The sequence below is a fragment of the Ptychodera flava genome, chromosome 14 (genome assembly GCF_041260155.1).
Source record: "Ptychodera flava strain L36383 chromosome 14, AS_Pfla_20210202, whole genome shotgun sequence".
Lineage (NCBI taxonomy): Eukaryota > Metazoa > Hemichordata > Enteropneusta > Ptychoderidae > Ptychodera > Ptychodera flava.
The window spans coordinates 2893685-3002013 of NC_091941.1; the positions used below are offsets into that span (position 1 = coordinate 2893685).

The window sequence follows — 108329 nt, forward strand, 5'->3', positions numbered from 1 at the left end:
TACATGCATACATACATAGATACATAGATACATAGATACATAGATACATAGATACATACATACATACATACATACATACATACATACATACATACATACATACATACATACAGACAGACAGACAGAGACAGACACACATAAATATATAGAGTTCAACGCATTATATATATATATATATATATATATATATATATATATATATATATATATATATATATATATATGGCATATATATATATATATATATATATATATATATATATATATATATATATATATATATGCGTGTAGGGCCCGCCTGTCTTCCTTCCTTCATTAAATCTTCGAACTCCATTATTCATTCTTTCATTCCGAATGTCTGTGAACGTTGTAGGCCTGTTATAGTAAATTCTTCGTCCGTCGGACTCGTGAAATGCAACAGAATCTCGTACTGATGAAAGAGGTCGGTGTATGCCTGAATACATCAGAACCTTTCCATGTTCTCAGTTTTAATTTCTCAAATAAAGTTGACTTACCATTCATGCACTATCATACAAAATATCTTTCCATCTGCAAACCCTCTCTGTATTTCTGTCAAGTTGCCGAAAATGAAACTGGGGATGAGAAACAAATAAACATGAAAACAATAGCAGTAATGAATGTGCAATATTCGAGCACTGTTCTTGAAAATGTGCACCAAAAGATCCTTTCAGTATTTTCAATATTTCCTATGTCAAGTTGCTTTTAGTGACATCAATATTAATTCAGCCTTTCCATCAGAAATGGGAAGATTCATTGTAGACAAAGATGCAAGTGCAATCGGTTTAGAGGCGGTATTATACTCAGAAGTCGAAGGAGTGGATAATTCCATCACCTTCGCTAGTTCTGTACTCAATAAAACAGAGAAGAATTATTGTGTGACCTCGAAAAAAACTCTTAGCCGCAGATAATTATGTTAAGTACATGGCAGGTCATTCGCGAACACAACTGACCATGATTCACTGGTCTGACTGCTCAGTTGTAAAAGTCCCATAGGATTGTCAGAGTTGACGAGGTGGCTCGAAGTTTTGAGTCAATTTAAGTTCAAAGTTGTTCATGTTGTAGGTAATAGAGACCAACATGCCAACGTATTACGTTGTATTCCGATCGTGCAACTGAGGTCAATTTAAGCGATATAGTGATAAACCCTGAGACTTTCTCTTTCTGAGTCTGAGAGGGCTGAGAAATGTCGGTTGGAGGATCTTGATACTTCGATTGATTGAGGGAGTTATATACATATGCACTTATAACCGACCAATGACAATTCTGGCGAAGTGCATACATACCAATACTAGCGTATAAAGAAATGCCCAGGTATAGCAAGTTTTTTTTTTATATTTGGAAAATTGATATTAGTTTGACATCCCATTTGTAATGAACTGGCATTTTTAGTGGAATTCCAATATCATATTCCTTTTACCTCTTTGTTGAACTAAATACACTTCTAAACACCGTACTCTAGCCAAATACATTCATTTCAACTGTCAAACAAATATAAATGCACAGATTTAGTCAGTTTTGTACGTTAGACAATCGACACTTGTGAATAACAGTAACATTCCTTGCACGCGTAGGCACTTTCAATCACCTCCTCAAGTCAGTACATTTCAATTTGCATGGCAGCTAAGGGGCTGACATATGTATGCATATAGCCTTTATTAGCTCCAACTTCAAATGTGTTACTTCTTGACGAGAATCCTGCTGAACTTGCTCATGCAAATGAAGAGAAAGACTGGAAAAAGGAGGTGCATCACCAGCAGAAATCCGCTCCAAACTTCCTAGAAGAATTGAGGCAACCAATGCAGATGCAAGGGAAGAAAGTACTACTAATGGTGTTGGGCGTGAAAGATTTTTACGCTACGAGAATGAAAATGCCAACCAGTACTGGAGTCTTATGCTAACTTTACAAAATGTGACACTCATCCTAGGGCAGGTTTGTAAAGAATGACCCTCCTCCATTCCGCCGACACTTCTCCACATGATAAATGGAAGCCTCCTTAATTTGTGAAATGGTTGGGTATGGACGTGATCAGCGCTTTTGGATGAAAATGCGATGGATCAACATATTTTTTATGGACATAAGTGTCCTGACTCTAAACTATTGATTAATTTAACAAACTGTCGGCCCATTTTACGCAACTCTGACCCTGTCGGTGACATGTATATGCTCTGAAGTGGCTATGGTATGGGGTCACAGTAAACAAGACGTCACAGAGAAAAACGAGCGGACTATAAGATTAGCGATTGAAAGAGGATTCCTGCCTCTGATCAGTCTTGTACAGCTTCGAAAACAACAAAAACAACAACGATGACGACATGGTTTACATCACTGATATTTTAAAAGTTGACTTGGGTATTTTACATTACCTGCTATGCTTTGGTCCGGGCATATGTGCATACTTTAGGCGGATATAGGTTATATAGAGTAGATATAACAATCCAGTGATAACCAAGGGTAACAGAATAACCACACATATACCGACGAGCAGGTACAAACCCAGGGTGAATAGGATAAATGACATTGTCGGTAACTGTACGTACTCCAGTCGACAAAACCTAAAATACACTGTCACTCTTCGCCTGCCTTGCACTGTAGTCAACAGACGATAGAATAATATATAATACTTGGTCCACAATCCAGGCACTAGTGGTACGTGTCGAATACAACTGGCTGCGAGTTGCTCGCAAGGGTTCTTTCATTTTTTACTCCCAGGTGGGCATGAGACAAGTAATTTATATTTTCCCAAAACACCAGCGGCCGTTACAATAACCTTCAGAACTTCAATGGGGGCATCAAATCTTTAAAACACAGTGTAGTAATTAAAACACTGTTGTATGCACATAGGGTACGGGTGGTCCTCATTTGCTTTACCGAATACTAGCTACAGAAATGAATACATAAATACTGAGCATTAGATATTTTCATGGCACGTGTGTGAGTATTTTAAAAGTGCACCAAACTACAATGAAAGCACAAAGATTTTATTAGAAATACATGTAACACGGTATACAATCACCCCTCTTAGTTTTCACCCAGTTAAGGGATTCCTTATCGCTACAAGAACCATTTACTCGGTGCATGGACCTGTGTTGGACAAAACACCTTCATTTCCAACAAATTTTTAGTTGAACTCAAATATTTCAGAAATGTCATAAGGTACCGAGGTACGCTGATAATTGTATCGCTTTCTGTATTCTGACTTCTGGAAAAGTGAACAACACATGACCTCTGTTTGTAATATACGCCTGTGCATTAAAACGGCGAAAACGCACAAAGTACACTTTGCAGCCAGTAAATGTATTTAAAATTTCTTAATGTGTTAATTTCTTGATGAAACCGTTATATAGTTTGGATGAGCACTGCTATGATATGCATTTTTTTCTTTTTCCTAATGCAGTGGTCGACACATACGATATTTGTTTAATGGCATACCAATAAATCTTTCACTCTTAAATTTTGTGTATACGGCAAGACAAAATTTAGCGGCCTACATTTGCATGTATGATAGAGCACCATAACACCATATATTAAAATAGTATTTTTCAAAGGAAGTATTTTTAATCGTTTGCATATTTGCACGTACTTGGGCAGGACGCCATGGAAATAGGCCTAGAGTTCTCGAGCTCGAGCGCTTATTGCCTACCTCAGACTAAAAGTAGCTCATCGAAAAAGACAACAAAATACAAAATCCTCCACGCACCCCTAAAAGTAAATAATGAACATTTCCTAAAAGTTCATAAGGCTATCACGCCGAGCGGTTGAATGAGGCTGGGTCAGGGTACAAGAATATCACGGAAGCCAGGATAATTTACATATATCTATGTCAAAGTGAGTTGACCTTACGCGGATGCCATTCACAAACGAATAAAGTGGTACTGCCCTTTAGCTATATTTGAATTTTGGCCAGACAGCAACACGTACAGGGGAGGGGCAAGAGTCGTGACATTTGGATTCGCTGTCTGTCACTTTGTCTGCATCGGGTAGTGCCACTATAGACGATGCTAAGGAGATGAAACACACCAACAAGCTGTTTTGACACCGACAAGTGTACGAGAGTGTACTTAGAGAGACCTCATCTCATCTCATCGAATGTAAACTCATTCTGCGCAATGGTTGTGAGCAATATTTGCTGCACGCTTTTTTCGAGTGACTGAGGCCTGAGGTTTGATGTTGAAAGAAATGTTGGATTGCATCTCCTGTTTTAAAACGCACCATTGCCAGCCAAAGTCGTCATCATCGTAATACTTGTACCCAGTGATTTATACTGCATTATACTGCAACCTCACACGACAATCTGCATAAAGCAAACAGTACGTTTAGCTTTGGGTATGATTAAAAAACTTCGGGGAAAATAAATTATCATGTCTCGAAAGCTTTAGTGCTAGTGAGTCTCTAATCTGATATAACCATTACTTTCGGTGTTTTTCTTCATTGACAATTTGAATGGGCGTTGAATTTTATTGAATTGAAACGGAAACCATGTTTCAGCTCCTAGAAACAAACAGTGTAATGCCTTCCAATTATCCCCATGATCTTTGAATACTACCAAACAGACAAAGTATCTCTTTATTACCACAACAACATCCACATCCATATGAGATGAGGATCTTCATTTTCCTTCCACAATGAGCTCTATCGATCGTTCATCTTATTGCACGAAGCTTGTAAATCACTCACTTTAATTGTGTTTCAATGGAAGAGCTTGTGTAGTTTAGACCCCTTTGGGAAGTGTTAATCATCAAGTCGATGAAATTTCTTGCCGATGTTAGTTACGACATTCTTACTGAAAGGGGGTTCAACCAAGTGATGTTACGTTTCCTGTTATTGTTCCTCCTCCTCGTGTAGATTCTCGATCCGATTCGAACTCACAACGCACAGTACCTAGCGAAGAAAAGGTCAAAACCATTCAGCTAAATTCCAATCCTTAAAAAAGAAGTGGTTCAATAATAGTGCTAAGCATATCATTATCGACTGGGAAACTGTTAAATGGACCATATCGGTCCCATCTTGCCGTATTACAGATGCGCAAAAGATTATGACCATCCCCCAAATGCTTGGGCAAAATTTAATAACCCTTCAAAAACTGCTTGAGCGAAAAATGACTCCTCCCCGGCAAATTCTCTCCACTTCCCGAGCTAAAAGCTTTCACTTGTTCAGTTTCAACGCTATAATGGCTATATGGACTTATTTCAAGTGATCATTAATAAAAGTCCAGCGATAAAGGATGGAAACATGAGTTGTAATGATATTCTCTTCAGCCTAGCCAAGATTTTAAAAATAACATCAATGACACTTTGTTCACATTTGGTTAGGGAGCGTTTTTTCAGTTATTACGCCTGAGGGTGGGCCGGCAAAATTCAAGGGTTATGAACATCTTGCCCTGGCAGCTCTGAGGCTTGTCTTCTTGTAAATTGGGCCCACTGGGGGCAATGAACAGTTCCTCTTACTTACATATTAGAGATATGGTAAGTTCTGAAAATATTGTAGAAATAACGGACGACGCGCTGACCATTAACGTTTATTTATGGGCAAGGGCGAGAGGAAAGCCAAAAATTAACGGGCGAGGCTTGCCGAGCCCGTTTATTTGGCTTTCCTCTCAACCGCGCTCATTAATAAACGTTAATGGTCAGCGCGGAGTCTGTTATTTCAATTATATTATCAACGAACCCCGAAAAACCGTCAAAATTTAAGAAAATTTCCCATGCGAACGACAACGGGGCCCAAGAACCTGTCAGTGAGTAATGCGCGCTGCAAAAATTATGCAAATCCGGAGATTGAACACAATGGATTTTGATTAAGCTGACAAATATTGATGACAAGGATTAGTATGTACTTATTTAAAATTTTTTGAAATGTTAGCTTTCAACACATGCCTCCAATGTGAAAGAAACTTTTCAGAATCAAAAAGTTAATCCTAAAAGAATTTATCGAAAATCTCTCTGGACCTCCTCAAATCAAACTCTCTTGGAACATTAATAGTAGAGCCTTGAAAGCACGGTATAATGTTGATGTTACATTATACACAGATGTTTCGAAAGGGCACCCTTTCATATATTATGTATGATCTTTGAAACGGAATGGAAAGTGGACAGTCTGACATTTGTTTCAAAGTTTCACGTGACACATGACATCGCACAAGGAACACATATAATTCATAATTTTCCTGAGAAGATGAGTGCTCAACATGGACTTGGTAAACTGTCTTATAGTGCTTGTTACCAAAGGGGCTGCATTCAGCTACAGCCAAACTTTCACTTGCTATTTGAGGAAGTTTTAACTTCTTCAAGTCCATCGGTCTTGAAAGTGACCTGATCTGAGAAGATACAAATAAATGGTGTGTAAGATGTTGGGATAACAGATTAAACATAATCTTGCTTAAACATAACTGAATGTTTACCTTTGTGCCAACAATTCATCTGATCCAAGAAAAAGTTAATACAATGCTGTCATCTAGAATCACTACTTTGTGGTAGTCATGACCATTTGACTAAAACTGAATGACGGTGTCCCTAAGAAGCTACGAACAAAAGGTTACAACAACTTGACATGATACTCACAATAATGTCTGTTATTTTAACAGAAATGATAATAAAACAGTCAAAACATTCATATATGCAAACTTTAAACTCATTAAATAAATCTTACACAGGTACAGTATGTCTCCACGGCAGTTTTCATAAAACAAAAGCAATATACGGCTGTTGTTTTTTTGAAACTTTGCTCCAAAAGTGTAAAACTAGGGTTAATGATACCAAACTCCTACTTGATCACAACTGCAACGACAGAAGAATACTTCAAAACTGTAGGGCAAAAGGTTTGCAAGACTATTTTTTGGACGAAAATTAGACATTCGGTCACCAAGGTTCGCGTTTGTAAATTACTTTAATCAGTCTGTATGAAGCCATTGCTTAACCATAAAACAAACTTGAAGGGTTATCATTTGAGTTATTTAAAACGACAAATTGATCAAATTTGCCAAAATGTTACATGTCAACATCATTTCGGCAACCTTACTGGTTGCTTTAGATTTGAAGAATTTGGTGTTTTAACTGAATCAATGAACAACAGACCTACAATGCACTATGAAATAACTTTAAGCTCCATGAGATATGGCCGCTCAACTCTCATTTATATGCTAAGAATCATTTCATTTCTGTCTGAGGATTTAATGATACATGGAACTTAACTAACAGATACTATTACTTTGTACTCGAAGTAATTTGTGTTATTATTTATAACGCTCTGCTTTTTAGCATCGAGCACTGTAATTTCCCACAAGGACATCCGTATACTTCGATATATATATATATATATATATATATATATATATATATATATATATATATATATATATATATATATATATATATATATATATATATATAATGCACACATACACATGCACACACAGAGTTAATCACCAATATCATAGAGGGCAGAGGAGTTATTTACTGTAATATGCTTTAATTGTAAATTAAAATTGAAATAAATAAAGACAACGTACTCTGTGGGTTCAATTAACAGGTCAAGAAAAGAGTGTAATTTCAAAACTTACTTTATAAGAGCTAATCGTTTTTAGTATGCAATCTGTATTGAGAACAGAAACTTCGATGTTACTTTCTTTGTTGATGACATGTCCAATTTTACGAAGGTTTGTGTGGCGTTATGGCAAAAATACAACATAATTGACCAAAAGTATATGAAACAGAATAAGAACATTACTTTATTCTGTTTGAACAGGTGATAACAAGCAGAAAAAAGCCTTGGCACTTACGTTGACAAAAATAAATTTTACAAGCTGACGAAGAAAAATACATGTCATTCCACGTTCAAGATGTAACTTTTATAACACTTTGAATAATGGGAAAATAGCTCAAAGTTTAAAAAATATGGTGTTATATGAAGTGTTTACAAACAATTTTGGACTTTGTAATTACATACACGTAAACAAGATATTTGATTCTGGAATTTCACTGAAAAGTTGATTCACTATACAAAATGTAGTCTATGAGAAAACTATGAACAATATTTTTCCTATATAAAACTACCTAAATCTGTGTATTTATAGACACTTAATAATTGATATTAATGTACGTGATTAGACTAGGGTGGTTACAAGTCCATGTATATGCAAGAAATTTGATTTTGGAATTTCCTCGAAATGTTGATTCACTATACATTGTAGTCTATGAGGAAACTATGGATAATTTTTTTACAATACAAAATGAGCTAAATCTGTGTTTTTATAAATGTTTGATAGTTGATATAAATGTACTTGATGATAATAGGGTATTTGAAAGAGCAGATGATGTGAACAAAAAATATGATATTTGAATTTCATGCAAGTGATTATTTGTAAAGCTCAAAAATGATTCTTTGAAAGTTCAGAAGTTCAGAAGTTGAGAAGTTGTATGTCAATTAAGATATCATTTATACGGACTGTCACGTCTGGGTAGGGTCAGTGTTTTTGTGCACGAAAATTGGGAAGGGTCACTCTTTTTCTACAAACGCTTTTGAAGGGTCTCTATACACCCAAGGGCTTTAGGTTGCAAAGGGTTAATGAATCAAATCAGATGAAAAATTTCTTTGGGGGCACATTTTACAATTTATGAATTTTGGGAGTGGTCAACTTTTGGAAACTTAATTTTGGAGGGGGTTGCTTTTTACGTTTCATTTGTAGCTTAAGTTCCTCCGACCCTTCATCTCCCCTAAAAACGAATGCTCACTAACAAAATTTTACAGCTATCAACTGAAGTATTAATCGTGCATAGAGCAAAATTATGGTACACTTAGTTAAAATAGTGGCAGTGTATGACAAACTTATCCATCCCTCTGATTCTATCTCACAATGGACAGTTTTATAACCAATAAGGACTTTCCTTACACATGGCAAAACACTCAAGACATATATCACAAATCACACGAGAAACAATATCTTCAAACGCTGAAGACTAACATCATGATTAGACAAGGAAATATTCCAAGCGTTCAAGACTTATACCGTGAATCACTGATGACACAATTTTTTCAAAGCAGATAATGATTATTAGATGGCATGGTTACATGTTTGTCATCGAAATCGAAATTTTGATTCTTGCCTTTTACTTCCAACTGCGGCTAATTAAGATTATGAAATTGTCAGTCAACTAACGAAAGAATAACACGACATTCTAGCACAGCTAAACAACAAAACACTAGCCGCAGTTTCTATTGTTAGATATAATCTGAAAAGCGATTTTAGTTAGGGTACGGCGGTCTTAAAATAGGGCCGTTCAAAAAGCTCCACCTCAGCATTTGTCTACATTCTAAGCTGTGACTACTTTCTATACAGAAAGGAATACAGGAATTTTCTGAGTGTGATGGTATCCATAATACACGATAGCGAGGGCAAGTTCACAATTTGTTATACACCGCCGGGTTTGTGCTCTTACAGGCCTTCGTTACGGGCATATATTGCCGCCGTGAGCAATATCTCTTAGGCAGAAATAAATCGTCACCACCGCCGGTATTTTGTGTCATAACCGTGTAATTAATAAGTCAATGTGTCATTACCAATGTATAATTTAAAAAAAAAAGTGTATCGTGATAAACCGACAGAAATAGAAGAAACTTTATAACTTTCTAAAAACTTACAAATTGTACGTCAAAAAGTGATATTACCAGTAATGTATTCAATCGACAGATACGATATAGTCTTCATCGCAGACAAAGAATTCACCTATTTGTCGTTTCAGTCAACGAAGGGTGATGTAAGTTTGACAGCCCTCTTTGAGTTGAAGAGTTCCAACTTCAGTAATGTCGTAAGACTGACCAGGAACCCAAGTGAAATCAAACAGCGGCAATAACTTTGCGAAGAGTACTTTGGTCTCGATCTGAAAGATATTGGGAAATCAATAGATTAATCAGAGAGACGTCGCCATTTTAAATTAAGGGATCATTTTGCTTTTTTTTTTTGATAAGATAGTTTGAAATCTAATGTAACTGATATGAAAACGCTTATTCAAATGTGGCGACAGAATGTTTTTCATATATTGGCGACAAACGCACAACTTAGACTTTTAAGACTAAATAATTTTGAGTTGCGACTCAGCTATAGACACCTAAATATACCCGTTAATGCCTGAAGTAAACCAACCACCTATGCTTGAAATAGTGACGCTTTGAAATACAATATGGCCTAATAACATGAATAAAAACATGGCTCCGAATATTGGATGATTGTTATTGTTATTAAATTGTAATAAGGCACAGCTTATGGGGCTTTAACTAAAACTCAGACAGGTTGCCTGCTCCTTCATGGGTTCCTCAGGGATCTATTTTGGGTCCGTTTTTATTCTTGTTATTATGTTAATGACATGCCCATCCATGTATCTCGTCAGATTACGTTAGCTCTCTTTGCTGATGATTCAAAATGCTTTCTTTCTGTTAAATCTCAGCAAGATTGTGTTTAACTCCAAGGTGACATTCGTGCTCTATACCATTGGAGTGTCAAATGGGGCATGTCAACAAAGTCTAATGTTCTCAGGTTTACAAGATCGAGAAACCCCTTGAACTTTGAGTATATTATGAATGACAAATATTCAGAGTCTGTTAGGAAATACTATAATGTAGGTGTTGATCTTACAGCCAACCTAGACCGGAACAGCCTTATCGATCGCATTTTCGTGAAGTCTAAGAGATTACGTGGTTTGGTAAAGCGTACTTGTGGCTATAAGTGTGACACAAAAACCATCAGAGTTCTTTATTTTCCACTAATTCATAGCCTCCGGGAGTACGGGAGTGTTGTTTTGACGTCACATTCTGAACAAAATCTAGTTAAATTAGAAAGAATTCAGAAAACAGCGAATAGATACATACTCCATTATCCTACTGGTGTTGATTGTGAACAGAGATTAGTTTCTGTTAACCTTTTACCCTTGTCATTTCGCAGAGAGGTACTTGACCTTGTGTTTTTTTCACAATAGTATTACGGGATTATATAGTATGAATATACACAAGTTTGTTGAGTTTCCATCTTCTAACATTCATACCCGTCTCAACGCTGATTCAACTACATTACAATTCAATCGTTTTAATATTCTTTCTCACCGTCACCTCTTTTTTAATCACATAACCAATTTATGGAATATTTTACCAAGGGCATTGAGGACCATTAATTTAACGTCTACATTTAACCGGGCAGTAAAAATGGTTTGGGGAACAAATTTAATAGTTCCTTTGATCCTCAAAACACTTGTACATGGACAATCCACTGCTTTTGTAGTAAATGTAGACCTACGTAAATTTGGTTGTTTTTAAAATTTTTCATTGTTTTTTAATTTCAATTATTGTATATTTCATGTCAGCTTTTTGTTTCGCTCGTTGTGTAGGGTGTTATGGGGGACTGACTTTATGTAGGTGTTTTGCACCTGTTTTGGTCACCCAATCCTATGTAGACCCTTTTTTAGTTTACGTTGGATAAATCTTAATAAAAAAAAATATAAGCCACGCATGGTTAACATATGAGTGGTAAAGTAAACAGTACGAACGACAATTGCAGATGTATATCTTTTTATAACTGTTCACTAAGCAGAGCTTTATCACGTTCTATAAAACGTTACACATCAACGAATACCTATAATTTTCCAGATTGTCTTTTTCTTCCTGTGTTACGGAGGTGACTCGTTCCTCCAACTCTTTTCCATATCTTAAATAAGGTTAATACACTGAGTGTATTGACTCTATGCTGACAAATTAATATATGCGACAATGACAATTAAAATACACAGATTGATTATATAATATTTTGGATATATAGTGAGACTTTAAAAACACATGTTTAAGTAAATTACGAGCGATGGAAAATATCATTGTAGCGCTTGATCGTCAGTATCCACGAGAATTTTGATGGTGCAGAAAAAAATATTAAAAACTATACATTACCTGAGCGAAATTTTGACCGATGCAGTTTCTCGGACCAAGCGAAAAGGGTATGTATGTATTGGGTACACTGTAAAAAATAAAATAAGTTTTCAAGTTTTTTCATTTCGAAATCCCGGACTCTGTACCATCAGCGGTATTCTTCATTAGAAGATGGTGACGAATACGTCGTATTTGATAAGGGATAGGCAAATATAAATCTGGTAGAGTATATTCTCGTAAAGTGACTAATGTTTTGTTTAATCACAGACACTGGCGCGGGAAACCCCTCTACTGTCTGTGGTTAGTTATCACCAGTTACTCACAGTGCGTTGGCGTCACTGAACCGGTCAGGATTGAAGGTATCAGGGTCTTCGAAGTATTCGTCCTGTCTTCCCAAGCTGTACAGAAAGATCTGGATGAGCGGATCGAAGGTAAAAATGACTAGTTTATTCAACCCTGGTGTGCACCGATTGCCTTTATTATCGCCAAACAGAAAATCGTTCAAAGATTTACTCCCGAGATCAAGACAAATAAGGCACAGGACAAAGAGTATGAAGAGATTCATTGCGAAATCTGTGAAAGCGAATACTCTTCTCAGATCAAGATAAGTCTCAGAAGGTTTCGACGTACGTAATTTCTTCATTCGGAAAGTTTTCACTTTTATTTCCTTCTTATTCAAAATGACATAAGTAGAAAAGTTGAAAATCATGATTGATGTTGGGGAGTACAGAACTCTACCAAATCAAACATAAATTCGAAAGTATTAACAAGAAATCAGGTATACGAGTTAATTACAGAAGCTGATAAGAAAAGTACATCAAACCATGGGTTATTTGGTAGTATGGTGTATAAAATGAACATACAAGTTCATCATTGTAAAAACATTTAATTAGTAAATTAAACGCTTCGTTATTGTGATAAAAAGTAATGGGTTCCAGATTCAAGTAGTAGTTTACGATATAAAAATCAAGAACAGTTTTTAAATTGCTGTCATGGAAAGGTGCAATTTACTAGTATCTATCGCGTAATATTTTCAGTGACTCGTGAAACTTAACAGGAGTCGATTTGGGAAAAGCAGAAATTAAGATGTTTTTAAAATAGTAAGGAATGCTATCTGAAATCACATATCCGATAACTTTTCTTTGTGCACTACCACATTTTTGTTAATGACAACTGTTAACTTGCTACTGATACAACAAATTTTAGGGTCCTAGGTATCACGCGAAGCTTAGTCTCAACGGAAAATCGTCCAGATTTAATCTTACTGTCCAAAATTTTGTTATTATTCAATGGTCATCCGGTATTGTTGTTAAATTTAATCTTCAGAATCCAACAAAACTTACATTTTGTACAGAAATGACATCGATTGATGTTGGAAGATGTTAAAAGATGTTAGAAGAACCAAACGGAGATATGGCGCTGTGCCTGACCATGGCGTTAATATTTGAGTTAATTTGTTTTCCTACAAAGAGCAGCGTATATTCAGTCTTACCGATATGTTGGAATTCGCGGGTATTCTGATACTCGGTACAATTTCCTCCGTTTTATTTTCTCGTGAAATAGCGGAAGCAGAAGGGTACATTCGCAGCGTCTCCTTGAAAACCTATAGAGACATAACATATTGTCGAATTAGCCCTTAGGTTGAATGACGACGCAAACAATAACATATGGTGCACAATTGTTAGGAATCTGTGCGCTTTCATCTGACTTTCTGAGTTAGAAATATATTTTACCCTTTGGTTTTACATTTCTTTATGACAAAGTCTCAGCACTTTTTACAAAATCGACAATACTGGAAGGCTGAAATATTCCATCAAATAAAACTTTTAATCTTTGAAATTTTGGGTGTATTGATGGCAAATTTGGTGTAAAATAAAAACATCCATTAATTTACAATTTTTTTTCATTTAAACTACAATCTTCACCGTCAAAAGCTTTATTGTACAATAAGAATATGAAAATTTCATTCACTGTATGAACTCGAAATGATGGTTTCATATATTGATTGTAAGTGCTTTTCGTGAAAAACTGACTTTTCATCGGATGTTTGTAGAAAATAGAGCATGTTCTGTGAGTTGATTCTTGTGCTTACCTAAAAAGCACTAACTTGAACAAAATGACTGTTTGTAACCCAAAGTACGTGTTTCTAAACATGATTTTAACATTGCTGTAAATTACACCTATTCACAGAATTATTTGTAAAAATAGATCGAGAAAAGGTCATCGCTAAGTTAAATAAACTGACTTTTCATGACCTCCCCTCCTTCATGGCGGACTGTCCAAAACTGCAAATGATGAAGACGCATTTTAATGTTTAATAAAGTCACAACCTATCTGGCAAAATTTGAGTAAAAAAATTTCAAAATACTTCCTGCCAATCAGAATGAGCGTCCCGTCAAAAACATCAACTGACCTTTTCGTTGCAAAATGAACATTTTGTCACAAAACACTGCATACGGGCAACTGTACCGTATATTCTGTCCAAGTTTTGACTGTCAAGAACCATTAATGACATTTTCCCGGTCGCAACTCACAAGCAAATCCTTGGATTTAAGTTCAATGTAGCTTTTGATTGAATGGGATAGTACTCCTTGACTATACTTGTTCTATGGTAAACTGATTTACCTGGGACATTTATGTAAGTTTCGTTAAATCCTCAAATTCAACTTCTGTTCTTCCACACAGAACGTCTCCTATTTCGGTTCGTAGTCTATGTCGAAAGAAAAGCAAAGAAAGCGTGATTTAGAAGACAGTATTTTGATAAGTACGTGTTTTAAGAACGCTCCGAAGTTCCATCATAGCAACATATTCAACATATACCACAAACCTGGCAGACAAAGTCACCCCTCAGATATCTATGTGTAACTTTCATTATCATTTGAACGAACTTAAATGAGGTCATCTCGAGGGACTTTTCGCATTTCAAAGTCAACTTTTATATTTTCGGCATTAGCGCAAAGACTAAAAAAAAGCCTTATCAAAAATGCTACCGTATCTTCATCACCAATGTCGTGGTAACAGGTGCATCGCTTTTCCAGATATGCCAGTGGACAGACATACATGCAAACATACATACATACATGCACACACATACAGATAGACAAACAACCAAACATAGTCATACAATTATTCATATCACTCCCTATATAAACTCGTTTTAAATGAAGCCAGAACAGTTCATTTTGGAAAAGGGGACTGAAAGAATGACAAACGAGTCAAGAATGTTACGACAAAGCATAGGCGAAACCTGAGGTGAATTTTAAAGCTACAACGTACACTTGTGTCACTTATAGTGAGCTTGGCCGTCATTAACTGAAATATAAGCTTAAGAAGATAGACATCTTACATATTGTATTGAGCATATTGTTGTGATTCTGCGTATACGTTTTACCATGAAGTAAGATCAAGAATGAACTACAGCCGTATCCTTTAGCAATAAAGCAAAGAATATGACTACTATGATGGTTAATAAAAGGTCTTTTGATATATATCGCACTTATATCTGGTTATGGTACCTTACCTGTCTAGAATGTCCCGATTTCTGATCAGTTCCATCAGCATAAATGCAGCTGTATTTGCTATTGTTTCGTGACCTTTTAAGTAGGAAAGAGATATTTTTCGAATTTGAAATGACAAGCGATTTCTTCAAAAGACTTTTAAGACTTTCATAGTAAAACGACAAATAATATAGGGAATATGACATCAGGCAATTTGACATGCTTTTAAAGTTACTTATTTCGTTATAATATTGATTTACTGATATTGGTAATAATAGTCACCACTTAGATAATTGTCGATGTCATCAAGTAAGTGGTATGGCACAAAAATATATTTGTTTATCAAAGCTCGGCAAACCTTGATTTAAAGCTCAAAATATTATCTCGAGGAGATGAACAACAACATCAATGTTTAGTTTTTCGAACACAAACACTGGTACTCAGGTATGTTAATGCATAGGCATAGGCTTCCATACATGTAAAATCAGTTTGAACATACTTTTAATCAGAACTGGTCAGAAAATTGTGGAAATTGCCTAACATATGTTTCGCATTTGATTAAGTTGAAATTTATCATAATATATTACCTAGGTCAGGTCACGTGACCAGGATCTGTTATTTTCCCGCCAAAGTCGTATATTGCAAATAACTGAATATTCCAACCGCTAAACATCAAAATATTTAAAATATTATGACCAATTAATGTAAAATGGGATGTGAACTTGTGTTAGAACTAGTGGCAGAATTTTGAATAACATTTCTTCACAAAAAACAACAAATACAATATTTTTGACTATTTACATGAATATTTTGAATATCAGAAAGATGTATAAATAGAGTTTCATGAGTGCCATGTATTTTTGAAAGAATATGATATATGTTGTTTCCAAAAGTGCAAAGAAAATCAAGAAAATTTAATGGGTTACGGTTGGAATATTAAAATTAATAAAGACGTAAATTTTGGCGGGAAAATATCAGATTTGGTCACGTGACGCAACTCGTCAAGATTTAGGAAGACATTTTTTTAAAAGAATTTAATGATTCCAATAATTAGGCCAAATATCAATCAAATCTGGTGGTTTTTAAAGATAATTGATCATTTTCTTACTTTTGGGCTTGACTGGGTACAAACACCCATGCATTAACTTACTTGAGTAGAAAAGATAAAACGGTTTTGTAAAGATTCATACCTGCAATGAAAATCGTGACGAACTCGTCTAAAACATCTTCCATCTGAAACTCTGGATTTTTCAAGTAGTCTACAGAACATTGGAGAGATGTACACACAATTGTAACTTTTTAGAATAGTTTTGTGTACGTAGTATTATGGCTCCTGTTAGGATCATGCCAGATACATCAAAATAGTTCCACGCATTATTGTTCATGACATTTAGGATTAGACAGAGCAGATCAGAGAGACGAAGTGTGGTGTTGTGTTGTTTTCTCGTCAATTGCATCTTTTCTTAGCAATATTCTTACTAAACGAACTCAAGTAATGTGTTTCGCCTCGCGTAATATCAGTTTCTTAGTGCTTTGTGAATCGCTAATGGTCGTGTGAAGTGGTGTGTCTCCATACAGTAATTATATCTTTGACAAACCACAACTAACCATACCCACCTGATGCTTTGAGCATATGCCCTAATATATCGTCTTCCTTCACATCTTCACCATTCGACCTCGCAGCTAATCTCTTTTCCACCAAGTCTCTTCCCGTCTTACGAATGAAACGCACAGCTGCGCGTGCTTCAAGTCGGAATGCTCTGCTCATTGGATTGTACTTAGTTCAAAGAACATCTATTAGCTTGCATCTTGCTCCATCGAGCTATTGGCAGATCCAACTTTCAATATCCATCGACAGAAATTCAATAACGCAAGAACTTCACTTCATGATTTATGTACCATCACTAAACACTGGTTCAAGATGGCCCTATTGTTGCGTTCATTTGACCTAGTAAATTATCTAATGCCGATGTTAGACCTGTTTTGATTTTCATTATAGTGAGTAATTTTAATCCCATGATTTTAACACAAGTTGTTAGTCCTTGTATTCAAAGCACAGGACAAACACCCACCTACTGTGTACATTCTAGCGTAGACCGTAGCAATATTTCTAATCCTTGTTGCAATTTCAAACTACTTAGTGATTTACTTACCTTATCAAGAGGAAAGCGCAAGCATCTTGTCATGGCAGATAAAACAACTTGATTTGCTTTTAGAAAAGGGTTCTCGGCCTCAAAGATCACATTGTAATTAGTACCAAAACCCACCTGCAAAGACAGAAATACAACATTCACTGACTTTACCCAGTCACTTCTTTTGACGAGAATGGACGAGAAAGGTACACAAATCCATGGCTCTTTAAAAAATAGTACGATATGATCTAACGAATACAAAAATGTACAGAATAATGCTGACATGTGTTCTTCGAACCTTAGCAATGACGTCGAGACCCCATCTGAGGAATTCGTCCGACATAGACACGGCAGTTTTACAGTCCGTTTTCTCCCTCAGTTTATCAATTAACAAGTCTACGCTGGCGTTGAATTGGTCCATTGAATGCTGCAAAAATCTTAGAAAAGAGCTTTAAATAAGAAAATGCAATATTCATATAGGTCGCACGTAAATGTAAACTAAACACGATATGAGCTAATTTTGGACATTTGGATGGTGAATCAATTCCGGTTTAATCTGCAAATGAAATTCATCTGCTTATCTTTTCAAGTTCCACACTTGTTTTTAAGATTAATTTGCAATATTTTTAAGATTAATTTGCAATATTGCAACATTCAGCTATAGGACACGTAACACTTTTGAGAAATTTGAAAAATGTGAAGATTCAATTATCCCATCAGTTCCAATCGTGTTACTATTGATTTACACATATACAAGTATGACTTCTCTTATGATAAAATGGCTGGAGGCGAAATTTCGGTAAATTATTAAAAATCTTGGCAGTATGGTGCATCAAGCTTGCATTGACAATGCACAAATCATGTACTTTATGGCACGCAAAGTGGTGAAGATATGGAACGGTACGAACAGAACAATATAGCTATGCAATAATGTTGGTATTACTACGGCAAGGAATATCTAAGTGATCAGATGAACTTTTCAAGCTCATAAATTCTGTCACCACTACAGAAAACGTGTGATCACATTTATTGATTGACAACTTCACAGAGGGTGCTAGTGTATCAGCCGTGTATCAATGTAAAAACAGTGTAAAAATCTCACCAAATTTTATGCACAAGTTATCATGAAGATATGAAATAATTACCGACGATGAAAGGCTGGGTTCATGAGGGACCTTCTCTTGGCCCATTTTTCAAAGCAACGTTGCGACTCCATACCATCGCCATATAATCGTTCGCCATACATGATGGAAAGCGTATCATACGGCATTGCTCCTTTCGCACAGTTTACGGTTATCAAGAGGTGCTTCGACAAAAGAACAAAAATGACAGAAAGATGAATAGTCAGCGTTTAGGGAATGTACCTGCATTAATGGTTTATGTTATTACAAATTATTCGTTCATATCCTCAGCACAAACTAGTCAAAAGGCAGAATTATTTACACATTTTGTATCTCTTTTGTTTCACCACATGTGCACAGTCACCTCATTCTTTGCACATGCCCACATCAAATTTATTATTCAGGACTTTGCATCTGACATATTGTGATTATGAGATCACTGTCTCTCGATGACTGATGAGTAATAGATTGTAAAAAGTTATGTAATGTCATGTTTACTACTAAGTTATTTTTTCGCGCTGTAATTCATATCGAAAACTTCCAGACTGCATTCTAATGAATAGTACTTTCTACAATTGCTGTATTATTAGCTTTATAATTATACAATGTTATAATTTTCTAGAAAGGATTCTGTAGCTTCAAGTACTGCACGGCAAAGGCAGTCTGATCTGGAGAGACTTGGACCGACGGGACCGACTGCACAGACATTAGCCAGTACATATTATTACATGCCTCGTATATCGAATGTTGCGCCCTCTATAGGATTCAATGCTAAATTGTTGATGATGTCCCGGGTCGCATAGTCATCATTTCACTGAAAGTGAACCAGAACTGTTTTCAACCTGGCAACTTTGGTATTTAAACATGATCAAATTACATGTTAAAATGGAAATGCTGTTTACGGAAGTGTGTATAAAAATCGATACACGGCATAACAGTGATCGCTGTTCGATGATGAATATCGTTATATTTTTTTCATGGATTTTCATCTAAAATGAAATTGAAGCCTTTGATTGTAATTTGTATGTCTACACTGTGTTGTCACTTCTTGTTAATCTAGAACTTAAGCTTTTAGTTTTAGTTGTTAAATTTTCAATAAATTACTTTTGTAAGACGAATTGTTGACTTTAGCCGCACTAGAGTTTTCTGTCGTAGCAAAGCCAAACATAAACAATTGATAATTTATGACTTTTCATCTAACACTTAACGTCATCATCATCTCAAGGCCGATGGCTAAACAAAACCAACAAACAGATCGTATTGCTTCCTGTCATCTATAGGTTTACGCAAACCGTTTTTACATATTTAACATAATTACCTTTACAGCCACAGCATCCGATACAATCACTATATTTCGGTGTAAGAGAGCGCATGAAAACACTCGACCGTGTTTCTTTGACCTGTCAAGCAGAGAAGATGACGTCATACACATACCAGATATGAATTCAAAATGCTCACGTGGCACCGTATATTGCAGCTGTACGGAAATTTAAACTTTTGCCACATGTTTACAACTTCATTGAAAGTGTTATGATCAACATCAAGAACGATATTCACGACCGATTAATTCTAAAGGTCATTAAGTATAAAAATACGTAATTAGCAGAAATAAAAATACTAGATTACTTTGACTGCTGTCATTTTATTATCATTATAAATATAGCAAATGTAATTGCCTTTGGTCAAGTCTATCAAGCTATATATGCTAAACTGTGAAAGCTTATTAGATATACAAATTATAAATTAGCTGACACGAAAATGCGAAACGACTTTCAATATTGTTTTAACCTGGTATGATCAATGTACATAGCATGTTTCGCCAACTTTGATCAAGTAAATCATGGTATATATCCCTGATTAGGAAAGTTTGTTAAACATTTAAATGAAAATGCTTAATGACTTTTAGACTTGGTTCAAGTCGGTGAATTTAAAAAAAATAAAATCATTTATAATAGTTTATCTTGTGTCTCTCCTATTTCGTACAAACCTATCCGGAATTTGGCAGCTCACGCCAGGTTTTTTCCAGCGATTGAATGCGCTACGTTTGAGTCTGAGCAGTAGTGAGTTAGTTTCTGCCGGATTCACCTGTGATTCCGGGTGAAACTCCGCTGTATAGCGTTCACTCCACTCATCGCGTTCACCCTACTCATCGCGTCCACTCACGCGCGCGCTTCACATGAAAGCAAAATACAAATCATTGCGTTCACTCCACTCAAACATTCACAAATCACAGACTTGAACCAAGTCTAAATGACTTTGAATAAGCTTAATGTTGTATTTGAGTATCTTCCATGTGCATAGCAAGTTTCGTCAACTTTGGTCATGTCAATCAAGATATATATATCCTTAATTAGGAAAGTTCATTAAATATGCAAATTAGGCAAATTAGGAATGAGCTGAAGTAAAAATGTTTAATGACTTTCAATAATGTTGTATTACAGTATCTTCAATATACATTGCAAGTTTCGTCAATTTTGATCAAATCAATTCAGATATATATCCCTAATTAGGAAAGTTCATCAAATATGCAAATTAGCCATTATCTTTCACCTAATCCCTTAAGAACTTAAACGGCTAATATATCTTAGTGTGATAAACATTCGTACCAAATTTCATCAAATTGTGTACAGTCGTTCTCAATGTGTATCCGTTGTTTCTAAAATAATTAATTATGCAAATTTGCAAAAAGCATGCATTCCACACCCACCAAAAACTAATCAGTTCTTGCCATGTGCAAACTGAATCTATGTACCATAGTTGATTCTGATCTGATAAGCCGTTTTTGAGATATTGGGTCAACAGACAGACAGGCAGACAGATAGATAGACAAACATCGCTGCGACATTAGCTCACGTGTGTGAACTCGTGAGCTAAAAATGACGTTCACATTTCCAACACTGTAGTTGTTGTGAGCAAATGCTAAACCGGGCCATGAAAATTCAATTTAACTGAGTCACTAAGCAAAGAGTACATGTACATCTATCTATCTATCTATCTATCTATCTATCTATCTATCTATCTATCTATCTATCTATCTGTCTGTCTGTTTCTTTCTGTCTGTCTGTCTGTCTGTCTGTCTGTTTTGTTTCTTTCTGTCTGTCTGGCCACTGTCTCTGTCTCTGTCTGTCTCTCTCCCCTCTCACTCTCTCTCTCTCTCTCTCTCTCTCTCTCTCTCTCTCTCTCTCTCTCTCTCTCTCTCTATATATATATATATATATACACAAACACACACACACACACACACATCTATCTATCTATCTATCTATCTATCTATCTATCTATCTATCTATCTATCTATCTATCTATCTATCTATCTATCTATCTATCTATCTATCTATCTATATATATATATATATATATATATATATATATATATATATATATATATATATATATATATATATATATATATATATATATATATATTATACAAGGCCGGCCTGCCTATCTTCCTTCCTTTATTGAATCTCTGTACTCCCTTCATTATTCATACTTTCCGCATGTCTGTGAACGTTATAGGCCTGTTTATAGTTAATCCTTCATACGTCGGACTCTTGCAATTCTACAGAATGTTGTAATGTTGTACTGATGAGCGAGGTTGGTGCATGCCTAAATGCATCAGAAGGGAACGCCTTCCCATGTTCTCATATTAAATTTCTTACATAAAGTTTACTTACCATTCATGCACTATCATACAAAATATTTTTCCATCTGCAAACCCTCTCTGTATTTCTGTCAAGTTGCCGAAAATGAAACTGAGACGGGAAACAAACATGATAACAATATATGTCAGTAAGCACTATTCGAGTTCTGTTATTGAAAATGTGTACCAAAAGATACTTTCAGTACTATCAATATCTTTTAACACTACGTAACAGGTCACAAAATTGTTAAACCTAAAAAATGTTCCTTGCTATCGTAAAATTTGCAAACGCCACACGAATCCAGATGTTATGCTTGATTTCAAAAATAAACGTATTGTTACTGAATTATAAATTTATTGCAACACAGAGTAAATATATTATCTTGCATCTATGGTTAAATACGTACTGTTTACTTTTTGAAAGGGTAGAACAAAGGCCAATCAACACGTCAGAATTTAAACAGTTCCCAACAAAGCTTAATTGGTATTCTTACACCTACTCTGCTAACAGCAATCTTTAGTGAGAAACAACATTTACACACAACCACGTTTCAGTATTAGCGAAAGTAGCTCTTTTGTAGAAAAGTCAAAACTGATATGCTCGAAAATTTCGTCTAAAAGGTTTGTTTATGGGTTTGGATGCGGGATTCCACTATTGCAACATGACGACGACAGAATTGTATACAGGCTTTTCTGTTCAAGAGGAATTGAAAACACTACAGATGGTTCGATAGGTTGGGAAAAAGCTTGTTTAAATTTTAAGGTCAAAAGGTGCATTATCTTTGATGTCAATAGGTCGACATTTTTGGACAAACACTGTGCGAATGTAGATGTGAAGCAAACAGTTTATTTGGAAACGGTCCCTGTGCCTAGCAATGTTTCTGCAGTGCGCACTTTCTTTCGGCTAGCATCGTATTATCGGCGTTCCATCAGGAGTCTTACAAGTATTGCAAAAGTCATTAAGTGAACGTACTTGCTAACATTCTCTATTTGTCTGGACTCCTTATTGTCAGGCTGCTTTTAATGAGATCAATGAATCCATAACATAGGTCTTAGACCACCTTTCCATCGGAAAAGGAAGATTCATTGTAGTTAAAGATGCAAGTGCAATAGGTATAAAGGCGGTATTATACCAGAAAGTTGAAGGGGTCGAACATCCCATCAACTTGGCTAGTTTTTGACTTAATAAAGCAGAGAAGAATGATATTTTTCTGTGACGTCGAAAAGAACTTTTGGCCATGGTAAATTATGTGAAGTACATGGCAGACCATTCACGAACAGAACCGTGATTCACTGGTCTAATTGCTCAGTTGTAAAATTCCCATGGAACTGTAATAGTTGGCGAGATGGCTCGAAGTTTTGAGTCAGTTGAAATTCAAATTAAGTTGTTCATATATGAGGTCGCACAGACCAAAATGCCAATGCATTGTGTCACATCCAAATCGAACAACTGAGGTGAATTTAAATGATTCAGTGATAAACTATGACAATTTCTATATCTGAGAGGGCTTGAGAAAATGTCGCTTGGAAGATATTGATACTGCGATTGGTTGAGGGAGGTCAGCCACATCAACTGCAAAAGCATACGTTTTGTTTCAAGCCTTGAGATTCGTAGTTCAGTGGGCATGTCAGTCAATATTTTTCACTTTAATAGACCTGATTATTCAATTGGTGGATTCATACCGACAAAAATATTAGGATGAATTAGGTCATGCAGATTTCATGAAAAGTGACCACTTCATATGTCAAAGATATGGGACGTGTTTCACATACATTTAATGATCACGAGTGTTAGATCGAATTTGTCAATATGCTTTCAGTGGAACATGGAAGCACTGTTGGTCACAGATGAGTAAAATACCATCCACATATAAATCCCTGAATACGGATTTTAAAATATGAGCAACTTGTGTCAGGTTGGCCGTATGGTTTTGTGTTCACAGCACAAAATGCCTTAAAGTTCATGATAATCCTGTTAGCGATGTATAGAGGATGGACTTGCGCCCATGAATTTTGCACATAACAGTCCTTTTGGAAATAATTGTCTTTTTCTTGAGAAAACATTAGAATATAGGTTAATGGAATAATTGTGGTCTTTCCTATTCCGAACGATATTTATGTCTGATTTCCAAGGAAATTGGAAGGTCACCTCATAGGACCTTTTACAGGACTTTAAATTCTCCTGTTCACATCCACCAAATGCATCATGTTTTTCTCCCTTATGTGCCACATTAAAGACTTTAGTCGTATAACTGTAACTTCGATTGTCTTTGTGCGAGTCACCATAAACCCCTTGGTATATCAATCTCTTTCGAGAATAATTTGAAGTTCCAATTTCAGACATTCCAAAAATAGCGAAACTTTTATTTACGACAATGACAGATACATAGTGTATGCAGCGCTCGGGCGTTGAATCAATATCATTGTTTGTTGGAAAAGTGTACTTTTGTTTAGGACTAGTTTTAGAAAAAAGTTGCATATTGCATAAAATCTTCATGGTTTCTTGTGGATCGTTTACAGTTTTATGGTTATGACGGCACAGTTTGAGGTATTACAAAGAGTTGGTTAGGGGAAATCATGGATCGGTCCATCATGTAATATGTGACTCTCTCCCAAGACCTTCATCTAAAAGAGTGATCCTCCTCTCCTTCCAATTATAATACATGGTCTTCCCTTTTGTTCCAAATTTGAATACTTGAAATGTTTAGATGGCGTGTATGACTGTACTAGAACTGCTTTGGCTCAGAGATTCCAATGTTTACCTTATGTTTAAATCCCTTTGTTTGTGCCTATGTCATTTGATGATTCTTCTGAAAGTGACGTTGTTTTTCATATTTATAATATGCTATGTCTAACATTTACAAAAATAGACCAGTCTTATAATTGAACCATTTGGAGCACCCCTACCTGTTATATGTATTTATGTATGCCCTTTGGACTCCCGTGCGTAGTGAACGGATGATTTTGAGTGATATTCCAATATCACATTTGTTTTACTCGTACGCACTTCGAATTTACCATTTAAGTCAAGTGCATTCATATCAATCGTCAAAGACATATGTACACGGATATGGGGAACAGTTAATTGTTCGCACCAATGAATATAGAAATGACATTTTCGAATGAAATTTCAGTGTCTTATTTGTTATATACATATGCACTTTTAACCTTCCAATTCTAGCAAAGTGCATACATATCAATAATCAAGCATATATAAATGCCAAGATATAGCTTTTGTATTGTGAAACCTGTTATTAGTTTGACATCCCATATATAATGGAATGACATTTTTGGTGAAATTCCAATAACATATTATTTTAGCGCTTGTTGAACATAAATGAACTTCTAACCACCGTACTCTACAAAAATACATATCAACTATTGAGCATATATAAATGTACAGATTAAGTCAGTTTGTACGGTAGAAAATCGATATTTGTGGATGACATTTAGTAACATTTCTTGCACACATGGGCACTTTCAATCGTCCCCTCAAGTCAGTACATTTGTATATTTGAAATAAGCCATGCATGACAGCTAGCAGGCTGACATCATATGTATGCATATAGCCTTTATTAGCTCCAACTTCGAATGTGTCACAACTTGACGAGAATCCTGCTTAACTTGCTCATGCAAATGAACAGAAAGACTGGAAAAAGGATGTGAATCACCAGTAGAAATCCACTCCAAATTTCCTGGAAGAATTGAGGTACCTAAATGCAGAAGCAAGGAAAGAAAGTACTACCACGAGAATAAAAATGCCAACCGGTAGTGGAGTCTTATGATAACTTTGCAAAATGTGACACTCATCCAGGGGCAGGTTTGTAAAGAATGACCCTTCCCTATTTCGCCGGCACTTCATCACATGGTAACTGAAAGCTCCCTATAGTTCATGAAATGGTTGAATACAAAGTGATCAGCGATTTGGGATGAAAATGCAGTGGAATAAAATCTTTATGGACATAAGTGTCGTGACTCTAAACTATTGATGACGCTCACAACCTGTGTTCCAATTTTACGCCACTCGACCCTATCGGTGACATTTATACGCTCTGAAGTGAGTATGGGGTCATAGTAAACGAGCAGAGTGTACGATAAGCGATTGAAAGAGGATTCGGACCTTTGATCAGTCTTGTATCGTTTCCAAAACAACAACAACAACAACAACAACAACAACAACATCAACGACATGGTTATTTACATGATTGATATTTAAAAAAGTTGCCTTGGGTATTTTACATACCTGCTATGCTTTGGTCCGGGCATATGTGCATACTTCAGACGGATATAGGTTATGTAAAGTAGATATAACAATCCAGTGATAACCAATTTAACAGAATAACCATACAGAAACCGACGAGCAGGTACAAACCCAGGGTGAATAGGATAAATGACATTGTTGGTAACTGTACGTACTCCAGTAGACAAAACCTAAAGTAGACTATGACTCTTTGCCTGCCTTGTACTGTGGTCAACAGACGATATAATAATATATAATACTTGGTCCACAATCCAGGCACCAGGATTTCTTGTCGAATACAACTGGCTGCGTGTTGATCGCAAGGGTACATTAAGTTTTTACTCCAAGGAGGGCAGGGGGAATTAATTAACATTTTCCCAAAAAATCGGCGGCCGTGAAAACGACCTTCAGAACTTAAAGGGGAGCATCAAAATCCTGAACACACAGTGTAGTAGATAAAACACTGTTATATGCACATAAAGTACGTTTATTTTGTCTTCATTTGCTTTACCGAGTACTAGTCACATAAAAGAATACATAAAGACGGAGCATTAGCTATTTTCATAACAGGTGTGTGTATTAAAGTGCACCAACCTCCATTGAAAGCTTAAAGATTTTATTAGAAAATAATGAAACAAGGTATTACTCATAAGTAAGGTCGTTTTAACCTGCAAATGTAAGCTCGTCTGCTTTTCTTTTTAAGTAACACACTTGTTTTTATGAGTAATTTGTAATATTGCAACACTCAGCTATATGGCACCAAACTCTTTTGAGAAAATTGAAAAATACGAAAATCCAATTATCCAAAAATAGTTCCAATCTTGTTATTTACTTAGTACATGGACCGGTATTGGACAAAACAACAAAATTTCAAACAATTTTTATTTGAACTCAAATATTCCAAAAATATCATAACGAGGTGCGTTGATGATGTTTTATGCAAACTACTGTATCGCTTTCTGTATTCTTAATTCTGGAGAAGTGATCACTGTTTGTAATATACGCATGTGCACTAAAACAGCAAAAACAAAACAAAACAAAACAAAACAAATCAAAAACAAAAACCAAAAACAAAAACAAAAAACGTACAACGTACGCAATGACAATGTATTCGCAGTCAGTAAATGTATGTTATTTCTTAATGCGTTAATTTCTTGATGAAACCTAAATAGTTTGGATAAGCACTGCTAGGATTTGCATTTTTTTTTCATTTTCCCATTGCTCTCTGATCGACACATATTTGCATCATGGCATACCAATGAATCTTTCACTAAATAAATTTTGTGTATAAGGCCAGACAAAATCTACCGGCCTACATTTGCATGTATGATGGAATACCATAACGCCATATTTTAAAATAGTATTTGATTTAAAGGAAGTATTTTTAGTCGTGTGCATATTTGCACGCAAAAACAAGAGTTTTTGAAAAAGAGACAAAAAAACTCAAAATCCTCCAAGCCCCCTCAAAGTAAATAATGAACATTTCCTAAAAGTTCATAAGGCTATCAAGCCGAGCGGTTGAGTGCGGCTGGGTCAGGGTATACGTACTTATTAATATCAATAAAGGCAGGACAATTTATCTGCGTCAAAGTGTGTCGACCCGCCCAGATGCGATTCAGAAACAAAATACAGTGGTACTGCCCGTTTAGCTGAATTTTGGCCAGATGGCAACACGTAAAGGGGAGGGGCAAGAGTCGTGACATTGAACTTTGCGATCTGTCACTTTGTCTGCATCGGGCAATGCCACAATAAACAATGCTAAGGAGGTGAAACACACGAACTAGGTGTGTTGACACGACAAGTGTGCTGGCCTGGAGTATACTTTTATAGCGACTGAGACTCAAGATTCTTATCGAATGTAAACTCATTCCGTGCAATGCTGTGAGCAATATTTGCTGCACGATCTTTTAAAGCCACTGAAGTTTGGTTTTGACAGAAAATGTTTAAATTGTATGTCTTGCACATAAGTATGTGAAGAGAGTACGTTTGGAGAGAGAATTTCATCGGGTCAAATAATGATAGCGTCCTTGTAGTGTTTCTTTGGACATCTACATTACGTTTGAAACAACAACAATACAATTGTTATATTCGTTGAATTTTATGGTCAACAACAACAACACGTCTCATACAAACATAAACAACAATACCAACAACAACAACAACTAGATTTCTGGGTTCCCTATGGCCTATCTGTGTGGAAACGCAGCTGTCTGTGGCAGGGTAGGCAGCATCTATGCGGGTCATCAAAAGGTCTACCCCGTCACGGACATGTTCGTGGCGATGGCGGGGTTTACCTTTTGATGACCCACATAAAGCGCAGCCTTATCCGCCAACGACTGGACATCTGCGTTTCTACAGCTATAAGCCTTGCCTGCAGATAGCCAAGTTTGCTATCTTCAGAGATGACATTAGTCATCCTACACGCTTGCAAATGAGAAACAGTTGGTCATTTATAAGACCTGTACACCAAAACTTCTAATTGGCAGACTCAACTTGACTTATGGCTACTTTGTATGCCGACCTTATTGTATTTAACGTGTCAGCTGCCCTGGTAACGTGACCATTGCATATGAGGTCTACCTTGGGTACGTAAAATAATTTTCGAGGCAATCTGACTAGCAGTTTATGAGATTTTTGCCGACTTTACACTTTTACTGCTTGTTAGCATATTTTTGTTAAATGATAACTTCACTAGAACAAAGTCCCGTTTACAGTTGAGCATGCGTATACACGCCAAATGCAAAGGTGAAATATGCAGCAATTTGCAACTTTTTACAAATGGACCGGGGAAATCAAGGAGTGAGAAATTCTACATATTTTGGGACCAAAAACAGAAAAAAATTGTCCAAAAATACAATATTGCTGGTTATGTCACGATTTGAACTGACACAGATAATCTCGAAGAACCTCCATATCAAATTTCATAGCAATTTCAGTGCAATCTGCAGATGACCAATTTCTTTAGAAGATTGTTGTTCAAACAAGCGGCCTAGTGGCCATATAGAGCTCGAGCTCCCGCTGTGTTATGAAGAGAATAACTCTTTTATGACACATGCGTTGATGAAGAAGGTGAAAATCTTTGACAGCTCACTTCAAGATGGCGTGACCAAGAATAGCTGCAAAATTACACAATTGAAGATTTCATCATAATTTGAACATATCACGCAAGGAACATGTCTATCGAATTTCAAGCTATCAGACAAGTAGTTTTTGATAAAAAATTTTAGCCAAAAATACCGTCAATGACACTGGGCTCACATTTGTTTTGATGTGGCATGACAGAGCGAGTATACTCAACTAAGTTTACCCCTGGGAACATACACAACAAGTTTCAAAGCAATCGGACGAGCGATTTCAGAGAAAACGCTTTTTTACAAAAAATGGGAAAAATTGTCCCAAAATACACATATGAAAATTTCACCGCAATTTGAAGAAACTCAACTAAGTTTACCCCAGGTACATGCATACTGAGTTTCAATGCAATCAGAATAGCAAATTCTGAGAAAACGATGTTTTGACCAAAAATGAAAAAAATTGCAACAAAAACACAAATACAAAAATTTCACCACAATTTATACATCTGACAAAGGACAACCCTAGGATCAAGAGTATCAAGTTTCAAAGCAATCAAACAAATACTTTGTGAGAAAATGAATTTTTTTTTACCAAAAATTTGAAAAATTGCCTCAAAAATACGAGTACGAAAATTTCACCATAATTTTTTGCACATCTGACAGCAGACAACCCTATGATCAAGAGTATCAAGTTTCGAAGTAATCCAACATATACCTTGGGGAAAATGATTTTTTGACCAAAATTGCCCAAAAATACAATATGAAAATTTCACCACAATTTGAACAAATCAGAACAGAAGTCACCCATAGGATCATGCATACCAAAATTCAAGGCAATGGGATGAGCTCTTTCAGAGAAGAATGTTTTTTGACAAAAAAACGGGAAAAAGTGCCCCAAAAATGCAACTTGCAAAATTTCACCATAATTTGAACAAATTTTACTAAAATTACCATAAAGAACACGCATACCAAGTTTCAACCAAATCTAGCCAGTGGTTACAGAGTTTTAGTAATTTGCAGGATTTTCCCTTTCTTTACCTCATTTGCATATTTTTTACACTGACATGTTCATTTGAACAAATTCACATCTCCACCCCTGCGTGCACCTGTACACGAAATACTAAGATGGTAGGTGCTGTGGTTTAGTAGTTTTTGATGAGTACATTCATACATGTACATGAATGTCTGCGTATGTACGACGTACATACATACATACATACAAACATTCGCCGCCGACCTACCATATAAGCTCTCTTTTGTATATATACAAATACAAAATGTGAGCTAAAATGGCAAAAATTGCCCAAAAATACTATATTGCAGATTTCATGATAATATGGATATATTACAATTTGATCATCCCTATCAATCTGTAAACCAAATATCAAAGCTATAAAAAAGGTCATTTGGAGAAAACATTTTTGATCAAAAATGCCCGTATTAATGCAAATATGCACATTTTACCAAGATATGAATAAACCTGACTGAAGCAAGCTCAAGGAATCTCAATATCAAGTTTCAAATTAATATCAACATCAATTTCTAATATTTTTTGACCAAAACAGAACAAATTACCCAAAAAATGCAATTTTCACCATAATTTAAAAAAACTGACTAAGGACACCCCTACACACGTGATTGTGTAGTACCCTAGCCTAAGCTTGGCGGTATTCTTAGCTAGCGCGAAGGTTTGCAAATGTTCTTCGGTCAAGCTTATCGTTGATAAAGATTAATACAATCTTTCTTGCGAATCTTGAGATAAGGTTTGTGTCCAAATCTTGAAGCAGGATTTTTGCCAAATCTTAAATCAAGCGTACCTGGGATTGAGCTTCAGCGAAGCTTGGCATCGACCCTTTACCTAACGACAAACAACAAAGCTTTGGAAAAAGAAGACACGAATTTTGGTCGATATTGCGTTGTATTCGAGTGATGTTTCCAACATGCGGACACAACTTGTGTAATAACCCTTTTATCATACATGCATACATCGGTTATGATTTTTTTCCGCGGAAGTAAAAATTTCGATGTCGTTCTCCCTGGAACTTCATGACACACAATTTCGTTTTGTCTGTTTAACAAGTCCCTGATCCTTGTAGGAGATGACGATTTTCGCTGCGGAATGAATAACTATTCTTTTTTTCATATCCGCCCCGCTGCAGCCTGCAGGGTAAATGAAACGTTCAGTCCTAATCCGATCCTCTATGGGGCGAATAAAAAATTTAGATTCCTTATTCGCACCGCTGGGTGCGAATAATAAATTTAGATTCCTTATTCGCACTTCTGCGGGGCGAATAAGAAATTTACTTTCTATATTTACACCGCTGCGGGGCGAATATAAAATTTAGATTCCTTATCCGCACCGTTGCGGGCGGGGGGGGGGGAATAAGGGGCGGACCATTTGATATCCTGGGGGGTGTCTGGAAGATTTTCGAAAAAAAATTCCCGGCAGATACAAGGGAAAAGAAATTCTGCCTTAGATGACTTATGAAAAAAAACTGGCAATCTAATGTGGAAGAAAAAAAATCTATCACAGTATCAGCAAGAACCTTTTGGGATGTAACTTTTTCATTTCTGTGCACCCTTCTTGTCTTTCCAAAAGCCTCTTGAAATCAATTTTCAGTTACATTTGGCTTTTTGAATTGTTCACTGATTCTAGATAAGTGTACACACTCTGTAGATACATGCATATCATCTCTTGTATGTTGACCAATAAATAATATTGTTCTCTGGTATGATTGCGATATGGACAGATTGCACTGACAAGTCAAATGACAGAATTTCAGAAGATGTTAAAACAAAACTGTCATCGTCAAGTATTATAATCCGTGGCACATTTCGGCCAACCAATAGACCAATTTGCATTTTCAAGAAAGAAAATCAAAATGTAACTTATTTCCAATTTTCAAATGGTTTTATCATCTTGATTACCTTACTTTTAGGCCTATTTCTAAATTTAAAATCTTAGGGCTGAGATTGAAATAGGAAACAGGTATGCATACTGTACAGGTATAGGTGTGTATACTGAGGATGGAACTTTGCGGCAATTCAAATTCACTCTGACAAACTCTTTTTCCCACAATGCACATTTCCGCTTTTTCAATTTCCAATATACCAAATGTCCAATTTTCCTATTTCATTTGGGGCGTGGCCCAGTATCTTTTCATTACTATGGCGGAAATAACTGTATCGAATTGGAATTAAGGTGTAACATTTATCTCAGTGTGACCAAATATACTGGGGGAGGGCTTGGTAGCGATAATTCGCACAAGATACTTTTAAAAATTAGCAGGAATGAGGGACTGGTCAGTTTCTTCGGCCTAGGAGGCCGGTGGATTCATGGGGGTCATCCTGTTTTTTCTTTGGTGATGGGGTCACCTATTTCTAAATGCCCAATTGGGGGTCAGTGTGTTTTTAAATTTTAATGCGGGCTCATACTTGCCTAAAATGCATCAAATGCATCATGCTAGCCATAATAATAATAATAATAACAAGGCAGTATTGCTGAAGGCAATGAGTACTTGGGCCGTGATAGAGTAAATTTGAGGACAATATATACTACTATTCAAATATGGTCTTGAATTTCCTCCTGTCAATGAGGCATTTGATTAACTGGTTATTAAACGAAGCAATGGCATGATAACGGCAAAATATGTCTAGCAACTTTTGTGGAGTTTGAGGCAGGGTTCTTTATTTATAGTGGAAATTGCTTAAACTCCTTAAATATTCAAATTACAGCAAATTTCTTTTGTTCTCGATGTAGATGTCTAATATTTAGATGGGCATATTTAGATTTCTACCCTATAGTTATCCCTATATACCAAAAATCGGACATCCAGCTCTATTGGCTTGCTCAAAATTAGATATGCGCATAATTAATGAGGTACAATATGTGGCGTCATAAGGTGTCCCATCATACCAAATATGAAAGGTTTAGCACTTGTGGTTACTGAGTTATGGACAATAATGTATATTTGAGGTCAAAGGTCACCAAGGTCACATGATATTTTGTCAAAATGTCTGAGATATCTGCGTGAACTGATGGACTCACTGATGGACTCACGGACGGATATGACCCAATCTATAAGCCCCCTGGACTTTATCCGTGGGGACAAAAAACTGTGTCACTGCATCCTTTAGGCAATATGAATACGATGAGAAACTAAATTTTTATTTTTCTTGGCCTTATACATGGGATTCTATGGAGAACTGCTTTATACATGGGAGTCTATGGAGGTGTTAACTAAAAAGTCCTCTAACACGGCCAAATTCAATCGCATTGTGTAACAAATCGACGTGCATCTGTATGGGGTTGGGTACTATTCTTGTGCAAAGTTTGAAAGAAATTGACCACGGCATGTCTGGGGTATCTGCGTGAACGGACGGACGGACGGACGGACGGACGGACTGACATGACCAAACCTATAACTCCCCCAGGACTTCGTCCGTGGGCACTAAAAACAACGCAACAGTTATTACAGCAGGTGCAGCCAACGGAGCTATTCATCGAAAAAGCTATTCTGGGAGCAATTTTTGAGGGCAGGGGAAATTTTAATTTTGCTTGGGCAGGGGACATATTTTAGGTGGCAGGGGAGCAAATTTTTAGGTTTTTTTTGTCGGGCAGGGCAGCTATCGGTTGATTGACCTGGGGACAGGGCTTGGCGAAAACGAGGAGAGGGGGAGCTACTTTTAAAACGGGGTTAGGGGAAGTTGAGCCATGGTGTTTCCGGGGATTGGGACACAGGGTAAGTACTTATACCTTTTACAGGTTACCCAGACTACTTAGCCTTGTAATAAAGGGAAAGTGGCTTCACACATCACCAAGCTTGTCTTGTATGTGCTTTAGTGTGTTTTTATGTCTAAATTGTGTTTTGGCTGTTAGTGTGAAGATTAACAAACTGGTCGTTAATTTTAAAGTAAGACAATCAACAGGTGTTTTCACCACAGGGTAGGGTAGCTTCATGTCTGCAGGGGAAATGGAATGACAAAATTTTGAGAGGAATCTTTTCCAGGGCAGGGGAAATCGGCAAGTTTGTTTTCGCCAAAGGGCAGGGGAGCTTCAAAAATTCACAGTGGGGAGGGGAAACAGGCAAAAAAAAGTGGGGAGTGGGTAAAAATTAAATTCGAGTGCGGGAGGGTAAGTCGAAAAATTTTCAGTGGGAGGGCAAATTATGAACAGCTTATTAATTACCCTCATAACTTAAAATTAGTCAGTTCACATTACTGTTCATGCACAATATATCTTATCATAGTAAGGACCCATTTAAAAGTGCATTGTTCGTTGGCTGCACCTGAGGTTACAGCTACACCGGCGGTAGTTCATATCCAGAGCCCCGTACGGTCTGCCGCCGTCGCTTGGAAACAATCTCATAAACCTGGCCATATGGGCAACTGTGTATGGGCAGCTGGATACTTTACTTCCCGGAGAAGGCGAGCTGTCACGTTCAAGCTCAGGATTATTTGTCGATCAAATTTCAGTAAATTTACCTTACCTAGATGAAATTTTGTCTATAGGCTGAAATTTCGCCGAAGTTTGACAAAATTGCATCGATTTTTTCAGGTTCATATCCGACATTTTGAGTTTTGAGTGCAGACAGAAATAAGTTTTGAGGCAACATGGCTGCGACCCCATGTTGACCCCTAGCCCTGCGTACGATGCTATGTGCTACAGCTAACACACAGCATCGTACGCAGGGCTAGCGAGACATAGACGGTTATTTACGAGAAGTGAATAAAAGACTGTCATTTTTGGAAGCGATCGAGTAGCTGAGGTAGGCTGGGATACGACTTGGGCCCAAGAACGCTGAATTTCGGCAGTAATTTGGCTTTTCACGTCAAGTCCCAAAATGGATTTGAAGTCACCGACCCTACGTACGGGTCTTTGCAGGGCTGTGGTGAGCGGGGCGATTAGCTGTAGCGGAACACTCAGCATCGTACGCAGGGCTAGTTGACCCCAAGTGAAAATGTGTTCGCGATCAAATCTTCCTGTATTTTTTCAGAATTTTCGACAAAATCATTGCTTCTTAAATCTTTTGTAAAGCATAAAATACTAAAATAAAAATGCGATGTGCCATGTCTCCAGATTTCTAAAATATCGTTCGTTGACTGTTCGACGGAATACTGATCATTTCGCAAACTTGTGACGCAGTTGAAATTCAATACTGACCGCCAAATAATCTTAATGAGACGAGATCATTCTAGACATCCTCCAAATTATCCAACCATTCGCGTTAGAGTTCAGCTCGCTTAGAGTATCATAACATTCTTCGGCCTTCGTTTGGATCGACCCTAATCTCTCCCATTTAGGAAATAAATACACAAGCTACCTTGACAAAACTTCGTGCACCATCCAGGACCAAACGCACTACAAATCTGTCTTGACGTCATCATCTCCTTACATGGTAATCGGCATACCGTATTTTTTAGCAAAGGAGACACAGAATACGTTGGAGTATTCAGTTTCAAAACGTATTATATTGTGTGATGTTGTCAAAAAAAGGTTATGTTACTGCAGTGGTATAAATTACAAAACACAAAAGTTCAAATCAGTTTATTTTGGACTGCTTTACCCAACATTTCATATTGTTTCTTATGCCAGATTTGACCACGTGCTTACTGGCGACCCCTTTACATGCAAATTTTGTGTCAAATGGTGTGTTCTCCTGGAAAAACAACGTACGATTTCTATATGAAGGAGGCGAAATTTGCCCTCAAAACTCGAAACCATCCCTTTAGGGGTGTCCCTAGCTATTTTGAACGAGCTTCTCGAATCTGCAGCTCTATTTCGAAATGATGGTCTGGTTTTCTCAGCTCAAGGATAAGTGTTCTCCATCGCTGTGGGCATTACTATTCTCAACTGGGGTACAGTTTCCAGTCGTAATGTTTTTCATTGTGTCCGGGATATAAAACCTTTCCTATTCACAATTTTACTTTGATTAACACTAGTCCACATATTGTCAGCGATTAAACATGTTTCAAGTTTAAATGTTAAATTCTGGTCTCGAGCCCTCTTGTTCGACCAAACTGAAATTACCCCTACCACTTTGGCTCGTCCAGTGGGTGTAGCAAGGGCCGTGCCATCGCCTAGGAAACGGAGGGTGCATTAATTGTTGCATTTCGATGCACATTTTGATTATATTCAGAAGATTTTGTGGCAAAAACTCAGATAGAGAAGCATTAATATTCACATCTCACTTATTCAAGACTGGCTGAGAGCAGCACTTCCATTCAGTTAACATCATTACGCCATTTATTATGCCAAGAAAGATGAAGCCAAGACATTTTGCCCTCTCTGGTCTCAGCCAGAAATGGTTATACCTTACAGAGTTTTTCCCACGGAATGAAAACAAATGTACTTGGGCTGAGGCCCAAGTACAATAATTATTTCTTTAAAAAACGCCTTCCGTGTAAAAACAACACTCAAGGCGCAGAACATACCAAGCTAAAGTTTAAAAAGTTACAGATTTAAAATACTAATAAAAACAATTTTTAAAAAGGGAAGTTTTGACACGAGATTTAAAAACATCATAGTCGTTAAAACAGGGGAACTCAGATGGAAGCTTATTCCACAACTGTGGAGCTGAAATAGCAAATGACCTATAACCATAAAAGTGGTTTTACCAATTGGCTGATGCAAACTTAGTGCACCCTCAGCAGTCGACCAAAGAGTGCGACCAGGAACACGGATATTTAAAAGTTCTTTCGAATACAGAGGAGCAATGTCATGTAAAACTTTGTAGTTAAACATAAAAGTTTAAACTCAATACGCTTATGAACCGGAAGCCAGTGTAAACTATACAGAACAGGTGAATATGATCTGCTTTCTTAGTCAGTGTGACCAAACGTGCAGCAGAATTTTGAACCAATTGTAATTTCTTGAGTTGATAATGTGGTAAGCCAAAAAGCAAACTGTTACAATAATCAAGCCTGAACTAATTTTTCAGTGGAATTACTATCTAGAAGTTTGCGTATTTTACCAATTTTCCATAGAGCAAATGCAGCGGATTTACAAATATTTTAACATGGGCTGACATGGATGCTGATGCATCTAGAATTACACCAAGGTTACGAACTAACGGAGAGGAATTGATGCTGATTTCACCAACCTGTATATTACAAGTTTGTGATCGTCCCAGATTGCTAAACTTTGAGGAAAATCTAATAACCTCTGTCTTACCGTCATTAAGAGCCAACATGTTGTTACACATCCACTGACGTATCTCCTCGATGCAATTTTCAATTTGTGAAATGGGGACAGAAGCATGAGAACAAGTAATATAAAGCTGGGAGTCATCACGTAGAACATTGTTTCTAAACCATGTCTTGTAATAATGTCCTGAAGGGGTGTCGTGTATAGACTGATAAACAGGTGCAGCCAACGAACAATGCACTTTTAAAGGGGTTTTTACTATGATAAGTTATATTGTGCATGACAAGTTATGTGAACTGACTAATTTTAAGTCATGAGGGTAATTAATTAGCTGTTCATAATGTGCCCTCCCACTGAAAATTTTTCGACTTATACCCTCCCACACTCAATCTTCATTTTTACCCACTCCCCACTTATTTTTGCCTGTTTCCCCTCCCCACTGTCGAATTTTGAAGCTCGCCTGTCCTGTTGCGAAAAAAACTTGCCGATTTCCCCTGCCCTGGAATAATTCCCCTCAATATTTGTCATTCCATTTCCCCTGCGGACATGAAGCTACCCTACCCTGAGATGAAAAAACCTGTCGATTTTCCCTTGCCCTGTGAAAAAAAATCCCCTGAATTAACATTCCCATGCAGACACATACTGCAGTGGCCTTCTACCTGAAACACCATGGCTCAGCTTCCCCTGTCCCCGTTTTAAAAGTAGCTCCCCCTCTCTCCTCATTTTTTGCTAAGCCCTGTCCCCGGGACAATCAACCGATATCTGCCCTGCCCGACAAAAAAAAACAAACTAAAATTTGCTCCCCTGCCACCTAAAGATATGTCCCCTGCCCAAGCAAATTAAAATTTACCCTGCCCTCAAAACTGCTCCCGGAATAGCTTTTTCTATGAATAGCTCTGTTGGCTGCACCTGTGAAAAGAACAGGACCAAGGACAGAGCCCTGGGGCACCCCACAATCCAATGACTGAGCCCTTGACACCACTGATCCAACACAAACTCTCATTGTCCTACCTCTCAAGTATGAAGTAATCCACTGTAAAACAGTGCCATCAATGTTAAACCTACAACGGAGCCTGTGTACTAAGATATCATGATCAATGGTGTCAAAAGCTGCCGAAAGATCAAGGAGAATTAAAATAACATTTTACCCTCGATCAAGTGCACGTAGTACATCATTCTGCACCCGTACCAATGCAGTTTCTGTACTATGTCCCTGTCTGTAGGCCGACTGACATTTGGCATACAGATTGTTACTATATAAGTATGAATTAAGTTGGAGTAAAGCTGCCTTTTCAATGAGCTTAGAAATTGATGTTAAATTGGAAATTGGTCTGTAGTTGTTCAGGTATTCTTATCAAGACCTGGTTTCTTAACAGTGGTCGAACAATTGCAGATTTACATGACTGAGGAAATCACCTGTGACAAAAGAACGGTTAATTATATGTGTAATAACAGTAGCTACTTGATACAAACACTGTTTCAACAAAACTGTAGGTAGGGGATCCTGCTTAGATGATTTTGCAGGTAAATTACTAATAAGACCTTTGACAATGTCGACGGAAATCAAATCAAAAGAACTCAGACTGAAACTTGACATGGAAACAGGGTCAGATGGTTGAACAAAGGACAAGTTCTCACGTATCTTAGCAATCTTACTGCGAAAGAAATCTGCAAAGATATCTGGTAAAGTAGTGGGGTCCAAGTCCGGTATGACTGAAGCAAGTGCGCCTTTCGTGCCTGTGATGTTATCAATGATCCGAAAAAGGCCTTTTGTATCAGATCCAACGATTCGGTCATTGTAATAGGATGCATGCGCATCACGAAGACTTGCAGTGTATTTGGTCCGGAATGACTTAAAGATTTGTTCATGTACAACGAGACCTGATTTTCTCCACTGCCTTTCCAATCGGCGAAGATGTAATCAGTCCTTCATTAAACCATGGAGCGCGAACTTTATTCAAGAATACCTTGTTGACGACTGGTGCACTTTCGTCAATAACCGAAGATAGAGCACTGTCGTATGCATGGACAAGATCGGTCGGGGAACTGTCCAGATCAGTAAGCATCGATTGTAGAGATAAAACAACCTTGTGTTGAAGTTCACTAATGTTGATGTTTGTAAGTTTTCTAGAAGACCTGATGACTTTCAAAGGGCGTTTGTAAAAGAAGTAGAAAAGTGAAGAGCGGCATGGTCTGATGGTAGAAGCCAGTCCGATTCGATATTTGTAACACATGGGTCGTCTTCCCTGGTGATAACCAAATCAAGAGTGTGACCCTTAAAATGTGTTGGACCAATCACCTGTTGAACCAACCCCATAGATTCCAATAGATCGATGAACTTTCCAGAATCTGTATCATCGGGGTTGTCGACGTGGATGTTGAAATCGCCGACAACAATCAGTCTCCCTTGTGAGTGAATAACAGTCTCCAACAAGGTGGCGAATTCGGACAGGAAGTTGTTGATATTCCCTTTCGGTGGTCGATAGATAACAATTAGTCGAATAACAGCTGATGAAGTGATAATGTTACCATCTATGACTTCAACAGATTGAAAAGCCGCATTCTTATTTGTTGTAAACGTTAAATTAGATTTAGTTATGACAGCTGTACCTCCACCTTTCTGTTTTGAACGTGGTACCTGATATATGTTATAACCAGTAAGTGATGATGAAAACCGTGCTGCTATGGTATTATCGTTTTCCTTGAACCAGGTTTCAGTCAATACGAATACGTCAGTCTTGTTTTGTATGATAGAAGTGGAGACAGATTGTAACTTCTTATCTACAGAGCATGCATTCCATAGTGTAAACTGAATGTTCTGAGCTTTTGATGTTCAGATTCTCTATTCACAGTGATGAGGTTGATGGATTCCTAGAGCGCACACAACGTTGGCGTTGAAAAATATCCCCACTGTACTTATGCATTTGTTTTCAGTATATGCAAGGGTGCAAAGTTTTGGCTTTGTAATGGTGGTGTAAGAATTCCAGAGTGGAACTGGTCTGCCTAAACGAAGATTCTTGCAACACCTGCTCTCTTCCCTCTGTGAGTCAATGGTCTGGCATGCAGACCACATGACTTGATAACTTTCCATACAGCAGCTGGTAACTTCTCATGAATTTCATCATTCAGATTCATACCCTGTTTTTGACTTTGGTGATGGGGGGGGGGGGGGGGGGGGGTGGGGTCACCATGTTTTTAGAATGCCCAATAGGGGGTCAGTGTGTTTTTGAATTTCGACACGGCTCATACTTGCGTAAAATGCATTGTGCCAGCCACAAATTTCATTATTCAGTTCATTTTTTCGGCGCGCCCTTTAATGATAATAAGACATATTTTTCAGAGTCCCGTTCTAGTGCAAAACTTTAGTATATCAGACATATATCTGAAATATCTGTATGTTTAAAATTTTTCGGCGGGCCCTTCGGGCGCATTTCTTTAAAATATCAAACAATATTTTTCAGCATGTCTTTCAGCTGCGTGACTTTCATATATCAGATATTATATATATCAGGGATATCTGGATGTTTAATATTTTTCGGCGCGCCCTTCGGGCGCAGTATATTAATAAATCAGGGATATATGTCACAAAGATCTTGATTTCTGGAATTTGAAAGTCTGTTTTGCGCAGTGTACTAATCATTATGAAATCTGCAGTTCATATGAAAAGCATGACAAGTTCCTTACACTTTTCTGTTTCCTCTCTGAGAATTCAGTATTAGAAAGCAACATGCACTAATATTTCACAATCACATTTTTCTTACAACATTTCTGGACATCTGGTTATGGATAAAAAGAGTGGTGTACATTCACAGCTCATTCAAAATACGTACAGTATTCAAACTTTAGAATGGACACTTTTAAGTTCCTATCTTACAACTGACATGACAACAATTTCATTAAAACACAGAATGACTGAATGTTTAAAATATACCCCCAATATATATGATGTATGTATATATTATATATATATATATATATATATATATTATATATATATATATATTTATATATATATACACACTGAACACTGAATTATTCAATTTATATTCCACTTTTTGTTTTACCTTTGTCGCTCGCAGGGGGGGGGGTCACCCTGTTTTCGAAAGTTGGAATAGGGGGGGGTCACCCTGTTTTCGAAAGTTGGAATCGGGGGACTAGTCCATTATGTACAAGTCCGTTGATGTATGACAAATAGATTGATTTTGCAACTTCGCTGCATTAAAAAATTCTTTGAAGAGAGAATGCCAAAAAAGAAAAATTGCCAGGATTCACAAGGGGACTAAAGAAGGTGTGTGAAGTTGGTTCCTAGTTCCTAGTTCCTAGTTCCTTATTCGACCAAATCTGAAAAAGGAACTGCAACGTGAAGTTGGTTCCTAGTTCCTAGTTCCTTATTCGACCCAAGCTGAATAAGGAACTGCAATGTGAAGTTGGTTCCTAGTTCCTAGTTCCTTATTCAAAATAACACATTTGACCAATTCTAATTGTATTTACGCCATTTGCATTCTTAGTTTCTAATTCAGTTCCAATCCAAAAAATACTTTTGTCCCAGTTTACCCCTTTTTAACAAATTTTAATAGCAATTGGAAACTTAGTATCTAGTTCCTTATTCGATGGTTCCTAGTTCCTTATTCGACCCAAGCTGAATAAGGAACTGCAATGTGAAGTTGGTTCCTAGTTCCTTATTCAAAATAACACATTTGACCAATTCTAATTGTATTTAGGCCATTTGTACTTCAGTTTCTGATTCATTTCTTAGTTTCTAATTGAGTTCCTGATTCTAAAAAATATTTTTAGCCCATTTTACTTGTTTTCAACCAAATTCAATCACAATTTTCTGTTTCGACTGCTATTAAGAAACCTAGTTCCTAGTTCCTTATTCGGCCAAATCTGAATAAGGAACTGCAACGTGAAGTTGGTTCCTAGTTCCTTATTCAAAATAACACATTTGACCAATTCAAATTTTACTAGGCCATTTTTCATTTCGGTTCCAGATTTATTTTATAGTTGTAATTTAATTCAGTTTATGATTCACAATAATACTATTGGCCCATTTTATCTGTTTCCAACCAAATTTCAGTGCAGTTTCTGATTCGACTGATAATTAGAACCGTAGTTCCTAGTTCCTTATTCGACGAAATCTGAATAAGGAACTGCAATATGAAGTTGGTTCCTAGTTCCTACTTCCTTATTCGACCCAAGCTGAATAAGGAACTGCAACATGAAGTAGGTTCCTAGTTCCTTATTCAAAATAACATATTTGAACAATTCGAATTTTATTAGGCCATTTACATTTCCTATTCAGATTTATTTTACAGTGGTTATTTAAGTCAGTTTATGATTTACAACTATACGTTGGCCAATTTTACCTGGTTTCAGCCAAATTTCAGTGCAGTTCCTGATTCGACTGACAATTAGAACCCTAGTTCCTAGTTGCTTATTCGGCAAAATCTGAATAAGGAACTGCAATGTGAAATTGGTTCCCAGTTCCTAGTTCCTTATTCGACCCAGCTGAATAAGGAACTGCAACGTGAAGTAGGTTCCTAGTTCCTTATTCAAAATAACACATTTGACCAATTCGAATTTTATCAGATCAATCAAGAAACTAAGAAATGAATCAGAAACTGAAATGAAAATGGCCTAAATACAATTAGAATTGGTCAAATGTTTTATTTTGAATAAGGAACTAGGAACCAACTTCACGTTGCAGTTCCTTATTTAGATTGGGCCGAATAAGGAACTGGGAACCATCGAATAAGGAACTAGATACTAAGTTTCCAATTGCTATTAAAATTTTGTTAAAAAGGGGTAAACTGGGACAAAAGTATTTTTTGGATTGGGAACTGAATTAGAAACTAAGAATGCAAATGGCGTTCATACGATTAGAATTGGCAAAATATATAATTTTGAATAAGGAACTAGGAACTAGGAACCAACTTCACATTGCAGTTCCTTATTCAGAATGGGCCGAATAAGGAACTGGGAACCATCGAATAAGGAACTAGGAACTAGGTTTCTATTTGCAGTAAAATTTGGTTGAAAAGGGGTAAACTGGGACAAAAATGTTATTTTGAATCGGGAACTGAAATAGAAACTAAGAAATGAATCAGGAACTAGTGCAAATGGCGTTAATACGATTAGAATTGGTCAAAATGTAATTTTGAATAAGGAACTAGGAACAAGGAACCAACTTCACATTGCAGTTCCTCATTCAGAATGGGCCGAATAAGGAACTGGGAACCATCGAATAAGGAACTAGGAACTAGGTTTCTATTTGCAGTAAAATTTGGTTGAAAAGGGGTAAACTGGACAAAAATGTTATTTTGAATCGGGAACTGAAATAGAAACTAAGAAATGAATCAGGAACTAGTGCAAATGGCGTTAATACGATTAGAATTGGTCAAAATATATATTTTGAATAAGGAACTAGGAACTAGGAACCAACTTCACATTGCAGTTCCTTATTCAGACTGGCCGAATAAGGAACTGGGAACCATCGAATAAGGAACTAGGAACTAGGTTTCTATTTGCAGTAAAATTTGGTTGAAAAGGGGTAAACTGGGACAAAAATGTTATTTTGAATCGGGAATGAATTAGAAACTAAGAAATGAATCAGGAACTAGTGCAAATGGCGTTAATACGATTAGAATTGGTCAAAAATGTAATTTTGAATAAGGAACTAGGAACTAGGAACCAACTTCACATTGCAGTTCCTTATTCAGAATGGGCCGAATAAGGAACTAGGAACCGGGAACCAACTTCACGTTGCAGTTCCTTATTCAGATCGGGTCGAATAAGGAACTAGGAACTAGGAACTAGGAACCAACTTCACACACCTAACAAAGGAACCATCCAGTGGAACACGTGGGAAAAAAATAATGCCCCCAAAAATCTCCAGGACCCCCCCCCCCCTCCCCAGGATATCAAATGATCCACCCCTAAGAACTTCACCTTTCTTATTTGCACCGCTGCTGGGCGAATAAAAAAATTAGATTCCTTATCCGCACCGCTGCGGGGCGAATACTATACTATTCATAAATGTCATTATGCAGTCGACCAAGCCGTATTCTTCAGCAGCGCAGACGACATGAAAGCACCGGGCGTATTGTCTGTCTCACCGCAAACAAATTCTCAACGCGTTCGTATGTTTATTTTATCCAAAGCCTGATCACTAGTTTGTATTTTTACTTACATGTTATCATAACTTTCAAACCTACAATTTTTCAAGACTCGGAAGCAAAATCAGCTCCCTAAACTGAGCAAAATAACCCTTTTATAGGTCAAATGCTGTGTCAAGGGACCCAACGCTAGTAGAAACGAGGATGACTAAAAGCTTATACACAAAGTTCGGCCCAAGATTACTGCACAAGCTTGGAACAAGATTTGGAAGTTTAAGCTTTTATAAAGGTTAGTTTGCCCTGAGGTTCAACAAATGTATGCAAGGATAAGCTTCAGCGAATCAGGGTTTGGGCGTACCAGTCTTAAATAGCGTTGATCGCGATTTCGGGTTTGTTACTAAATATAGCTGCATGCGCGCGACTTTCGGACAAATATGCTGAAATTCGGACAAATTTTGTCGTTGTACGCGCGGCTGTTGTTGCAGTTTGTAGTCTCAGTCATCAATTCACACGAATAATTGTGACGCTAAATAGCCATTCTAACACTCGTAGGTTTTATTTTCGTCGTTTATGCGGAAAATGCGGACAAATGTATATTTATGCATATTAATGAGAGAGAACAGTGACATCATTTGCGATCAGCGCTATTAAGGTCGTCACGCTCACCATTGTACTGAGCTTCGGCGCCAAGCTTCATACAACCTTTTGACTAAGCTTTGACCAAGCAAGGTACTACACAATCGCGTGTATATGAACCTTCTTACCAAATTTCAAAGCAATTGAAAAAGATGTTTTTTCGCCAAAACAAAGAAAATCGCCCGAAAAAATACAAATATGCAAATTTCACCACAATGTGAAAAAATAGAGTCAATAACACTTTGCTCACATTTGGTTGAATAAGGCAAGCGGGGATGAATGCAGTGTATAGGCCTACACAATATTTGATAGCTTCTATGGACCTTAGCTTGCGATATCATAGTCCAGCACATTTGAACAAATTTTGATGCACCGTCCATTAAAATCTGCCATACCAAACCAAAGGTGTCCTCTTACAATATTGTCTTGCATAGAATTAATGTAGACAATATTTTGTATCTCTACTGTCTATGGTTGCATAATCAAAGACCAACGTAACATGTAATGGGCCTTCTTTAGAGCTTCCACTGTTAATGATGCTGCCACATCTACATGGTAACAAAATGTCCCAAACTGCCACAAAGTTAAACAAGCATTGCAATATCATAGATAAGTGAGGAAACTTCAAAACCTATACACCGAGAAGCCTGCGGCATCAGATATGTACATCTGTTTTAAGCCCTGCTTACCAAATTTAACAGCATCAAACCAGGAATTTGTATAGAAACCATTACTTAACTTACAAGGACAAACAATACCATAAATATACAATATGATCATGGAAAGAAACAAAATCCTTTCAAACCAAATTCACAAGCATTTTTTTCATACAAAATTGTCATATTTACATCCACAGATGTAAGAGTAGGTGATTAAAAACTACACAGATGACACTTTTTGTGAATATACAGGGATAAAGTGAACAATATTGGGAAGTTGTGAATTTACGAACATCAAATCATAAGCAGAATCACTTGGGAATTCATTATCTACTCTTTTCCTATTTCCTTTGCTGAAAGCCTAGAATCAATAGCAAACCGTTATCTGAAGGAATGGACAGGCTTAGCAAGGTTTACCAACCTCTCAATTTTGTATCGAAAGAGATAAGAAAGGACTGCATCTCATTCGAGATGCAATTATTTCAGTTTGAGGAAAAAAATATAGAAAACTTCTGAAAGTTAATAAAAACAATATATAGCAGATCTTTAATGGACAGGTTAGAATCAACGAATAATAAGTCAACTGAGTATTGGAATATTGAAGAATCTTCTTTCCAAATCAGGGGCATCTGTAAATGAGTCCATACATTGTAAGGATTGGGAAAAATATTTGAAGTCACTTTACAAGTCATCAACAACTGTCGATGAAAACTTTATTTCAAAAGAACTTAATGACCTTGAAAAAAATAAAGAGATTGAATACGTAACTTAGTATGCCACAACACAATGAGTTATTGGATGCTATAAAAATTATAAAGCACAAAGAGAAGACCGAGTTATAAATGAAGTGATTAAAGTCAGTAATAGTCTTTGTATAAGTAGCTTTCGTAAGTTATTTAATCACATTTTACAAAGTAGCAATTTTGAAACCACTTCAATATCATGAAAAAAGTTCAACCACGTCTGTATTACTTGCATAAGTTACGGTCTTTTGAGGTAAATCATTTTGTACACTTTTTATTCATCTACCGTGCAAAGTATTTTATTGTTTGGAGCTGTTTGTTAGGGTGGTAACATCTCAGTCCAGGAGAAAACTAGATTGGAAAAGGTAATTAAAAAAGCTAGTAAAGTGGTTGGGCGCAAATTATGCTCGTTTGATGAAATTTATACAGGCAAAATTGTTTTTCAGAGAAATGCCATCCTCAGTGATGCGACACATCCTTTGAACAAAGAATTTGATAGTCATCGTATCGAAAGAAGTGGTAGATTTAGAGTGCCCTTTGCACACACACACACCGTTTTAAGCATTCTTTTACACCAAGAGCTATTTTAAACTAATTTCAAATCAAGCAGAGCAGATTTTTAATCAAGTTTGTTTTCGTCACGTGTTTTATGTTTGTGTGTGAATGTGCTTGATTTTTTATTGTTTGTTGCCGGATTGCTTTGAAGCAGACATTGTAATTTCTCTACGGAGATCAATAAAATATTTATTATTATTATTTGAATATAAAGGGACTAAAAATACAAGTGTTGATAACTGCCTTACAAGTCTTTGTATGTCATTTTTCAGATTTATTTTGGGAGTAACTAGACGCACCCCTTTTGAGGGCATTAGATCTGAGCTAGGCAGACTCCCTTGTTAAATAAAGCTAAATATAGTTTACCAGGAGAGCATATTTTGAAAGTGCACAGAAAGAAAATATACGAATTACTTCTCCCTGGGCTAAATTTGTCCATTGTTCACTGGGAAGTATAGTGAGTGGTGGTACTGCCATCGCATGTTGAATATGTTGCATGAGCTGTTCAGTTAATCATTTCAATCTTATTTCAACATGCTGCTGTCTCTCTCACACACACACACACACACACACACACACACACACACACACACACACACACACAATATATATATATATATATATATATATATATATATATATATATTTGTATATTTTTTATTTACTTATTTGTTTGTTTGTTTTTTGTATACTTAGTTTTTTTTCTGATTCCCCTGGAACATAACAAATAAACAAATATGCATAAACAAACAAAAAAACAAACGAACGAACAAAACCGTTCCACATTGACAAATAGGAACACAAATACAGCTCGTTGTAGGTTCTTTACAGTATATGGCAATAATCGCACTTAACAAATAAACAGACACGCATAAACAAACAAGCAAACAAACAAATAAGGAGCCTGAGCTCCCTGTGCTGCTGCCAGTATATTCACTCAGCTCAAGAAGGTACAACTGTGTTGCTACGCCAAATTATACATCCCATTACTCCAGCAATTCTAGGGGTGAGTGCTTCCTCAGAAGAACTATCAAAGAGATGTCAGTTGTCAGGGATAGCTTTTAAGTCAGAAAAAGGCAACATTTACCAAAACTCCAATCTAAATTGGACTTTGACTGGAGATGAGAGACTTACTCATATACAGCAGTATCATGACTGGGAAATAACAAACAGCTGGATGTTATGCTAAAATTTTATATATATATATTTTTTTATATATATATACAGGTAATTTGATTAGTTTCTTGTTCTCTTTCTAGGTACGAGATAATTTTTAAAACGTAGCTTATATGTTCACAAATATGTTATCTTTTACAGGTCCAAAGCTTATTTTTCTTGATTTTTCATGAACAATAGATGACATTGACTGAAATGCATAACTTGCAACCAATGTTTACATTTAGCCATACACCAGATACATGGAGAGATTTCAACATACAACCATTAACTCAGAAACCCCACAGGGAAAAATAAACATTGTTTTCTTCAAGTACAACTGGTGCATCCACCTTTGGAACAACTTACAAAACCAACATAATAAAAGAGTGATGACATTTGAGATCACTTAAGAATGTTAACTGTGGTGAACTTGACTATTCCTTTCAAATCCTGACCTGAGTTGGCCCCTTAAACTGAGATACCCTGCGCTGTGAACTGTGTACACACAAAGACGTTACGATGGACCATTTGTTTTGGGTGGGGGGGGGGGGGGGGGGGCCAGGGGTGGTGAGGGTGGTCTGTAAAATTGATGAGGTAGCATTATTTTTAATTTGCTTTTTTACCCACTCTCCCACCTTTTCTTTTAGTCACGCCTTCTCTGGCTGATTTTTATTGACATTTGCTGGGAATGATTTTTTAAGAAAATCTTCCAGATCCGCCCCCAGGATATAAAATGATCCACCCCTTGGTATTGACAATGTTTGCATAAAGAGATACATAATCCAGATGGCAGGAAGTATAAAATATGTGAACTATTTAAACGTTGATACTGTTAAACATTTAAAAAATCTTGGAATATATTTACAGGAGTTCAATTGAACCTGCTAAAATCACCTTCAGCTTTGCTTTCTAATGATTTTTTTTACTGCATTCCAACACCAAAATACAGTTTACCATATCCAATGCTTACTGAATCAATACATTATATGCTCTGAGTTCCTGTAGGTATAAAATCGCCAAAATAAGAATTTTTTTCACATTTTTTTTTAATTTGTTCATATCAATACAATCTGAATAAGTTCTGATACCACCACTCAAAGTAACCTTCATGCCAAGTTTCAAACTAGCATTGAAAGTGGTTAATGTGAAGATAATTGTTTACCAAGAATTACAAAGAAAAATTTAAAAAATATTACAATTGTTCATCTCATTCTGGACTGGCAATATATGTATGAGAACATTTGTAGGTATTTATGAACCAAATTTCAAATCAATACAGCGGACTATTTCTGAATTTTTTTCCCGTCAAAAATTAGGGAAAAAACTTCATAAAAGTAGAAAATTGAAGATATCTCTCTGAAAATTTAAAACAAGTGACCTAGCAGCTGAAAGAGCTCCTTTGTGTTATGTAGAGACACATGTTGTGACCCATGTGTTGATAAAGGAGGAAATCTTTGATAGCCGTCTTTAGGATTGCGTGACCAAAATGGCAAATATGGGTGCAAACATACGAAATCAGAGATTTCATCATTTTGCACATATTAAATTTTGGTCATTCCAAGGGACATATCTACTAAATATCAAAGCTATCAGACAAGTGGTTTTTGAGAAACAATTTTTTGACCAAAAATTGCCTCCAAAATACATAAAATTGCAGATTACATCCCAATTTCAACAAGTTATTGACAATGACATAGTCCCCACTTGTAATAGGAGTATTAGTCTTGATGGGGCAGGGAAATGTGGTCATTAAGAAGTATCACTGGAGTGTATATGTTGAGATCTATGGGCACATAGGTCTATGTCGTTGTTCCCAATTTGAAACACATGAGGCATGTCTAAGTTATGGTTCTAAATCGGGAAAAAAGATCAGACCTCTGACTGTATTGGCCAGCCAAGAAATACATATGTGCATAATAATGAGGTACAAGATGTGACATCTTAAGGTCTAATATCCTATCAGAATCAGAGGGTATAGAAATAAAGGACATAGCACTTGTGGTTACGTATTTATCGACATAACTGTATATTTCAGGTCAAAGGTCATCGAGGTCACATGACATTTGGTCAAAAAATTTCTATCCTATAGCTATCCCTATATACCAAAAATCAGACATCCAGCTCTATGGGCTTGCTCAGAATTAGATATAATGAGGTACAGTATGAAGCATCATAAGGTCTCCCATCATACCATATATGAAGGGTGTACCACTTATGGTTACTGAGTTATGGACAAATATGTATATTTGAGGTCAAAGGTCACCGAGGTCGAGTAACATTTTGTCAAAAAAATTGTATTGCTAAGTTATCCCTATATACCAAAAATCAGACCTCTAGCTCTATTGACTCGCTCAAAATTAGATATGCGCATAATTAATGAGGTACAATATGTGGCGTCATAAGGTGTCCCATCATACCATATATGAAGGGTGTAGCACTTGTGGTTACTGAGTTATGGACAAATATGTATATTTGAGGTCAAAGGTCACCGAGGTCACGTGACATTTTGTCAAAAAAATTGTATTGCTAAGTTATCCCTATATACCAAAAATCAGACCTCTAGCTCTATTGACTCACTCAAATTAGATATGTGCATAATTAATGAGGTACAATATGTGGCGTCATAAGCTGTCCCATCATACCATATATGAAGGGTGTAACACTTGTGGTTACTGAGTTATGGACAAATATGTATATTTGAGGTCAAAGGTCACCGAGGTCGAGTAACATTTTGTCAAAAAAATTGTATTGCTAAGTTATCCCTATATACCAAAAATCAGACCTCTAGCTCTATTGACTCGCTCAAAATTAGATATGCGCATAATTAATGAGGTACAATATGTGGCGTCATAAGCTGTCCCATCATACCATATATGAAGGGTGTAGCACTTGTGGTTACTGAGTTATGGACAAATATGTATATTTGAGGTCAAAGGTCACCGAGGTCACGTGACATTTTGTCAAAAAAATTGTATTGCTAAGTTATGCCTATATACCAAAAATCAGACCTCTAGCTCTATTGGCTTGCTCAAAATTAGATATGCACATAATTAATGAGGTACAATATGTGGCGTCATAAGCTGTCCCATCATACCATATATGAAGGGTGTAGCACTTGTGGTTACTGAGTTATGGACAAATATATATATTTGAGGTCAAAGGTCACCAAGGTCACATGACATTTTGTCAAAATATCTGAGATATCTGCGTGAACGGATGGACTCACGGATGGACTCACGGACGGACATGACCCAATCTATAAGCCCCCTGGACTTCATCCATGGGGACTAAAAACTGTGTCACTGCATCCTTTTTGCAATATGAATACGATGAGAAACTAAATTTTTATTTTTCTTGCCTTATACATGGGAGTCTATGGACTGCCTTATACATGGGAGTCTATGGACTGCCTTATACATGGAAGTCTATATACATGGGAGTCTATGGTGGTGAAAACTAAAAAGTCCTCTAACACGGCCAAATTTGATCGCATTGTGAAACAAATCGACGTGCATCTGTATGGGGTAGGGTACTATCCTTGTGCAAAGTTTGAAAGAAATTGACCTGGGCATGTCTGAGATATCTGCGTGAACGGACGGACGGACGCACGCACGCACGCACACACGCACGGACATGACCAAACCTATAAGTCCCCCTGGACGGTGTCCATGGGGACTAATAACCATATCACGATAAACCCTTGGAAACTCTTTACCAAATATCAAAGCTATCAGACGAGTAGTTTTTTAGAAACAATTTTTGTGACCAAAAATGTCAAAATTGCCCCAAAATAAAAAACTGCAGATTTCATCAGAATTTGCGTACATAACATTTGATAAACCTTATGAACTGGTATACCAAATATCAGGCTATCAGATTTGGAGATCGGGAAATTGCCCTAACATTACTTATATGAAAATTTCACCATAATTTCTACAAACCTGACTGAGGTCATCTCGAGGAACACGGATACCAACTTTCAAAGTAATCAGACAAGCAATTTCAGAAAGGAAGATAAACCAAAACATAGGGCCAACGTCCCATAAGCCACTATAGACATGGATATAAAATAAAGTATTTCCTGACTGTCTGGAATTATCTCACTAAGGTCATTCTAAGGCACCTGTATACCAAATATCAAAGCTGTCCGACCAGCGGTTTTGAAGAAACAAGCGACCTAACAGCCTATAGAGCTCCGCTGTGTTATGTCGAGGATACCTATTTGTGACATGTGTTTATGACGGTGGATATTTTTGATAGCTCATTTCAGGATGGCCTGACCATGGCAAAAATGGCAAAATTAGCTGCAAAAATACAAATATGAAGATTTCATCATAATATCAACATATCACATTAATGTAAACCCAAGGAATCTGTATAAAAAGTATCAAACATATCAGATGAGTAACTTTTGTAAAACAAAGGTTTTGACCAAAATTGGCAAATATTGACCCACAAATACAAAAATTGAAGATTCCATCACTTTTTCAATACATCACACTAAGATAACCTCTAAAAACCTGTGTACCAAACATCAAAGCTATCAGACTAATTATTTTTGATAAACGAATTTTTAAACCAAAAATGGCCCAAAAATACAAGATTGTAAATTTTATCACACTCTGAATATATCACATTTTGATCCACCCTATCAAGTTGTATACCAAATATCAAAGCTATCGGACTTGTAGTTCTTGAGAAACATTTTTTTTACTAAAAATGGCAAAAAATTGCCCCCAAAATACTACACTGCAGATTTCATCAAAATTTGAATATATCACATTTTGATCCACCTTATGAAGCAGTATACCAAATATCGAAGCTATCAAACAAGTAGTTTTTGAGAATAAAATTTTGTAATCAAAAATGGCAAAAATTGCACCAAAAATACAAAATTGAAGATTTCATCAAAAGTTCAATATATCATATTTACTTCATCTGTAGGAACCTGCGTATATCAAATATCAAAGCTATCAGACAAGTTTTTTTGAGAAATAATTTTTTTTGACCATAAACAGCAAAAATTGCCCTAAAAATACAAAATTGTAGATTTCATCATAATTTTAAATACATCAGATTTTGACCATCTCTATACCAAATATCAAAGCTGTCAGACAAGGGGGGTTTTGATGAAGTAACTTTTTGACCAAAAACGACAAAACAAATTCCTTAAAAATACAAAATTTTCATATTTCATCACAATTTGAACAAATCTAAGTTAGGTCATCCTTAGGGACATGTATACCAAATATAAAAGACCAGATATTCTGAAGAAGATTTTTTGCCAAAAACACCTTCTTTGAGCTCATTTGCATATTTTCAACAATATCAAAAAACAAAACAGACAGTTTCTCATAATCATATTTTGCATCTACACAACAAATATCAAATCTCTAAGTACAGCGGTTCTCAAGATATTTCAGTGGACTGACATCCTCACAAATGGACATACATACATACATAAATACAAACTGATGACAGACGCCAAACTGATACCCATCACAATAGCTTCTATGGACTGTATTTTATAGTAGCTAAAAAAATTATCCCAATGATATAAATATGCAAATTCCACCCCAATTCATACACACCTAATTAAGAATACCTAAAGAACCTATATACCAAGTTCCAATCCAATCTGACACAGCTTATAGTTTTAGTAATTTGTAGGATTTTTCCTTTATTTTGCTCATTTGCATATTTTTGACACTGACATGTTCATGTGAACAAATTCACATCACCGCCCCTGGATGCACCTGTACACCAAATACTAAGATGGTAGGTGCTGCTCTGTAGGAGTATTGATATGGAAACACACACACACACACATACATACATACATGCAAATGAGATGAAAATAAGACTGATTTACCTCATAAGATAAGCTCTCTTTGGTATACATACATTTACCAAATGTGAGCTGACAAACCTGACTGAAGTCATCCCTATGAACCTGCATATCAACTTTCCTGAGAGCAATTGGATGAGCAGTGTCAGAGAAGAAAATTTTTTTACCCAAAAAATGGGAAAAAGTTTGTCCGAAAAATACAAATTTTATTTGAATTTGAACAAACCTAAATAAGGTCCCCCTAAGATATGTACATGCCAAATTTCAAAGCAATCAGACAAGCAGTTTCAGACAGGGAGCCAAATGTTGACAGACGAAGGACAGATGACAACAGACAATAAGCATATCTAAACAGCTCTGCTTTGCTGACAGCCAAGCTTAAAAATGGAATAGAAATGCCCCAAATACTAATATCCAAATTTTGCAATTTGAACAAACTCTGACTAGTTACCCCTAGGAACATGCAAAAAGTTTCAAGACAATCTGACAACTGAGCAGTTTCCAAGAAGATGATTTTTGATCAAAAATGTGAAAAAATAGCGCCAATGGCACTTGATCACAACTGGCACATTGTGAAACTACTCTATCTCTGGGTGCACCTGTACTTGAAATACTGAATGGGTAGGTGCTGTGGGTTTGGAGTTTGTCAGTACACACACCCGCACAATAATATCATATACATACAGACAAACTCAAAGACATGCAATCTCAAACCTATAAGAAGAGTTTTCACTGGCACATATACTCTTGCCCATATGGGAGTTTGTGAATGGGTTAGCTCTACATACTGACATGCAGGAGTTGTTGATTTTGCCTGCACTTCAAATATTAAAGAATAGCCACCTGGTATTTGTAGCTGACATCTGGGGAAAAAGTGATATGGAACAAGTATGGATTTTAACTGTAAGCAAATTTTATTCAATATATAAACACTGAACAGTATTAAAAAATCAAAAATCACTGTCAAGGACAGTGTGCTCACATTCAGTTTGAATTGGTCTATTCAAGAAATATTTAAACCAGGAAAAACAAGAATGACAAAAGCAAATAAGGTCTGAAAGGTAGGTACTCGAGGTCATCTTTGGAAACATGCATATCGACTTCTATAGCAATGGGACAAGCAGATCCTAAACGCATAAGCAAATGTCAACAACAAAAAATAGACAGAGAAGGCTTGATAAAAAGAAAAGGTGGGAGTGGTAAAAAAAATGTACAAGGGATCTGGTAAAAAAGTAATGCTACCTCATCAATCTTCTAGACCCTACCCCCTCCTGAATATCAAATGTTCCATCCCTTGGTATTACATAACGCCAGATGACAGGAAATATATTTACAACCTTGGGGAGTTTTTAATCACAATGCATGAGTGTTATCATTCTAATGTAAACAGCACTTAAGTTAGTTACAGATAGTGAAATGCCTTCCACTGTGGGCGGTGATTACAACATCTGGAATTATCCTGGATCCACATTTCTCATCAGTTCTTCTATGTCTTACATAGAGTAGTTGCAAAAATTAGTCCGAAATGAAAAAATTTACCTCAGCTTTGTTTTCTCAATCAAATTTTCCTACAAATTGATACCAAATATGACAAAATTATGTTCACAGCCTTCAAAACTGTCTAACAACATATCCTGGCTTGGTGTACCGGTAGGTCATTTAAGGTCACAAACTGAGAAAATTACCTGAACTATACAAATATGGGGGTTCACATCACTTTGAGCAGAAAATTTATCTAATAACATCCTCGGGACTTTATACCAAATTACAAAGCTATCAAACAAGTTATTTTGAGAACAAGTTTCTTGACCAAAAATGACAATATTGTCTCAAAATACAAATTTGTATATTTCAGGACAATTTCCACATATCTAACTATTGTATCTCTGTACATCTGTGTACCAAATATAAAAGCTGCCTGTCCAGGGGTTTTGAAAAGAAAATACTGTTTAAGATTTTTTGACCAAAAATGACGAAATTGCTCCAAAATAGTAATTTTCCAAATTTTGTCATAATTTCAACAAATTAGAAGAGTAACATCTGCGCAAAGATCCAACCCAAATTTGAAAGTGATTCAGATTCAGATTCAGAGAAGAATTTTTACTGAAAATGAGAAAAATCACCAAAAAATTCAGCAAAAATACAAAATTTCGGATTTCTTCACAATATTCATAAAACTGTATAAGGTTCACCTAAGGTACTTGCACAAATTTTCAAAGCAATCAAAACAGCGGTTCTAGAGTTATTAATTCTTGACCATTTCACATTTTTCACATTTGAGCAAGTACTTGAAATAAAGATTGATTATTATTATTATTATTATTATTATTTTGTAAGCTCATTTGCATAATTTTGGAAATGCAGACTTCATTTGAACAAAATCCCATCTACAGCCCAGGATGCATTTAGACACCAAGTACCAAGCTGAAACGTGCAGTGGTTTGCGTGTTTTTGATGTTGACAGACATACTGTACGTACGTACATACATACATACACACATACATACTGTCTCAAGACCTCCAGTGTCCCATTGTTTTGTAATATATAACAAGTGTGCCATGAGCTTCTATTTAAAGGAGAGAAACTTCTCAAATAATTTTTTTTCCCTGTAATTTCCTGTGAGAACACATGGACAGATGCTCAGGACTCTTTGCTGGTGCTACCTTGATAACTAACCTACAACTTGTAGCGTCATTGTCTAACCTGTTCACCCCAATTTCCTGTAGACAGGTCCACACTCACCATTGATAACAATGGGTTTGGGCCATACCATGGTAGTGAAAGACTGTAACATGTGAGGTCGTGGATACTTAATCTCTGGAATGTCAAAGTCTGTATATTGACTCAAGGATGTTTACTTAACAAATGCCTAGGGTCATCTCAAAAGTGAGAATCTAAACTATGAAATATGTTTTTTTTTTATTGCTTTTGATGCCCAAAAGAGCATAGAAATCTCTTATACTTCGAATCAGCCATCCTGCATATTTCTAACATTCATCAAAACCTAATTTCTGTTCCACAACTCATAAAACAGTCCACAATGCAGGATTGGTGTACATTCCAAAACTACATATATGAAAGACCCCTAAAATCAATTAGTTAAAAAGGGGGGTTAGAAATTTCCCAAAACTATATAACCGCCGCTCCGTTTGGCTCCATTTTTCGGAATCGGAACCTTGGAACCAGTCTGAATATCGGTACCAAATATCAATGCAGTCTGTTCAGCAGTTTTTGACTTTTTGTCGTTTACGGAAATGGACGACATCTAACACTGGTTGAAACTACCCCTATATCACAACTTCCAGTTGTGATAAAAATTGCTCCACAAATACACGTGAAAATGTCACCACAATTTGAGCAAACCCAAATAAAGTTGTCCCTAGGAATATATGCATAACAATTTTCAAAGCAATTCAACTCATTTAGAGAACACGATTTTTTTACCAAAAACAGGGAAAATTGCCCCAAAACAGTGACATATATGAAAATTTCAACACAATTTTAACGATCCAACTGGGGTCAACTTTAGGATCAAGTGTACCAAGTTTCACAGAAATTGGATGAGCAGTTTCAGAGAAGTAGTGTTTTTGACCAAAAAACTAGAGAATTCCCCTAAATTCAAGTACTAGTATGAAAATTTAAGAACGATTTCTACAAATCTAACTTAAATCACCTGCATTACCAAGTTTCAACCAAATCTGGTTTGTGGCTATAGAATTTTATCAATTTGCAGTATGTTGCCTCGTTTTTACCTCATTTGCATATTTTGTTGACATGTTCATTTGAATAATTCACATCTCCACCCACAGGGTGCACAGTACACTAAATAATAAGATGGCAGGGGTTATGCGATTTTCAAGTTTTTGATGTGATGGACATACACACATACATACATGCATAAATACCCCACTTACCATATAAGGTCTTTTTGGCATATATACATACACAAAATGCGAGTTAAACCTCTTAAGGTAGTGACTCAGTTTGTTTGACAATATTTTCAATCAAAAGTTTCACATAGAAAACAGGGTCTCACACCCAACATGTGGTACATTTTCTAATAGGTCTATATTTGAAGAAGGTAAAAATTTTGTTTAGTTGTCAAAACATGCATTGGTATGTTTGTTTAAGTCAAAAACATGTGATTTTGAATTTTTCACTTAAAAGAGTATAAGTAAGAATTGGCAGCACCCCTAAGTGATCTGTTAACGGCACTAGACAGCTGGATATACAGGGGAAAAACCGTGTTTTGGATTTTTGAAATTCGCTTTTGTTTCTGCACAGTGAGCCTTCGAAGTGTGAACTGTCGGATTTTCGCATAAATTATCGGCTTTTGTTCACGTTTGTCAAGTTATCGTCACTTCAGGGGGGGTTATCAAAAATCTAAGACACGGTTTTTCAGGTCTATTCATGAAGTGTTAGCATGCGAAGAATCGGGGAAATCCGCCCACGCGTCGCCGACTTACACTCATTTGAAGGTGCGCATACATAGCAAAAATCGGAACTGAGAAAATCGACGATTTGTGTAAACGTCCCATTTTTCACACAAAATCGCCGAAAAAAGTCGGATTTTTGTGCGTTTCAAAAAAAATTATTCAATCTGGGTCTAGGTTAAATATTGGGCATCAGGTTAGAGAATTTCTGACAAGTCCTAAACATTAGTTCGCCTAAAAATGATGAAAATTGTGCGTAGAAACGTGAGGCTGGTCAGCGTAAGCGGTGGGTACTATTTACACGATAAACACTAGAGAGATAATTCAGGGCATAATCTGTTTGTCAAATACGTATCTAGCTTATAATTATATTAACTGTACACTGTTTGGTAACGGTTAGAGTCTGGTTACAAGACGAGAAAAGTTTTAAAAAATCATACAGCCGGAATGGTTTACAGGTCTGCGTTCTGCCGACGACGCGCGCTCGCTCTCTCGCTAGCGCTCGACTTCCGGTCTCACAGCCCGTAATTTATGCACGTACCAAGTGTGAAATGGTGCCCAGTTCATTTTAGTGCCGATTTTTGTGCCTATAGTACAAGACGTCACTTGCTGCTTGCTTGCTTTCGGAGATGAGAGACCAACTCTCGATGCTCTAAAAAATTCTGTAGTTGAGAAGTTCAAGGAATGCGGGAAAGTCGCACTTGTTTTTGTGGTTTTCACATGTGATCTGCTGCAGTCCTTTTGCTCACCATAAAAAATGACCGGGTTTTCGTGCGCTATTTCGCTTTCCACTGTGACATGTACTATTATGGCCTCGGGTATGAAACCAAAATCAACTTCAGTTACACGTAAAAGCGATTCTTCATGACTTAAAATAAACGACTGAGGCGATACTCGACAGATTCACTCATTGTAAAATTGAAACGGCGACATATCGCGACACCCAGCGACACTCTCTTGACCACAGATAGAAATTGACCGGCAACGATCGTGAAGCGACGTTTCGCGTACGTTGCTGTGCTCTAGACCGACATAACAGTGTCGGATTGACAAATTGGACAAACCATGCTTCCTACATCCATGGACAAACTAAGTCCAAGACTGTCCAAGATATGGGCTGCTGTTATAGAACCATATTTTCCAGTGAAGATTAAATAGATTCTCTTTGGACGGCAGTGTAATCTATAGCCCGGCGTACGATGCTATGTGTTCCGCTACAGCTAATCGCCTCGCTCACCACAACCCTGCAAAGACCCGTACGTAGGGTCGGTGACTTCAAATCCATTTTGGGACTTGACGTAAAAAGCCAAATTACTGTCGAAATTCAGCGTTCTTGGGCCCAAGTCGTATCCCTGCCTACCTCAGCTACTCGATCGCTTCCAAAAATGCCAGTCTTTTATTCACTTTTCGTAAATAACCGTCGATGTCGGCAACTCTCTCGCTAGCCCTGAGTACGATGCTGTGTGTTAGCTGTAGCGGCCAACACACAACATCGCGTCCATCAGCTTTCCATTTTGCTTCAGCTTCGGCCCCGTTTGCGTTTTCTACACTGCTTATACTGCCGGCAGTCATCAGCCATGTTGGATAGCGTCTCTTATGAAGACGTGCGCGCATGCGCAACATGGTGCGTAAAAATTTACATAATCTCCTCAAGGTATAACGATAACGCTGACAGTAATCCGGACCGTTAAAACAAAAAGAAAATAATAACTCGCGCAGTGGTTAGAAGGCCGTGTTTTCACTAAAATTTAAGACATTTTCCAGTACAATGTTATCTCACAGTTTTCTCTAATAAAAAGATCATATTTCAGGGGTTCAGAATATGAAATAATCACAAAATCGCTAAAATTTACAAAGGAACCCGAGTCACTACCTTAATCATGAATAATCCGTAACCGCAAAACCATATACCTTGAGTAGAGTCCACCATTTTGACTTGATCGGTCAGCAAACGAAGGGATGTTAGAGGTCAAATGGTCAAAAGGTTGGCTGATTAAAAAATACAGTCTCAATATCCTGTGCTTTCAACATTTCGATTTACAACATAAAATCAATGATAACAAATATCAAATGACAATAAGAAATGAATATCATATTGTATAATTTTTATTTAACAAGGAGATCATCTTCAAAAAAATCACAGCCATGTCTTATTTCTAAGTATTAAAGTCGACTATCAATTATGCCACTCACTTGAAAAAGAGTCAAATCTTGCAAAGTCCCCTTAAAATATCTCACTATAACAATTGTATGTACAAGTTACGCATGCTGTATTCAGTTTTCTTTAGCAATGATTGTTCAAATTACTAGATGGTTGCCTCGATGGTTACCAAGTGCAATGTAATGTACTGTTTTCAGCATTGAACTCAGTCAGCAAATCAACAAATACATAAGTATAGAGGTGAGTATTTGACAAAATGTGCTTATTTGATATAATCAACTTTGCAAGTAGAGTTATATGTTTTTAGGTTTATCAGCAATGGATGTGTGTTGCATGCATTGTTATAGATATAATTTGAACATATAGAACATAAAGAAATGTGAATAAATTATGAGTGTCATGGATAAAATATCATTTATTTAGGGAACATAACAAAATAAGTAATTTGTTTTATGCTTGCACACACATATCTTTTCAGTTTTTCTCAAAATAAACATTTTATTGCAGAATTTCCGTTGTCTGCAAAGATCCGCTGCAACACCAAACCATGACTTTAAAAAACCTTTTTAAAGCAGTTTTTTTACACAGAATACAGTGATCAATACACACTCTGTACATGATAAAGTGAAATGATCAGGAAACACAAAAATGTAAGCATCCCATTACATTCTAGGACAAAATCATATCTTCTAGGACAAAATCATATCTTTTTCGCATTTTTTTTGTTAAAGCTCCATTAGCTGTAAATTTGAAATGCCATCTCATTCAATGAGACCAGTACATTTGATGAGACAGCACACACAGGTATCTCTGTACATTCAATGTAACCTGATGTACAATATTTGCATGTTTAATTTGGTGAGACAAGTGCGTAGCAAATACTATCTCATTGAACAAGATTGGCGTTCAGAAGATATCACAGCGGTAACTTGACCCACGAAAACATCAAACACATTGAGAAATACTGTCACCTTGTATTTCTTCATTCAGGCGTGTCTACAAATACAAGTGCTGAATCAAAGTGACTGCACCTGTATTATTCCATTTTCTGTGCTCAGTATTAGCATTATGAACGCAATCCGATATTGATTCAGCTGACAAATATCGAAGATGAGGATTGGAATGTGTTCATTTAAAATTTTCTGAATTTTAGCTTTCAACTCATGCTTCCAATGTGGAAAAACCTTATAGATAAGACAGTTTTAAAGAATATCTTGAAAATCTCTCAGTAACTCCTCAAATCAGGCCCTGTTGGAACATCAACAGTAGAGACTTGAAAGCACGGTATAATGTTGATATTACATTGTAATCACAGATGTTTCGAAAGGGCACCCTTTCATATATTATATATGATCTTTGAAGCGGATTGGAAATTGGACAGTCTGACATTTGTTTCAAAGTTTCACATGACATATGACATCTTACAAGGAACACTTGCAATTCATCATTCTCCTGAGAAGACGACTGCATAACATGGACTGAGACTTGGTAAACCGTCTTATAGTGCTTGTTACCAAAGGGGCTGCATTCTGCTACAGCCAAAATTTCACTTGCTACTTGAGGGAGTATTAACTTCTCCAAGTCCGTTTGTCTTGAAAATGATCTGATCTGAGAAGACACAAATAAATGGTGTGTAAGATGTTGGGATAACAGATAAAACATACTAGTCTTGCTTAAACATAGCTGAATGTTTACCTCTCTGCCAATTAACATCTTTGAATTAAATCCCCTCATCCAAGAAAAAGTTAAAATAATGCTGTCATCCAGAATCACTGCTTTGTGGTAGTCATGACCTTTGACTAAAACTGAATGAGGGTATCCCTAAGACGCTGAGAACAAAAGGTTACAACAACATGACATAATACAGACAATTAAGACTTGTTTTTCTAACAGAAATGATAATAAAACAATCAAAACATTCACATATACAAACTTTATGCTCATTAAATAAATCTTACACAGGTATAGTCTCCACAGCAATTTATGGCTGATTGTTTTTTGGAAATTTTGCTCCAAAAGTGTAAAACTAGGGTTAATGATACCAAACTCCCACTTGATCAGAACTGTAATGTCAGAAGACAACTTTATAACTATAGGACAAGAGGTTTGAGAGACTATTTTTTTGGAAAACAATGAGACATTAAATTTGGCCACCAAAGTTCACATTTGTAAATTACTTTAAGCAGTCTATATGAAACCATTGCTAAACCATAAAACAACTTGAAGGTAGTTATCGTTTGACTTATTAAAAAAAGACAAACTGATCAAATTAACTAAATGTTACATTTCAACATCATTTTGCCAACCTTACTGGTTGTTTTAGATTTTAGATTTGAAGAATTTGGTGTTATAACTGAATAAATGAACAACCGACACACAATGCATTATAAAATAACTTTAAGCTCCATGATATTTTTTGGGTCATTGCATAAGTTATTTTATTTTGATGATCACATTGCCAATGGTACTAATTATTGGTGCTAACTGTGCAGTGATCAGTAATGTTGCCATAATGTATCTCCTGCACACTGATAATTTCGGAAATTGATTTCTCTGTATGAATTTATTGTATATCTGATAGATTATACAAAGAGACTCAAGTTATTTGATCAAATATTTTTTTCTGTTTGTATTAAGGGAGTTCTATATACAGTGAAATAAATGTATGGGCTTAGTACTGTGAGCTGTTTTTTTAGTGTCTGGAATTTCTTAGATGGCCTGCAAAGTCCATCAGATTTTTGTTGAACTCCATCAGATTTTTGTTGAACATACAGCACTTTGTATACTACAGATTTCCATTGTATGAGTTATAGTGCATCAGAGTGCCCAATAGACTTGAATATGTGTGGCTGATCAGTTTGCTGTTACAAATAGCAATGATTAAAATGCAAATGAGCAAGTTAAAGTTATCAAAACTAATAAAATCAACTTACTCTCATGTATTACACTCATCAAACCATTAACATAACTGTGGCTAGGAAAAACAAATGTGCCTCCGTGCATTTTGGTTGTGACATATGGCATAACCACCAACATTCATTTAAAATCGAAATGAACAATAACCAGTTACTTATTGTTGGAATTTATTAAAATCATAATATATATATATATATATATATATATATATATATATATATATATATATATATATATATATATATATATATATATATATATATATATATATATATATATATATACAGAGTTCGCGTTTACGCAAAAATCGTGCGTATTTACGCATTGAAATTGACTCTCTACGCATTTTTTTCAGTTTTATGCACGCAAAGGATAACACCGAAAGCACTCCCCACGACTGAGCTTAGGCGACAACCAGACGAAATTTGTTGCAACACACTTCTGTCAATCCCTCATTTTGTGTGGAAAGTTTCGGATTCTCTGGGCGTTGTCTGCAAAATCGGCATCGTAGTTCACACGTTATCACGTTAGGCACGTTAAAATGTCAGCTGTGCCTATGAACTACGTTGCTAATTTTCAGGCGAGCGATAGTTTCTGAACTTATGACACAAAGTGAGCGATTGACAGAAATGTTGCGACCAATTATATAAATGCCAATCGTGCACGATCACCACGTCTCGCTGTTCCCAAATTTTGATCAAGCACACATGCAGCATGGCGTCGAAGCAGACAAATCTGTTTTCTTTCAACTTTGCTCTACCGTGAAAAAATTATTCATCGGTAGAGCTCGTCGGAATCCCGATAAATTTTGAACACTGCAGAAGTGTCTGGATAAGCTGCCATAACTCTAACTTTTGGGTTGCCCGATGTGTTTTGACGGTCGCATGTATACCCTTCGCTGTTACGTTTCAACATTGTTCAAGTTGTTCGTTAAACTGTTTTCATTAAAATAATGATTAAAATGTAGTGTAGGTTTATTCAACGGCACATTTTATTTTGCAGTCAGTTTTTTCATCAATCGAGTGCGGATGTGAAATTACGCACTCAAATCCAGCCATTACGCAATTTTAGCAGACTAATGCGTATGCCGTACGCGAGGAGAAAAAAGTCACCAGTCACCACGAACACTGATATATATATATATATATATATATATATATATATATATTATATATATATATATATATATATATATATATATATATATATATATATATATATATATGTTTAATACCATGGTATTTTTCTCTGTTTGACGTCATCGTATACGAGTGTTTTTCGAGGAGCTGTACAACTTCGAGCCGAAGGCGAGAAGTTGTGCGGCTCCGTGAAAAGCGAGTTCACATGCGAGAAAAGCGAAAAGCGAGTTCACATGAACAGTCTTCTTATTTTTCTTTGATGTGGATGGATCAAAATTATTGTAACAAATTGCATGATTTTTATCGCGATTTTGTGTTTTATTTACGCATATTACTTTAATTTAATGAGTAAAGCGGCCCGTCACCCAGGAGATGTGCAAATGTTTACAGGAATTTCATTCATAAATCCGATTAAGCTGAAATTTTGATACATCGAATAGTATCTCCACCAATCAGACGTATGGTCACGTGCGCGTATCAATCATTGTCTTGCGCTGGACCGATGCCAAGGCAAGTCTGGGGCAGCAAGTCTGCCATCGGCAGACAAAGCTTTCACCGCGCTAGTGACGGATATTTTGAGTTATTTAGAATATTTACAATTATATTTATGAAGTTAATGCAGCGACATGATCGAAACAGTAGTTATCATTCTTAGAGATGCTGTGGCTTTTAAAATATCACAAGTTTACAACCTTGGCGGGCCCGAAAGATTCAGATCAATGACACACAGAGTCACGTAGTGTATGCTTGTAGTGAACACTGCCGTCACAGGTCTCCGCCAATGGCCATCTAGGTCGTCAATGTTTTCGTCTTATGAACTTTGATGTTTGCTGTGACACGTATATCGACCCTAGGTACATCCCAATTTTGTTACTTGACTGGAACTCTGTTCTGTTGTGAGTGTTGTCAAAGTCAACTTTCGAAATGCATCGGATTCTACAGCGCTGCACAGCAGAGTTAGGCTACGGGTCGACAACTTATGTCTTCACCACAGCCTTACACTGCAGGTTTGATTCCAATCAAGAAATAGCAGAATAATTTGTGTGATGAAGGAAATTTATCATTGTTCGATCGTCGAATGGCTTTATGCTGGTGCCTTCTATGTCGCTTTCCCAAAGATGATACGGAACTCATTTACTAAGTTGAACTTTTGTTGAGGTGTATGTCCACATTGAACCTCACGACTGGAGCTGTGACGTAACTGAGCCATTAAAACGATCGACGGTATCCTCAATCGATTCTTGGGAATAGCTAAAGCTTTAGCCACTCGAAATTTTGTAGGACATGCCTTCTATGTTTCCATATCTGGATTTATCGGGTCACCTTTTTGTCAAAATGCCATGACAGCATGGCATCGATCACGACAAATCGGTCTGTGTCGCAACGTGCATGTATGAACGGTACCATTGCAGGAAAAAAGTTCCGGTTGATGACGACTATAACAGGGGTAATATGGATTTCTTATCTGTCCTGGTGTATGTCACACAGGTGGAGATACGGGCCAGTTCATGTGATAAATATACATATATAAATATATATATATATATAAGTACCTGTCATGAAGGAATTTGTGTAATGTTTATTACGCTTTATTTTTAGCATCGAGCACTGTATTTTCTGATGAGGACATCTGTATACTTAATACACACACACACACACACACACACACAGTCAATCACCAATATTATATTGCATGGAGGACCGAAGGTATTTACTGTACATTTACAAAAAATGCTTTAATTGTAAGCACAATTGAATTGAAGACAAACAACATACTCTTTGTGAGTTCAATTAACAGGTCAAGAAGAGAGAGTAATTTCAAAACTTACTTTAGAAGAGAAAATCATTTTTAGTATGCCATCTGTATTGAGACCAGTAACTTCGATGTTACTCTCTATGTTGATGACATGTCCACACACTGTTATTGAACGTGTGGCTGATTCTCCAATCCTGAAAAATTCAACAAGAAAACTTAATTACAAATCACACCCACATAAGAAACGAAAAGTTTTTACTTAAATTCATTTAAATACCATATATCACGTAATCGTTGTCAATTTCACTTCAATGCAGGATAGAACTCTCATTCCTAGTTAAAACTTAGTATTTGATACCGAGCTGATTGAATGTGACTTTTTGATAAAAACACAAGACTTAGAAGATTGCTCTCGATACATTTAAATACAGAATAGACAGAACTATTTTTGTTGTGTATATGAATTTAACATGTAAAGCTGGGTGTGATTATGGAATGATATCAACTGCAAGAGATTTCCTACGAAAGACATATGATTGTTGAACTTGAAGGGAGGGGATCTGAAAATCATGTTATGTTTGCCTTGCAAGTCATATGAAAAATAAACATGTGAAATTAATTTCATCTCAAGGATCTATTTTCTGGAATTTAAACTTTGTAAGTTGTAACTAGAATGATAATGGCTTTGCCATAATCATGGTTATTAAGCTTATCAAAGTTACCGGACAGTATTGCTAATTACCCAGCAAGTTCACTGACAAGAACGATATTGAGACTTTGACCATTAATTACCAACTTGGTAGTTGTGTAATTCACCTCAAACAACAAGAACAACATGGAGTAAGGACATAGAGACTCTGGCCAAATCTATTGATTTGTACTGGTCATTTCATTACAGTGACATCCATCCATGTATGTCACACCAACATTCTCATCAAATGTGTCACTATGCCAATCCTAATCACATGTTCTTCACACTATGACATTTAATGTCATAGTGTGAAGAAGTAATAATATATTACTGTCCAGCTATAAAGTAAATAAATTATCTATTACAACATACAAGTATTCTGTAGAGTGGTTATGAAGTCTATGGCAAACTATAATGGAGAGCCATTGAATTCTCATAGAAATGTGTATAAATAATCTTTAAACACATACAAAGTCTATTAACGTAGCTTGCAGGTAACGCGAATATCGTACTGCGCATCGTATCTGCGCACGCGTACGAACGTTCTTTCTGCAAGCGTTCTTTCCGGAAGTGGTCTTTTTGTCGCGATATAGCATATAATTACTTTGAGGTGCGACTTTCAAATTTGGTTTGTCAAAAGAGTTCACACCAAGATAGCAAACTTTGTGTAACAGGCCCGTTTTAATGTGACAAATGTGGGATTATTTGCAGTATTTGAGTGAACTAATCTTTATTTCATACCTATTAAAACAAGTTTTGAATATCATATTAAACAGGGATTTGTCGCTAGAGGGCGCTTCAGTGTAGCATTTCTTGTATTAAAAAAGCCCATATCTTAAAAAATTGTGCGGTGACCCCCATTTTTTTCGTTTGATTCGCAATCCATATATTGTTGGGCTTAATTTACGAGAGTTTAAAGAAAACGTAGATTTCAGATCATGACATTTGTAATGAAAATATCAAAATTTGGCCAAACTTTGCTCTTTTTATAAAAGCACTATTCATGGAAACGTTGCTATATTTTCTGATATTTTCAAAAGCAGATCACAAAACTAATACAATACAATACGGGGACATGTGTTGTAAAAAATCTGTTAATTGTTTTTACTATATTTCAGTTTTATTATTTAATAACACTAGATAATCGAATAATACAACATTTTAACCAATTTCAGCGAAATGTTTCGCGGGACAACATAAAGGGTGCCATATCTCCGAAATTTGCATGGGGACCCCATCTTTTTTTCTCATTTTTTAACATTTCATCTCACCCTAGACATCTCCTGAAAGTTTCAGAAAAATCCTGATTAACGTCTCTGTTACCCGCATTCCACCTTAAAAGAACATCAAATTCTTATAATAGATTTTGTATCAGAAATCTATTCAAGTTCCAGGAAAATGCCATTTATCGTTTAGGAAATTTCTTCGAAATAGAATTCTTGTTAAGTACATTTCAAATTCATTATGAAAATCATCATAAAGCTCTAAAGAACATTTTTACAGAGATCTGTAAAATATATATTCAAATATCTACAGACATGTATACATTATCAAATCTGCAACTTGCATCATGGGAATGACTGCTACAATGTTTGGGATGTATCATCATCCCTGGATTTTGGCCATTGTACCCAGCAGTCTTTGTCTCTAGTATTTGCGTATTTGCATTGTTTAAATTACATTTGCAATGAGAAGTAAGACTTCAGAAACTTATTGACAGCTTTTTCAACTGTGACAAAATAATTTGAACACTAACTTCAAGGAAAGCACTCCTTTGAAACCTACAAACCAAATTTAAAAGTTGTAAGACAGCCAGTGATAACAGATCAATGACGCTGTTGCTCCCATGTGAGTAGGAGAGAATGGATAAACATAGGGATAGAGGATTTAAGTCTGTGATGTACAGCACAAAAATGACGAAGAAATCAGTCTCCTATAGGATTGAATTAAAGCAACAGGTATATGTAGTGCCAAACTTAATAAATCTTATGGAAATTCCCGTGTCTGTCTATGATAGATCATGGTCACTGACTGACCATGATTTGATTATGCTCAGAACCATGACATATCACGGTCACATAATCAACTGAAAGCAAAGTAACTTTGAAATTGATTCAGTGACACAAAGCATGATGCAACCAATGGACAGGTCTGTGAGAGTATTCATTTATGAGTCCAAGCTTTGAAGCAGAAAAGCACAAGTAGAGGACTGGTTGTGACAGGATAACCTTTAGCCTTTAGATCCTTAAAGGTATACTGTCACCTGTTCCAATTTTGCCACAGTTACCATGGAAAGAGAAAATCTAACCAATCACCGATTTTAAGCAGGTGGCCGCTTTCTAAAAACAGCGCCCTCACAAGGGCATTTTGAATACCAAGAAACGCCCCTTTGACCATATATGGGCATATTTAGATTACAGGTGATTATATACCTTTAACCTAAAATAAAATCGTACACAATTGCAAGTGCCTTGTGTTTAACTACTGGGGTAACCAGTTCAGCCCTTTCTGCCCCAAAGAACTAAAAGACCTTCAAGTTACGAATGACTTACCGAGAAATCACAATGCAATCAGTCTCCTGTGATGCTGAACGGATTATTGCAAGTAGCAAATCATCCAAGCATTGCTCAGTTAGCTTTCCATTTGCATAATGATCACAGGCATCAACCCAAGTCGCTAGAGTAGTTCTATGGTTAACACATCCAGATTCAGCTTGTACATTGGCATTTCTTAGTTTCTACACATGAAGAGAAAATAAAGTCAAATTATCCTTGATTAAGGCTGCCTTCATCTAGTATTTGAGAAACACGTTCCTTTGGGAAACAGCTTGGGCTATATACCAAATGTAAAGACTACAGCTTAAGAGACAGATATCACAAACATCTAGTGAACTTGATTATTAGAACTTGAACACACAACTGCCAGGCAAAAAGACCAGCCATTAAGTACTTATTGTTCATATACATCTCCATTGGGATGGGTTTTGGGGTAAAATGGGAAAAAAACATTTGCTTGAATTTGCTTGAAATTCCAAATCGATCATGAATTGCCTAATTGAACTAGCATGTGGTAGATAGATAAATTGATTGCTTGTTCACATTTGCCAAGATTTAGATATGAACATTGGCACTTGTTTGGAGTATGTCTGCAAGTCAGCTTTAAGCCAACACATTCCATTCTGCTGTACTCCCTCAGCGTTTCCTTCAAGTTTCTCTCACAAGGCACGCATTGTCCCTCTCTGCTTGGAAATTTTGGGGGATTTGGTTATTATTGAGGGGAGGGGGAAGTTATGCAAATTTCAATTATACAAGTTAAGTGTTTTGATGTATTAGCCAATTAAGGTTAACGTGTTTATCAAATATTAAATTAAAGGGATGGGGTCGTTGGAACTGCTCAAAGGTTGCCAGGGACCCCTATGATGAACACTGTATCTAGGGTACGTTAGCAATTGATGAAAGTTAAAACATATTTGTTAACAATGAATATCGTAAAAATAACATGTTACAGCTACATTGACATGATGCATCTAGATATCATGCATGAAATACCTTATTTATAAACAAGCAAGTCGCACACGTGCAGTTCCAACCCCCTCCCTTTAATTAAAGGTATAGGGATTGCGCAATCGCACGGATTCCTGAAAAAAACACTGTGTACATAGTATTGAATGTGGCAATCTACATCATGATTTCAAGGTGCCACTGGACTAAAGGTGAAAGGCTGGTATGATGCCTTGATGTGCAATTGTCCTTTATAGCCAAACCCCTGTGTCATTTCTTTATTTGGAAAATTGACAACTTAATACACATATATTTTAGAGCTCAGCTCAGGCAAAAATATACAAATTATCATACTCACATTTACAGCACCTTTAAATAATGTTCTGGTATCATCAATTTCCATGTCATACTGCCTTGCATAGGAAGTCAACAGTTGAAGGAAGCCATCCTCTTCAATTTGAAGTTTACCTGGTTATCAATAATGCATCACATTTATTGTTCAATGACTACACAAATACTGTCCATCTAGAAGAAGCAACATACCAGCGAATGCTTATACAACCATGGTTGAAATAATGTCCTGGGAAACAATGCATGCCTTGGCATGGTACAGGTACAAATGGAAGCCAAGATTGTGAACATTTTAGTACTGAAAAAATCAACAATAGTTACTGCTACTGTCCCTTAAAAACACTGTATTTTTCAAAGGCTGTGTTTGAAACACTTTTGTTATCGTTGAAAAAAATTTGTTTTGACACTACTGGTCAAAAATATTGTTTCAAGGTAACTTTTAAGAAAACCGATTCTGTCAGGAGGGGTTAAGAATATTGTTGCATTCCCATTTCCTCCGCCACCCTCTGAAATCAAATGGGCCGCCCTAAGAAATAGAGGCCCTCTTACACACACAGCAGCCTTCGAGGACCCACAAGTCACTGTGTGCTAGCTCAACAGGACGAGTTTGGGTAAGCAGAATAGTAGGTAAGCAGAATGAATGAATGAATATTAATGTTTATCTTAGTGACTGTGACATAATTTATCAAACAAGCCAATTCAGTCAAGAAAATGCTAGTGCATATACAGTAAGGGAGCTCTCATTATTTACGGCCTGAGGGGTCGGAGGAATGTGAGGGGGTCACTCAAAAATTGAAAACTGTTACCTGAAAATCTATTCCTTTTACATGTTAAAAGTTTGCTAAAACATGATTAAAAGAAAACATGTTTGCTCGAAATAAACGATATGTAATCAGCGTTTGCTCACTGACTAGAACTACCATTCAAATTAGAGATTGGTTCATCAAAAAGCCTAATTACAATTGACTCCAAATTTTACTACAAATCACTGCAGTGATTGTTATTACAAATTACTCCAAATTTTATTACAAATTGCGTTAGTTCAATTATTGCAAATTACTCCAAAGTTTTTATACAATTAACAGCAGTATTACAATTACCGCCAAATTTTATTCAATTTACTGCCGTATTACAATTTAACAAAGTATTACAAGTTACTGCTCTACAGGGGGGTTTACTCGAAATTCGGAGTTTCCTCCGACGCCACCGCCCGTAAATAATGATGGCTCACTAACGTCTAGTGTGGTCGGTTGCATCAGTGCTGTGTTAGGGACGGACCATTAGATCTTGGGAGGGGGGTGGTCAAAAACAGAAAAAAAAAAAATTTCAGAGCAGAAAGTTAGGAAAAAAAAAATCTTCAAACTAGTTTGCAAAATAAAAAAAAAATAAATAAGAAGACAAAGGCGTAAAAAAAAAATCTGCAAAAGTCTTTAAAATTTTGAATTTTTTTTAGATTTTACCGACAGAAAGCAACTTTCTGTATTTTTTAGTACATCCTCCTGGCACATTTTTAATTTTAATTTATACATTTAGAGTGACTGTATCCCTTATACTGGAAGTTGTGATTATCTTATCTTTTCAGGACTTTGTATTCTGATCACTTGAAAATTATGAAATTATAGAGCCTGTTTTCTACTTGTTTCCTGCGTACAAACCAAGCAGGTACACTAGGTAAAACATTGAAACTATGGTATGGTTGTCAAGACAGAAAGTTGTATTTGCCTTTTAAGATCAAGGTAAACAGATGCAGGCCACATCAGTTTCATTTTTTTCACAGCATTTTATTGCAATGATGAATGCAAGAATGGGTGAACAAGTAGAAACACGTCAATAATGATAAAACAACATATCAAGTCATTATGTATTATTTTGCTTTTAAAAAGGCATTTTCAATTCTTTTTTCTTCAAAAAACAGCCTCAAAAAACGACAGCAACACATGTTTTAACATTCAACAATACACTACGCAGAATGCCATTTATCCAACAAATCCCAACACAAAAACACACAAAAGGGTTGAACTTTGAAAGTTTCTCGATAGCAAATACTGAATAAATCTGCATGAATAATCGTTTTTGTGTAGCAAATTTCAAAGAAATTGGACAAGCCCTTTCAGAGAATACAGATTTTTTGACCATGAATGGCATAAATTGCCTAAAAAGACAAATATTGAAATTTCAACACATCTATACACATCCAATCAATTTGGACATGCTGCTACAGAGAAATAGATGTTTTGATCAAAAAAGGGCAACAATTGCTCTAAAAACACAAATATGCAAATTTAACTATATTATTTAGCTTATTTTAGCTTCTCAGCTTGTCAAAATCAATTGTAAATCATGAGATATGCATGATGTTTGGTGGGGTGAATGTAGGCATTTCACCACGCAGTAGAAAGGGAAGCCAGGAAACCAAAATAGTCAATTTTCAAAACTATAGGAAGCTACTGAGGAGCAAGAAGACCATGTTTCAGAGGAAGATGTGTAATCCGAAAAAAATGCTCCCAAAATGCCACAAAATAACACCATTTTTATCTCTATTTTTCAAAAGCTCCAACAGCAGGAGGGGGACACCCCCTCCTGACCTCCCCCGCAAAAATACTCCCCAGGTGCCACCAAATAACACCATTTTAATCTCTATTTTTCAAAAGCTCCAACGGCAGGAGGGGGACACCCCCGCCTGACTATCCCCCCCCCACAAAAATACTCCCCAAGTGCCACCAAATAACACCATTTTAGTCTCTATTTTTCAAAAGCTCCAACGGCAGGAGGGGTACACCCCCTCCTTACCTCCCCCTGCAAAAATACTCCCCAAGTGCCACCAAATAACACCATTTTTATCTCTATTTTTCAAAAGCTCCAACAGAAGGGGGGACACCCCCTCCTGACCTCCCCCGCAAAAATACTCCAAAGTGCCACCAAATAACACCATTTTAATCTCTATTTTTCAAAAGCTCCAACGGCAGGAGGGGGACACCCCTCCTGACCTCCCCCCGCAAAAATACTCCCCAAGTGCCGCCAAATAACACCATTTTAATCTCTATTTTTCAAAAGCTCCAACAGCAGCAGGGGGACACCCCTCTCCTGACCTCCCCCCCCCCCCCCGTGACCGCTTGCGTGGCCGCTTGTGGTGCTTGGCACCACATCTTTGCCCTCTTTATCTTCAGACAGCGACGAACTAAAAAAAAATTATAAATCTGAAAATTTACTCTGAAAAAAAAAATTTGCACAGCTAATCTCAATTGGAAAAAAAAAATTCAGAAATTTACAATAGTAAAAAAAAAATTTCACAATTTCATTGTGACCACCCCCCTCCCAAGGTCTAATGGTCCATCCCTTAGTACTGACTGTATTGTTAAAACGCGCCAAAGTTGGTTCTGTCATGTCTATTTTTTACATCCAAAGTTGGTTCTGTGAATCTCGAGATTTTTATACTCACTTGGAATGACATGTGATAAAACATAGGGTATCTTGTCTTGGGCGCACAGCGCAGCAGCAGCCAAACCTGGGGATTCTCCCAACTTTTTGTCACGGCCAAGGACCCGGATCAACTCGTCAGAGGATAACCACTCGGAGATGATATGGTTTATATTCAACCGTTGTCGCCGATCAGGCACAAACTGTGTGATGTTGAAAGAGTAACATTCAAAGCGTAATCTTTGCATATGCTGCCTTTCCCAGTTTGCTGATGGAAATATCACGTGAGGATGATGTTTTGGGCCACACTTTTCTGGTCCCCTACAAATTCCAGATTTGTAATCGATGCACTCAGCCTTTCCGTTGGGATACGCAAGGCCTTTGTGATACGACGGCGATTCCAGTGGTTCTGGACAACGATCGCTCTCTGGCTGTGCCTCAGCTTCAGCTGCTTCAGCACGCTCAGGCCGAAGGTTCAGAGATTGCAATGCCTCGGTTGGCTCCACCGGCTCCACATCACCACCCTCGCACATATTGTCGTCTTTCACGATCGACATTTTGTCGCTCCTTGAGATGTGAAATCCAAATTAACAAGCGGGAAGAGGCAGCAACGTGTAAAAAACCGGAAACAAAGTCATATCGCTCCCATTGGTCAGCATCGGCATGACGTAAGTAACCAGAAACTATCAGCTCACCACCCAAGAAGAATTCACAAACCTCTATGATGAAATGTCGAAATAAGGGCAAAAGCCAAGGGAACTTAGAGATATGTCGTTAAACTATTTTCTACGTTAAGATTTATGAGTCGAAAAACATTGAAGAACACTGATGTTTGACGTTGTTGCATACAGTGGTTTCTGTACAATAGTGAGAAATACCGGGCAGTGTCGTTGTAAGATTATATACGTTGCAAAGTAAATCGCATAACGTAATGATTATTAAGCCTACCTTAAAATGTTTTTAATAAGTTTATTTATCCGAAATCCAAATAGACAGCACTGAATTTTGCTAGACTGTAGAATTACACTGTTCACACTATTAGTTTCACAAATGTGGATAAGTTGTCATACTGTTTAATCTTGATTTAGCTCACTTTACAACTTTTTTTATATCAGATCATATACCGAAAATGACGGCACTATACTAGATCTTATACCAGGGGTACATTGATCACACTAAGTTTCACTTATCCTGCACGTTTGATTGGATTTGGATAATCGATGATAATAAAGCCATAAGTGTACATTTAGGCTGACGGAAAAAAGTTAAACGGACTTCAGAGCGATATTGCGTATCGATAATGAACTCACATTTTACACAAATTATTGCAACCCACAGAATTACATGTATGCCGTCTTGAAAATTCAACGGCATACACGGATACAATCTGAGGTACATCGAATCGGCAATTGTTTGCCTGATTATGTTGATTCTCGACAAAGTTCAACAACCGTTGTAATCCCGGTTGTAATACATACCCTTCATGTGGTCATTAAACTAATTTTAAAATCTCTAAATCGTTGCGTTATGTGTGCATTTGAAGTGCTAGGGTCATCTCGGGAAAAAGTAGCGACTGACCGTCAACGGTTTCACAAGGTATCCCTTGACTGTCAGTTTATATATTGCTCTGTCAGACTAGCCATCAATTTTTACAACCAGTCTGCAAATCTCGTTACAATCCCGGTGAGATTAAGTCTACTAAGGTAAAACAAGTCAGCCTAAATATGGCCTGTGTTGGATTTGCCATTATAGTGCAATCGATATGGGCCGGGGGTTACCTTTCACATAGACGCCATGTTGGATGTTATTATAAAAATGCGACAGACACAGAACGAGATCATTCCTCATCATATTGTGTAAATGTGAGTTCAGATTGCCACAACCAAACGACAACTATCTACCAACTGCAGTCTTTTGAAAAACTTTGATTATTGATAGATATTCTTTCTGTAAAGAGACTTGGTAAATTAATCAACTGACCAAAAAGCCCTATAGGGCCTACAGTTGAATTTTAATCCTATTTCTTCATACTCCTCACAAAGTTGACCTTGTCAATTAAAGTTGCATCAAGTACTGAAATTTACCTTGAATAGTTTCATCTTCTACCTACCGACAGACAAGATTTTGGTTGATATAACGATATTTAAGAACGTTACATCCGCAAGAATAACAATCGAGCACCTTAAGGAAAGTGTTTGGTTGCTTGACTTTATTCACGACTTCTTTAGAGAATCTCGATGGTCTTTCACTCGACAGTGTTGCGTTTTGTGACGTACAGGTAAATCTCCAAATCTGCACTGATATACACGTGAAACTGTTGAAACTTTAACACGGAAACAGTTACATACCAGTAGTTTATGTTACCCCTTGCGTTTTCTTCAAAGTCAATGAAAAAGGAGCTATCTTAACACTTAGTTCACTGGTTGGTCACAATATGCCTCCCTCTTTCACCCGACTGATAACATGTATACATACGCTCAATTCTGCTAGTAACAGTTAACTCTGTGGTTCAAAAGGTGAGGATTATGTCGCTCTCTAATCATCCCTAGTGATCTGTTTTCCCCTCGCAAAATCGACGCAACGATTTTGCGTTTCTAACAATGAGGAATATGAAATATTAACATGGATTTGGTGTTTCCCAAAATGTGCCATTGTTGTAAAGCTACTGTTGTTAACTCTTAAACTATGACAAGTCTATTATTCCGTACACTTTCGATCATATAAGCTTTTTGCGCGACGATCTAATACTAGATTTCTCCAAGGGTTACCAGTAAATCTCCCCAATTTGGGCATGGTGACGTGTTGCTAGATATCTGTGACGTCGATACTACCAATACATAAAAAGGTAACCTTAAAGTAATATTAGCCCTCATTTGGCGAAGTCCCCTAAAACTCTTAGCACAGACAATAGAGGGGGTACTACAGTAACACTTGTAACGCAAAAACTTTTCTAATGCAAGAACAAAACAGCTTACAAGAAAAAAAACTTTTAAACATATTCAGAACAGCGCTTGACAAATAGATACCATTCTCCAAACAATTTGATACACTAGTAAATGCATGATGGTTTCCCAAAACTTTCTTATTTTCTATCATCTAACACCACAGACATGTCTTCCCCTCTAGTGTCCATGCTTACACACTGTGTTCCATTCGTTCAAATGTCCGCCCGGAGTCATGCGCCTGCTCATGCCGATGAATGTGTTTGAATAGTGAATTTACTTATGAAGCCTCGGCCACTCACCGGTCAAATTACAGTTTTAATTTAATATGTGGGAGGCCCTGAAAGAATTTCTTGTAATAAAGGGGATGCAATCATTTGTGTTGGCTTATAGTGAAGGTATGGGCAGACCGCGAAAAAAATATTGACGAATTATATTTTTTTTCTCCCCAGCCCTCCCTGCAGTCAGATATTCCTCAGTTAATGCTTCGTAATGTTTCTGAACTTTGACATCTTAAGATGGTTAGAGAAGTACCATCAGATCGACAAAGCCACAGAATAAGCAAATTCTTTGCTCTGCATCCGCGTGCGTAAAATTTCTGAGTTTTTCAGAATACACATACACTTTTCTTGCAGGATTTTTTCATTGTTGACGATATTCTGGCGCATAACAGAGCAGTATCTTTTTCATTGCAACAAAATATCTTCCGTCATATTACAACCAATGAACCATTTGGGTAAGTAAAACTGTATATCATATTTTCTAAAAGGCATATAAGTAAAAGAAATGAGCAGGGTGTATTAGAAACTCATATAAGCTTATTGGCAACTCAGCTTATTGTGTGTCAAATTTTCTGTTTTTTTAACCACTTACCCGCCTATCGTTGAATGGACGCAGAACAAATAATTTACTTAGGCCAAAGAGAAAAAATAAATTGTTCATCGGAATCGCCGCTTATACTTTGCCCGATTTGGAATTTTAGTTTTGATTTCGGCAAATTCATACTTCTGCATCGCAAACACTTAAGTATCGCCGCTGGCGGCGCCCTACACTTCGTCGGGTTTTCGCGGGCATGTGGGATTTTGAATGAGACTTCTGACGTGTCTGCGCTGAGCTCTGTCAACACGTTGTTGCGACATCTGAAATATAGTGTTGAATTCAATAACTAGTATCAGTGAATCTTGTCTGAGATATTTCTAGTTATCCTAAAAGGGGAAAAGATTATTTTGCCTTGTCTGTATCCCGGCAAAAAAGTCCGAGTGACTGCGGTTTACCTTTGGCCTAAAAAAATAAAAAAATTTCGTTCGCCGCTCCTGAACTTTGATCGAAAAAATCCGATGAATATGATTTTTTTTATCTGGCCTTAACCTGTCTTAGATGTGAATTAGCATTATTAACGTCTTATACATAGTCAGCGGTTATTTCTATCGCTGTATATCGTTCGAATACAATGAGTATCACCTTTGCAATGAAAGTAATTTCGCGAGAAAGAAATACGAGCGAAAGGAACGTCTTCAGAGGGAGACACGAAAATCGGATAGCTGAGAGAGAAAGAGAGAGAGAGAGAGAGAGAGAGAGAGAGAGAGAGAGAGAGAGAGAGAGAGAGAGGGGGGGGGTGGAGGGAGAGAGAGTATTTAATTTTAGGTTAAAGTGAGCCACTTCACATGAGAAATCATTTTTTCTAACCAATGTTTATTGGTCAAAACTTGAAGCCATTTAAGAAAACTAAAAAGCATATACTTATGTTGACGATGATTTTAAAGATACGATTGATTAGCTGATGAGATAAGGTGACTATTTGGTATACTATTATACAGGCTAAGTTCATAATCTGTCTTGTTTTCATGCGAAGTTTTGTAATTTTGTCACAGGTTTGATCATTTCAACTCAATAATAAGCATGTTGACACAAATACATGCCTGAGCCTCCTGATGCTGTGACAGTGACATCTCGAAAAATGTCACGGTGAATAAAATGACTATAAAAGCTACATAAGAACACGATGAAAACGAGGCCCTCTTATTGCAAACTGTTTTGCTTTCATAAGAAATACATCATCCTTTCCGTCCTGCAGGGGCAGTTCATGAATCTTGACGAATTGTTACACAACAACTTCACCCTCAGAATTGCAGCGTGGCAGAGCATGCGTCACGTGATCTGTTTCAGAGGAGAGAAATATACAATTGTCAATCGTTTTATAGTATGGTTGCCAGAATCGTACTCGAGTACTCATGGCCTGTAATAACGATCTCTAGTCTTCACTAACCAATTAATATGATTCAATACAACGACAGGCTAACTCTAAGTTTCAGCGCCTTTTCCTAATCGGAAGCAACCTTTGATACAGTTAATATACTCGGGTTTTAGAGTTCTTTAATGTTGACTTTGAATAAAAGATCGGTAAAGAGCAGTTTTAATGGTAAGGATAGCGAGAAATAAATGTGTCGACCATCGAAACTATACCAAGATGATCGTAAATAAGGAAGCCTTACCGTTTTTTGGCACTCGTCCGTTGATCACATGACCTAGATTTGAGTCCATTCAGGTACCATAATGACTGGAGATGGATAGTTGCTGCCGAGGCGGACACCTGTCTGTTCTAACGCGGCACTGCCGACAATCCAAGGGGCGTGAACATCAGCACTCTTAATGCCAGCAAGTTCTGGTACCCACAGACGAACGTAGTCACCCTGTTAAAAAAGATATCGCGATCATTGTCACCGTAAGCAAAGTTATAAACAATTATTATTACATCTATAATCACGATCAGCATCATGGTCACCAACCATTATCATCTACGTTTTGAGGGTTATCATCCAAATGAGTTCAAAATGTTTTCAGCTTATTTTGTAAATCAGGGATACCTATTTCACCTGCACGTGATCAAAGGGCTTTTCCTCTAGCAATTATGTTATGTTGCATGTCAACTATACGTTCATTATGCAACTCACCTTAGGGTCAGTCTGCAAACCTTGTTTTACCACGTTCATTTTCTTGTCGCCGCCGGGATCATTACCGACACCAGCACTGTACAACCAGTTGCCATAGTTACTGCAGACATCGTGGTCAATCTAGGAAAGTCGGACGAGATCATTTCATGGTGTTAACTGACCAACAGTTGGTGTAAATCATAGCGATTTCAGGGCCGACTCGCAGCGATTTCGAAGCTGTTATCCAATTGGGTGGCTGAATCTTACCAATATAATGAAAACAATACAAATAGACTCCCTAAGTGGCTGTGAATAGTGACAATCGACCAATCAGATATAACCTTGCAAACACGCTGCGAGTCAGCCGCGATTTCATACTTGCACTTTGTTTTGACGTTCATGGCAGTAACGTGCTCACTACAGAGACATACAATCTCTCGTCTTAGGGACTGGACATAAATTACAGGGGGGTGGTGGTCCGGTGTTTTTCGAAACACCGCTGCGTCAAAAATAGTGACCCTCCCCCTTATCCGTGCATGAAAATAAGTGACCCTCCCCTGTTACTCAATAATCCCCCCCAACAAACCCGCAATGTGTTCAAGACCCCCTTCTCACTTGCTAAACTTTTTAAGTCGCCCTCCCGAAAGGAAGGCAAAATGTGGCCGATATAACGTGTTGTCCAAAAAATATCAAATCATATGTGTGTGATAATTCATGTAAATGTACTTTGCTTGAAGTGGCAGGTAAAAAGTGCATGCCTGTACAAAAAATGTAAATTTTTAGATTTCATCGATAATGTTGATTCACTATACATAGTAGTCGACTATAAGAAAACTACGAACGTGTATTTTCCAGTATAAAACTAGCAATATCTGTTCATCTATAGATGTTTAATAACTGATATAGATATAATTGATTAGCATGGGTTGTTTAAAAGTGCACATATGAATAAGATATTTGATTTTGGAATTTCGCTCAAAATGTTGATCCACTATACATGGGAGTCTATGACAAAACTGTAAAAAAAATTTTCAGAATTAAAAATATGCACTATTTGTCTACATATGGACCCTGAATAATTGACATGATTGTGCTTGATTAGAAAAGGGTGGTAACACGTGCATCTGTGTACAATAACTTTGTTTTTGGAATTTCACATAAAATGTTGATCCATTATAAATTGTAGTCTATGACGAAACTATGAAGAATTTTTTAAAAATACAAAACTTGGCAAATCTGTGTATTTAAGTATGCTTGATTATTGATATTTATGTTCTTGATTAGACTGGGGTGGTTACAAGTCCATGTGTTTGCAAGAAATTTGATTTTGGAATTTCACCGAAATGTTGATTCACTATACATGGAAGTCTATGATGAAACCCTATGAATAATTTTTTTCAAATACAAAAATTGCAGAATCTGTGCATTTATGTACACTCAATTATTGGTACTAATGTTCATGATTAGACTAGAGTGGTTTCAAGTCAATGGTTGTGCAAGAAATTTGATTTTGGCATATCACTGAAATATTGATTCACTATACATGGCAGTCTATGATGAAACTATGAATACTTTTTTTCCAATACAAAACTAGGTAAATCTGTGCATTTATGTACACTCAATTATTGGTAACAATGTTCATGATCAGACTAGAGTGGTTTCAAGTCAATGGGTGTGCAAGAAATTTGATTTTGGAATTTCACTGAAATGTTGATTCACTATACATGGCAGTCTATGATGAAACTATGAATAATTTTTTTACAATACAAAACTAGGTAAATCTGTGCATTTATGTACACTTGATTATTGGTATTAATGTTCATGATTAGACTAGAGTGGTTTCAAGTCAATGGTTGGGCAAGAAATTTGATTTTGGAATTTCACTGAAATGTCAATTCACTATACATGGCAGTCTATGATGAAACTATGAATAATTTTTCCAATACAAAATTAGGTAAACCTGTGTATTTATGTACACCTAATTATAAGTATTAATGTTCATGATTAGACTAGAGTGGTTTCAAGTCAATGGTTGTGCAAGAAATTTGATTTTGGAATTTCACCGAAATGTTGATTCACTATACTTTGTAGGCTATGAGGAAACTACAAATAACTCATAGGTTATCTGATCCTAAATTGTTATTCAAAAGTTGTTCGACCTGAAGCTTCCAGTTGTTATTGATGACACTATGCACTATTCTGAATAGTTTGTATTCTGTCAATGTCCTCAAAAAATAAAAATGTACATACACCGACATGAACGTTTGACACAGACCTATACCCAATGTATTGTCAATGGGAGAATGATGTCAAATAAGTGATCTCCCAAATTGTTATTGAAAGAGTCATTATAGGGGACAGTTATGCACAATAGAGGAGTTGAATAAGTAGAAATCATGACAACTTAAATCAATGTGGCTGCTTAGATCATCAATACATTGTTTATTATACCTGAAATTTGCACCCGAAGGGCACGCCGAAAATGGAAATGGCAGGAAAATGAAAGTGCCAGGAGGTATTTTTTCTTTTTTCAGTATTCCATACTCTTAAAACCGTGCACATGCAATTTCAGCTTTGATGCATGAAAAAAGGTGACCCTCCCCCATAGGCTTGTACAAAATTTTATGACCCTTCAAAAATGCTTGCGCGAAAAATGGCGACCCACCCCAAAAAAACACCGGCCCGGCCCATCCCCCCTTGTAAATTTATGTCCAGTCCCTTAGAATTTGGAAGGTGCAGCCAACCAAGGTCTACGTGCCAAAAAGTGTTCGTGCGCAGATTTTCAGCTTGACCTGCTGTGAATGAATGAGTGTGACTTATAGTATCCATTGTAACAGATTTTCAGCTTGAACTGTTGTGGGGAATGGGAAGCGGGCATACCTTAGATACTGTGAAGGCAATGGATTCAGTGGGAGGGCAAATTTTCGTGCCATTATTTAATTTCGATGAGGAGCGGTCATTTCTTTGTGTAGATGTTACTTATCACAAAAAGTCGAAGTGTAAAAAACTGAATTACCACGACTTTCACAATTTTATAGACATGGAGGTATCTTAAAGGTAGCGCAGTGTCCTGAAGCATTATGAAGTGGTAGGGCCTCTCCAATCAACCAGTCTGCATTCCACCAATCAACAATACCATTATTTCATGATGAACATCCACGATTGTATTGGCAAGATGAGTATGGGAGTGGGACACTTCCATGTTGGTTATGCATGGAAGGAATAAAGTGAAACCTTTTAACTAGGTTCGACATTGAAACAAGAAGCAAAGATACGAATTTTACCAGCAGATATTCAAACCATTCGGCACCAAGTCTCCAGTCAAGTTTTAGATCTTGAGTTAGAAAGCTGGCAACATTAAGTCGGCCAACGTTGGACATGAAACCAGTCGCAGCTATTTCTCGCATATTCGCATCAATAAACGGCACTCCTGTTTTGCCATCTTTCCAAGCGTTGAACAATTTCATATCGGCCTTCCACTCCATGTGTTTATCCCTGAGACCTAAAATAAACGTAGACTTTGTATTAGCTGACTTTGCGATGAAGTTAATTTCGCTTATATTTGTCGCCAATTGGTACAATCTTTGGACTAACTACGAGTCGATGCAATGCTACCAAATGACATCCGTCTTATGAAATACATTGCATATGTCGCTTACTTTCTGATGAAGTAACAGCGCTTAATGTCTTCGATAGATTTTGGTAATGCGTGAACTCGTCTTAACAACCGATCGTTGCCGCCGGCACAATTAAGATATTTTTGACAATTTTAGTAATATCAGATGTAAAATTATATTTGTTGTTCGATCCACACATGTCGTAATGTACGTTTGTGTGTCTCATATTTGTTATATGTTTCACACTTTTTTCACATAACAAATGATTGGGTAACCTTATGGTTCATGAGTAAAAAACCTGGAAAAGTACGATCACAATACACAAAACATACCGAGGGAGTTTCCATGTATAAAAAATGTTTTTACCGTGTAGGTTGAAGATTTTCTCTCCATACTTGAGAGAGACAAACTTGAAGTAATCTCGCCACATCAACTCACAATGATCCTACATGATAATGACAAAAACAGTTCTGCCATTAGTCAGATACTTACATACAGCTGTACTTTACTTAAAAGTGCTAGTAGAACGATAGAAAAATCGCACGTTGGGCACATTTGAGTTTATGTCAGTGTATTTGACACATATCGTGCGTATACTATTTGGATGAAATCAAACCTTCACCTCAGCAATTGAGTAAGTCTCGTGTGACATCGTTAATTACTCTGAAGAAGTACTGAGGTATTCTCTAAGGAAATAAGTGGGCATTTATAACACACCAAGTTGTACGGATGGATGATTTGACTGATAGAAAAAATCCTGAATAGGTCTGACCGTGCCAACACATACCAGTGAATAGGCGCCTCTGATGGTGGTTTAAGCTCACACTTCTTAATTTCTTCGTACACCATTCTTGGTGAAAGACAACCAAGTGCCAGCCTACGGTCATATGAAAAAAGTGTCAGTAATTAGAAGAACCGCAAAATTGAGAGTCACTTGAAATTTTGAAAAAACGCGGAATTGTAATGGGAATAAGCTCAGAATAATCTGAGCATGCGTCATGGTGTTTGAAGGAGAAAGCATTCGCTCCTGCAGACTCGGAAACAAAAGTAAACGTACCATTCAACTTTGTCACGTGATTGGTAGCGATCCACGTAACATCCGCACTATTGACATAACCTTGCTAACAGTATAGTGCCATGGTTTACAGAGAGAAATAGCGGAGAATATCATCTCGATGATTCCACGTACATTAGTAAAATAACAACTTTATTATTATTATTATTATTATTATTATTATTATTATTATTATTATTATTATTACAAGTTTAGGGGCTATAAGTATTATATAGAAATCTAATAACAGTTCATTGAAGCTATGTGGGAATTCTGAAAAAGAGGTGTTGTTTATTTTAATTTTGTCAATAGGGGTGACTTCCAATTGTTGTACGTGCAGCGCAGAATTATGCATCATACTGTACGGAGAGAGGGGGATATCATTAAGCCAAGGGGTAATTAAATGCTTGTCGGAAAAGTGACACTAAGCAGTTTAAGCGATACCAGCAGGCCTAGACGTTTAACTTTTGTGCGAACTTTATGGATACACGTTCAATCGGTTCAATTTAATTGTTTGTAGTTTTCTTCCATCAAAAGTCACGACTATGAAAAAGATTTCCAATATATATTAACAATCTCTCTCTCTCTCTCTCTCTCTCTCTCTCTCTCTCTCTCTCTCTCTCTCTTTGGTATAATATTTCTGTTGATTACTGGATTTTTACACTGGATATTTGGTCTTTCTAACCCAAAATATCCCTTTGATATAACTCATTCTGTTGATTACTGGATTTTAGGTGGAATCTTTGAAAAACTGGTAATTTTTACTCCTGAATGGTTGCCATGGAAACATCTCACATTAAAAATGAGTGTGATTTTTTTTGGTGTGCTCACCAGAAAAACCCTTATTATAAATTTTTACATCAATCAATAGTTCTTTAATAGGAATTAGGGAAAAAGTAACATTTTCAATCCCAAAGTTGTGTTCTCTGACCCGAACTCCCCACTAGATAATTTTTATATCAATCAAAGTAACTTTTCATGGGATATTAGAAAAACTGAAATTTTCAACCCCTAAAATGGTTACCATTGAAACATGGGGCAGTAAAATCGATATCATATTTGGTCTTTTCGACCCAAAATACCCTTATGGTGAAATTTTCATGGAAATTGAACCTATTATTATTCGCGTTATTATTTCTATATAATACTTATATTAATTATTTATTCATTTAACGAGGATAGTCTGATTTACAAAATGAATTGTAATTTCCATCAGAGCCCTCTAAAATAAGTCCATTGTCATACAAAGGGAAAGCATACATGGAAAAAGTATTGAAATGGGGATATTTCGATAAATATACAGATTATAAATAAATATACGACACTAAAATGTCATCAAAGGTCTCACAAGACATAATCAATCCAAACCAGAGCCCTCGTCCATGAACTTTAACATACAGATAATTACGTAGTGTAGATTATAAGGATAACAAAGTTTCACAGCTACGAACGGACGAGGGAATAGCGTTCCAAATTTTAACTGCTCGATAAGCGAATGATCTTTGACCCATAGCAGTTCTAAATGACGGCGTGTATAAATTACCATGACTAGTGTTGCGCGTATTTAAATGATGCATTTCTGTGAGAGGATGGAATAAATTACATAAATAGGAAGGTGCGAGATTGTTGCGAGCTTTAAAAGTCATTACAGCAGTAATACGAAAGTCTATGGGCAACCAACTTTACTGGGTCAATGTTGTGTTTACTTACCAAGCAGAGAACTTTGTAGTGTGATGATCGTGATTTGCAACACCATGCATTTCACGGCCCTATCAAAAGAAACGATGAATCAGCCATACGTGAAGGATCGAATTTGAAGATTACAAAAGAGACTGTCCAAAGAGATGATTCTTTTTCCTATTCGTTCAAACCGTTTTGAATTGTTTCCTGGATCTTGACTTCCTGGAATCCCTACAGGTGGAAAATGATCCTGCTCCGGCAGCCAAAGGAGAAACATAACAGAAGCTGCGTTTGGTTCTCTCTTATTTCAAAATACGTTGGCAAAATAGGAGACTAATTTTCATAATCACAACGATTTGAGCTGCTTGATTTGATAATATAAAGTCACTGACATCTCAGAATTGTAGACGGTGCTTCAAGAAACGCATGAAGCGCATCAGTGTTTGCTTACCGATAGATAATGGTGAAGTCTTTCCAGGGCAGTAGATTCTCCTCCATGGAATTGATAGGAAGATCTCTTGTCAGGTTCATGTGCTGTTCATCGAAAATTGACGCAACAATAATCTTCAGTTAAGTGAGGTCACAAACGAACTCTGATGATTATCAGATTTTAAATCAATATATGTCTCATAAGACTGTAGGTTTAGGGACGAAAGATGAATGGGAACTAAGGCTTAATATCATGACTATGTACGCAGTCATTAATGATTTACACACTGTCAGTAGTATCTTCAGAGCATGGAATTTTGTTTCCCGACGTCGCCGCTAAAGTGTATTTTAGAAAGACCATCCATCCTATCATTGGAAGTGTGAGTGTCATTGTCTGCGTAGCGGTGGCTCTATATCCCAAAACCACAAGCCTATTCGGCTTACCTTGGATACCAAACTCCTCCATTCGAGGAATATCTCCCTCTGGTAATCCTGGAGGCAGTGGTTTCATTCGTTGCATGGGTTGCATTATTGGTCGCACTTTGACCTGAGCAAGCGTCTTCTCACGAAATTCGGGAAACACATCAGGCAACCTTCAATGGTAAAGCGAGAAATCTTCCTGATGACATGTACACATAGTGATGTATACTTTCGTTGAAGTTTGAATAATTTTGGAATGTCCATAGATGCTTTTATTGTACTGAAAGATAGCCGTCATTTTAAATTTAGACAATCACGGATTATTAAGCTGATATGATTTAGAGAGCTAGTGAGAAGCATTTGTTAGCTCACCGATGTTTTGTTCCATCATCAGCTAAAACTTTGATTACATAGGTAGTGTGTAACGGTACTTTTATCACTAAAATACCCGTTTGTAGATTACGTATTATTACACCTGAGATCACGGTTCCTCTATGGTGAGATATTGCAGTACCAGTGTCTGTCTGTTGAAATGAATTTTGCCATTGATATTGATCATGACAAGATATAGGCATATTGAAACTTGAAGAAATTTCGCATTTTGTGTCCGTTAGTCTCTAGTTGCAAATTAAAGAAACTTGTCCATTTGTAGAAATAGTATTAGAGAAAACAAAGGTTTAAATTTACGTACTACTGAAACATGCAGCATGCAGCATCTTCCGTCCACGTCTACTTTGCTTATGCAAAGACAGTGAGGGCGCTAATGACCATGGTCTGCGTTTTTATGGTAAACAGACACACTGGCGTAATACAATGAACATGTGAGTTAAACCTGCACGTACGCTTAACGTAATGTTGTACTGCGGTATGTCAGCGATATTGACTGTTTTACGACAGATTAAACAAATCACGAAAAGTCAGTGTGAGGTGATTTCTTTTCATCCGCGATTCGATATTTGTAAATCGTAAATTGTACTTACCCATGTATCTTGAATGGCAGATCATCACGATGATATAGCGTCAAACCCCACATCTTCTTGATAGGTACACCACACGATTTCTCAAGTGCTTTCTCCACATGAATTTCATCCTGTGCTGCCTGTTTGTATCCAAGATAATATATTTTTTTTCGCCATACTCGAACTTTCCAGAGTGTAGACGCAAGGTAAACAGTCTATATATGGTCACGTGATTACGATGCATTCCTTGAAAACACTGACTTTGCCCATGTGACCCGATCAATGCTACAAAAGCTTATTATCAAATGTTGATTTTGCCGAGAAACCAAAAGAAAACGTAACAGGTCAAAAGTAAACAAAATAAATCAATTCGTGCTTTGGCAAAACATATGTCCATTACAGTATCGTTGAGATTTCATGAAGAAATGTTGAACTGATGCACATACCTCTTCCTGCCAAACTACGTGTTTCACGTGACCCTTTCCAATGGATTTTATCAATTCTGGCACTACTTTCTCCGGTTCACCTTTCCTGATCACCAAGCCACTGCAAGTAGTAAAAAACACTGCCATTATCTGTCTGACATACAATAAAAGGGGAAATTCGAGTTCTGTCTGCGGAACTCATGCAATTTGAATTTGGTCTTTTGACTTCGTTGAAAGTAACGCTATTTCCCGAACACAGAGAGGATGGCATATCTCAACTAGTGCTCTATGAGATAGTTTACCGCGGATAAAACTCTATGGGAAGTTTCATCGCTGACTTAGGTTTTCAAAGGTTTATAGTTGTTCTACTAACTGTATAGAGTGAAAGGCCTCATGCATCGCTACACGTCTGAAGCAATCTTAACGCTATTTCCCGAACACAACGCTATTTCCCGAACACAGAGAGGAAAGGCATATCTCAACTAGTGCTCTATGAGATAGTTTACCGCGGATAAAACTCTATGGGAAGTTAGAGCATGATCAATCGTGGATCAAACAACACAATTTCATGGTTTGCACATCCGCAGTTGAAACTGCAGTTTTTGATTTATTTTCTCTATCACGATTGCTCAGTACCGCGTCTTCACTTTTTCACGAAGTAGACAACGATAACATACTTGTGTTCTCAATGACGTCACGAAAACGTGACTTGAAAGCTTTCGAAAGAGGGCGCTGATATCAAAGATTTCAATGCGATTATTTGGTGGATGGATTTGTCCTGCACATGAATCACGCGGCCGTTTATGTGATTGTTATTCAAACAGATAGTATCACCTTTATCTAAAACGAAGGTTTGTCACTTCATATAGCCGCACGCGGGCGACACAGGACATCGCTGCCTGAAATTCGGACAAACTTTGTCGTTGCATGCGCGGCTGTTGTAGCAGCTTGCAGTCTGAGCCACAAGTTAATATGAGTGTGACTTTTCCATTGTAACACTAGCAGGTTTATTTTCGTCGTTCTTGCGAAAAATGAGGAAAAATATTTTTTTGCATATTAATGAGAGAAAAATAACGCCATTTGCGATCAGTGCTATTGATTAACTTGATAACACTTTGATAGGTAAAAAGTACGAACGCCTTGCAAATAATAAATGTCCTCTACAACCAATGCGAGAACCCGGGATTGTTTCACTGCGGTTTTCATCTTGGTCTGGATAATCGAGTTTCAGTCATCGTGAACATTTCCAATTTGACAAAATCCTAGCGAGTACGCCTCTGTCTCTTCCTAGTGGACGAAACATAGGTAATTTGCTGAGATTTAAATTTCTTTTAGGCTTACTATTAAAAAATTCTGACCTAAATAAATAACGGAGCTTGTTGTCCGTTTTTGATGGAAATTTTGTCGACGGGTCCGATTATATTGATCTGACGTATATTTCAAGCATTTCGAGTCACGGTGCCCTCATGTCGTCAAAAGACTAAAAAAGACTGCCACGGTAATTTGCAGATCTCATAGGCGGATCTTTCTCGTCAAATTTTTATTGCCATTTGTGGTTACGCAAGAAATCCCAAGAGATTGTTACATGATGGCATGTGACCATATGTAACAATAAAGACTAAAAAGCTGACTCATCATGTCACATCTCGTAAACCATGTCACGTTATCGTTCGTTATTCAAGACTGGTAGTTGTCAGACAAGATGCTTTCAGAAAAAAATAACCGAACGAACAAACAAACACACAAACAAACAGATAAAAAAACAAAAACCCGTGACTAAAAAGTGTTCTGAATGTGGAACATAAGCTTATGCTATAATAATATTGTGCAAACGTGTACAAATCACAGAAGTTGTTATGTCTCCACGTGTTTGAGGTAGACCGTTTTACTGTCTGTGGTTTGAATGATGTGTGTTACGTGCAGAGAAACGAACAAAAGGGTGAACTCAGCAGTTTCCGTTTAAACAGAATTTATTACGAAAACAAAACTAATTGCTAAGTCAGGGACAGAGTACAAGCTTTAAAAGTGTACAGACTACTTATCTCAGCTGGGACGGCAAAGCTCCAGTCTCAGAGTTGTAACAGTCAGTTGGATGAATGAACAGTCCTTTGGCTTGCAGGCTTGAAGCTGCACAAAGTCCACAGTATAAATCCAGCGTTGACAGTGAAGGTCTTGAAAGTCTTGAGAATGACTACTGCTGGAGTTTAGTAACACACAAGAGACACGATCCCAAAAGTCTGACTGGAAGCTGTGCACGTCCCTTTTATAAAGGCATATAAGAACAATCTAGAACTTTTATTGACATGCTAATTACTGTTCTAAAATTATCTCCCTTACACAACTAATCAACTTTCCAGAACATTCCAAACATGACTAATTGAATTCAAGGTTGTGAGGTCATTAAGGGCAGTGACCTTGGGAATGTTCTAGACTAATTGAACTCAGGTCATGATGAGTGTGGGGGGAATGACCTACATAACACACCCCCTCTTCAAAAAAAAAAAATTTTTCAAAGAAAAATCTTTCTTTTACAAATGTAATCTTGAAAAGGATTTAAGTACTCAAATTTTGTTTTACTCTAAAGTAAAATTTCTTGAAAGTGAACAACAATAAAATTTCTTGAAAGTGAACAACAATAATTTCTAAATACGAGAGAGACAGTCTGCAATTAAATTGTCTCTGCCTTTGATATGTCTAATGTCAAGATTAAACTCCTGTAACATTAAACTCCATCTTAGCAATCTCTGATTTTTGCCTTTAAATTTCTGCAGAAAAACAAGAGGGTTGTGATCAATATAAACCACTATTGGCTGATTTGAAGAAGTAACATAAACTTCAAAATGCTGTAAAGCTAATATCAAAGATAAACACTCTTTTTCAATTGTAGAGTAGTTTCTCTGAGATTTGTTAAATTTGCAAATTTGTTAAAAATAGCAAACAAGATGATCTGTCCCATGACTATCCTCTTGCAATTTGGTATTGGAAAACTCGAAATGGCACTGAACTTGGCATAAAGTATGCATGGCAAAGTCCGGTTATTTTTATTGAGTTCGATAAAGTCATTGTTCGGCAAATACTTGGCTTCCTCCTGGAGATATTCCGCTTTCGCAGGATTCAGTCCGTCTGGATGTTGTTCCACTGGATTACTGTCGCAGACATCTTCGTTGTGGTAGATGATGTTTGTCCTCGTTGGAACATCTTGAAACAGGTGTTTATATTCATGGAGCAGTTCTTTCACCTGTTGTTGTTGTTCTGGCTGGAGGTGTGCCAACTTTGTAGACTCCAGCTTCTCCAGGATTTCTGAGTTCTGAAGCTTGACCGAGCCCAGCTTTGAGTTTAGAGTATTTTCACTCAAGTCAGTTTCAGTATCACTATCTTCATAATGGCCAGAACTGACGTACTGACAGGCTGAGTTATAGTAGGATTATCCCTATCCAAATATGGCTTAAGCATATTTATGTGACATAGCTGTTTTTGTTTTCGCCTGTCAGGTGTTATTATGATGTAATTTAAATCACTCAATTTCTTATCAATTAGGTATGGCCCAAAGTAACGAGCATGGAGTGGTTTGCCAGGAATCGGAAGTAGAACAAGAACCTTTTGACCCGGTTCAAACTTCCGTTTTGAGGTGTTTTTATCATATTTGGTTTTCATTGACTGCTGAGATGACTCAAGATTTTCTCTGGCTAATTCACATGCTTTAGAGAGTTTTGTACGAAAATCTGACACATATTGCAAAATATTCAGACAATCATCATCGTCTGATAGGAATTTCTCTTTAACGAGCTTAAGTGGGCCACGGACTGTATGTCCAAATACAAGCTCAAATGGGCTAAACCAAGAGACTCCTGAATTGACTCTCTAACAGCAAAGAGCAGAAAATGAATTCCTTCATCCCACTGCTTCTCTGTGTCAAAACAGTAGGTCCTAATCATGTTTTTCAAAGTTTGATGAAATCGCTCAAGAGCACCCTGACTTTCTGGATGATAGGCGGATGACCTATACTGTTTAATGCCTAGCTGATCCATTACTTGTTGAAAAATACCAGACATAAAGTTGGAGCCTTGATCGGACTGGACACATTTAGGGAGGCCAAATAAAGTGAAAAATTTGACTAAAGCTCTCACTATAGTCTTTGTCTTTATATTTCTCAGTGGTATGGCTTCTGGGAACCGAGTTGATGTACACATTATTGTCAGCATGTACTCATTTCCTGATCTTGTTTTTGGTAGGGGCCCAACACAGTCTATTAGAATCCTACTAAATGGTTCTTGAAATGCAGGAATTGGCTGTAAAGGGGCCTTTGGAATGGTCTGATTCGGCTTTCCTACCATTTGACATGTGTGACAAGTTTTACAGAAATGTGCTACATCCTGCCTGAGATTAGGCCAATAAAAGTGACTGAGAATTTTGTGATAAGTTTTCCTGACTCCTAAGTGACCAGCCCAGGGGTTTCATGGGCCAGGCGCAATATTTCAGCACGATAGGGCTTTGGAACCACAATTTGATGTTTTATAGCCCAATCGTCATCAACCAAAACATCTGGAGGTCTCCATTTACGCATGAGAATACCAGATTTTGTATAATAGGAAACAGAGCTATCTGAAGTTTTACCTTCATCATCTACCCTGTCAAACAAAGACAAAATATCTGAGTCTTTGTGTTGTTCTGCAATGAGATTTGATCTAGAAAATGTCTGACTTTGGTCAGCAGAAGTTTTACTGGAAGTTTCAAATCCACGAGGGATAACGGAATGATCCGTGTCAAACACCTGACTGAGAAAGGTGTCATTTAAGTCAACATCAGTGACATTATTTTTGAGAGTATTTTGATTCCCGGAAGTTTTCTTTGACATGGCTCGAGTATAGCACATGAAGGAATAAATCGGGTATCTCTTGTTCAATTGGCTCTGGATCCTGATCTAAACTAGGATTATCAGTCACAAGTGGATTAGTAATGACCTTGTCCCCAGCAAGGTCGTTTCCAAGAAGAAGGTGAATCCCTTCAAAAGGCAAAAAAGGCCTAATACCTAAAGTCACAGGTCCAGAAACAAAGTCCGAAGACAAATAGACATTATGGAGAGGAACAGGAATGTAGTCATTACAATCTACCCCCTTAATAAGAACTTTAGAACCTGAAAATGACTTTTCAGAAAACGGCAGGGTATCTGCCACAAAAGAGACTGGGAAGCCCCGGTATCTCTTAAAATTTTGACAGGGGTAGCGGAAGAAAAATCACTAGAAAGTGATATAAAACCATTATGAATAAATGGCTCGAAAATACCCATAATGCTATCTTGAGAAGAATTGACCTTGACCTCATTAATTGGGGATGAGAGGGGTTTAACCTCAGAAAATGTGTTGCACACATTATTAGACTCTAATTGAGTTGATGAAGAAATAAAGCCGGTTGGCTTAGATCCACTTTGACCACTTTGACCTTCACGTTTTCTTTTCAATTTGAAACAATCTGACATTAAATGGCCGTCTTTCTTGCAATAATTACAAGAAAGTGTACCGAACTGTTTGTCAGAAGGAGATTGAGACTTGGGATCTGATGATGTGGGAGTGTTACTTGAACTCTGTGAACTGTTGTCATTTGATTTCCTACTCTCCTTTGAAAAATTCTTGGATGAAAAGGAGGAGTTAAATTTACCTGCATTGTTTCTGTATGAAAAGGACTGGGATGGTTTGCTGAGAAAGGAAGATTTGTGGGTCAATGAATAATCATCGGCCAAACGTGCAGCAACCTCCAATGTATCTGCCTTTTGTTCATTGATAAATGTCTGATGTCACTCCGGATGCACCTTTTAAATTCCTCAATCAAAACAAGTTGTCGTAATTTGTCATAATTCTGACTGACCTTTTCCGAAGAACACCATCGATCAAACAGTTGTTCTTTTGTTCGAGCAAATTCAATGTAAGTTTGATCTTTCACCTTCTCACAATCCCTAAATTTCTGACGGTAAGCTTCAGGCACCAATTCATAGCCCTTGAGAATTAATTCCTTTACAGAATCATAATTTGAAGCCTGCTCTACTGACACATGAATGTAAATTTCTCTGGCTTTACCCACCAAAGCACTCTGCAAAAGCATAGACCAGGACTCCTTAGGCCAGTTCAGACTCTGAGCAATTTTCTCAAAATGGAGGAAATATTTATCAACATCCTTTTCTTGGAAAGGGGGAACTAACCTGAAATGCTTAGTGATGTCAAACTTGTCTGAAGGAAGAATTTTCCTGACTGTCCAAGCTCTAAACGTTTATTTCTAACTGCAGTCGGTGTTCTGCTATTCTCTTTCCTTTTCTTTTTCCTCTCTTTCTTTCTCCCTTTGTCTTTCTTCCATTTGCAATTCTTTTTCTTTCATTTCCAATTCCTCTCTTTCTGTCTTTCTTCCATTTCTAACTGCATTTGTATTTTTTCTTTTTCTAATGCCTGTCTCTCTTTTTCCATTTGTAATTCTTTTTCTTTCATTTGTAATTCTTTTTCTTTTTCTAATGCCAATTTTTTTAGCTCGAAATCTGCCTGTATTTCTAATTCCAATTTTTTGAGTTCGAAGGAAGACTCAGGCTCATAATCTTTTAAGGCAGACTCCTCAAGATGGCCAGAATTAACTAAATGTTTTGCAATCTTGAACTGTATTTCTCGCTTGCGCATAGATCTTTTGACATCTACTTTAAGGAAATTGGCCAGTGCTATGAGGTTGTCTTTTCTGAGGGAATTAAATGTGTCCTGATCAAGGTCATCCATAAATTCGTCTGGCTTGAATTCCGCCATGATTGAATTTTGCTGAGTTCACAGTATACAGTAGTTTTGAAAAGGTAGGCAAAATGTTGTCAAACGGCTCAAAATATTCGTATTCCCGGACAAGCCCCCAATTTTGTTACGTGCAGAGAAAACGAACAAAAGGGTGAACTCAGCAGTTTCCGTTTAAACAAAATTTATTACGAAAACAAAACTAATTGCTAAGTCAGGGACAGAGTACAAGCTTTAAAAGTGTACAGACTACTTATCTCAGCTGGGACGGCAAAGCTCCAGTCTCAGAGTTGTAACAGTCAGTTGGATGAATGAACAGTCCTTTGGCTTGCAGGCTTGAAGCTGCACAAAGTCCACAGTATAAATCCAGCGTTGACAGTGAAGGTCTTGGAAAGTCTTGAGAATGACTACTGCTGGAGTTTAGTAACACACAAGAGACACGATCCCAAAAGTCTGACTGGAAGCTGTGCACGTCCCTTTTATAAAGGCATATAAGAACAATCTAGAACTTTTATTGACATGCTAATTACTGTTCTAAAATTATCTCCCTTACACAACTAATCAACTTTCCAGAACATTCCAAACATGACTAATTGAATTCAAGGTTGTGAGGTCATTAAGGGCAGTGACCTTGAGAATGTTCTAGACTAATTGAACTCAGGTCATGATGAGTGTGGGGGGAATGACCTACATAACATGTGTGTGGAGGCCACGTGTTTGACGCAGACCGCATTACTGTTTGTGGTTTGGACGATACATGTGGAGACTAGGTCCAAAGTGAAGGTCAGTCGGTTTTTTCCTTTACGCAAACCACAGAGGTAAAAAGACCTTGCATAAACTATTGATAGAACAGAGGACGAGCAATATGCATATACTTACTGGTATACAGGAGTTGAAACAACAAGGTTGGAAATTAAAAGCGAAATTCAAAAATTGCTTGGATCTAAAGGAAATTATGATTTGATTCATACTTAGATTCGACTAATCAAGTACTATTCCCTTTCAATATCACGTCATCCACGACCATGAATTCACAGTTCCTCAACCAGTTGAAAAGGGACATGTGATCGTCACGGCGGTGTATAGTGGTCCCTCTGCCGTTTTGGGAGAGTCGTGCGATTGGTTCTTACCTGCCGTGCTTGTGCAGTGTCTGTCGTAGATCGTGAACACTTTCAACCAGGAACTTAAAGCGATGAGGTCCAGTCTTTTGGAAATGAAAATTGTCTGTTTTGTTAAAGTGTCTCGGATCAAAACAGTACAGCGGAATCACGTGATCAGCATTGTGGTTAGCCCAGTTCAGTGCCTGTGAAATAACAAGATATATACCTTAAAACGGCACTGGTAGACCCATAAATCCTGGAGCGCAATTAACATTCAAGAGACGGGACAAATTACGTTGCTGGAAGTTGACAAGTCTTCTATGGAAATAGTTGAAATGATAATGGCATCATTTGAAGTAGTTCGTTTATTATTTATTTTATTATTCATCGTTTGTCTACTTTCACCTACTAATAAATCACTCAAACTATTAAGCTAGACTCTTGAGGTCATGATAACCTCAGACGTGTAGCGATGCATGAGGCCTTTCACTCTATACAGTTAGTAGAACAACTATAAACCTTTGAAAACCTAAGTCAGCGATGAAACTTCCATTTGGTTGCCTTTTCTAACGCAGAAAAAATGGATAGTAGGCAATGACTTCTGTCTCAGCTGTGTTGTGTTATGCTGTGCTGAGTTTTCCCTAAGGCACACAAAGCAAAGTCATCTGGTTTTTGTTAAGTCGTTCAAAAGCCATGGTCCCAATGGCACGCCTTGTTGATCAGAATTTAGAACTGTTGTTACCATGTCTACATCACCGTTGCTGAAGGAAAAGTCACATTTGCATGAAACAGCTCTGATTCAAAGTGGTCTAATACTATCGAAAAAGTACCAAAACAACAGTGATACAAAAAACAACAGGTTAAAATACCATCTTACGATTAAACACGACCCTAGGAGATATTTTTCCAAATTTATTCTGGAGAAAATGCGTTCTGACAGAGGTACGAAGTGGTACTTCCACTTGAACAAGACCAGATTGTTATCGATCACAAGCACAGAACAAGTTTATAACTAATCTGCATTATCTGCAGACCTTTGAAATATAACATTATCTGAAAAATTCATCTTCCTATTTAAGGAGGCAGCGATATGAAACATTAGCAGACATTTTTCAATGAAAATGATGTACTTCACTTGTCATGAATATAGGTTGCTGCACGCACAGATAATACCATAAACTTACAAGGCGATAATGTTAATCCAGCATAAGACATATGAAGTAGTACACTGAAAAACTTGATGGTTCACAACTTAAAATTTTAAAACGTGAAAAATGCAAACACTTTTCTGAAACCCTAAAGCGTGAACAACGTACATATAAACCAGATCAAAGTGATTGTCTGAATAAGCCTTACATCAAATTTTATCCTCGGTTAAAAGTTTGAGCAGTGTTATTCACCATGAAGTTAAGATTAATTGATGATTTTCTCTGATAATCTCATCATGGGTATTAACAATCAGCCACAAACCATTTACGTTGCATGCATAGCAATGTTACACAATGTACTTCTGTAGCCTTTTCATCAGTTTTGCAAGAACTGACCATTTCAAACAAAGACTATCTTGCCCTAAGCTTAATATTGTCTTCATTCCCAGTACTTCCTACGACAGTAATTTAGTACTTTTTTTAGTTATTTTATTGCTCAAAGTCAATGCATCCATAAATGGATTTTCATGCATTTAATGAAAATACAGGCAATTATACAGAATAAAATAAATAAATAACTTAATAAAAGACCAGTAGAAAAAATAATTATAAAACTACACATCAAAAGGAAAGGCATAAAAAGCGGTTGAGCACCGAAAATTCAATTAAAACAGGCAGGAAGTTGACATGCAGATCCGTCAAGAATGGCTCAGAAAAGAATAAACAGGCACAGTAAAGTAGTTTAAATTATAGTATTGGCAATGGTGGATGATCGATATTTGAATGAGCGGCTGTGGGCTTTAGAAACATGACATTTACTTCTGGTGTTATAGTCTGGTGTATTGTTGTTTTTTGTGAGAAGGTCAGACAAGTAGACAGGAACTTTGTTGTTGATACATTTGTGAACTATATAGATTTTTTTAAAGTGTTGGTCGTGCCTTTCCTGGATAGTTGGCCAGTTGAGTGAATGTCTGTAAGATGAAACATGGTCTGACTTTTTGAGTCCACACTGAATGCGAACTGCAAAATTAATTATGCGTTGTAGATTGCTTTTGAGAGTAATATTACAGTTGGAAAAGACAGTATCACAGTAGTCTAAAAGGGAGAAAACTGTAACTGAGATAACATTCTTGTGAATCTTTGCTGTCTTTGCTGACAGTAAACCTTTGCTGTCTATGACAAGGTATTGGCAATTGAGTATGGTGTGTATTATCACAATTTGTTTTCATTGGCAGACGCTGGAGACCAACTGACGATCCTTAATTGCGTAGCCAGCGTTTTCCAGGTACAACCTGATAAAATGGATTTACAAAGGAAGATTTCCGGTGATAGCGATGACTTATCAGAATATTTTTAGTAATGCGATCATATGATAGAAAGCGATAGATAGTGCCTGTGAACCGGTGAGCACGGATGAGGGGCTCTCACTCTCACCTACGGTACAGTTCTACCTTACAATGAACTAAATCCCCACCGTTCTGTCATCAAAACTGTACGTTATCAGCCGAACTGATAAGTCAAAACTCTCTATTTCCACAATATCATATATTGTTCACGAGTACTTATTTAGGTCACAGTTTGCGTTACAGAAGATGAATTCACCATTATTCCTTAAGACTACATTTTATCACATTTCTTTGCTCAGTGGGGTGATAACAAGGGCCAACAACTGCAGTACGCACGTGGATTACCTGCTGGCACTGTCCCCGCCCCCAGGTGGTGAGTTAGCCAGGTTAGCTGAACTTTGGCCTCCCAAGGCCAAATCGTCGGATGGAATTGTGGGTAATTTCCAGGGCATTGCATAAGCTTGACTTTAGCCACTTTCATCATCGCTCTTACTTCATGTTCGATGAAAAATAAATACCGTAGATTTTGTCAGCGATGGCAGGTATCATTCATTTAAAATCGTTTTCAGAGTCACCAAAGGTTTGCATGAAGAGATTGGATCCGACGCGTATCACCGTTTATACGTGTTTGATGTGCACCTTCGTCTCAGATGAACAGCGTGAAACTGAAATATCTAAACTTTCAAGTATAGAAGGCGGCAATTAATATTCTACAATGCAAAAGGAGTTTCCTTCATCATTAACGAAGGGCGACACCGTCATTATTATCTTCTATTATGACCGTAACAATATGAAATAGATCATTACCTAGCAACAAGGAAAAGTAGTTTCTCTAACATTTGAGAAAGGTGAAATCATTTGTCTCACCTCATTGTCATGAAGCCTCAGATCGTTTCTCAGCAGACAGATTATCACGTTGCTGGCCATGGCGTGTTACACAGCTCGCACACAGTAACTTTGTCCTGTGAGGTTCACGTTTATGGTTATATATAGCGGCGCTGTGGTTTGTGACGCAATGATGTACTCAGTATCAGCCAATGAAAGCAGGGAGACACGCACATTGATTATTCAATGTTATGACCTTGATTGTCTGGAAGTTGTCCTCGGAGCAGATATTTTCGATGAAGTCTCCATCTTTTATAGTACTATATGGTAAGGGACGTGCCAAATCTGCAGGGTTCTGTTTATCTTGAACTTCGCCTACAGTGCCATTAAACAACTGAAAACTAACTGAGGTGTGAAACATACCACCTTAATGCGCAATCGCGTAAGTTGTGTAAGTATAACAACAACAAAAATGGCGGGAAAAGCGTTAATACAAGTAAGAGATTCAATATAGGCAGCAAAAATATGGATCGCCTTTGCTGCAAATCCGTAGCCTTTGCCACTCGGGTAGCTTGGTCACTGGAGTGGCCCCACTCCCAAAAGAACATGTCAAGGAGTGGCAGGGCTTGTTTTCGCAGCAAGGAACGCCGTTGCTGTGTGTATGTCCAATGTTGTACATGTTTAAATCTACTATCATGAAAACTATTATAAAAAATGCAACACAGCAACCGTTACGGCGCGGTGTTCCATCCAAATGCACCCAGTGACATCAAATGTTAAATGGACACTTCAACGTGATAAATGCCTAGATAATATAGTGTACTTGATTTACATCATGGTTTGCACTTCATGAACATGACAAATGGACATGATGATATAATAAATGCACATTACAACGAGATAAATGAACATGATGATGTAATACATACACACCACAAAGTGATAAATGCACATGATGCGATGATATAATAAATCACGGTCCAAATGCACACCGCAACGTGACAAATGCACATAATGATGACATCATTGTGTGGTAAATGCACATAAATGCCTTGGTACAGTGAATAGACATATTGACGCGGTAATCGCTTATGGTGAAGTGATGAATTCACCTTATGTGTGGAAGATGACTGAGATGAACTGCGTTCCATACTAAAGTGTATCGATACAGGTTATATTACGCTTCAGGGGTAATCCTGGGGGGGGGGGGGGTTGTTGTCGCGATTGAAATCTTAATTTTTTTTCTAGATCCCCCTCAATACCCTAAAAAATTCAAATCTCCCCTCTATATGATCTAACATTTTCAAGTCCCCAACTGTCATATGGCCAAATATCTGTATAAGCGATTTGTATGCCCATAATAAATAAACACATATTGCGCAGCTCTGTGCGCAGCTTTTTAACATCACCTTTATGACACACGTATAAATATTCTGTTGTGGTTATAGAAATGTTGTCAACAGTTTGTAGAGCCATACATCCTGAGACAAGTTTTAAAATTGATTCATTTTTTTCTGTTGAATTTTCACCAGTTTTGTCATGTGTATATGCACCAGTGGATTTTTTATATTTCTTAGTCGACTTGAGTAAATTCAAATCTGGCTTGGTCAGTGGCACCCGTTGAAGGGTGCCCAAAATGACGATCATGAGAGAGCGTGTTTTTTGTGGCTTCATTTTGCCAAATACTAAAAATCAGCGCACTTGTGCAAGACATCAACCAGATTATACTTTTAAAAAATTTTGCAAAAATTTAATATACTAGAAGATTGACTCATTCCATCAAATATGACTTTAATATCTGAAAAATTGGGTGTAATATTTGAAAATCTGGTAAATATAAGTCAATTTACTCACACAATTTTTTCATCTACGCTAAGAATATTTACTTTTTAAGACTTTAATTTTGTGTTATTGTACGAAGAAAATGTGAACATTTCTTTTACTGCGTGAACTTGAAATGACCATGGTTTATATATTGGTTTTAAGTGATTTTCGTAAAAAACAGTGACTTTTCATGGTCGGTTTGTAGAAAGCTACCGTAGTGACCCCATCTAAATTTTTTGTAATTCTTAGATACCGGAATTCAAAAATTCCGAATTCAAAAGTATGACCATACTTTCAATTTTTTCTGATCATAAATCTTTAAGCATGCGATATTACAAACATAAGATTTTGGTACTTACAGTATTTTTTTGTTTTTGTATCAACTCCAATCTCTTTTTTTACATTGGGAGAGGTCTTTAGGTCCAAGGATAGAGAGTTCAAAGAACATGAGCTGAACAGGAGAATGAGCAGCAATCCTAGGAAGTTAGATTCAATCTAGGTGTGTGTAGAAGGTATTTATCCGATGAGCGAAGAGTCCGAGAAGAAGGACTTGGTGTATTATGGAGAGAGTCCATTAGTGCTTTGTAACCTCATAGGTTTCCTAGAGAACTTTATAACAGACACATTATGTGTGACAGACTCTCTGTTGTCTGAAATTCGTCGGCAACAGGAGTTTCGTTTTGTGTGCGAGCAGGGCGTAGCGCCAGTGTAGTGTTGGGCAAGTGCTGTATGACATATAAGAAGTGTGCTGTGTTCTTACGTGTTATCCTCACCAAGCTCAATCATGATATGGTGCGATATAACTCGATATGATATGATATGATAGGATATGATATGATATGATATGATATGATTTCAGATAAATTTATTGAAACCCTTTCTGAGCACAGTCTTTTCCAATTAAATTATCATTGTACTAGAAATTCCAATATTCTTGACCTGATTTGCGCTAATGACACAGGCGTGTCAGTCAGCGTGTGTGAGGGGGCTGTGCAATCAGATCATCTGCCGCTAGAATGCCATCTCTCATGTAAAGTTGACAAAGGTGTAAAGTCTGCTGATAAATTTGTCTTTAATTATAGAAAGGCTGATTTTGATCATCTTAGAAAGCAGCTGCAATTGATTCCCTGGAATATCTTAAATTCATTCGAGGTAGAAGACTGCGTGCAGATCTTCTATGATTTTCTGTACGCAGCAATCAAAGACAGCGTTCCTATCTCCAGAATTCGTTCACGTAAATACCCACAATGGTACACGACTGATATGATTCTCTTGCTGCGCGAGAAAAGTAAAGCTCATTCCCGTTTTAAACGTACAGGCAAGCATTACCTGACCTTTTCTCGTTTACGTGCCCAATTCAAAGATCTACAGCGTGCTACTTATGCTGAGTTTATCAACAACATTCAGGTGTCGATTATCGATAATTCTAAACGCTTTTGGTCATTTGTTAAATGCAAACGTAAATGTTCTTCTTTCCCCTCAACTTTATGCTACAACGATTCTCAATGTTCGACCATCGATGATATCACGGAAATGTTCCGTTGTTATTTTTGAGCACATATTGTGCAGATCTGATCTTACCGATGTCCCATCCTGTCAGGTTTTCAAAAATGACACTTTTAGTAATTTGCACTTTACAGTTGACGAAGTTTCTAGGGCTCTGAAGACGGTCGATTGTAGTAAGGCATGCGGCCCAGACAAAATTCCACCACAATTTTATTACAGTGCACAGATGAGTTAAGTGTCCCGCTCTGCATTATTTTTAATAAGTCTCTCAGTGCTGGCTATTTTCCGTCTGCCTTTAAAATCGCGAATGTTGTTCCGATTTTTAAGTCTGGTGCTAGAAACGATGTCACAAACTATAGACCTATATCTCTTTTGCCACTTTTTAGCAAGATTTTTGAGGGTTTAGTTCATAAGTATATTTACAATCACGTTAAAGTACAATTCACGATTCTCAGCATGGGTTTTTCTTCCGCGCAGATCAACAGCCACTAATCTTCTGTCATACAACAAGTTTATTACTGAGGCTGTTTCCACTGGTCTTCAAGTAGATACCATTTACCCGATTTTTCAAAAGCTTTCGATTCAGTTAATCATAAGCTTTTGGTTCACAAATTAAATTATTACGGCATACATGGAAACCTACTCTCTTGGTTTTATTCGTACCTAGAGGGTAGGAGACAAAGGGTTGTTATCGGTGGGCACGAGTCTGCGGAGATGTGTGTTCCCTCTGGTGTTCCTCAAGGCTCACTACTGGGTCCGCTTTTATTTATTTTATATATCAATGACCTGCCCATGTCTATCCATCATTCGACCATGTTTCTGTATGCCGATGATTCGAAATTTCTCGGATCATCAAAACTGAATCGGATTGCAGACTATTGCAATCAGATATCTCTCTTGTTGGTAATTGGTGCAAAGCATGGAAAGTTAAACTAAATCTTAAAAAATGTTTTGTTATTTCATTCTCCAACAAGCGTATTCCAGTTCATTCCAATTATAAGCTTTATAAGCAATCAATCACACGTGTTGATGTCATCAAGGATCTTGGTGTTTATTTCTCCAAAAATCTAAGCTTTGTACATCACATCAATTGCACAATCAAAAGAGCACATCAATTGGTCGGTTTTATTAAACGGACTTGCTGCGACTTCACTAATACCACTGCCATCAAAAGTATTTACATTGCACTTGTTAGGAGTATCCTTGAGTATTGTTCAGTAGTGTGGTCTCCACACCAGAAGTCGTACATTGACAAAATTGAACGAGTTCAGAAGAAATTTATTAAATTTCTCTGTTTTAAGGAGGGTGTGGAGTACAATGTTGATAATTATTTTACATTATGTTCTTATTTTAAACTTTCGCCTCTTTTTATTCGTCGTCAAGTTTTAGATCTGTGTTTTATTCACAAGTGTGTCAATTTTATTACCGATTGTCCAGATATTAATAGCTCCTTCACTTTCTTTGTGCCCCCAAGGCGTCTCAGGTCTTCTGACCTTTTCCGGATTCCAAATCACCGCGTTAACCTGTCTAAATATTGTTTTTCGTCTCGGGCAATGTCACTTTTAAATAGTGTCTATCGTTTTGATATTGATTTGTTTACCAGTCTTAGTGCTTTTAAAACACAAGTGTCATCTGTTTTATTATCTCTTGCTGATAGTCATTTTACTACCGAGAGTTTTGATGTTTGTCAGTCTCTGTTGTTACTTGTTTAGTGCCTTTTTTAAAATTAGTTTCTGCATGTTGTAATTTGTCTTTTTCATGTTTTATTTTTCTCTGTTTGCATCCAGTTATTGGGCTATGCCTGTTGGATGTCAGAACGAATAAATAAATAATAAATAAATATGATTTAAGATGAGCTGGTACAATAGGATGTGATATCTACGACGGTCGTAGACGTAACAAGTATATGGGCAGTAAAATTATTTAAATCCTTACAAGACAAGGTTGAAAAATGCACAGGTGTGAAGTGAAAAAAAATTACAGTTTTCCATAACTACATAGAGAGTCAGAGATTTCAGATGCCACTCACCTGCTAAAGATCTGTAGGAATACCTTTCCAAGTGTGAGGTAACACAATGTGTAGGACGTAGTTGATTTTAGTCCGGAGGTTTTGTACTGTACTCCATATATGTTTTCACGTCAACTAATATCCACTCCATAACCACTGTGAACATACTCGATATGCAAGTGCATTTGAGCTTGGAACTAGACTGAGGTGACGTACAGCTCCTGGATTTGACCTTTTAAAAACACTTATTTTCTTCTCACAGAAAACCGTAAACATACTACCAAAACAACTTACGAATATCTTATCGCTAAACGTGGCGCTCCAAGTGGAATGCAGCCGCTTTCTATCAATTCACCCCAATATTTTGATGTCAAAGACAATTTGAATTGAAGATCGGTTGATTAGAAGTACCGACCTCGGCCAGTCCCAGGCAGTATAGCTATTCAGAAATGCATGATGATGGTTATGATCATGATACGACTTGCTGTTACGTTTTCCTCATATTTTTGCTCATTTTTGTTGCTGTGTATAACGACTTAATAATGCACTCTTTTTACATCATTTCCCCCATTAAACAACTTGTTGTCAATCGTTTCAAACCGTGCAGTTTTGTATCACTTCGATCTGCTCCCAGTTATTAAACGCCCTTCTTGCGATGGCCTGATTCACAGCACAACACCTCCTCATACCAATGACGGAACCAAAAGATTGGTGATGTGAGGCCATACAAGTTAGGGGAGTTTTTAACTAGTTTACTGACAAATGGGGCAGATACGAATAAAGAGATGTGAAGATACTTACGAAGTGCCTCGGAACCTGCAAATCATCGTCAAATGTAGATGAATGAATGGCATCTTGTCTCACTGGTAACCTCAACTGGAGACATAAGTTTTAATATTTGCACTCAAATGATGCCTGATCAACACAGTTGATTTTACAGGGAAGTATTTCATGAAGTAGAAAAAAACAAAATAACTGGTGTGTAAGTTAGGTAGATCTGTTACAACTGCGTTGTCACGGGTGTGCGGAATAAAAATTCCCACGAAACCATGTCAGAATCTCTCTGCCTGCCCCCTCTCCCTTCCCCTCTCTCAACAAATAATGAGAATATAGAATCCCGGGGAATGTATTCTTACGTCACGTCTGATAACCGACGTGACTTTGATATCAGCGCGACCGATGGACCACGATACAAGCTATATGGCACACTACCAAATCAAATCATACACTAAAATACCACAACACTTCTAATTTTCTGTCCATATAACACAGTAGATTTTTAGCTGCATGCACGAATACTGGTGGGGGAACTGGAGGAATTCAGGGGGATTCGAAAATTCTTGGGGTAGTAGAGGGGGACTTGAAAGTTCTGCTCTACGTTTAAGGGGAATCTGAAAATATTTTAGTTCCCTCATATTTTTTTTTGATGGAATATTTTAACCTTCCAACATTTTCAATTTTGTAAGCCTTTCAAAGTAGCATCTACTGTCCTGTACTGTTGCAAAAAATATTCACAATTTGGCAAAATGTAGCCAGGAATTCACAATCTCGCACACTCTCTCATGATCGTTATTTTGTGTGCTCTTCAGCAGGTGCCATTGACTTGGCCAGAGTTGGGTGAACTCAAATCGGTCTCAATTGATAAATCCAGGAGATCCAATGATGCGTTTTGTATGAATCAATTTAAGAGCTTGCCTTAGCAATAAGGCTATTCAAACTGCCGATAACAGGTAGAGTCTACCAGCAGAACTGCGCAATACATGTTTATTTTTCCGTACGTATACCCCTAATAAATATCCGGCTATATGATAATTGGTGGGGACTTGAAAAATTTTGATCATAGAGTATGGGCGAGACTTGAAAATATTTTGAGGGAATCTGAAAAACATGAGATTTCAATAGCTATTCCTCCAGCCCCCCCCCCCATTATTTGTGAACGCAGCCTTGTGTCTAAAGGGTGATCTGTAGTGTTCAGTCCAAACTGCAGCTGATTAGGTAGCATCTTGTCAATACCAGCAGGAAATGTCAATATCAGCAGGAAATGTACAGCAGTTTCCTCTTTGCATCAAAGGCGTTGAACAGTGGTAATAGACTGCATTTGTAAATCTACATGAGAAGATATGTGATTGGACTTTGTTCAAAATTTATAGTTGAGCCGAATTCGAACTTTTTAAAAGTTTATTAGAATTGAACACTTAATAGAAACTTCACTTTCAACTGAAAGTTCCTATTCATCTACACGCTATAAGAGGGAATCGCAAGCTTTTAAGAGATAATTGTTGTGGTGTATTTGTGAAACACGTGTTATTGTCTTTGGAATGAACGGATCATGGTCAAGAAATAAGTGCTATTTTATTGGAATGAACGGCTCATGGTGAAATTTTGATACCATTCACTGTTGTTTCCGCCAGTGTTAATCATTAACCATATCATGGCAATATCCATACATTATGTTTTCTCCCAGACATAGTGACCTTATTATTTTGTAAACTGGTGAGGTGTTTTTTGG

General features: G+C 37.0%; 2 protein-coding genes across 2 annotated transcripts; both read right to left on the reverse strand.

Annotated features, from left to right (window-relative positions):
• Positions 1–5383: 5383 nt before the first annotated feature.
• On the reverse strand, positions 5384–75472 carry LOC139150565 (uncharacterized). The gene is made up of 6 exons (XM_070723002.1): positions 74875–75472; positions 71443–71552; positions 70137–70321; positions 66967–67087; positions 6239–6332; positions 5384–5439 (listed from the first exon to the last, which is right to left on the reverse strand). The coding sequence occupies exons 1-6, from the start codon at positions 75407–75409 to the stop codon at positions 5384–5386; spliced, it is 1101 nt and encodes a 366-aa protein (XP_070579103.1). The 5' UTR covers positions 75410–75472.
• Positions 75473–79475: 4003 nt separating this feature from the next.
• On the reverse strand, positions 79476–100680 carry LOC139150566 (cryptochrome DASH-like). The gene is made up of 13 exons (XM_070723003.1): positions 100525–100680; positions 97194–97366; positions 89330–89429; positions 88905–89023; positions 87949–88097; positions 87527–87609; positions 87106–87164; positions 85059–85218; positions 84708–84786; positions 84009–84226; positions 80746–80865; positions 80287–80484; positions 79476–79951 (listed from the first exon to the last, which is right to left on the reverse strand). Exons 1-12 carry the CDS (start codon positions 100582–100584, stop codon positions 80320–80322), a joined length of 1485 nt encoding a protein of 494 aa, XP_070579104.1. The 5' UTR covers positions 100585–100680; the 3' UTR covers positions 79476–79951; positions 80287–80319.
• Between the last annotated feature and the right edge of the window lie 7649 nt (positions 100681–108329).

Coding starts and splice junctions, on each gene's coding strand:
- LOC139150565 (XM_070723002.1), bottom strand. CDS start 75,409: ATGTCGATCGTGAAAGACGACAATATGTGCGAGGGTGGTGATGTGGAG. Junction 70,322..71,442: donor TATTTAAAGGTGCTGTAAAT/GTGAGTATGATA, acceptor CTTCATGTGTAG/AAACTAAGAAATGCCAATGT. Junction 6,333..66,966: donor AAATGATTTTCTCTTCTAAA/GTAAGTTTTGAA, acceptor GTATCTTCTCAG/ATCAGGTCACTTTCAAGACC.
- LOC139150566 (XM_070723003.1), bottom strand. CDS start 100,584: ATGGCCAGCAACGTGATAATCTGTCTGCTGAGAAACGATCTGAGGCTT. Junction 87,610..87,948: donor GGAGGAGTTTGGTATCCAAG/GTAAGCCGAATA, acceptor TTCGATGAACAG/CACATGAACCTGACAAGAGA. Junction 80,485..80,745: donor GTTTGCAGACTGACCCTAAG/GTGAGTTGCATA, acceptor CTTTTTTAACAG/GGTGACTACGTTCGTCTGTG.